The sequence below is a fragment of the Crinia signifera genome, chromosome 5 (assembly GCF_055691185.1).
Source record: "Crinia signifera chromosome 5, ASM5569118v1, whole genome shotgun sequence".
Classification (NCBI taxonomy): Eukaryota; Metazoa; Chordata; class Amphibia; order Anura; family Myobatrachidae; genus Crinia; species Crinia signifera.
In genome coordinates, this window is record NC_139221.1 from 53,558,132 (window position 1) to 53,702,310 (window position 144,179).

At 44.6% G+C, this 144,179-nt stretch overlaps 1 protein-coding gene across 2 annotated transcripts; it reads right to left on the reverse strand.

The window, feature by feature from the left end:
* Positions 1–2,193: 2,193 nt before the first annotated feature.
* Positions 2,194–78,752, reverse strand: SLCO5A1 (solute carrier organic anion transporter family member 5A1). Of its 2 annotated transcripts, XM_083187228.1 has the most exons (10): positions 78,467–78,752; positions 67,567–68,991; positions 48,607–48,739; positions 44,289–44,515; positions 43,196–43,360; positions 20,218–20,416; positions 15,441–15,600; positions 11,643–11,884; positions 8,726–8,790; positions 2,194–5,236 (listed from the first exon to the last, which is right to left on the reverse strand). In XM_083187228.1, exons 2-10 carry the CDS (start codon positions 68,537–68,539, stop codon positions 4,779–4,781), a joined length of 2,622 nt encoding a protein of 873 aa, XP_083043354.1. In that variant the 5' UTR covers positions 68,540–68,991; positions 78,467–78,752; the 3' UTR covers positions 2,194–4,778. The 2 variants fall into 2 exon arrangements, with proteins under 2 accessions (XP_083043354.1, XP_083043355.1); XM_083187229.1 differs by lacking the exon at positions 43,196–43,360.
* Between the last annotated feature and the right edge of the window lie 65,427 nt (positions 78,753–144,179).

Below are 144,179 nucleotides of genomic sequence, written 5' to 3' on the forward strand. Positions count from 1 at the left end.
AATCATAAAAATATAGTACAATTATAAGCCAGTAACAAGTAACAATTATAATCCAGCACAATTAGGGACACTGAGTTTTTTCTTTTTTATCAACCTGACAAGTGGCCCTTTGACCCACAAAAAGCTGCACAGGTTGTAATAATCTGATCTGACTATCAGATCAGATTATGAGACTAATGGAAAATATTTCCACAAAGTTCAAAGTTTACTTTACAACAGGCCATTCACTCAAAAACTCACTTGCTAGATGGATTCAACAAAAGGATCATACACACTGCACAATTTTTTCCCCCAACGTTTTTGACTAATTTAGTTCATCTCGGCCATTCTGAACAAAATTGGTCAAAATATCTTTCAGTGCGTTTGCGACGAATGACGAATGATGATGCACATACCCGCCAGATGTTCATCAAGGTTGTTCGTCAACATGCAGCAATTTGGATATCTTTCAAAAAGAGCCAATAAACTGTAGCTCTATATCTTTCGTCTGTCGTCAATGTCTTTTGTTAACATCTTTCGTCCAGGACACTGGGTTCAAGGGAAATGTCTTTCAACGAAATTGGTCAAAAACATTGTACAGTGTGTATGCACATTAACACTAGATAGCATACCTCCCAACATGACCCTGGATAGGATTGCAATATTGCTAATACACCAGTCAAATAAATTATCTCATATCATTCAGATCTGTTTAAATCATTCACAAGTAAAAAATAGATAATAGGAGACAATGGGGATAGGACACCCAATAGTAAGTAAACCACAGAATTTCATATAGCTTGAAGAGTTAAATCAATACTCATTCTAACTTAGGGGATATCCACACATACAGACAATGGTAACATAAAGCTCTTGTACAGCACAATCTCAGCTCAGGACAGTGGAAACAATTCCAGTTAAGCTTTGCGCCAGAGAAGTAATAATATTATATGAGACACCAGAGGCGTAGCTAGGGTGGAGCCGGAGGAGCACCAGCTCCAGGCGCCAACATGTCACCGGGCGCCGGAGCTCTGCCGCCGGCTCCCCCGCCCTGCTCGCTCGCTCCCCTCTGTGCCGTGGATCCCCGTTGTGCCTGTGTAGGGGGGGGGGGCGCGGAACAAGGAGCCCACATTAGCCGTGGAGAGATGTGCCTGGTCCCTGGAGAGGAAGAGGAAGCCCGGGGTCGGGGGTCAGCGCGACGAGGAGGAGGAGAAGGAGAGTGAAGCTGTGTGGCATTGGGGCAGGAGGAGGAAGAGCAGCCAGTAGCGTGGCCAGCAGCGCGTGGGAGCAGAGCAGAGAGAGGACGGAGGGGAGATTGACAGCTCCAGTCCCCGGCACCCGACAGCAGCTCCCGATACCCAGCCGCCAGGTGCTGTGGACTGGTGCGGTGATGCGGCTGCCGGGCATCGGGCGCTGCTGTCAGGTGCCGGGGACTGGAGCTGTCAATCTCCGCTCCGTCCTCTCTCTGCTCTGCTCCCATGCACTGCTGGCCACGCTGCTGCTCTTCCTCCTCCTGTCCCTCGCCATGCAGCTTCACTCTTCTCCTCCTCGTCGCACTGACCCCGGGCTTCCTCTTCCTCTCCAGGGACCAGGCACTTCTCCTCTCCACGGCCAATGTGGCCTCCTTGATCCGCAAGTCCTGGTGGCCGCAAGTCCTGGTGGCCACAGGAGTGAAGGAGAGCCCAGGCCTCGCACCCAGCACCTAGCCGCAGTACCCAGTGTCGCCTGGGCAACAGCCAGAGCGGCAGGGAGCCAGCACCTACCTGGCCACAGCAACTGACCCCCACAGCAGCACCCCACATCAGGCAGCGACCAGTGATGGCCCCCAGCATCCGTTGGCACAGAATAGGAAGGTCTCAGACCACCCCAGACACCAGCCCAGGGCACGTGAGTTGGCCAGTGTGGCCCTATCTCCAAAGGTACCCAGAGGAACAGCATACCTCCCAACATGACCCTCTACAGGAGGGACATATTGCTCTATTTCTGGACTTCTCCCTTAATTAATGATTGCCATCACCTGTGTTGAAGCACCTTTCTAATCAATTAACCTGTGTGAAACAGGTGATGGCAATCATAAATGAAGAGGGAAGTGCAGAAACAGAGCAATGTGTCCCTCCTGGAGAGGGTCATGTTGGGAGGTATGGAACAGGCAGGACTAATCCTTAACCCCCCTCTGTGCGTTTCACTAGCAGAGGGGAGGGGAGGGGGGTGGGGTGCTCCGGGCACCGTGGAACCAAGCTACACCACTGTGAGGCACTGTATACTACAGTACGAGGTAGAGGTTAGGGAATTTTTTTTCAGTTAGGAAATGAGCAACAACTAAATCTTAGAGGCAAATGATTCACATCATAATTTGCACAACAGCGTCAACACTATTTGCATGAATGAAAAACATTGATTGATTTAGCAATGGATTTACATTCACACCCCACACCCCAATGGATTTACATTCACACCATTTCGTGGGAATGGCAGCATTTCATGGGCATTACCACGAAAACGCTGGGAGTTCTCATGGAAATCGCCAGGTGACGTGGACGCCAGGGGGCAGGCAGCTGACATCACCGGATGTCAGCTGCCCGCCCACTACTTTCTGAATGCCCACGCACATCTAAAGTTACCTTAGAGTAACCCTAGACGTGCGTGTGCCTTCTACATCATTCAATGGTTGGCGACCACAGCCTGCAAATGGATGTTTATGTTAAACATCCATCACAGCCCAGGCGTACGAACATGGCGTGCGTATCGGCATTCGCAGGGCGGCATCTGGTGGACTTGCAAGGGTGCGAACTCGCAGCCTTGCGACTCAACCAGAATAAGGTCCATAGTATGTGGACAGGTCTGTTGGTTTTTATATGGCAATGAACATTCATCCCACTTCTAACACCATAAAGTACATGACAAGTTATAACCTATTAATAACTAACAAATCAAATATCACCTATTAATCATTAGTGTAGCCATAGTAGTATTTGTTTGCACTACTTGCATTATTATTATTATTATTATTATTATTAATAAACAAGCTCCCATGTGTCAAAAGTTTAAAATGAACCTACAGAAAAACATTTAACATCTTCCCTGAGAGCTATACTCTGGTTTGCATTCTAGTTGCTTGTTAGTTTTAATTTTTTTTTTTTTAAATAACATTATTAAAGGGTTCTAGATGGTTTAGAGAAGCAAAGAGTGTATTGTCCATGTTTTTTCCCCTGTGGTAAATCAGATGTTTAACAGAAGAGAACATGACTTTTCCATGATTTTTAAGGACAAACATATAAAACGCATCACAAAGACACATTTGTACTGGTAAGTTAAGGAAACAAACTTGCTCCTATGTAAAGACACAAAGTTGATCAAACTAACATTTCTGTGACCAGTACAATTGCCGAATACATTATTTCTTTGATAAACCTTTTTTCCTATACTGTATAGACTTTAGAAGATTATTTATTACTTAGCTGATAATATTTACAAGTTAAATACTGTGTATGTGCTTAATGTATCAATGCACCTAAGAAAAAAATGTATTTGTTTTACACATCCTATATCCTTAACCAATAAGTACATTTAGTATGGCTTGCATAATTATTTTCTTGCTTTGCTAAGTTATCTACCATGCGTCCAATGAAATTGCATAGTTTAGGCTAATTTAGTTGTGCTTTTACATGTATCATAGTTTAAAGTGTACAATGTATGCTCTAATGACAGATAGTTAGTCGCAAGTCAAAAGCACATGATTAGTTAGATAAGGTGTAAGCATCATGTGGCTCTTCAGGTATTGTGGAACTACAAGATTCAGGATTCCATACCATTTGGTGGTCATGCAGGAATGTGTAGTTCACAAATAACTGGTAAGATGCAAATTGCCAATCTCCAAGATCGATTGACTACTACTTGGTTATAATTACCTGAATGCTCCTTGAACTTAACCTTTTGTAGTCCAAATTTTATTTTGCAATTCAAACAGTCTGGTTTAAATTAATTGTCATTTTTTTTAAATGGTCTACATTGAATGTTGAACTTTATTCTAAAGTGGTTTACCATTGGATCTGCTACTAGTGCTAGGGCTGTTGAGTCTGACTAGACGTTGGACTTGAAAGGGTTAAAGGAAGTAAAGACTGATGCTGAAGATGCTCACAGTCCTTTCCCTGTCAATTCTAGCTCTTAATGAATTACATACGCCTTCTCTGTAGAGATCCATATTGTGTTATGGCCAACGATGGCACCAATGGTTGACAGTGAGTGTTTATAGGGAAGATATTGCACCCATTTCTAACTCTCAGCATTTCCCCTCCAGCAACCAGCTGCTCACTTGTTCCATTACCATTAATGACCTAAGGTCACTTCTTGCACAAGAGATAATTCTTTCCAGTATACATTCACTGTCAACTCAAGCAACTAGTGCAATGCAGAGGTAGGTTACCAGACACAATGTGGAGCTATATAAAGAACCAGTCAGAGGACAACCAGGACCTGGGGCTATTATTTACAGGTCAAGGAGCACCAAGTAACTTACTTAATTTTTTTGGGCTTTGATGTTCCGTTAAGAAGCCATTCAATGTTGCACCAATGCATATGTGTTTGGAGAACAGGTCTATTAATATCAATTAAAAAAAACTCCACTTATGATAGAGGATAAAATATTTTTGAGGTAACCAGCCCTCAATAACCCTGTAGCTACTGATTAAAATGTGTTGTGATTTTTTTTCCATATGTACGTAGCTCAAAAAAAAAAAAGGCACGTGTTGAAAAAGGCGCCATTTTGAACTCAGCCAACTTAATAACTTTGATCATCTGCTCTATGTGTCAGCCGGGGTCTCTTCATGAGAATTCTCAAAGGATGAATTTATTGCTTCTATAAAAGGCCCAGGGTAGGTTTGTGCTGAGTGTTGGATTATTTTATCCATATTGCTGTCTTCATTTGGTTCTTCCTTGGCACCAAAGGCTGGGCAGGATCTGGTTCGTGCATAATTTGGATCAACTCTAGTGCTGCCGACCATCTCACTGACTGTGCTTATTGGCGATGCCTGACGCCTACTCTTCTGCAATTGATCTTCTTTGTGTTTTATGGAATACCAAGCCAAAAATATGAAAATGAATCCTAAGAATTTCAGACCAGCTGCCAGTCCAAAATAAACGAAACGAAATGATGTCACGTTGTATTCCCAGCAAGACCCTTGTACTCCGCAGTCCTGTTGCCAAAGCATGCAAGTTGTATCAATAACAGCCCCAAAGTAGATTGGTGTAGGAATGTAAGCTGCAAAAACAAAGAAACATTGCATACTTTACCAACTACATATTCTGACACTACAAATAACTTATACTGTAGGTTGCCAGTGTCATTAAATAGTCTGACAGAGACCAGCATTGCCATTTTCAAGATACTTTATTACCTAAGACATATATAGATTTATTTAATTTCATATACAGACTAATGGGGGATTTTGAACTATGGGTCATAAACTAAAACATGTGTCATAATAAGATATATTATTACTATTGTTTTAATATTATTAATATTCAAAATGACTAAATTAATGACATTTTTACATTTACGTTTTCACAATAATAATCAATTGTGCACAAATGTAGTAAACATTGATTTACATGATTTTCAGAAAGTCAGAAAGTTTAAAAACAACTCTGGAACCCCATAAATGAGGGCTGAACTAGAAATGTGTAAGCCTCATGGCAACATCCATGGGCAGTCTGCTTCTAGACTACACACAGCTCTGCACATCCTGCTCACAGTCTTCTCCCTTCCGAGCACACTTAAGGGAATATCCTATTAGCAGTGGTGATTCACCGCTGCAAATAGGTGAGGCCGGGGCTATCTTATTATGCTTTGTGGGACCCACGATAACACATGCAATCAGGGAATTATCCCCGATCCCATGTGTTTTCGCCTGATCACAGGTCTATTTCCAGCTGATATAATTTGCTGCTAAATGGATGTCAAGATAATGACCATCGGTCACTTTTAGCTGTCGAACCAGCTCTGGGAATAACAGGATATCCCCTTTAGTGGTGAAGCCTGAGAATGCAGTTTTGGGCATACATTATTCTAAAGCTTCATATGCCTGCATTGCATCTCCTATTCAATGCTCTTGATTCGCCTTTTTTTTTTGCTGTGAACAGGGCTGTTTTTTGGCAAAACTTCTTGAATTTTGACACAAAAAATTATATTCGCCGTATTCAATGATCTCTGTTCGGCGAAAGCGAACAGCGAATGCTGGCCAATTCCCCATTTCATAGTCACTGCTTTTCACTGTTGGTTTTCTATGGGTTTTCTTTGCATAGTTCGCCGTAGTTTGCCGAAAGTGTATTCAATGCCAAAATGGAGAACAGTGTTCACTGTTTTTTTTTCGGTGAATTTCTTCGTTCTGCTTACGACATTTTTTTTAGGTGAACTTAAATTTGTACTTATAAAATAAATGTTTTTTATTCATTTTTTTTTTTTTTGGTGTCTACAAGTCAGTTTATTTATTATTTGAAGGATCTTGCTAATTTTATCTCTTTACAAGCAACACATTAATAGATTTAGATTTTTTTCCCCATCATTATTATTATTTTTCCCGCTCATTAAATATGCACTGCGCTGGGTCCCGCTCATTAGCTATGCATGGAGCGGGACCAGCTCGGCGCACACTACTGCCTGGGTCACCCGGCCCTCCCTTCTGTGGATAAATGTAAGCTGCAGCCCTCCGTTCCTCTCCGCAGCAGCCACCCTGTCTCCCTTCTGCCTGTGCAGCGCCGGGAGTCCTCCATACTGCCACCGCTGTGTTGCCGTATTGTGCTATTTTCACCATCAGGGGCAGCAAGCCCCTGAGGCATTGAATACGGTGACCGGTGGGCTGTCAGCGAATCCAGCTGACGGGGGAAGCACAGGCGAAACTATGACAGCGTACACTGCCCCTGTGCTCACCGCAGCATCTAATCCGGCACTATGTATTTTCCATATTGCATCCCAGAGAGGTTTCAGGGTACGCAAACAGTCGAGATCCACTCAATGCGCCTGATACCAGTGCTTGCAAAGCTGAGCAATAATTTGCTAGTGTTCTATTTTTAGGAGTCACTGATGTTCAAATATCTGCGCAGGCCACGCTGTGCACATGCAGACCTGGCCCTGTGTCATTGCTTACAGTGCCCCAAAACATACAGAATGATTGACATGCTGCTGGCGTTTGCAAGCAGCATCTCAGAAAATGGGACGTGCCGGCCTCATTTTCTGGGAGTGCTGAAGACAGTGGATGCGTCCTTGGGTTTAGCGTCACTGGCCCGACAGCGTGATTTTACCGGGGTAAACAAGAGGGGATTACTGAAATGCCCAATGTTTAAGCAGCTGATCCAGTAGATCACAGAAGCCAGCAGGCGGCGCCTTTACTTTGACATAAATGCTAAATTACAAATACCTAGCGGTATGGTGAAGCAAAAGTAGAATTTAATCATATTACTAGAACATCGGTACTCTTTACTTAGAAGGGCGCCCATCTTGGCCATCTCGGGCATTGAATGCACTAAAAAATCAGGTGCGATGCGACAGACGAGATGCCCGAGATTTCCCATAGGGAACAATGTTAAATGTCTCAATTGACCCGATTTTCCTGTTCAATGCCTCAATTGACCCAATTTTTCCATAGGAAACAATGTTAAATGGGCCACAGAGGCCAAATAGGCACCCTGAAGTGAATAATGGCCACCCGAATTGTTAACGCCACCCCACGATCAACGTCAACCCGAAGCGTGGCGAGCGCAGCGAGCCCGCGAGGGGCGGCGGTACGCGTCCTACGACCTTTTCATACCCCCACTATCCACGTCGGCGTGGAGTTGAGAATAGAAAGTGTGGCGAGCGCAGCGAGCCACCGAGCCCGAAGCGTGGCGAGCGCAGCGCGCCCCGCGAGGGGACGCGGATACCTTCACAGGTATCCGCGTTCCCTCGCGGGCTTCACAGCTGTCCGCGTACCCTCGCGGGGCTCGCTGCGCTCGCCACGCTTCGGGCTCGGTGGCTCGCTGCGCTCGCCACACTTTCTATTCTCAACTCCACGCCGACGTGGATAGTGGGGGTATGAAAAGGTCGTAGGACGCGTACCACCGCCCCTCGCGGGCTCGCTGCGCTCGCCACGCATCGGGTTGACGTTGATCGTGGGGTGGCGTTAACAATTCGGGTGGCCATTATACACTTCAGGGTGCCTATTTGGCCTCTGTGGCCCATTTAACATTGTTTCCTATGGAAAAATCGGGTCAATTGAGGCATTGAACAGGAAAATTGGGTCAATTGAGACATTTAACATTGTTCCCTATGGGAAATCTCGGGCATCTCGTCGGTTGATCGCACCCGATTTTTTAGTGCATTCAATGCCCGAGATTTTTTACTAACGATGCCCACGATCAAAATCGTGGGCGCCCTTCTAAGTAAAGAGTACCAGAACATCATACACTTATCATGAAAATCAATTAATCTTCTACCTGCAGGACCAGCTCTACCATAAGGCAGCTTCAGGCACCACAGAGTCTGCCTATCACAATAGTATAGATGTCTATGATGAAGACAGCTTTGTTGTACTTGATTCAGGTAGCGACTGAGGAAAGTCTAAGATGTCACCTTCACACTTTCATTTGAGGGACTGCAAAGTGGGTATTGGTAGCAGTGTTGGGTTTTGGGGGGTGGGGTCAGTAGATTGAGGTTTTGCCTAGGATGCTGAGAAACCTTACACCAGCCCTGACTACCTGAGTGTAAGTTACTTACCAAGAGTCCTCAATAAAACAAACTGCATTCCTAATGCAAAAGGTCTCTCTCCTTCTTCCACTGACCTGGAAGACATGGCAAAAGCGGGGTCACAGGCAATCAATGGCAAATCTAGTCATTTACATGGCATATTGCTAACTATAATCACTCTTGTGATACGGCATATGCTTTGAGAACAATCACGGTCCCACTCTTACACATAGTGAATTTATTACACTTGCAAAACGAATGCAATCAATAAACCCTGTGCACTTTATACCTTTTGGCCAGTCCATAATTAAATGGGGATCCAATTCTCTTTTAAACTTTTTAATTTTAAACTGAGTTTTAATGTAAAGTCCAAATAACACTAAATTATGTATTTTGACTTCATACTTCTGGTCTCAAAATTGTGGCCTTTGAGATCCTATATATAAATAAGCCATGACTGTTATACCCCTTTCACACAAGCCACTCGGCCGCTACCTGGCACTTTTGAGTGCCGGGTCAATTCACAGCACCCACAAATTACCGGGTTAAAGCTTTTCAACCAGGGAATTTGCTGGAAAACCCAGGTTTTTCTGTGGTGTTAAAGGGTCAAGACGGGTCCTAAATCTCAGACCCTGGTCAAGAGCAGGGTCGGAGTGCCAGGATTTAAGGCCCGTGTTAACCCTTTAACACCAAAGAAAAACCCAGGTTTTTCCGCAATTTCCCTGGTTGAAAAGTTTTTTTCCTGGTTATTTACTTTAAGGGCAGAAATAGATACTAGCAAAACACCATATGCAAAAAAGTTTTTTAGTGAAAAAACAGCAGCATATTATAAAGGCTATCACAGTACTTAATGTCATAGTCCAGGGACAGACATCACTTTTAGTCCATAGACCCCATAGCTTGACAGCTGTTTCGGTGGTGACCACCTTTATCATAAAGCTGGTCTCTATTTCTGCCCTTGCATTGATTGGATTATATTTATCAGTATGTGATTGCAGCACCCCAATAAGAGTGTACGGTTTTTCTGTTGTTCTGCTACACTTGCTGTTTGAGGAGAAACACTGGTGGATTTTACACTTGGCAATGAATCCATATGAAACATTTCTTCTAAAACAGAAAGTACATAAGATACCCATCACCATTTGGAGTCGTCATTGTTGGGACCCTTCAGGATATAAGGACAAACCAGCGAGTACCCGTCTCCAGGACCTGTGGTAGGAGTACACTAATCTGGTGTTGCTGCTATTGCCTTGGTGTTTTTTTAAACACGCCTTGTGGTAGCCAGCCGTCAGTGTCTGTCTCTTTGTTACAAGCAATTTTTGTTTGCACCAGGAAAATTTGTCCTTTTATTCCAATGAAAAATCAAACATTCTCAGTTTAATGCACCATGAAGCACCTTTCTCTATCCATTATCTATCTATCTATCTATCTATCTATCTATCTATATATATATATATACATCTATACATACAATATATGAAAATATAAATGTCCTTTGGTTTTATGTGTTATTTAAAGTATAGATATCGGTGCATAAAGAACCTCCGGCTGCAGTTACTGTACACAAAGCCAGATATTTAGTAAAGTTCATCCGAGGACACTGGTGATGAAACAAATGATGCAGAATGGCAATGTACTGTGTATGCGGGCTATGTAACTTGTATCTTCTGTAGCTAAAGGCAAGGATCGCTATGCGCCTCTACACATGTCATGTTCCAGGCATTTCTCATGCTGTAAGCAATTGCTCAGACTGCACTCTTAATAACACAAATATAAACATGCTTTTAAAGTAACGAATCAAATACAAAATATAAATATTCTGTAACTACAATATAATAAAAAAAAGGTAATTGTTTAGTCCAAAAGCTAAATTCTGTTTAACTTTAACATCTGATATGTTAAATACATCTGCATCACTGTGTTGTGTGTTAACAGTAAATGTGAAGATGGGTCTCTTTCTGCTTTACGTATGCACAGGTATGACTGATGCGTTTCAGTGTGTACGCCCAATGTATACGTACATTTACATCTATCTATCCATCTATCTATCTACGCACATGTAAAATAAAGCCACCAAGGAGTTATGCGACTATGTATTAGAGATGTGCAGGCTCTAATTTACTCTGATTTCAAAGCAGGATCTTATTGGCTATCAACTGTCAGCAACTGTCATGTGATTTGGGATAGCCAATAAGATCCTGCTTTGAAATCAGAGTAAATCAGAGCCTGCACATCTCTACTATGTATTATACATACATAAAGAGTTGCTTGTAAGGTGTGATTCTCAGATCTAAATAAATTTTTACCCTCATTCTGGTTCACTCGCAAAGGCAAATTCCTTCTCAAATGGACAAAACCATGTGCGCTGCAGGTGGGGCAGATGTAACATGTGCAGAGAGAGTTAGATTTGGGTAAGTTATTTTGTTTCTGTGCAGGGTAAATACTGACTGCTTTATTTTTACACTGCACTATAGATATCAGTTTGAAGTAAAACCCCACCCAAATCTAATTCTCTCTGCACATGTTACATCTGCCCCACCCACAGTGCACGTGGTTTTGTCCATTTGAGAAGGAATTTGCCTTTGCGAGTGAACCTGAATAAGGGCCTTAGTTTTCAATCACAAATTTGGATTCCATCTATAATTAGTTTTAGTAAGTCATGTGACAGAAGTGCAAATATACTTTATGCTGAACAGGACTGTTGACGCAGCTCTCCAAATATAAGCATCTATTAGATATATTTTAAAGGATATTGTTGATGTATTCTTGTTACTAGTATATTATACACATAAAGCACACTAAAGAAAAGAAAAGATAGCAATAAATGGATAAAGCAATGGGTTCTAGGCTGTAATCTAAAATATATCACACAGAATCTGAATATTGTGCTTTTACTAGACAGAGATCACTGCTCCAAGAGGATATGTACAAAGCGGCATTTCCTCACCTGAGAGTCACTATGATTGCAGAGGGCTGTGCGCATGCTGTGATGAGAGTAACAATGAAAAGAAATATCAAGAATGGGATGAGCGTGTTGCAGGTTCGGTCGCATTTCCCTGACACAGCATAGCCATTTTCATGCAGATATGTCTTAACAATGACCACTCTGAGCTGGCTGCGCTGGCCGACTGTGGGTGGAGTTATAACCTGTCGACTTTGGACACAGGCACATTCAGTATAATTTCTCCCCTGCAACAGAAACAAAGATCTGCGGTTATATTAGAAGGGATTGGGAGAGAGAGAAGCATTGGAGAGAGATACAGTGGGGAAGTTCTAACTCCTTTATCTAGCACAGTATCTGAAAGGATAGTTAGAATTGGATTGGCTACCGTTGACAGGTACTGCACTTTATCTCTCTCCACGTCTACCCTGCTTTTTAAAGGGGCCCACATGCGGTTCGATGTTCGGATGCGGTTTGAACTTTTTAGTTCAAAACACATTGTCTGCAGTTCACATTACACCGTGTTTCTTTTGGCTTGATCTGCGATGCGTGCTCCCGTGCATCGCATATCCCGAGTCAAAAAAGTATGTGCAGGCAGTTCTTTTTGTATTAGATTGCATTGCATCTAATTCAGATCGCAGTGTTTTAGCGTATCACATTCGATTTGACCTATATGCAATGCGATCTTCGCATCGAGCACAAATCTCACCTTGTGTAGGCATCTTAAGACACAACAAAACAACCATTTCTCTGCTTGCTACCAACTGGTAACTATATGAAGTGGATTCCTGTTGCTACAATTGAATCACAGTGAACTAAGGAGGATATACAGTCTATTTATGTTTGCAGTAAAACAGTAGCCTGTAAAAGTGTAACAGCTGGGGGTAATTACAACATCAAGTGATATATTCTACAGCAGAAACTTAAGGCTCACATAATCTTTCAAAAGAATGGGCAGCTGCTGAATGGCTGAGAGAGCTCTCTCTCTCAGCCAATCAGCAGCCGCCCATTCTTTTGAATGTTTTTTTTTTTAATCTGCTCTCCCGCCTGCTACCCGCTGCTTGGAGGTCGGACCTGCAAATTGATGTGTGCCATCTTATGTTCTGGAGGTCCAACCTCCGACTCCGGTGCTATGTGGATCGGATGCAATGCATTTGCAATCTGGGCCTATTTCACTTGATTTCTCAGCACGATCCGTCGGAATCTGGCCTAAATACACCTAAAGATTTATCTGTCCAATATGTCTAGCGGGAACAAAATTCTGGAAATGAATACGAGCAAATGACAATCAAACATTTGCTCCCAAATGCTGGAAAACAAACGAAAACTATTGCTTGGGTAAATTTGATTTAACCCATTTGTCTGACTCACCATTGTCTGCTTTCCAGCCTTTGGAGGCAAATTTTTATTCTTATTTGCGCCCAAACATTTCCACATTTTTGTTCCTACCAAATCGATTGGACAGATAAATCTTTAGGTGTGTATCCAGCTTAAAAATGTCCTTCTCACATTCCCTACAGAAATAAGCAGTCCAACCGGTAGTCAGTGTGTCTGAGGTTATACAAGTTGATGGGAGGTCATGTCTCTGGCTTCAATTTGTCATACAGCCTATGGCCCTGAGGAGTTCCATCCATATAAATAAATGCCAGTAACTAATTGGAAACAAGATCCCCATTCCACTGTTCAATATTAAAGTCAGGCCAGCTGAACAGAATTACTGTAAAGAATACGGAACAGCAGATTTTAAGATAACAGATTAACCAATTTAAAAATGTCAATACCCAAAAGCGAGTTAGGTCCCAAACACACGAAGGAGATACATCGTTCAGATAAGGGCAACTGACACACTCTATTATGACAGAGAGCGTCATTTAAATGAAATAATCACAACCATGGGGAAAAAAGAAGCTGAGCGGAGAGCACAGTTCTCATGAGTCTCCGCAGTGACCTTCAGACGTAGGGAGACACAATACCATGGTGGCACGCAGGGCTCTCACATTGCATTGGCGCAGCTTTGAGAGGCTGGAATGCCAACATGCCATGGATTTGCATCCTGCAAACTGAGATCACATTCTAGTCTGAGCAGCTTCTTGTCCCTGGCCTGCTTTCAGGTTCCATGGAATTCTCCAGCAGCTATACATGGAATTGTGCAGTGTGTTCATATGTACAGATGAGGGGCGGTTATTGTGCGTATAAAAGCAGATTTATCACAGAAGAAACCAAGAACCCAAGTAACAACGGGTGCAGATTATTAGATAGACAGCGTTTAGACAGTCAATAGCTCTATCCCAAGAGGTAGACAGGGGTAAAATTTTGATTTGAGAAAGGTAGACACATGAAAAGGTAGACATTTTTTCACTATATTTTTGGTGTCAGTGATGACAACTGTCGGTATGGGCCACCAATTAGTTTAACGCATACGCTGGCCATGCTTTGGGCTTGGCACACTGTTATCCCTCCCTCTATGCGGACATGAATGGTAAAGTAAGGACAAGGTGGTTAAAAGAAAAAAAAATATCATGAAAAACTCATGTCATGTGTCTACCTTTTTTATGTCTACGTTTTGACCCTGTCGACATTTTGATCCTGTCGACCTATTGCATTTTGACCCTGTCGACCTATTGCATTTGGACCTTTGGGGTAGACCTATTGACTGTCTATTTAGACACCGTAGAGCTGTCAATCGGAGCCATTACCAACTTGCTGTAATTTCTGCACATACACAGAGATCTGCCCTGCATAGTAACCATAGCAAATCATGATTATATATGCACGCTATTGCTGAACTTACAGACGTAGCGCCTGTCATTTTTGCTGGGGCTGGTGGTAGATTAACGTGTGCGTCCCCTTATTACAGAGCTCCCCACCGGTCCCGAGTGCTTCGCCTCCCAGTCAGATGGAGCGCCAGTTCACCAGAGAGGGCGGTCTGGCGAGCCCCGGCGCTGAATAAAGTGCGCGCCATCTGTAGTTATTATGTGCTAACAGATCAGAATGAGCCACTTCCAAAGCGCATTAGACACATCCTTGCAACTGTCGATGGCGCATCAGCAGCAGTCACCACATTACTGAACACAATATGGCTACTGCTTTATGGTTAACACTTGTGGGCGCTCCTGGGAGGTAACAAGGGGGTGGCAGACAGTGGCTGTAGCTAAAGACCCACTTACACAGGGCATAACAGTCAGATGAAGAAACTGTGCCAGCCATAGGGCTGATGCACGTTTCCATGGTAATACTGAAGCACATCTAAAGAGCAACGTCAGATATCGCATCTCATCGCATCTCGGATTTGCGATGAGACAAGATGAGATCTCGTAGAAAAAGTATGTGCAGCACATACTTTTTGTACTAGATCTCATCTCATCGCAAAACCAAGATGCAATATTGTATACAATATTATATACAATAATTGTTACGTGTATGGGCACCTTTATCATGCGCACAATACTGTAAACGATCGCGCTTCCATCTGTATGTAGGTTTGGTCACATTGGGTACTTTGGACTTCTTACAGTGTAGACAGTAGAGATGGGGCTGATGGCATCAATTATTATTATTATTATTATTGTTACTATTATTATTCTGGCTGCTGCAATCTATTCATAGTATAGATCTGTATTCAGTACATAAAACAAGAAGATAACAGCATTTATATTTATTTGGACGTATTTACTGATCGGTGCGGTGTAAAATACCATTTACTGACTCTTCTTGCAGATGTACAATGGAAGTATGAGCACTGGTCACACTGAGGGAAACGTGCTCCTTACTCTACAGCCAGGAGGAGGCAAATGTTGTACTTACTGCAATGCTCTGATTTCCCACATTGATGCATCCAGCAAGACAAGGATTAAAGTAGGTAATTCCATCTGATCCACACACTGGCTCGTATTCATGAATTTTACAACCACAATTAACATTACAGCCACCTGTTAGATTCCTGTGCGCCATCGTCAGCGTGGGGCTGGGGGGAGAAGGGGAAGCAGAATAGTGTTAAAAAAAAACCTCAGCACAAAATAAATAAATCATATAATTTGTATTTACATCAGGGCAACGTGTGGCTCTATCTGCTAAAATGCCTCTATTAAAATCAGACATTGATCATGCCTGGCCTATTAACTTCTTTGCTCTAGAATGATAAAATAAGTATATATTTAATGGCCTGGGTGTAATAGGCAAAACCAGTGTTTGTGAAGCAAATCCTGCCCGTCACCACATAACTGAACCTAAGGATGACATATAAACACAATTTAATCAATGTAACCCTTTGAGTGCCAACATCTCACTGAGATATGTGCAAAATATTTGTTAAGAATACCAGCGTCGCTCACATTTGTTATATAAATTCAAATAAAAAATGTGTTAATAAACATTATATTTCTTATATAAAAGGTAAACATTACAGGTCATTATGATGAATAAAAAAGTTTGCTTGACAAAATTTTCACACCTTTTTTGACAAATTTACTTGGAGGGTTAATATTGTTTTCTAAATTACAAAATAAGAAACTTTTGGCTTTTAGGGTGCCACAAAAAAATTCTGATAATCTAGGACGCCATGATTCCAAAAAGTTAGGAAACCGCTGGTCTGTGGTAAGATTTGTATTTTGATTATTTGAAACTGCACTTTGGTACCACCTTACAAATGATGTATTTTTTTGAACAACACAATTGGACAATATACAGTATTATAGATATGTACACAGCAAAACTGTTAAGGCCCATACACACTTGAAGATTTTCATTTCAAAAGACTTTGCCAAAATCTTTGATAGCTATATCTTTCACCAAAGTAGTGCGTACACACTGAGCTATTGTCCCCAAAGAGCAAGAGATTTTCAGAAGGCGAAAGACTTTGCTGAAAATCTTTCATTATAAATGGGCTAGGTTTGAATTCCAAGGGTTCCGACGCAGCAGCCCTCACCACATTACCCGCCGACTTCCCCCCCATGGAGCCATGCAGTGCCAGCCGCATCACCCGCAGCCCCTTCCCTCCCTCGGAGCGATACCTCGTGGAGCAACGCGGCACCCGCATCACACCCCCTTCCCCAGTGGAGCGAGTAGTGCAGGAGTTCCCCCCCCCCCCCGCCTTAGGCGCTACCTGGCCATATAATATAATATGACCAGATACCAACAAGCGCCTCGTCCAAAACATCACAATCTGAGCAAATCCCAACAGATGGCTCTCAAACAATTGGGTGAATATAAAGATGTCACATTCCGTCCGGCGGATAAGGGGGGTGGCCTCATAATCCAGAATCTCGCAGACTATAAGGCAGAAGCCTATAGACAGCTGTTGGATGATGCTACCTATGAACCATTGAGTCATGATCCCACTGACAACTACAAAAGGGAGGTTGATGCCATCCTGACTAAAGCCACCACAGACGGCTTAATCTCTGAAAAATTGTGTAAAGCTCTTTCTCAAAAATCCCCCATGGTCCCTATTTTTTATACGGTCCCTAAAATACACAAATCCCTCCAAAATCCCCCAGGTCGTCCCATCATCAGTGCCCCAGACGCCATCTGCCACCCGATATCTCAGTTCCTTGATTCCATTGTTCAGCCAATCATCACCAAACAATCATCTTACATTAAGGACACAACAGCATTCCTTAATTCTCTGTCTACCATCACACAGATACCTGACAATGCTAGACTGGTCACCATGGATGTGGCCAGTCTATATACCAGCATTCCACAAGAACATGGCTTAACAGTGATGAAATTGTTCCTAACAGAACATAACATGCAGGATATACAATTGGAACTGTTCATGAAATTAATGGAGGTAACCCTCACTAAAAATTATTTTTTATTTGACGGCAAATTTTTTCGCCAGAAGACAGGGTGTGCCATGGGAAGTCCAATATCGCCATCATTTGCCAACATTTACATGTTCCAACAGGAACACAAGATGTTTTTCAGTGATGTGACCATTTCCAGCAAAATATTGACTTTTAATAGATACATACACGACCTGTTTATGATTTGGACAGGGACTGAGAATGAACTTCAACAACTCATTGTGGACATAAACAACAATACGTCTACTATCAAATTGACATATCAACAGTCAACCAGTGTCATCAACTACCTAGACGTGTGTGTCAAGATCGTCAACAACTCCATCCAGACTGAACTCTATGTAAAACCCACAGACAGAAACACCACCTTGAAATCAAACAGCTTCCATCCGATGGCCCTCAGAAAATCCCTGGCCAAATCACAAATGATCCGGGCAGCTAGGATTACCAGTCAAACTGACCAACTACCTTCAGTAATTGACACCTTTGTAACTAAGTTCAGACAGAGAGGATATCCTCCAAAACAACTGCAAGCACAAAAGGCAGAAATATTAAACATGAACAGAGCCACGTTACTAACCCAGTCCTCCAAAGTCTCCCACAAGGATCAAGATGAACCTATGCCATTTGTCACCAAACTCACTCCAACTAGCAAGATCCTTCCAAGGGCCACTCGGGCTCTTTGGCCCATAGTCAAAACGGACAAACAGTTAAAGTGTTTCCGTAGTAAACGTCCCATGCTATGTTACCAACGGGGCCGCAATATTAAAGATGTGATTGTACATACGGACATTACCGGACACGACCAACACAAGAAAGATCTTCATATCAACATCTTAACTAAATCAAATGGATGCTACAAGTGCATAAAATGTACCACCTGTACAGATATGATTACAGGTCCGGCTTTCATACACCCTATTACTAAAAAGGAATACCCTATTCATCACATCTTAAATTGCATGTCCCCATACATTGTGTATATCCTCCAATGTCCGTGTGGACTTATATATGTGGGCAAAACTAACAGACCCATGAGGGAACGCATGGCAAACCATCGGTCATCGATTAAAAAAGCTTTATCCGGCAATTCAAAGAACACAGATTTATCAGTGGCCAAACATTTTGTTACAGCTCAGCATAAATTATCTGATTTACAACATATGGCTATAGATCATGTGCCTACATCTATACGCCGTGGAGACAGAGATGGAAAGTTACTACGTTTGGAAGCGACTTGGATCCATCGATTGAATTCAACAAAACCTTTTGGACTCAATGATAAACTGCCTCTTTCAGTTTTTCTATAAATCCTGCTGTTCTCTTGTTCTATAAATCCTGCTGTTCTCTTATTTTTCTTATTCTAGTAATTTGTCTAAATTTTTTTCCCCGTAACCTTGCATGTTATACAGCTTCATGGTATTCTATGGGAACCTACATATAGATTGAGAGTGTAGTTTATTATACACCTGGCGTAGGTACACATCCCACATTCCAGCAGCCGATATTTATTATCAGCCAGTTTTGTTTAATATAACGGGACTTAGACGTTGGTACAGTCAAGTACAGTACTTGCACCTTCCCCTTCTGTTTTTATAAAATAATATTTTATACCTCATCTTTATTACGTTCACATATAAGTCTTTTTCTTTCACGTATTATGTCACAGTTCATATCATGATTATAGCTATCATGTCATCATGCATTCACGGTTTTTTCATGTGTTATTCCTTGCACTTATATGTAAACGCTCCTTCTCCCTACAGCAGCCGGTCTATCCCGTGGAGCTGGATGTGTCCGCTCATTACCGCATTTGTTATGCGTTCCACATCTTCCAGCCAGTATCCTGGCTTGCGTTTCAGCTGTCTCCAGGAAGAGACCGTACGTCATTTCCGGCGCTATGCGACACGGAAGGCACCAGGGAAGCCCGCGCTGACTGCATAGAAGGAGGGGCGGTGATTCTCACCTTACTTAAGGTAAGATTTTGTATGTATTTTTCATTCACTGTTTATCACCTTGACAAAGGAGCATATGCCCCGAAACGTTGGTGTCATACTTTAATACAAGTCATTTGAAAATCCTCGGAGTGCCGCCTATTCTGTCTTCGTCGTTGTTATATTATAATACATATATATTTATATTATAAATATATATATTATAAACATATATATATAATATTAATAATAATAATATTTGCTGCCTTTAAATTAATACATTGGTGGCAGTGGGCAGAAATATATAAACATTGGTGGTCAGTGTGTTTAGCTGGGCAGACAGCACTTCTGTGCTGTCTGCTCCGTGTTGTGCAGGGAGGAGGGCGGGGCCAGCCGGGTGTTTAACCTGGCCGGGGAGCAGCAGCAGCAGGGCAGCGAGAGGGAGAGCGCAGGGTGCCGTGATTATGACAGGCGAGGGGGCGGGGGGGCAGCGGGCCGTCCGCCGGGCTGAAAGTGGTTAATCTTTCAGCCCGGCAGGCGTACACACATGGCGATGATGGATGAAAAACCATCCATCATCGCCTCATCTGCTGGTAAAACCAGCAGATGAACCACTTTCCTAGCGATGATGCGGGAGCGCGCATCATCGCTAGTGGGCAATCTCTGGGCCATACACAATAGGCGATTTTGAGCGGAAAATCGCTCAAAACGGCTGTTTTGAGCGATTTTCAGCTGAAAATCGTCAAGTGTGTATGGGCCTTTAGATTGAGTTAAACAATATGTAATGGGTACTTTAAGTAAACAGACACAAGGATGTGAGTCAGGGTCTGTGATACATACCCAGTAGTGTAGGGTATATTAATCCCACCAAGATTAATACTTTCACATCCCACGATGAAGAGGGTGGAGAAGCAAAGCAAGGACACTCCGCAACAGATCATGGCCAACTTAGCGGATTCCCTGGCACTCAACTTCAGCTTCTTGATGATGTAACCTCCTAGAACAATGCCAACACCTGCACTCGGGACAATAACCAGCCCTAAAAATATAGCAAATAGAACAGTTTAATATTACATCTTAACATGTACAGTAGCAGATTACTCAAGACAAATAAATCAGCGCTTGATTATTTTATGACAATACAAGTTCGGAACAATAATGAGCAAATTGCAAAACATAAAACAAATACATTTTTGTAACATAAAGTACTATATTCATGTGAAAATAAAGTAAAGATGTACAAATACTTGGTAAATTGTATATGAAATGACTGAAGACAACATGAACATAGGGCCTGATTCAGTTTTGTTAGCTAAAAAGCACTCAAACTGGCAAAGCCATGTTGCGCCGCAGGTGGGGCAGATGTAACATGTGCAGAAAGAAGAGTTAGATTTGGGTGGGGTGTGTTCAAACTGAAATCTTAATTGCAGTGTAAAAATGGAGCTGTAATACATTTGTGTACTACATGCAAAAGCAGCCAGTATTTACCCTGCAGAGAAACAATATTTGTTCCCCTTGCATGGCACCATGGTTTGTTCCAGACAAAAATTATTTGATTTTTTGATGGAAACTGGTCCATCGTCACCCACAAAACCACTGTGGTTCCAAGAGCTATAGAGAGTCTGATGTACATCATTGCTGCTGGAGTCTGTGTCACTGATTAGTGCCAGTGATAAAGAATCTGGACAGTGGAGTCTGAAATGAAAGAGATCGTGGGCCCATTTTTCAAGCGTTACTGTATTTGTGGCTTTTCCCGCAAAATATTAGGTATTGGTTACAAAATACCTGGTTGTGATCAGCCACAACTATTAGGTATCACGTGCATGTATGAAAGAGAGGTGTAACGCTTCCAGATTTACCAATAGCCAGAATATATGTGGGGGGGAGGAGGGCTCCCCGGGACCCAGGCAGCACAAGCTGCCCCCCGAGAGAGCTAGCAGGGGTAGCCGCTTGCACTGCTCCCGATCGTGCATATGTAATAATCGGGAGCAGTGAATATATGAATATGTAATGAGCGGCTCTCGGCTCTCTGCCCCCTGCTGGCTGTTATGTGTAATTAAATATATATTCATGTGCTGTAAGCACATGAATAAAAATAACATGCCCCTTCACATAATAAAATTCCTGTTTTTTTTACACTGATTTTTAAAAAAAACACACCTTTATTTTAAAAGTTCACATTCCAGTTCACCATAAAAAGATGGCGATTGCTACATGGTGACACACAGCGAAAATCACTTAGAAAGCAATTCGCCGGCGAATTGTCCATCATTCACTGTTCGCCGTTGGCGAATATTGTACCTTGAATAGGGTGATTCACTTTTTCAGTAAAAAGATTCACCTTAGAGCATGAAAATAGCACACATTCTCCATAGAACATGACGAATCAGTCTCATTGAATACTGCCCTTATTATTTATCTAGCACCTTCTATAAATTAGCTATAATCTGATTGGTTGCTATTGTAAAATACCCCTCTTTGTCAGCACTTATAGTGGAAAACAATGTGAGCTACAGATGTGTCCCCATATCTATTTTCTGCAGTCATGTAAGATAGCCGCTCTTGGCATGCCCGGTCACTTGTTTTGCTTCTTTTTTTTTGCAGAAAATGCATCTGATATATGACACTTGCATATCTGTGTGTGACTGAGGGGGCATGCAATTATTTCTACGCTACAGTTTTTTAGTCATTTTTCGCCCATGCCTTTTCACATTTTGGGGGGAGGAAAAAAGCATGGGTGAAAATGACAAAAAAATGGGTGAAAAGGCCCACAATTTCAGCGAAATTGGGTGAAAACACATGGATTAGTGGCTAATTTGCCAATCCAAGTGTTTGTTTTACCAGTGCTTTATTTTTCACCTAGGTGAAAAATAGGCACTTTAATTGAATACCCCCTTTTTTTATGTATTTTATTTATAATTTTTATATGAATTTCTAAAATACACAGTACACATACAGGTTGAGTATCCCGTATCCAAAATGCTTGGGACCAGGAGAATTTTGGATAACGGATTATTCCGTATTTCGGAATATTTTAATATTTCAATGATGTATTTTGAAGTATCTTGCATTTATGCTGTATAAACACATAATATACACACAAATATATTTTATTACCACATAAAATACACACAAATATATTTTAATTGTTCAAAAAACAAGGTTTCAAAACGTGAAACAAAATGTGTGTACTATCTCAGCACTGAATTTGAATGCCAAGCAATCATTGTCTTGCACATATATAGTGCCAGTTACATATCATGTCCCCAGTGATGCTGTTACAAATGTCCCCAGTGAGTTTTTAGCAAAAAAAAATTTTTTTTTCACTTTCTGGAATGTCCGTATTTCGGAATAATTCGGATAACGGATACTCGGATACGGGATACTCGACCTGTATATCCAAATATAATAATTGGTATTAAACAAAAAATCAACCAAAGCCTTAACCCCTTCCCGACATTTGACGTACATTTACGTCATGGTCGGGAAGTACTTCCCGACACATGGCGTAAATGTACGTCATGGCTTGTAACTGTCACCGCGTCTATAGACGCGGTGACAGTTTCAACATGTCTGCTGTCCCTGACAGCAGACATGTCCCTGCATGCCCAGGGGGGGCTGCGATGCCGCCCCCCCGTCGGCGATCGCTGTGATTGGCTGTTCAGTGTGAACAGCCATTCACAGCGTTTTCTGTGTCACCGGCGAATAACGTTCGCCGGTGACACGCGATCGGAGGTGATTGGTGCTGTAAAGTACAGCACCAATCACCGCGGGGTGTAAGGGTGACACTGGTGTCACCCCACCTCACCCCGCCCGCCCCCAAAGGCCGTGATTGGTTCGTCGGACCGACGGACCAATCACAGCCAAGGAGGGGGATTTAAACTAACGGTGACTGCACTGCAGACGCCATTCCGGTCTGGAATTGCATGCAGTGCGGTCACCGTGCCTAGCTGCCGCAGTATACTGACCTGAACCGAGCAAAATACTTACCTGATCACTGCTTCATCACTGCTTGTAGTGTGCTGGATGCTTCCTGGATCCTGTTACTACTTGTGACTTCCTGTGTTGTGAACTTGTGCTGCTGCAGTGTAATAGCGTTAGATAGAGAGAGATAGATAGAGAGAGATAGAGAGATAGAGAGAGATAGTGTCAGAGAGTGCTATATTTTGTGCTGCTGCAGTGTGATATAGTTATAGATAGAGAGATAGAGAGAGAGAGAGATAGAGAGATAGTGACAGATTGTGCTATATATTTTTTATATAACTGACTGCTGCCCCCCTTTTGTGCTGATCAGTATAAATTAACTGATCAGCAACTTTTTGGGGGCGCAGGTTTTTTTTTATATATATATATACCTGTCAGTGCTGCTGCTGCAGTGTCATAGAGTGATAGATAGTGAGAGATAGAGAGAGATAGTGACAGAGAGTGATAGAGACTGCTATATTTTGTGTCTGCTGCCCCCCTTTTGTGCACCCCCAGCAACTTTTTGGGGGTGCAGGGGTTATTTTTCATATATATAACTGTCAGTGCTGCTGCTGCAGTGTCATAGAGTGATAGATAGTGAGAGATAGAGAGATAGAGAGAGATAGTGACAGAGAGTGCTATATTTTGTGCTGCTGCAGTGTGATATAGTTATAGATAGAGAGATAGAGAGAGAGAGAGATAGAGAGATAGTGACAGATTGTGCTATATATTTTTTATATAACTGACTGCTGCCCCCCTTTTGTGCTGATCAGTATAAATTAACTGATCAGCAACTTTTTGGGGGCGCAGGTTTTTTTTATATATATATATATACCTGTCAGTGCTGCTGCTGCAGTGTCATAGAGTGATAGATAGTGAGAGATAGAGAGAGATAGTGACAGAGAGTGATAGAGACTGCTATATTTTGTGTCTGCTGCCCCCCTTTTGTGCACCCCCAGCAACTTTTTGGGGGTGCAGGGGTTATTTTTCATATATATAACTGTCAGTGCTGCTGCTGCAGTGTCATAGAGTGATAGATAGTGAGAGATAGAGAGATAGAGAGAGATAGTGACAGAGAGTGCTAAATTTTGTGTCTGCTGACCCCGCCTTTTGTGCTGATCACTATATCTGAGGTGATCAGCAACTTTTTGGGGGTGCAGAGGTTTTTTTTTTTTATATATACCTGTCAGTTGCTGCCAGTTGCACTGTCAGTTGCACCAAAGGTTGTGCACCTGCTGCCCCTCACTGGTAATCAGTGTCGCATCACTGATCACCTTTTTTTTTTTTGTGGGTGCTGTGGGGTCTTTTTTTTATTTTTTTTTTTACACACACTGTGATTTTGTGGGTGTCCTGTGGCCACTGTGCGCTGATCAGTGACGTACATCACTGATCAGCTTTTTCGGCACAGGGTTGATCTATTTTTTTTTTTTTGATCAAATTCCTGTTGCCTTTGAGCGCTGTTCAGTGATGGACGTTACTGACCAACATCTGTGCTCAATTTTTGGCGCAGGACCTTTTTTTTTTTTTTTAACCCCTTCAATTTTTTTTTAACCCCTTCAATTTTTTTTTTTTTAACCCCTTCAATTTTTTTTTTTTTTTAACCCCTTCAATTTTTTTTTTTGTATAAAGTATTTTTTTTTTCTGCACTACATACACACTACACACTACATACCCCCCGGGTTGAAATAAAGTTTGTACCCCCCCCTACACTATACACGTGTTGAAACATTTTACTACCAGTAACACAAAAATAAAAATGTCATCCCAAATGTCATCCCAAATGTCATCCCAGTCATCCAGAAGAATGTATTCAGTGGAGGAGGCATATGCCATGCTTGCCTCTGACTCTGACACAGCCAGTGATGCAAGCGGGGAATTTGAAGGATTCGTCTTAAGCTCCTCTTCCTCCTCTGGTGATGAGGGACCCCCTCAAAGACGCCCCCGTAGAGCAGCTGAGACCCCCCCCCCAATAATTGATCTCGTATGGACCCCACCACCAGACAATTTTGAGCCCCAGGTTCCTGAGTTTTTGGCCATGCCAGGAATCCAATTTGATTCCACAGGTCTCAGAGAAATTGACTTTTTCAAATTATTTTTCTCTGATGATTTTATAAATTTAATGGTGGACCAAACTAATTTATATGCCCAGCAGTTTATTGCTCAAAACCCCACGTCATCATTTGCTAGGTGGACCCCTGTAGATGCAGTAGAGATGATGACGTTTTGGGGTCTGGTGTTTCATATGGGCATAGTAAAAAAGCCAGAAATTAGGCAATATTGGAGTACAGATGTTCTGTACAGCACCCCATTTTACCGTATGGCCATGCCCCGGGCTCGATTTGAGACGATCCTTAAATTTTTGCATTACAACGATAATGCACAGTGCCCACCCAGAGATGATCCCACCTTTGACCGGCTATTCAAAGTCAGGCCGGTCATTGATCATTTCAGTGCCAAATTTGAAGAGATGTACATCCCAGATAAATTCATTTGCATAGACGAGTCCCTTATACATTTTAAAGGAAGGGTTAAATTCCGCCAGTACCTTCCCAGTAAGAGGGCAAGGTATGGCATAAAAATGTATAAGCTGTGTGAAAGCACCTCAGGGTACACTCACAGGTTTAGGGTATATGAAGGGAAGGATTCAAGAATTGAACCGCCAGAATGCCCCCCCTCCCTCGTAGGTGTTAGTGGAAAAATTGTCTGGGATTTAGTGCACCCCTTCCTGGATAAAGGTTATCACCTCTATGTGGATAACTTTTACACTAGCATCCCCCTGTTTAAGGCCCTTGGTTCAAGAGGTACAGCAGCTTGCGGTACTGTGCGCAAGAACCAAAGAGGCCTCCCAAAAACGCACATTGCCCAAGTAATGAGAAGGGGTGAAAGCAGGGCACAATCCACCGAAAATATGTTGTTGGTCAAATATAAGGACAAGAGGGATGTCCTTATACTGACAACAATTCACGGAGACAGTACCACCTCCGTCCCTGTACGAGGTACCAGTACCCACACCTCAAAACCTAATTGTATCCTGGATTACAATAGGTACATGGGCGGAGTGGATCTTTCAGATCAGGTACTGAAGCCGTACAGTGCCCTGCGGAAAACAAAAATCTGGTACAAGAAGCTGGCCGTGTATATCATCCAGATGGCACTGTATAACGCTTACGTGCTATTCCGTTCTACCGGCCAGAGGGGGACATTTATGCACTTTCAAGAGGAAGTCATAAAGGGCCTAATATTTGGGAACCAGCAGGCAGAGGGCCCCAGTACTTCTAGTACTGGCCCCCGTATTGTACCAGGGCAGCATTTTCCTGATGAAATCCCCTCCACTGGAAAAAAGGGCAGGACACAAAAAAGGTGCAAAGTTTGCTATAAAAAGGGAATAAGAAAGCAAACTATTTTCCAGTGTGACACTTGCCCCGACAAACCCGGCCTATGTATAAAGGAGTGTTTTAAATTATACCACACATCTATGGATTATTAGGTTCATAATTTCACCGTGCTTCGGGGGTCTTGCTAATGCCACATAGCACCCACCATTCATTCCACCAGAATCTGAGCCGCAAAATCCAAAAATCACTCCTTCCTTTCTGAGTCCTGCCATGCACCCAACTGGTATTTTTTGGTCACATGTGAGGCATTGCCGTACTCGGGAGAAATTGGGGCACAGATTTTGGGGTGCTTTTTCTCCTTCATACCTTCTGAAAATGAAAAATTTTGAGCCAGAACTGCATTTATGTGTAAAAAAATGTAATTTTTCATTTTCACTGCCCAGTTGTATCAAAATTGGTGAAACCCCTGGGGGTTTGAAATGTACACTATACCCCTAGATGAATTCCCTGAGGGGTGTAGTTTGCAAAATGGGGTCACTTGTGGGGGGGTTCCACTGTATTGGTGCTTGGGGGGTCTTGGTAATGCGACATAGCACCCACCAAAATTCCACCAGAATCTGAGCTGCAAAATCCAAAAATCACTCCTTCCCTTCTGAGTCCTGCCATGCACCCAAATGGTATTTTTTGGTCACATGTGAGGCATTGCCGTACTCGGGAGAAATTGGGGCACAGATTTTGGGGTGCTTTTTCTCCTTCATACCTTCTGAAAATGAAAAATTTTGAGCCAGAACTGCATTTTTGTGTAAAAAAATGTAATTTTTCATTTTCACTGCCCAGTTGTATCAAAATTGGTGAAACCCCTGGGGGTTTGAAATGTACACTATACCCCTAGATGAATTCCCTGAGGGGTGTAGTTTGCAAAATGGGGTCACTTGTGGGGGGGTTCCACTGTATTGGTGCTTGGGGGGTCTTGGTAATGCGACATAGCACCCACCAAAATTCCACCAGAATCTGAGCTGCAAAATCCAAAAATCACTCCTTCCCTTCTGAGTCCTGCCATGCACCCAAATGGTATTTTTTGGTCACATGTGAGGCATTGCCGTACTCGGGAGAAATTGGGGCACAGATTTTGGGGTGCTTTGTCTCCTTCATTCCTTGTGAAAATGAAAAATTTTGAGCCAGAACTGCATTTTTGTGTAAAAAATGTAATTTTGCATTTGCACAGCCCAGTTGTATCAAAATTGGTGAAACCCCTGGGGGTTTGAAATGTACACTATACCCCTAGATGAATTCCCTGAGGGGTGTAGTTTGCAAAATGGGGTCACTTGTGGGGGGGTTCCACTGTATTGGTGCTTGGGGGGTCTTGCTAATGCGACATAGCACCCACCAAAATTCCACCAGAATCTGAGCTGCAAAATCCAAAAATCACTCCTTCCTTTCTGAGTCCTGCCATGCACCCAAATGGTATTTTTTGGTCACATGTGAGGCATTGCCGTACTCGGGAGAAATTGGGGCACATATTTTGGGGTGCTTTTTCTCCTTCATACCTTCTGAAAATGAAAAATTTTGAGCCAGAACTGCATTTTTGTGTAAAAAAAATTATTTTTTCATTTTCACTGCACAGTTGTATCAAAATTGGTGAAACCCCTGGGGGTTTGAAATGTACACTATACCCCTAGATGAATTCCCTGAGGGGTGTAGTTTGCAAAATGGGGTCACTTGTGGGGGGGTTCCTAAATTTTAGCATCTTATGGTGCCTAGAAACCTACATGGTGCCTAAAAAATAATCTCATAAAAAGGAGGCTCCAAAATCAAGTAGGTGCTCCTTCTATTATGAAGCCTGTGGTTTGGTCAACGTGCACACTAGGGCCACATATAGGATATTTATGAAAACAAAAGAATTGGGGGAATCAATTTTTAGTCACATTTCTCTAGTAAAATGTACTGTGTTCCTTAGAAAAATGTATTAAAATTGCAAATCTGCAAAAAAAATGAAATTTTGAAATTTCACCTACACTTTGTTTTAATTCCTGTGAAACACCTAAAGGGTTAACAAACTTCCAAAATGCTGTTTTGAATACTGTGAGGGGTGCAGTTTTTGAAATGGTATCATTTATGGGGGTGTCTCACATACAAGTCCCTCAAAGTCACATCAGAACTGAACTGGTCCCTAAAAAAATCAGTGTTTGAAATTTTCTTGAAAATTTGAGAATTTGCTATTCATATTGTAAGCCTCCTAGTGTCCAAAAAAATGAAAAGGAAGTTGAAATAATGATGGAAACATAAAGTAGACATATGGTCTATGTTAGTTATTAACTATTTTGAGTGGTATGATTATTTGTCTCACAAGCAGAAAATTTAACATTTTGCAAATTGCTAAATTTTCCATTTTTTTACGACATTTTGGTATTTTTCACAAAAAAACACAGACTGTATCGACCCAAATTTACCACTAATTTGAAGTACAATGTGTCACGAAAAAACAATCTCAAAATCACTGGGATAAGTAAAAGCAAAAAAAAGTTATCCCCACTTAAGTGATACATGTCAGATTTGAAAAAAAGGGCTCTGTCAGGAACGCAAAAACTGGCTCTGTCAGGAAGGGGTTAATGGTATCTCTAGGCTGCGGTTTACACAGGCATTTGTGTTTATCAGATATCTGGCTCTGATAGTAAAAAGAAAATAAATCAGTGTCATGCTGTATCTAGGAGTTTGCTACTGTAATATCCCAGCTCTACACTGAGCTTAGAGGTGCCAGTAACCGAAGTATGGCCTACAGATAACTAATCAAAGCCTCTCATAGAGAGGGAAAAAAAAACAAAAAAAAAAAAACAACCAACCGACCAGAATAAATCTATAAATAGGACATTTGTATGCGTACTAGCCCATATGAAAATACTTCAATATTTAATAAAGAAAGACAGATAAGAAGAAAAAGAGGAAGAGAAAAGGAAAAGCAAGAAGAAAAAAAAATAAAAATAAATAACAATGATACTCTAAGAGAGAACGAGTACGGGTAAGAATGGATTGATTATAAGTATATGAAAGCCAAACAATGGCTCCTTTCAGATGGTCATAATACATAAATTGACAAATTTAAAAGGTCTGAAAAACCATTTGGTGTTAATCTGTTGGGGGTCGAGTTGTTAAATATAAACCAGGGACCCCATATAGGTAGGAATTTATAGGATGTATCATGGAGATATGCTGATATTCGCTCCATGGCTGCCACATACCAGATTTTATTCAGTAATTGTTGAAATGATGGCGGATCTTCATCTTTCCAGTGATTGGCGATTAAGCATCTTGCCGCATTTAGAATATGGATCGCCAGTTTGTCTGAGATTTTATCTAGTCCATCTATGTGGCAGCCAAGGAGAAAGGACCATGGGGACTTTATAACCTCTGTTGAAAAGACCTGGGATAGTAGTTGTACTACTGTGTCCCAAAACCGGGCAATCTTGGGGCATGTCCACCAAATGTGGATAAAAGTCCCTTCCTCCCCGCATCCTCTCCAGCATCGATCTGAGGCTGAGCTATACATTTTGCGTAACCGAGATGGAACCAAACACCACCTATAATAGATTTTGTATGCATTTTCCTTGATTGCTGAAGAAATAGAAGCTTTAGAGACCATCTTACGGATAGTCAACCATGAGTTCTCATTTGGTGGGTCTCCCAAGTCTCTAATCCATTGGATTTCATGTTTTAAGACAGGGCCGTAACTAGGGGGGGGCTGGGGGGTCACGCGCACCGGGCGCTGGAGGTGAGGGGCGCTGTGAGGTCCGGTGTATGTGGACGCTGCTGTAGTGTAGCGGCGGGCATGTTACTTTGACTCCGTCGGAGTCCGTCCATCTCCTTCTAGCGCGGCTGCAGGAAGCTCTGATGACTTCGAAAAGACTTGCCGGACGCTGATTGGCTGAATTCAGCCAATCAGCGTCCGGCAAGTCTTTTTGAAGTCATCAGCGCTTCCTGCAGCCGCGCTAGAAGGAGATGGACGGTGAGAGCCGTGCGGGGAGGGGGGGGGTCTCCAGCTGTGCGGGGAGGGGGGGGTCTCCGGCGCCAGGGACAAGGCGTCATTTGGTCGGTCCCCCTGTCAGCTGCTAACTAAGCAGCGGGGAATAAACGCTGTGCGCATGCGCACAGCGTCTATTCCCGCAGCCAGGGGGCTGGGGGCATGGCTAGAGGCTCACAGAGCCTCTGGGTCATGCCCCCATAGCGGCAAAATGGGGGCGTGGCCTCGCGGGAGAGCAGCGATTATAGACCACGCCCCCAAATTAGGCCACGCCCCGAAAAATTTCGACGCGCCTCCGGCACGCAGCAGCATCGCTGGGGGGGGGGGGGGGGCACCAAAAGACTGCCTTGCCTCGGGCGCCGGAAACTCTAGTTTCGGCCCTGTTTAAGAGATCAGGGAGTTTAGTTAGTAGTAAACTAGAGTATAGGTCTGAGATTATCCCTTTTTGCACAGGACACTGGAGGCTAAGGGATTCAACCAGAGTAAGAGGTCTGGTGATTGTTGCAATGGGTAAGGAGTTAAAAAAATGGCGTAGTTGGATATATGTAAAGCTGTTTACAGTTGACAGGTTGTACTTAGCACGAAGAACCTCTAAGGATGCTGTCACGGCCGAAGATTCTGATGAGGTCGTGTGGTGCTCAGGGACTGAGGAGGAGGCAGTAGTAGGGTTAAAACGAGCAGGTTTAATAAAGGCTGTCATACAGGACTCAAATACTTCTTTGAGAACAACTGTAATAGGAATCAAAGTAAATGGCAAACGATAAATGTCCAGAAGACAATGAGGATGAATGTCCAGAAGACAATGAGGATGAATGCCCAGAAGACAATGAAGAAGAAAATCCTGATGAAGAGATGAAAAGATGGTGGCAAATAGAGGATCCGGAACTGGAAGAAGATGGGAGGTGACTGCGGCTGGAGGTAGCTGAAGAGGAGGTCTTTGGGAAATCCCGGAGGAAGCACCCAAGGGTACCAGAGAGAAGCTGGCGACCAGCGTGACTGGAAAGGAGCACTGGATCTGAAGCCAAAGCGAGCTGACGGACACAGCTGGGATAGCAAGGACACAATGAGTCAGGAGCCTTCCAGGAAGTGCACGGCACAGAAGACTCTTTGCACTGACACTGAGTTACCTGGGCAGATCCTCTATATGCATAGAAGGCGGCTGCCATTGGCTATCACAGTGGAACAGGTGTGCAGCTCTGACCTGGCCCAATCCCCTGTTTGCCCTTAAGCAAGATGGCGGCGCTGGTCTCACGGCACCCATAGCCTAGAGTGAGACCACGCTGCAGACTTCCATGCTGCCCTCCAACACTGCCGGACCTTTGCCTGCCGCCTCACCTGACATGGAGGCCGACACACGCCAGCCGACTGCGGACACGGACGGGTGAGTACAGGACCCGCCGTGTACCGCCGCGGCGGCGCGTGACAGTACCCCCCCCTTTTCGGGTAACCTCAGGACATTTGCGCTTCTTGTGAGGATTCTTCTGAAAAAAGCGCTTAACGAGACTTGGGGCATGTAAATCAGCTTGATCCACCCAGGAGTTCTCCTCCGGTCCGAAACCAGCCCACTCCACCAGAAATTGATGTCGAGAGTTGCGATAACGAGAGTCTATGATTCGTCTGACCTCAAACTCAGCATCCTTCTCGGTATTGACCTTTGAGGGTCGGGGTACTTTCTTTTGGAAGATGCTTAATTTCAATGGTTTGAGAAGAGATATATGAAACGAATTAGATACCTTCATAGAAGATGGAAGCTGCAATCTGTAGGACACCGGGTTGATGACTTGGGTGATGGGGAATGGACCAATAAAACGAGGGGCAAGTTTCATCGAGGGTACGCGAAGTCGAAGATTGCGGGTAGACAGCCACACTCGATCCCCTACTTTAAATGGTGGAACTGCCTTTCTTCGCTTATCAGCTGCTTTCTTATATCTGGCAGAAGCTTGAAGAAGAGCTTTGTGAACTTCAGCCCATATCTTTTTGAAACGATGAAGAGACATGGAAGCTGCCGGAACCTCCGGAGACGGCAAACTTGAGAAATCAGGGGACCGTGGATGTTTGCCGTAGACTGTGAAGAAGGGTGTAGTACCTGAAGAGGAGTGATAAGAGTTGTTGTGTGCATACTCCGCCCAGGGTAATAGATCCTTCCATTCATCTTGAGAGGAGGACACAAAAAGTCGAATAAATGTCTCTAGGTCTTGGTTGACACGTTCGGTTTGCCCGTTAGTCTGAGGATGGAAGGCGGTGGAGAATTTTAATTTCACCTGAACGGCAGTACACAGAGCTCTCCAGAACTTGGCGACAAACTGCACACCCCTATCGGATATGATCTCTTTGGGCAACCCATGAAGCCTGAAGATGGTGGATATGAAGAGTTGGGCTAGTACTGGAGCCGAAGGTAATGATTTTAGGGGCACGAAGTGGGCCATTTTGGAAAATCGGTCGACTATCACCCAGATAACAGTGTAACCGCTAGAGGAGGGTAATTCAGAAATGAAGTCCATCGACAGATGAGTCCATGGTTCCGTTGGGATGGACAGTGGTAGCAAAGCCCCAGCTGGGGGAGTCCGAGACGTCTTGTGTTGGGCGCACTTGACACATGAAGATACAAAGTGTTTTACATCCTGTCGAATGGTTGGCCACCAATATGATCGTAGGAGAAATTGTAAAGTTTTTTGTACCCCGGAATGTCCAGCAAAGCGGGAGGCGTGGCCCCACGTCAACAGCTTCTTGCGTAAATTGGGCGGCACAAAGGACTTGCCTGCAGGTGGTGTAGGGTGAGGAGAGATATGAGCAAAAACGACAGGGTTCAGGATGGACTGTTTAAGTGGTTCAGAATCTGAGCTGGGATTGAAGGACCGAGACAAGGCATCAGCTTTATTGTTTAAAACACCTGGACGATACTTGATTTGGAAATTGAAGCGTTCGAAGAACATAGCCCAACGAGCCTGGCGTGAAGTGAGACATTGTGCTTGTCTTAAGAAAGAAAGATTTTTGTGGTCGGAAAAAACTGTGATCTGGTGACGAGCCCCCTCTAACAGATACCGCCACTCCTCGAAGGCTAACTTAACAGCGAGCAGCTCCTGTTCTCCAATAGGGTAGTTAGTTCGTCCTTGAGACGGTTGGAAAGACCATTCCAGAACGCGGCGACGAGAGCCTCTTCATTCCACTCCAACTCCGATGCTAGTGTCTGGAACTGCACCACATATTGGCCCACCGATCTGCTACCTTGTCGAATTCTCAGAATCTCTGCAGCGGCTGATGACACTCGACCTGGTTCGTCAAAGATTCGTCGGAAGGAGGCAATGAAATCATCGTAGTTGTTTAGTAGAGGATCTGCTCTCTCCCACAGAGGCGAAACCCACTCTAGGGCAGATCCCGAGAGGAGGGAGACAATGTAGGCTACACGCGCCTTGTCAGTTGGAAAGTTGGAGGCTTGGAGAGTGAAGTGCACATCGCACTGATTCAAAAACCCGCGACATCCTTTAGGAGACCCATCGTACTTGCTGGGGGTTGGCAAATGTAACCGAGGGGGAATAATGGACCCGACTGGTGGCGTGGCGGAAACTCCTCCCGAGGATACTGAAGATGTTGCTGTAGCCGCTGGAGGGGTGGTTTGTGAGGAAGTCAGTGATTGTAAAAATTGCGCCACTTGCCGCTGTGAAGACTCCACTTTTTCCAGGCGGCCCATAATGCCTTGCAATACGTTTGCCAGAGATCCCTGATTTTCACCCGACTCCATCGGGTCAGTGCAAACTGTCACGGCCGAAGATTCTGATGAGGTCGTGTGGTGCTCAGGGACTGAGGAGGAGGCAGTAGTAGGGTTAAAACGAGCAGGTTTAATAAAGGCTGTCATACAGGACTCAAATACTTCTTTGAGAACAACTGTAATAGGAATCAAAGTAAATGGCAAACGATAAATGTCCAGAAGACAATGAGGATGAATGTCCAGAAGACAATGAGGATGAATGCCCAGAAGACAATGAAGAAGAAAATCCTGATGAAGAGATGAAAAGATGGTGGCAAATAGAGGATCCGGAACTGGAAGAAGATGGGAGGTGACTGCGGCTGGAGGTAGCTGAAGAGGAGGTCTTTGGGAAATCCCGGAGGAAGCACCCAAGGGTACCAGAGAGAAGCTGGCGACCAGCGTGACTGGAAAGGAGCACTGGATCTGAAGCCAAAGCGAGCTGACGGACACAGCTGGGATAGCAAGGACACAATGAGTCAGGAGCCTTCCAGGAAGTGCACGGCACAGAAGACTCTTTGCACTGACACTGAGTTACCTGGGCAGATCCTCTATATGCATAGAAGGCGGCTGCCATTGGCTATCACAGTGGAACAGGTGTGCAGCTCTGACCTGGCCCAATCCCCTGTTTGCCCTTAAGCAAGATGGCGGCGCTGGTCTCACGGCACCCATAGCCTAGAGTGAGACCACGCTGCAGACTTCCATGCTGCCCTCCAACACTGCCGGACCTTTGCCTGCCGCCTCACCTGACATGGAGGCCGACACACGCCAGCCGACTGCGGACACGGACGGGTGAGTACAGGACCCGCCGTGTACCGCCGCGGCGGCGCGTGACAGATGCACACTTATTGGTGTCCAGAAGGTCAGCGATTACTCTGATACCTCCCTTTGCCTAGGTTGCGAAGCGTTTAATATTATATCCTGGGGAGAAAGCGGGGTTGTCCCATAGGGGAGTAATAGGGGAGGGATAGGAGGTAGTAGTATCCCAATGGGATTTACAGAAATCCCATATAGAGCATGTAAAGGCAATTATAGGGTGGGATCTAATAGATACTGGTCTATCTGAGGGAGCTAGCCCTAATATAGTGGACATTGAGGAGACATGTAAAATTTTAGCCTCTATTGTAACCCATCTAGGAGCGTAAGATGTTGCAAACCATGCGATTGCTTGGCTGAGATGGGTGGCGTAGTAATAGGTTAATATCTGGGAACCCATTTCCTTTGGGAAACCCCCTTTAGTCTCAGAATCTGTATACAAAGTGCTATAATCTCTTCCTGCATACTTGTCAAATCACATTGATGAAGGTTAGAGACGAGCATTTCGAGTTTTTAGAAATTCCACCTGCCCAAATTTAGGGTTTACGAGCAGCAGATTATCCTGTCTGCACCAGATCTGAAGCAAAACCTTGAGATCCCGCTGTCGGATTCAAGGTTTTGCCTTGGCCACCACTTTCAAAATTCCTATTGAAATCAATGGGTAACCGCTGAGATATCAGTCTGTCATCTCTCTCAGCCAATAAGCGGCTCACCGTAGACTTCAATGGGGCAGACTCACAGAAGATGCACAAAGGACAACGCAGGGCCCCCAGCACTGAGGACACAGCTAGCACTCCCGCTCTTCCGACACCCCTTCGCTACCAACACAGCTGGCACCCCCGAACGGAGAACACTGCTAGCACCCCCTGTCACAGTAAGTGCACTTGTGGTGGCACTGTATCCCGCACTGTATCTGACCTGCACTGTATGGGACCGGCAGTGTATCCAATCCACACTGTATATAACCTGTAAGATATCCAACTCACACTGTATCCTACTCACACTGTGTCCTACCCATATTTCGGTGTTCTATTATTTTCTACGGAAAGTACTTTAGAGTTAGTTCATTTGGTCATTGCGAACATTTTACTAATTTGCAAAACATATTTAAATAAAAATAACTGCCGTGTTTTTGTGCTACCGCTTTCACACTGCCAAAACGTTTCAAAAACCAGTATTTTTAAACAGTATTTAAAACTGAGCCTTCACATTGCAGTAGATTACCGTTTTAAATACCATTCACATCAGTCAACCCGTTTAATCCCCTGAACACGTTTCAAGGCGAATTGCAGGGGACAGCCTATCACAGGTGTGTAATTTGTTGTTTTTACTAAATACCGTTTCAGAGCCATTCTCACTGCTCTGAAACGTTTTGAAATACCGGTTATCTTTAACCGGTAAATCAACTCTGGCGCTTTACCATTGCAGCCTTAAACGTTTTAAAATGGGGGAAAAAACGGCAATATACCGTTTAACTAGTGCGCTGTGAAAGGGGTATAAGTTTAGCCACCCGGCTTTTGGCCTATTTTTGTAAACAATATTGTGATTGTGAGGTGGTCAAAATTGACTGGACATGAATGTTATTGAGGTGAATAATACTCTAACAATGAAAACAATCTAAAATTATGTGATTGTAGCTTTTTTGTTTGTTAATTTTTGTGAAAAAATGGGAATCCAAATCCAAAACCAATGAAAAATTAATCAGGGCCAAATGCAAATCCTGTCAAAATGGTCCGGAGCACCTCTCTAATTATGATGTGGCTACTTCACCTGGTACCCAAAATGCTTGCCTCAATCCTGCTTTGTGCTTATCTCGCTCTTACTTTTTAAAGTCTGTGCAGCGGGTGCCAGATGGCTCCCCGACAGTCGGGATTCCGACAGTCATTATTCCGACGTCGGAATCCCGACTGCTCCCTCGTGGGGGTCCATGACCCCCATAGAGGAAGAATAAAATAGATGGCGAGCGCAGCTCACCACCGTGCCCGCAGCATGGCGAGTGCAGCGAGCCCACAAGGGGCTTCATTGCACTCCCCCCGCTGTGCAGTCGGGATTCCAACGTCGGAGAAATGACTGTCGGAGTCCCGACTGTCGGTGTGTCATACCACACCCTGTGCAGCTTGTCTACTGCTGTATTATGTGCATTGCTTTTAATGTCTATAAAGTGCCTTGAGTCCTCTTGGAGGAAGAACGCTATATAAATACTAATTTATACTAATAAATAATATTATTAATATTGTGCTATGAAGATACTGTTGTGGTGGAGTGGTGGTGGGGAGTAATCAATGCAAGTGGGGTTGGTTTTTGTATGTATGTGTAGATCTGGCTCTTTTACTAGTCATGGGTATGGATCATTGCATATAGACAGCAACTAGGTCGACAAGCATTAGGTCGACGCCACTAGGTCAATATGCATGAAGGTCAACTTAACTGCAGGTCGACATATGTTTAGGTTGACACGTGCATTAGGTCGACATGGAGAAGGTCGACATGGGGTTTTTCACTTTTTTTACCCAAATGTCGACACAGTTAACATGGACATGCTACACTCAGCACACTATTTTATTCTCCCACCACACCCTAGTGGATGATGGGGCATGAAATACCGCCAGTCGGCGCATGTCGGCTCAAAAACAAAAAAAAGTGCAAAACCCCATGCCGACCTTTTGACTGTTGACTTTCCCCATGTCAACTTAATGCTTGTGTCGACTGAATGACCCTTTCGACCTAGCCACATGTCGACCTTCAGTCATGTTGACCTTCATGCATATAGAGCTAGTGGTGTCAACCATGGACCAGATGCACTAAGCTTCAAAAGTGATAAAATGGAGAGTGATAAACAACCAGCCAATCAGCTCCTGTCTGACATTTTTCAAACACAGTCTGTGACATGGCAGGTAGGAGCTGATTGGCTGGCTGTTTATCACTCTCCATTTTATCACTTTTGAAGCTTAGCCCATGGGATACTGGGATGAAGAACCTTCAGCCCTCTGGCTGTTGTTGAACTACACATCCCAGCATGCCCTGCTACAGTTTTGCTATTTAGCCATTCTAAAACTGAGGCTGGGCATGCTGGGATATGTACTTCGACAACAGCTGGAGGGCTGAATGTTCCCCCATCCCTGCCTTAGCCAGTGCCTTTGTAATGGCAAAGTTTTGGAAGCTCTGCATTAACAAATAGCCCTGTCAGTCCAGTTGTGCAAGCCACATCTGTGTATAAATTAGAAAGTGACAGCAACCTTAGCGCTCATACATCTACTGTACAATAAGTACTTATTCAGTATAATTTCCCAATCTAGAAGATAACAGATATAATCTGATTGGTTGCCCATAGCAACATCCCAACTGAAACAGAACTCCCATCTCAGTAAATAAATCCCATGGCATCTTTGTACTCCTGGTAGCGAGCAGGCGTTATGTAACTCCTAGTCTCACAGACATACTTCATGTATAAATAGAACACCCACTACACCAGGACATGATAATACACTTGGATTATGCAGAAATATTTTTCAAGGACAAATCTTTCCCATCTGAAGGAGACGACAAAATCCCCAGGCCGCCCAGTCTCTGCTTCTGATACTATAACTACATCAACTCAGAAAAGTCACATTCTGCCAAAAATAATACATGTCAATAAACAATAGGTTATTTAGTGCGTCATTCTATAACTCGATATCTACGTCTCCGTTTATTTATAGCTGTAATATGAAATTCGCTAAAAGCTTTCATTGTGCATTAGTCTTTTAAAGCACTGCATTAAGGAGCTTACAGTCGTCCCTGGCACGGAAACCGCAAAGTAAAATAAAAAATCATTGATTTACCATAAGTCACTGACATGTGCGGAACAATGGATCTATTGTTACATTATTACCAACAGCAAGAGCGAAAAAATAACCAGCACTGTTATTTAATAATTGACACTTCTTGGGCACTATCCTACTTTTGTCAGGAGTAAAATATTAATGTGTAGGATATTTGAGCAGATAAAGTATGGCCAGAGCATATGCAGCGGCAGCACATTCATCCAACCCTGCACATTATATGTAATGCCTTCAGTGATTTATCATAGACATGCAGGCGCTCAGTGGTCAGTAGCTGCCAAAACAGAGGCGCAAAGAGATTGTCATCATTTCTCAGCCAATCGATTTATTGCAATCTCAATCCCATTAGCAATACAAAATAATTCCACATTCGATCTGGTTCTTATACATCTGCATTTAATGCGCATAAAGGTAACCACCACAATGCGTTGTAGAGCTTGGCCCGATTCTGGTTGGCTTGTTAGCGGTGTTAGTTCGCTGCTTTGCGAACAATGTAACGCCGTTCATACAAATGCCCGACCTCTGCTACTCTGCGAATTTCCCCGCAGCAATGCGAGTGGATGTTTTGAATAAACATCCATTCGCAGGCTTGCGTGCGGGCCCGAAAAATATTCGATGGTAGCCGAACATCGAATGATTGCTGTAGCGCTCGCAAATTTAACTCAGTCTCTGCTGACTTAGATTAGCAGCACCCCGCTCCAAGGACAGGGCGGGCAGCTGATATCCGGGGAAGTTAGCTGCCCGTCACAGGAAGGCAAGTGGCCGCCCCCTGGGGTTAAAGTACTGCTGGAACTCAATCTCATGCTAAGCGCAACGTTCTACTTTCAAGATATGACTTGCACCATCCAGTTATACTGTATTATGACTAGTTCTTCAGTCCTTAAGGCAGGAAAGAATCTTAGTCCGAGGATGATGGGCATTTAGGATGCTGTTGGTCAGAACACCGATGCCGGCATGTCCAGGCCATGCCACCCTGCGAATGCAAGTCTGAGGAAGGTCAAGCTGCAATCGCAGAGAAACATCGATGACTGATGACCACAATGTGCCTCTAGAGCTGCGATGCAACTCGGGTTTTTAGCAATAGCAAAGGCAGGCAGGCAGGTGGTATGCACCTCAGGGTACAGGGTCTCAGCACAACACTAAGGGGTAGATTTAATAACTGTCGATCATGGGAATATGCGCTATCCCTGTCAGATATGGCAGTGGATTGTGCTTCCCCTGATGTATGACAGCCACGATGCGGGTGTTGAAAGGGCGGCACTATGGGGGTGGAGGCTTTGTGCAGCTACGATATTTTATATTGTGTGCCGGGCTCCTACCTAATGTATGAAAGGTCAGCAGCACTGACCTTTCCGCCCCCTGCAACTATCGACTTTGACAGCAGGCTGAGATGCCCTATACCCACAGAAGGGATAGCGCTGTCCCTGCTTCTGACTGTGCTGGAGATCTCGCGTGAGTAGCCGGCCGGCCGGGGGGGAGGAGACAGTGTGTCAAAGTTAACTGATGCACTGTCAGCAGGAGGAGGCATCGCTGAAGGGGGGAGTTTGCAGGCAAGATGTTCATGCATCTTGTCAGTCTCCCCTCCTGCTCCGCCTCATTAATGAGGTGAAGTAGGAAGTGTTATAGCGGCGTGATAAGCGCCGCTAAAATAAATCTACCCCTTAGAAACCACATCAGTGTACTGAGAATACTGAGTAGGGAGAATTGGAAGGATTTCCATACCTGCCACAGGCAGAGAGAAAATGGGAGCAAACTTCTCCAGGCAGGATGTAAAACAAACAGGAAACAGAGTGGAGTAATCCACCGCACGACACACGAATGTCGACACTGTGATTGAATTGGCAATTGAAGACACAGACTCCTACAAGTGCTAGCAGTCCATCTATAATTAATCGCTACAAGTGTAAGAAGAGGAAGTTGTCCCACACTTGAATCTGATACCATTTATGATAGACGCAACACTGCACACATTCATAAAAAGAGACGTATAGAGCACACAATTAGTCCCCACACGTGCTGTTTTTAAACACGCACTTATCTTCACTTTGTTTGTCAATTATGTGTTCATTTTTATATTTCGCAAGTTTTTAGAACAAATAATTAAAAGTTAATTTTTACTGGCATTTAATTCTTATGGTGCACCACACCAAGACACACTTTCTCTTTCTTGTTTATTCTGTAAAACAAACAGCACTGGACAAATGTAACAGCCTCCAAGTCCGGCAGGCGTGCGGGTGCGGGGTGAACTTGAAGGAATTTTTTGAACGGGCACATTTATAAGGCAAAGCCACGCCTTGTAAGAGATTGCCCTTTTAAAAAAACTCACAGTTCGGAATCTATAGGATAATCAAAGCAGGATTATCTGCTCATTAAACACCCAAAAGCTACTTGTTTAGTTCCACCATGGAGTGCACACGTGTGTCACCAGGCTGAGTGCACGCATGACGCAAAATAACTAAATGCATGTGTCACTTTTGGGCCTAAATGCGCAGTGACACTGTGGGTCTAAATGCACGTGCGACACTGTGGAATTGAATGCACATTTACCACTAAATAGTGCGTAATGCCCTGGTCACTAAATAATGCGGACGTTGACCTACCACTTAAGTGGATTTTTAGTCCGAATGTCTTCAGGACACAAATGTATTGTTTACCGAGTCTTCTAATAATAACCTATTGTTTTTTATTTTTTATTATTTCTTTCTGTTGTATATTGATTACATTATATGATATTAAATCATCCTATTCTAACAATATGAATATATTGGTATTTTTCTGAATCCACTGGTTCAAATTCACATGCGCAATCTTTTCCTATAGTACTTTCCATGATTGCACATGTGTCATTGTGGGGCTGGATGCACGTGTGTCACTGTGGGGCTAAATGCTTGTGTGTCACTGTGGGGCTGGATGCACGTGTGCCACTGTGGGTCTGACTGCATGTATGCCACTGTGGGTCTGACTGCACGTGTGTCACTGTGGGGCTAAATGCTTGTGTGTCACTGTGGGGCTGGATGCACGTGTGCCACTGTGGGTCTGACTGCATGTGTGCCACTGTGGGTCTGACTGCACGTGTGTCACTGTGGGGCTAAATGCTTGTGTGTCAATGTGGGGCTCAGGGCCGGCGCCACCACTAGGCAAATCTAGGCATTTGCCTAGGGCGCCGGCCACTGGAGGGCGGCATTTTGCCCCCCTGTGCCGCGGGGGTACCTGTCCTGCGGCGCTGTGTATTTAAAGCTGGCGGCGGAGGCAGCGTGGGGTCCCTGCAGTCAATAAATAACGAGCGCTATCCGACGGGCTATGCGGAAGCGCTTCTGTTGTGAAAACACTGTCCGCACGCTGATTGGCTGAGATTCAGCCAATCAGCGTGCGCCATGCGGCCAGTGTTTTCACAACAGAAGCGCTTCCGCATAGCCCGGCGGATAGCGCTCGTTGACTGCAGGAACCCCTCTCTGCCACCGCCGCCAGCTTTAAATACACAGCGCCGCAGGACAGGTACCCCCCCCTCCCCCGGCACCGGGGCGCCCCCACCCCGACTCGCCTGGGGCGCTCCGGTGCCTTGCACCGGCCCTGGTGGGGCTGGATGCACGTGTGCCACTGTGGGTCTGACTGCATGTGTGTCACTGTGGGGCTGGTGTCCACCCCCAAACACTGACTTCCTGTCAGTCACATTGCGAGGAGATTGCACTTAGATCCAATAGCTATTTTTGCACTATTTTGGCTTGTGAATGCGTGCTACAATCCATACACATGTGCAATAATTCTCCAATCAAATGGATTGCGATTTCGCACGATAGCGATAAACTCTGCATCAGGCGATAAAACCGGTAAGTTTCTCTGTATCTTTACTGGCAGATTTGTGTAGTTCCTTCTTGTTTACTTATCACACGCGAGTGCCTGGAAACACCTGCAGCTCTATAAGCACCTTCATATTGATCAGCCTGTTCATGTTGGTGGTTTATTCAACTGTCAGAAATGACCTTCAAATCCAATGACATTTGTTACTTACCTTTTTCAAGCACTGTTCTTTACAGCATTTTAGTGGAGTCTGCCCCAACCAGTCAATATAAGACAAATGCCCTTTTCCTGCAGTAAAGGAGATCTACCATTAGCATGGTGGTCTTACCAGTGTAGATGCTGGCACTGGAAGCTGGGATGCCAAACTGTGACTCGATGAACTTGGGAATGAAGGTAATAAAAGCGGTGACAATGGCACTCTCAGCTGTATATGACAAACTCACAAAAAGGAATGTCATGTTGCTTAAAATTCTGATGGCTGCTCTTGGAAGGTCTAAAAATGACAAGAGATGAATTATAAACAATGAATGGAAAAAAAGAAAACAATATATGCTGGGTCCTTGAAATGAAGAGCATGTAATGGATTTCCTGCTAGAGATGTGTTACCCATGAAATGTCCATCGTTTGCCCTGCACTCGTACATTGCAAGTAAACTAAAGATTTAAAAATGTACTCAAATAACTCTCTACTGTATGTCCCTATCTAACTTGGAAAGAGATAAAGGGCCCCATTCATACCTGCAGGTTAACGCTGCCCCGCCGAATGCATGCCAAAGTGCATGGAAGTGCTTACATATCCGCTTGCATGCGTCCGCACAGAGGAAATGTCCCTGCAATGTCTCTGTGTGTGTGTACATGTGGTAGGGAATATAGATTGTAAGCTCCACTGGGGCAGGGACTGATGTGAATGTTCAAATATTCTCTGTACAGCGCTGAGCAATATGTGTGCGCTATATAAGAAACTGTTAATAAACAAATAAAAATAAATAAATGTCCTGCAACACAGGATGCAGTATGGCAGCTTTCTGTAAGTTATTGGGCCAGATGCACTAAGCTTCAAAAGTGATCAAATGGAAAGTGATAAACAACCAGCTCCTACCTGCCATTTCACAGACCGTGTTTGAAAAATGTCAGGCAGGAGCTGATTGGTTGTTTATCATTGTATCACTTTAGAAGCTAAGTGCATCTGGCCCATTGTCTGTCACTGCTTGGAGGGCGAGTGTGGGGAGCCGAGGGCCTTGATTCCTCAATACCAAATTTGGATCAGTAATGCGCCAGGTGGAGAGACGCCACCTGTTGTATTATCATATGAGTGCTATCGCTGCTGCTTCTATGTAATGCCCACTACGCTTTACCTCTAAACGTTCCTATTAGTTCCTGCTATTTGTCATTGAGCTATTACAGCAGAACATATTATTTTACCTCTAAAATTCTTCCCAAACCCTATGGATGGGCCAACACCAGTATCTACGGTTACTTTGTTACTGGATTTTTCCTTCATCACATCGTCGTCACTGGAAACGTCATACGAGTTACTCTTTTTTTTCTTCTTTTTTTTCTTGTGTCGAGGGGGTAGCTTTTTTGGGAAAGTAAACATTGGAAAAATGACAAGTAGCATCGCCAGAGCACAGAGCAGAAACCCGCTCCACCTGCAAGTAAGAACCAGAGCAGAACAAAGCTTGTTAGGGTGAGATCACATTAATGTGGAGACGAAGGGCCACATTAAGGGCATGGGCCTGGAGCTGAAAACAGATCAAAGGCTTATGTTAATAAGCAGAAGCGGTGTGACCAGGGATGTGTGCTTATGGCCAGTGGGTGTGGTTATGGCCAGTGTCATGTGGGTGTGCTCAGTGATATGTGGGTGTGGCCAATGTCATTGTCAGCCACATACATAAAAGCAGAAAAACTTTACAAAGGCAAATTTTATAAGGTAAATAGTGAAAAATACAAATGTTAATACTATAATCTATGGGCTGCTGGTCATCATTTTGCCATCCTAATTCTGGGCCAATTTTTATGTGGGGTCCTGGAGCTGAAGTCCCATCTGCCCCATTGTTAATCTGGCCCTGCTGAATGGAAGGGAGCAACAGAAGCACAAAGCTGCAAAATACGCACAGCAGACAAACATATTAAGCATAAGTAAATAGAAATTAAATAGAAATTAGCCTGGGCCAATATGCTCAACAGCCCACTGCAACATTACGGCAGCGGTCACACTGCAGAATTAAGAGAGGTGTATTAGATTACTATTTTTTACCTGTTATCACCATTGTTTTAATCATTATTATAAGTTATTTATATAGTGCACATGGCTGTGGATTATTGGACGGCAGTGTGGTCCATCAGAATATGATAATGGCCAGCGTTTCATGGGCGTTCCCATGAGAACGCTGGGTGTTCTCATGGTAATGGGCCTATGACGCGTGGGCGGGCAGCTGACATCACCGGATGTCAGCTGCCCGCCCACTTCCCTCAGAATGTGCACACAAATCTAAGGTTGCTCTAAGCAACCTTACATGTGCGTGCATGTTCCACATCATTCGATGGTCGTGGCCATCGAATGTTGTGGGTGTTCCCCCCGCAGGCTGCGAATGGCTGCTTATGTAAAACATTAATTCTCAGCCAGTGCGAACCTACGCGCCTTGCGAATGGTGGGCTGGCGTACCCACCATTCGCAAAGGCGGGGTTTGGTTCACTCGCAAGGATGCAAATTCGCATCCGAGCTACTCAACCAGAAAAACCCCCAAGTGTCTTTGTCAGGTTCGACTCATTCGACTCATGACCTCAAGACTGTGAGGCAGCAATGATAACCACTTTGCCAATCGTGTTGCTCCTATTTGTTAAATCTTAAATAAAAAAAAAAACAATGTTTTGTATGGAACTTATGTTAAATAATATATACTTTAGACTTTGAACATTTTATGGCTAGCTGCGAAAATAAGTTTGACTAGAAATTAAATTTGATGACTCAATGTGACCTAAAATTGTTGGTTCCTGCCAATGATGCTAGCTGCTGACTCACTGCTAGGGGAAGAGATAATGCAGCCTTTTTCGGTACTTCTTTACTTTCACGGCGCCACTCTAGATAGGACAGATAGGATACTAGATAGGATACGATTTGTATGCGATTTGACATAAGATATCGCATAAGATATAGGATAGGACAGATAGGATACTAGATAGGATACGATTTGTATGCGATTTGACATAAGATATCGCATAAGATATAGGATAAGATTTACTATCCATTTCATTACCCCACTATCCACTAGGGCGTGGAGTGAGAATAGAATAGTGTGGCGAGCGCAGCGAGCCACCGAGCCCGAAGCGTGGCGAGCGCAGCGAGCCCCGCGAGGGGACACGGATGTTGTTTGAAAGCAAGTCCCCAATATCGCATGCCATTTGCATGCAATTCCATAAAATACATTCCGTGTCCCCTCGCGGGGCTCGCTGCGCTCGCCACGCTTCGGGCTCGGTGGCTCGCTGCGCTCGCCACACTATTCTATTCTCACTCCACGCCCTAGTGGATAGTGGGGTAATGAAATGGATAGTAAATCTTATCCTATATCTTATGCGATATCTTATGTCAAATCGCATACAAATCGTATCCTATCCTATCTGTCCTATCTGTCCTATCTGTCCTATCTGTCCTATCTGTCCTATCTGTCCTATCTAGTGGCGCCGTGAAAGTAAAGAAGTACCCCTTTTTCTACTTGCCTGAAGAGATGCTGGTGTTACACAAATATAAGATGACAAGTTCCAGAGGAGATGGTTTTAAGTAGCTGATTTTTATTCTTAGCTACAGCAACTCAATAGTGCCCTTGCCAGTAGTTCGTCACTATTTATATAACGATGCTCAGCTGAAGCACCATATGAGCTGTTATCAGTGACAGAACAGCAGGGGTTGCATTGTTTGTATTTCACACAAGGCTGAGTACCTCAAAGGACCCTTGGCTGAGGCTAGCCCTCAGGTAACTGCTGTGGACCCTTCTATAAAAACTCATCCAATAACACACTATTATCTAATTATGTGCATTAACCCCTTCCCTGGCACTCCCGAGAATTTTTCGGGCTGTGCTAAAGTGCGCAGACTGGCAAACCCGGAAAATTCTCGGGATTGCCAATGCCTGCTCTCCCTCTTGCCGGGCAGCGCCCTTGAGCTGAGCGCTGACATCAGCGCTGGAATCAGCTTCAGCCGCTGCCTGGCACCTGCTGCCCGGCCCTGCCTCCTTCTCCCCGCTGTATGCGGCATGACCTTGCTAACGTCATGCCGCACAAAGCCGGGTTGCCGGGGGCAGGGCAGCAGCTGATGGAGTGGTCGGCGGTGCTGCCTGGCCCAGGGAAAAACAGTGGGGTTTTTTTTAGGGAGTGCTTTCAAAAAAAACTTGCCCAGTGGGAAGCGCTCCTTAAAAAAAAAAAAAGGAGATTATAGTTGGAAATAGAATTTTGCACAGTGCCCCATTGAGAGGGCGTGTCATACTCCACCCAAAGGGCATGTCTAGTTCCATATATGGAGAGATTGCGAAAAGAGATAGTGAAAGTGGCACCTAGAAGCGTGGGTGTGTACTGCTACATCTGAGAGGAATCTTGTAAATGACTTATATACAAATGTAGATGAGCCCCAAAGCAGTTAGCAAGAGCTGCTATACCTGGTAAAGTGCTAGGAAATGGCGCTGATGGTTCAATGTAAATGTATATGTCTCTTTTTTCCAGAAAACAGTGTAATGTGGGCTAGGTGAAATGAGGGAGATTGCTAGACTAATGAGGGAGAGAGGGAGATTGCTGCTATTTCAGGGAGTCTCCTGCAGAATGCAGGAGGGTAGGCAACTATGGGATATTTTTGAGCATACTGTCTAATGTCTATGCACATGTTGATAATGCTCCCGGGGGTCATTAGCAATATTCTCCACTGTCTGACAGAGGATATCGCTTGCAAGAGCTAAGAGGCAGCACGCGGGTCAGGCGCATGGAATGGTAAGCAGTGCTGTATGTGGGCGGTGTTACATGCTGGAAAATTGTTGGTTGCATGCCTGCTATACAGGGCCGGCGCCACCACTAGGCAAATCTAGGCATTTGCCTAGGGCGCCGGCCACTGGAGGGCGGTATTTCGCCCGCCCCCCTTGCCGCCCGGGTATATGTGCGTAAAAGCTGGCGGCGGCGGCAGCGGGGGGGGGTCCCTGCAGTCAATAAGAAATAACGAGCGCTATCCGCCGGGCTATGCGGAAGCGCTTCTGTTTTGGAAACACTGGCCGCACGCTGATAGGCTGAGATTCAGCCAATCAGCGTGCGCCGTGCGGCCAGTGTTTCCAAAACAGAAGCGCTTCCGCATAGCCCGGCGGATAGCGCTTGTTATTTCTTATTCACTGCAGGGACCCCCCGCTGCCACCGCCGCCACCAGCTTTACAGTGCCGCAGGACAGGTACCCGGGCGGCAAACACCGGGGCGCCCTCACCTCGACTTGCCTGGGGCGCTCTGGTGCCTTGCACCGGCCCTGCTGCTATATAATGTAGGATATATTATAAATGGACAATTGTAAGCATTATAATGTAACTAGTTCCCAGCGCGTCAAAGTGACGGAACAATATAATAGTTATGTCAGCACCAGCAGCACACATACTGTAATGGCTTATGCACATGTGTACAACATTGCTACTAGTGTAGTTATAGTAACCATAATACTAGTAAAGCAAACTGCACTGCTGCTACAGTTGGTTTAGTATTTAACCGTAGGTGAGCTTACCAGTTGCCGATAAAACGGGGGTCACTCTGTTCAATGTTGACAATGGTTCGGGGATCAACATAAAATCCAATAAGAACTCCTCCTAACAAATATCCTGCGGCAGGACCCAGGGCTCCCATGACGTACATGATTGCTGTGAAAATGCAAGACATATACACAGGGTAAGAGAATGCAAAACAGAAAATAAAGCATTATAATGAGATGTGAACTGATTCGCTCTCATGTTACTTGTGGGCTCAGTGCTTGCGCTTGAATCTCAGTTGTACACAATTTGTATTCAACGCCCATTTTCATGTAGTCTGGTGCAATTTTCCATGGGCGTATATAAAGACTCACCCCTTATACCCTTTGCACACCAGCCAAAATTCCCGGCTTGGCCCCAGGAACAACCCGCGACTAGCTCTGGTGTGAAAGGTTCCCAGGTCAAATTTCCTGGAAGATTAGCTGGGATTTCAACCCTGTTAGCTAGCAGGGTTGCTTCCGCGACCAGCTAGGGTTACTGGCTGGTGTGAAAGCTACTGACCCGGCTTCCTGTCACTGGCCGCCCAGTGATGCAACAGCAGCATCTCCGGATCTCAGGGCAGGTGGCGGGCAGCGAGGTCCAGGCAGCAGCGTCCTGCCAGTCTTTTCAAAATGTTTTTAAATATGGCAGCGCTTCCTGCCCTGCCACAAATAGTGCTACAAGCTCCCAGCCGCTGCTGCCCGGATACCTGCTGCCCGGACCCTACAATGCCACAGGCACCCTCCCAGCGCTGTCCCTCCCCCCTCACAACAGAAAATGCAGGGACTAGGCTGTTGTGAAAGGAGCCAGCCCGGGAATATCCCTGCTTGATCCCTGGACTGTATTCCTGGGTAAGTACCTGCATTTTCTGGTGTGAAAGGGTATAAGTATTGCAGTGTGCACAGGCACTAAAAACAAGCAAACCGTATCAGTCCTAGCACATTCAGCTGCACAAAGGAAGGAGTTTATAGCCCTTTAAGGGTCTTTATTTAACACTAGCTGACCCGCCCGGCGTTGCCCGGGAAAACCTTGAATTGTTTTTTTTTATTCCAAAATTGCTGTAAAATGTCATCTTATTCTGTGCCAGAGGCCAAAGATTGTAATTTATTAAAACCGCCACCATAATGTTAGAATGTGTTTGCATTGATACTCAATGCCAGCAATGAAATCAGGTGTGGTGTTGTTTGTAATGCACCACTCTTGATAGCTTGTGTGTGTTGATGAATTCCACATCCACTCCTGAGAGTGTGTTTGTGTGTGTTGTACTGTTTTTGTGTGTGTTGTAGTATATGTGGGTGTGTGTACTGTGTGTGGTGTGTTGTGTGTATCTGTCCAATGTGTAAGTGTGTGACGTGCGCTATGTATACAGTATATATGTGTGTGCAGTGGGCGAAGTGGAAATTCAGAAGTGGGGGTACGGGAAATTGAAGGCTGAGTGTAGTGTACCATAACATATGCCCCTTATACACATTATGCAAAACAGTAGTAGACCCCCTTACACTTGCCCCTTAAACACTATGCCACGTGGAAAGAGCCAAATTTCCCCTTATGCGACACAGAATGAGCAAAAAAAAGTTCACATGGAATGAGCCAAAATTCACATTATACCACCCGGATTGAGCCAAAATTCATGTTATGCCAAACTGAAAGAGCCAAAATTCACATTATGCTACATAAACTGAGCCAAAATTCAAGTTCTGCAACATGGATTGAGGCAAAATTCCCATCATGCCACCCGGATTGAGCCCAATTTCACATCGTGCCACCCGTATTGAGCCCAAATTCACATCATGCCTCCCAGATTGAGCCCAAATTCACATTATGCCACATTGAAAGAGACAAAATTCACTTTATGCCACACGGATTGAGCAAAATTCACATTGTGCCACCCAGATTTAGCCAAAATTCACATTATGCCACATGGCAGGGCGAAACATGGACAGAGACGGTGGTGTGACACAGGGACAGAGATAGCGGGGTGATGCAGGGACAGAGATGGTGGAGTGACGCAGGGACATGCACCCCTATGTCACACTACATGTTACATTCTTCCCACCTGCTACCAGTCACATTCATCTGACCCGCCTCCTGTTTACATCAATGGGGGAAGCCCAACCTCCGGACCGCAGCGTCCTGCGGTCAGTATGGAGGCTGGGCGGGGGTCGCACACAGCCTCCGCTGCTGTCTGCTGTACTCTGCAGACAGCAGAGGTAGGGAGGAGGTGAATAGATGCATATGTGCGGCATTCATTCACCTAGCGGACGTGGCCTGGGGTAGTGCACGAGGGCTGGGGGCAGCCCAGCAGCTTACCTCTGTAAAGCGCTGCGTAATATGTGTGCACTATATAAGAAACTGTTAATAAAAAAATAAAATGTACACACCGGTACTTAGGACACTATCTATGCAATAGAGGTTTACCCATTTAGCTGGAGACATACATTGCAAAATGAAACATACTGTATTGTAGGGTGACAATGTTGACTATTAAGAACATTTAAGGAAAGGCTAAGAGGTACAATTGAAGGAAGAAGAAACAAAGAAGGGGAGGAGTACCAATGATGAACCACTAAACATCCAAAAGGTAAGTACATTGGGTTACATACCGAAAACAGAAGCATGTTAAAGAATTACAAAGAAGGTGCTTTTTAAATTTAAAGTATTTCAATGTTTGGTTTTCAGAAATCCTGTCATAAAATTTTTTTTAATTGTAAGATCACTACAGAAAAGGCTTGTTAGGATGAGGACAAGGCCTAATTGTATACCAAAGAATTATGATCACACTATCTATGAAAAATGACATTAGGTTTTTCTGGAAGGTGTAGACCTAGGCTAGGCTTCACCTATAACAGTCACATCTGAGGGGGTGAATAAGGTCCACCCCAACTCTGGTGCCACCAGGTCTTATGTGGTACAAAGGTCTGGAATTCCCTGGAGGTAGGCAAGAGCAGAGCTAGCTAAAGGACTCCCTGCAAAAAGAAATAACTAAATAACAAGCGACCTCGCCGCAAACAACCAAATAACAAGTGACCTCTTCACCAAATAACTAAATGACCAGCGACCTCGTCGCACACAACCAAAGAACCAGCGACCTCGTTGCAGACACGAGAATGTGCTTCGAACAACCTCAGGGGATATAAACCCCATAATACATAAGACAAATACACCACGCCAAAATACATAGTAAGGCAAATGACTGGTGGCAGCAGCACAAGAAGGCATGCAGCAATAGCTAACAAAAGCTATCAACGGCGTTTGGTGTCAGGCCAGGCTTCCTTAAAAACAAGCCTCTGGCCAATCCAGAGAAGCCCAGCAGACCAGTCTCCCATGTCCCTAATTCGAACACCTGCTGCTAGGCATGCTAGTTGCGATGTCTTGCTTGCCTAGCAACATCCAGTACGCTAGCCTCGCTGCCCGGCGTCTTCCGGTTGCTAGGCAACCAGCTTGCAGGAAGACAGGCAGTGAAAGTGATGCGCCGTGCCGTGCCTATTGCCTGGCAACAACCAGGACCCTGCATGCCACTGCGCCACCCCGCCACAGCCCTCAGGCGCTTGCTAGATCCCGGGGACCCTATCTATCTCAATGGTGTAGACTTTCACATATGAATTCACACCAGCCACAGACTACTTTACATAAAATATAAGCAAACTAATTGTTTCTAAATAAGAACAGCATAGTTTGAAGTCTAGTGTGAAGTCCATGTTGTTAACATTACTGATGGAAAATTCTCTAAGAATATTTTTTATTACAGTGGAACATCAACAGTGTCAACATGCCACGTCCTTCGGGAGCAGTGAAATCACTAGGCCCAGATAATTACTAGTTGGGTAAATTTGCAGCATCACAGAACAAAACTGTGCTCTAGACAAAACTAAAGGCCCATACACACTGGGTGATTTTGAGTTAAAAGCAGCTCACTTTTGTCATTTGAGCTGCTTTCAGCTCAAAAGCCGCCCAGTGTGTACGGGCGAGCGGTGAGCGCTGATGTGCACTGCCTCATCATCGCTGGCCAGCAATGGGGTAGAGGCTTTCCATAGCGTCCTGCTATGGAAAGTCATCCACCCCCTGTGAAAATTCGCTGGCCAGGGGAAAACTTGCTCAGTGTGTATGCACTGTGTGATTTTGAGCCCAGTAATTCTCCCCATCAATGCTGTACATAAACGCTGGACAAAATTGCTCAGTGTGTATGGTCCTTAATATTTCCTACAAAAGACATTGGGCCAGATTTAACAAAGAGTGATATTCTCGTTACTAACCTTAATGGTGTTCCAGTCAATAAGCTCCTTTTTTGTGTTTTTGAAAAATGACAGCTAGGGGTTGATTGCTTGGAGCACCATTTAAAAATTATAAAAATAGTGAGAATAAAAATATCACTTGTTGATAAATCTGCCCTATTGCTTGGATCTTAACTACTTTAATATCTTTGTTGCTCTTAATTCTGAATGCAGACAGATCCAGCAATTTCTAGAATATTGCAGGAAGCACTGGTGTATCTATAATGGGAGCATCCATTCGGCGTCTCAGGCCTCTAGGGAAAATAAAACCAACTCTTCTAATATTTTGCTTTTCTGTGACTTTTACCAGACCATTTATTTACTTTAAAATGTTATCAGTTCATTCTCCCAAAATTATTGAGGCATATTACGATAAGTAGAGATGTGTAGTTGGGTTCACTAGAAATTCAAATTAACCAGAAGTTTGAGGATCCAAAGTGATCCAAAACTGGGTCTGGATTCCCAGAAGAGATGCGATTCAAGTCAAGTCCCGGTTTAGAGCTTCCCAAGGTTTGGTATTTGGATTTTAAATCCAAATTTCATCAATTTTCAAGAGACATCACTGAGGCATTAGGTAAGGTACAGTGCTGTGCAAAATAATGATGCTTCTCAAATATAGGATTATAATAATAATAATAATAACAACAACAACAACAACAACAACAGGAAGCACAGCACCATAAAGAGGTTATTATAAACCATAGACAGGCTATTATAAATCTATTTGTGCTTTCAAACCAAGTCATTGTGGTCATTTGTAGACAACTTCCCACCAATGAGAAACTAGAAAACATTGATGTCCAAAAGGGCAGTTTTATATCTGTTCTTGGTAGATATATTTTATATAAAGCTAATATGATATAGAAATGTGCCTGAATAAGGAAACGCCAAATGGGAATAAACCAGATGACGATTTAGCCCATGTTCCAGGTGGTGGTTAGAATGAAGAACGTTCAGCTTATGCTACAGGCAAGAATTAAGTTTACAATACCACAAAAGATTCTGAGAAATCCCAAAGCACTATCACCGATGATTTTTCCTTTTCTCATTGGATACAATGTAACCCAAAAACAGAGAGAAAAGAAATATAGTGTAATACCATTAACACATTATAACATAGATAACCAAGGTATGGTGTTTTTAAGACTCTTATTTTACTCTTATTAGACTCTTATTATAGACTCAAGCCTTTGATATAGTTTTCACCTATCGATCACTCTTATCCTTGCTTGCCCAAAGTGTGAAGGTAGCACTCAAAGGGATGAGAGAGTTATTATGGTGCAATACGTCTTTAATAAAAAATAAAATACAAGATAAAATGACAACAGAGATAGGGTCATTGGACTCTCACCATCACTGATTCCAATGGATTTCTCAGAATCTTTTGTGGTATTGTATGTCTGTGATTGAAGTGGTCCTTCAATAATCTGTTGAATTGTCCCTCAGCTGCTTTCCAGCGCATGATTGATATATTAGTTTGAAACTTAGTTTTTTTAAAGAATTAAGTTTAATTCCATTCAAACACTTATAAATATCATTAAAACTGTTTTCACATCTACAAGAGTGAAGATCAGCTCATTTCTTTTAGAGTCCCCTTAGACACATGTACTAATGCACAGATCCCATGACCACAGAGCTCTCATAACTACAGACTACTTGTGTAGCTACTTGATTTGGCATCTGAGAATGAAACGTGATCTGCCCCAGAAGGGTTTGTCATTCTCTCCAGCATTCCCGGGAGCAGTCACAATGACATTTTCAAAATACCACCAGTGGCTGAGCTTTATACTGGCTCTCATCAGCCTGAATAAGTAAGTGTCTGCTATTAGTGCTCGGCACTGCTAAGAGAATATGGTAACAATTTGTGAAGCTCATAGAAAAATAAAATCTATATTATAGAAATATGTCACATCCCATTCTCCCGTGTTTATGGTCCTCCTCCCGACTCCACAGAGTCCATGGAAGGGTTCCAGCCTAGACCACACTACCTCTGCTACCTTGACTTGATTAAGTCGGGTAACATTTAATATACCAATATCTGAAACATGTGTGGCAAATAAAGGGACTTAGGGGGTTATTCTAGTTCACTCTTTCTGACAAATTCCTTCTTAGATGGACACAACCATGTGCACTGCAGGTGGGGCAGATGTAACATGTGCAGAGAGAGTTAGATTAGGGTGGGGTTTTACTTCAAAGTGAGATCTATATTGCAGTGTAAAAATAAAGCAGCCAGTATTTAATCTGCACAGAAACAAAATAACTCACCCAAATCTAATTCTCTCTGCACATTTTACATCTGCCCCCCTGCAGTGCACATGGTTTTGTCCATCTAAGAAGGATTTTGTCAGAAAGAGTGAACTAGAATAAGGCCCTTAATGAGCTTGTGTCCACATGAATTGCCCCCATAGTCTCCCAAATTATACAGAACAATCAGAACATGAATATGTATCGTATTATAACCGTTTGTGTGCCTTTAGGACTAAGGTTGGCAATTTCTGATATAAACAGTACTTGGATTTCTACTAATAAGTACAAATGTTGCCTACACTACAGTATTTCAGGTTATCCTAGGGACGTGGCTTGTCCATGCAGAGTACATATTATAAAGAAATGGAGAAAAAAAAAAGTCAAAGCCAAAAACATTGAGTAAGGAAATTTTACCCAGGACATAATGCACGGTGCGTCTTTTCCCACATCCAAAAACAATGAAAAGAAAATAAAGATCTAACTTCTCACTTCATTTTCACCTCTTTTCACCACAAAGTCATTCTAGCTGACTTCTAGGCTGTCTCCCCAGTACCAGAGTTATAAAGCAGGCGGACTTGGACACAATGATTACCGCTGGGTCACCGACACTCGTGAAGTGCCAACAGCCTTCAGAAGACTTGACTACTAGGGATGTCCCGGAAAAATAGGCAAGTATGCACCGAGTTATAAACAAATGGATGTATAAATATTTTTAAGAGTTGAGTGTTAAATGGAAAAAGATTTTGATAATGATTGAGAATACTTACAGGGGAGACAGTTCCATCTAAAGACAAAATGCAACAAACCTCACACGGCTGCTTCAACTCAAGTCGGATTACATAAAGCATGCAAAAAGGTCTCTAAGTATCATCTACAGCAGTGGTCAGGGAACAGGGCTAAATTACCCCAAATGGGGGTACAAATGAAATTCCTGGGGTAATAGATGGTCACGCTGCCGAGAGACAGCTGTGTCTCGGCAGTGCAACTGTCCATTACCCCCAGCAATTTAATTTCATTGCATATAGAATCTATATATAGGAATCTACATATAGAATCTATATATAGATTCTATATGCATGCCTGGCTTTGTGTGTTACAGTACTGTACAAGGCCGTGACGCAGTGCAGTGCGTCAGACCCTTGTGTGTAACATGCGCTTGCGTGATGCCCCAGGCCCCGCCTCCAAGTCCGCCCACTTCTTTAGTAGAGTCGACTAGTTGCAGCGACATCTCGGCAGCACGCAGTCTGTTCGGCAGTTTCTTTGCCTGGTTACAGGCTCCTGTCAGGGTATACCCATCTCTAGTCTAGGGGGAAAACATTTGCACAGACCATCACTATATCATCTTGTAATACTGACACTAATAGTTATATGGACATCACATTATCGATGGCTATACCACACACAGCCTGGCGCCCATTGATGATGATGATGATTACCATGTATGGCTGTATGTGTGTACCACACGCAGCCATACATGGTAATCATCATCATCGGCTGCCAGGCTGTGTACCGTGCTAGCAGGATATATCATACATTTCTGGGGGTACAGTATGTATTACAATTATATGATTTCTTTCCTTTCAGGTCAAGGGGGTAACGTTGGCATATCTAAATATATTTTGGGGTAAAAGGTTAAATGTTCCCTGACCCCCTGATCTACAGTATAGTACACATTCTTAACACATTTTATTTTTGTATTTTGTAATATAGAATTTGTCTACGCACATTTCCTGAATCTCGCCCACACATGCCTAAACTGCTGGTTTTCACATAAACACATTTTGTAGCAAAGCAATACATTGAATACTGCATCCTTCTACAAATACATCGGCGAATAGTGGCATTCGGGAGGAGGAGCCACAGGATGTCAACACAGACACTGTGTGGCTTCATCTGACAGTCCGGCTTGATTCCGGTATCGGTTTATTTTTTGGGCAAGTCCCTGCATGTGGGGGAGGCTTGCTGGGACTCATGGTTCCACAGCAATATACAACAGTGTTAATCTATTTTTTTCACTTTAATCAGCCCTGTGGCCACCGCTCAAGGGCCACCGGGGACAGCCCCAGGCTTTAACCTGGGTAGGGAAATTCTGGAGGGGGGTCCCTTTCACTGGTGGGTGTCCCCACTCCCCCAGGACCCCTGCCCAGGCTGACCGGTCAGGGGGTTATTGTTTGGCCGGGGGGACTTGTATAAAACGTCTCCCTCCGACTGTGGCATTACCCTGTTGGATGGTTGGGTCTGGTGCAGGTTCTTAAAATACGGGGGACCCCATCTCATTTTGTCCCCCGTATTTTGTGAACTAGGACCGGCCTTACTGTAGTTACAGTATGTTGATATTGTTATTATTTTATCCAGCCAGTGGGCCATTATGTTTGTACTTTTATTAAATATGTTTTTTGCATTTACGTTTACCAATGAGCTATTTTCCCTGCAGCCACAAGATATGACCTTCCTACAGTTTGGTCTTTTAAGCCAGGTTCTAAAGAATTGGAGATCGATATGTTAACCCCTTCCCGACATTTGACGTACATTTACGTCATGGTCGGGAAGCACTTCCCGACACATGGCGTAAATGTACGTCATGGATTTAAACTGTCACCGCGTCTATAGACGCGGTGACAGTTTCAACATGTCTGCTGTCCCTGACAGCAGACATGTCCGTGCATGCCCCGGGGGGGCTGCGATGCCGCCCCCCCGTCGGCGATCGCTGTGATTGGCTGTTCAGTGTGAACAGCCATTCACAGCGTTTTCCTGTGTCACCGGCGAATAACGTTCGCCGGTGACACGGGATCAGAGGTGATTGGTGCTGTAAAGTACAGCACCAATCACCGCGGGGTGTAAGGGTGACACTGGTGTCACCCCACCTCACCCCGCCCGCCCCCAAAGGCCGTGATTGGTCCGTCGGACCGACGGACCAATCACAGCCAAGGAGGGAGATTTAAACTAACGGTGACTGCACTGCAGACGCCATTCCGGTCTGGAAAGCGTGCAGTGCGGTCACCGTACCCCCCTGCCGCCATACTGACCAGAAATACTTGCTGCAATACTTACCTGATCGCTGCTGATTGCTTCCTGGATCCTGTGCAATAATTGTGCCATACTGTGATATTGTGCTGCTGCACTGTATTAGTATTAGCTAGATAGATAGAGAGATAGATAGAGATAGATAGAGAGAGATAGAGAGAGAGAGATAGAGAGAGAGAGATAGAGAGAGATAGAGAGAGATAGAGAGAGATAGAGAGAGATAGAGAGAGAGATAGTGTCAGAGAGTGCTATATTTTGTGCTGCTGCAGTGTGATATAGTTATAGATAGAGAGAGAGAGATAGAGAGAGAGAGATAGAGAGAGAGGCCTACTGACAGAGTGCTATATTTTGTGCTGCTGCAGTGTGATAGTTATAGAGAGATAGAGAGAGATAGAGAGAGAGAGATAGAGAGAGATAGAGAGAGATAGTGACAGATTGTGCTATATATTTTTTATATAACTGACTGCTGCCCCCTCCTTTTGTGCTGATCAGTATAAATTAACTGATCAGTAACTTTTTGGGGGCGCAGGTTTTTTTTTATATATAGATATACCTGTGAGTGCTGCTGCTGCAGTGTCATAGAGTGTTAGATAGTGTTAGATAGTGAGAGATAGAGAGATAGAGAGAGATAGTGATAGAGAGTGCTAAATTTTGTGTCTGCTGTCCCCGCCTTTTGTGCTGATCACTATATCTGAGGTGATCAGCAACTTTTTTGGGGGTACAGAGGTTTTTTTTTTTTTATATATACCTGTCAGTTGCACCAAAGGTTGTGCACCTGCTGCACCTCACTGGTAATCAGTGTCGCATCACTGATCACCTTTTTTTTTTGTGTGTGTGCTGTGGGGTATTTTTTAAATTTTTTTTTTTACACACACTGTGATTTTGTGGGTGTCCTGTGGCCGCTGTGCGCTGATCAGTGACGTACATCACTGATCATCTCTTTCGGCACAGGGTTGATCTATTTTTTTTTTTTTTTTTGATCAAATTCCTGTTGCCTTTGAGCGCTGTTCAGTGACAGACGTTACTGACCAACATCTGTGCTCAATTTTTGGCGCAGGACCTTTTTTTTTTTAACCCCTTCCTTTTTTTTTTTTTTAACCCCTTCATTTTTTTTTTTTTTTATTGGTATAAAGTATTTTTTTTTTTTTCTGCACCACATACACACTACACACTACATACCCCCCGGATTGAAATAAAGTTTGTGCCCCCCCCTACACTATACACGTGTTGAAACATTTCACTACCGGTAACACAAAAATAAAAATGGCATCCCAAATGTCCTCCCAAATGTCCTCCCAAATGTCCTCCCAATCATCCAGGAGAATGTATTCAGTGGAGGAGGCATATGCCATGCTTGCTTCTGACTCTGACACAGCCAGTGATGCAAGCGGGGAATTTGAAGGATTTGCCTTAAGCTCCTCTTCCTCCTCTGCTGATGAGGGACCCCCTCAAAGACGCCCCCGTAGATCAGCTGAGATTCCCCCCCCAATAATTGATCTAGTATGGACCCCACCACCAGACAATTTTGAGCCCCAGGTTCCTGAGTTTTTGGCCATGCCAGGAATCCAATTTGATTCCACAGGTCTCAGAGAAATTGACTTTTTCAAATTATTTTTCTCTGATGATTTTATAAATTTAATGGTGGACCAAACTAATTTATATGCCCAGCAGTTTATTGCTCAAAACCCCACGTCATCATTTGCTAGGTGGACCCCTGTAGATGCAGTAGAGATGATGACGTTTTGGGGTCTGGTGTTTCATATGGGCATAGTAAAAAAGCCAGAAATTAGGCAATATTGGAGTACAGATGTTCTGTACAGTACTCCATTTTACCGTATGGCCATGCCCCGGACTCGATTTGAGACAATTCTTAAATTCATACATTACACCGATAATGCACAGTGCCCACCCAGAGATGATCCCACCTTTGACCGGCTATTCAAAGTCAGGCCGGTCATTGATCATTTCAGTGCCAAATTTGAAGAGGTGTACATCCCTGAAAAATTTATTTGTATCGACGAGTCCCTTATACATTTTAAAGGAAGGGTTAAATTCCGCCAGTACCTTCCCAGTAAGAGGGCAAGGTATGGCATAAAAATGTATAAACTGTGTGAAAGCACCTCAGGGTACACCCACAGGTTTAGGGTTTATGAAGGGAAGGATTCAAGAATTCAACCGCCAGAATGCCCCCCCTCCCTCGTAGGTGTTAGTGGGAAAATTGTCTGGGATTTAGTGCACCCCTTCCTGGATAAAGGTTATCACCTCTATGTGGATAACTTTTACACTAGCATCCCCCTGTTTAAGGCCCTTGGTTCAAGAGGTACAGCAGCTTGCGGTACTGTGCGCAAGAACCAAAGAGGCCTCCCAAAAACGCACATTGCCCAAGTAATGAGAAGGGGTGAAAGCAGGGGAATATGCACCGAAAATATGTTGTTGGTCAAATATAAGGACAAGAGGGATGTCCTTATACTGACAACAATTCACGGAGACAGTACCACCTCCGTCCCTGTACGAGGTACCAGTACCCACACCTCAAAACCTAATTGTATCCTGGATTACAATAGGTACATGGGCGGAGTGGATCTTTCAGATCAGGTACTGAAGCCGTACAGTGCCCTGCGGAAAACAAAAATCTGGTACAAGAAGGTGGCCGTGTATATCATCCAGATGGCACTGTATAACGCTTACGTGCTATTCCGTTCTACCGGCCAGAGGGGGACATTTATGCACTTTCAAGAGGAAGTCATAAAGGGCCTAATATTTGGGAACCAGCAGGCAGAGGGCCCCAGTACTTCTAGTACTGGCCCCCGTATTGTACCAGGGCAGCATTTTCCTGATGAAATCCCCTCCACTGGAAAAAAGGGCAGGACACAAAAAAGGTGCAAAGTTTGCTATAAAAAGGGAATAAGAAAGCAAACTATTTTCCAGTGTGACACTTGCCCCGACAAACCCGGCCTATGTATAAAGGAGTGTTTTAAATTATACCACACATCTATGGAATATTAGGTTCATAATTTCACCGTGCTTCGGGGGTCTTGCTAATGCCACATAGCACCCACCATTCATTCCACCAGAATCTGAGCCGCAAAATCCAAAAATCACTCCTTCCCTTCTGAGTCCTGCCATGCACCCAACTGGTATTTTTTGGTCACATGTGAGGCATTGCCGTACTCGGGAGATATTGGGGCACAGATTTTGGGGTGCTTTTTCTCCTTCATACCTTCTGAAAATGAAAAATTTTGAGCCAGAACTGCATTTTTGTGTAAAAAATGTAATTTTTCTTTTTCACTGCCCACTTGTATCAAAATTGGTGAAACCCCTGGGGGTTTTAAATGTACACTATACCCCTAGATGAATTCCCTGAGGGGTGTAGTTTTCAAAATGGGGTGACTTGTGGGGGGGTTCCACTGTATTGGTGCTTGGGGGGTCTTGCTAATGCGACATAGCACCCACCAAAATTCCACCAGAATTTGTGCTGCAAACTCCAAATATCACTCCTTCCCTTCTGAGTCCTGCCACTTTTTGGTCACACATGAGGCATTGCCGTACTCGGGAGAAATTGGGGCACAGATTTTGGGGTGCTTTGTCTCCTTCATTCCTTGTGAAAATGAAATATTTTGAGCCAGAACTGCATTTTTGTGTAAAAAAATGTAATTTTTCATTTTCACTGCCCACTTGTATCAAAATTGGTGAAACCCCTGGGGGTTTGAAATGTACACTATACCCCTAGATGAATTCCCTGAGGGGTGTAGTTTGCAAAATGGGGTGACTTGTGGGGGGGTTCCACTGTATTGGTGCAACATAGCACCCACCATTCATTCCACCAGAATCTGTGCTGCAAAATCCAAAAATCACTCCTTCCCTTCTGAGTCCTGCCATGCACCCAACTGGTATTTTTTGGTCACATGTGAGGCATTGCCGTACTCGGGAGAAATTGGGGCACAGATTTTGGGGTGCTTTTTCTCCTTCATACCTTCTGAAAATGAAAAATTTTGAGCCAGAACTGCATTTTTGTGTAAAAAATGTAATTTTTCTTTTTCACTGCCCACTTGTATCAAAATTGGTGAAACCCCTGGGGGTTTTAAATGTACACTATACCCCTAGATGAATTCCCTGAGGGGTGTAGTTTGCAAAATGGGGTCACTTGTGGGGGGGTTCTACTGTATTGGTGCTTGGGGGGTCTTGCTAATGCGACATAGCACCCACCAAAATTCCACCAGAATCTGAGCTGCAAAATCCAAAAATCACTCCTTCCCTTTTGAGTCCTGCCATGCACCCAACTGGTATTTTTTGGTCACATGTGAGGCATTGCCGTACTCGGGAGAAATTGGGGCACAGATTTTGGGGTGCTTTTTCTCCTTCATACCTTCTGAAAATGAAAAATTTTGAGCCAGAACTGCATTTTTGTATAAAAAATGTAATTTTTCATGTTCACTGCCCACTTGTATCAAAATTGGTGAAACCCCTGGGGGTTTGAAATGTACACTATACCCCTAGATGAATTCCCTGAGGGGTGTAGTTTGCAAAATGGGGTGACTTGTGGGGGGGTTCCACTGTATTGGTGCTTGGGGGGTCTTGCTAATGCGACATAGCACCCACCAAAATTCCACCAGAATCTGAGCCACAAAATCCAAAAATCACTCCTTCCGTTCTGAGTCCTGCCATGCACCCAACTGGTATTTTTTGGTCACATGTGAGGCATTGCCGTACTCGGAAGAAATTGGGGCACATATTTTGGGGTGCTTTTTCTCCTTCATACCTTCTGAAAATGAAAAATTGTGAGCCAGAACTGCATTTTTGTGTAAAAAAATGTAATTTTTCATTTTCACTGCCCACTTGTATCAAAATTGGTGAAACCCCTGGGGGTTTGAAATGTACACTATACCCCTAGATGAATTCCCTGAGGGGTGTACTTTGCAAAATGGGGTGACTTGTGGGGGGGTTCCACTGTATTGGTGCTTGGGGGGTCTTGCTAATGCGACATAGCACCCACCAAAATTCCACCAGAATCTGAGCTGCAAAATCCAAAAATCACTCCTTCCCTTCTGAGTCCTGCCATGCACCCAACTGGTATTTTTTGGTCACATGTGAGGCATTGCCGTACTCGGGAGAAATTGGGGCACAGATTTTGGGGTGCTTTTTCTCCTTCATACCTTCTGAAAATGAAAAATTTTGAGCCAGAACTGCATTTTTGTGTAAAAAATGTAATTTTTCTTTTTCACTGCCCACTTGTATCAAAATTGGTGAAACCCCTGGGGGTTTTAAATGTACACTATACCCCTAGATGAATTCCCTGAGGGGTGTAGTTTTCAAAATGGGGTGACTTGTGGGGGGGTTCCACTGTATTGGTGCTTGGGGGGTCTTGCTAATGCGACATAGCACACACCAAAATTCCACCAGAATCTGAGCCGCAAAATCCAAAAATCACTCCTTCCGTTCTGAGTCCTGCCATGCACCCAACTGGTATTTTTTGGTCACATGTGAGGCATTGCCGTACTCGGAAGAAATTGGGGCACATATTTTGGGGTGCTTTTTCTCCTTCATACCTTCTGAAAATGAAAAATTGTGAGCCAGAACTGCATTTTTGTGTAAAAAAATGTAATTTTTCATTTTCACTGCCCACTTGTATCAAAATTGGTGAAACCCCTGGGGGTTTGAAATGTACACTATACCCCTAGATGAATTCCCTGAGGGGTGTACTTTGCAAAATGGGGTGACTTGTGGGGGGGTTCCACTGTATTGGTGCAACATAGCACCCACCATTCATTCCACCAGAATCTGTGCTGCAAAATCCAAAAATCACTCCTTCCCTTCTGAGTCCTGCCATGCACCCAACTGGTATTTTTTGGTCACATGTGAGGCATTGCCGTACTCGGGAGAAATTGGGGCACAGATTTTGGGGTGCTTTTTCTCCTTCATACCTTCTGAAAATGAAAAATTTTGAGCCAGAACTGCATTTTTGTGTAAAAAAATGTAATTTTTCATTTTCACTGCCCACTTGTATCAAAATTGGTGAAACCCCTGGGGGTTTGAAATGTACACTATACCCCTAGATGAATTCCCTGAGGGGTGTAGTTTGCAAAATGGGGTGACTTGTGGGGGGGTTCCACTGTATTGGTGCTTGGGGGGTCTTGCTAATGCGACATAGCACCCACCAAAATTCCACCAGAATCTGAGCTGCAAAATCCAAAAATCACTCCTTCCCTTTTGAGTCCTGCCATGCACCCAACTGGTATTTTTTGGTCACATGTGAGGCATTGCTGTACTCGGGAGAAATTGGGGCACAGATTTTGGGGTGCTTTGTCTCCTTCATACCTTCTGAAAATGACAAATTTGGAGCCAGAACTGCATTTTTGTGTAAAAAAAATAATTTTTCATTTTCACTGCCCAGTTGTACCACAATTGGTGAAACCCCTGCGGGTTTGAAATGTACACTATACCCCTAGCTGAATTCCCTGAGGGGTGTAGTTTGCAAAATGGGGTCACTTGTGGGGGGGTTCCTAACTTTTAGCATGTTATGGTGCCTAGAAACCTACATGGTGCCTAAAAAATAATCTCATAAAAAGGAGGCTCCAAAATCAAGTAGGTGCTCCTTCTATTATGAAGCCTGTGGTTTGGTCACCGTGCACACTAGGGCCACATATAGGATATTTATGAAAACAAAAGAATTGGGGGAATCAATTTTTAGTCACATTTCTCTAGTAAAATGTACTGTGTTCCTTAGAAAAATGTATTAAAATTGCAAATCTGCAAAAAAAAAGAAATTTTGAAATTTCACCTACACTTTGTTTTAATTCCTGTGAAACACCTAAAGGGTTAACAAACTTCCAAAATGCTGTTTTGAATACTGTGAGGGGTGCAGTTTTTGAAATGGCATAATTTATGGGGGTGTCTCACATACAAGTCCCTCAAAGTCACATCAGAACTGAACTGGTCCCTAAAAAAATCAGTGTTTGAAATTTTCTTGAAAATTTGAGAATTTGCTATTCATATTGTAAGCCTCCTAGTGTCCCAAAAAATTAAAAGGAAGTTGAAATAATGATGTCAACATAAAGTAGACATATGGTCTATGTTAGTTATTCACTATTTTGAGTGGTAAGATTATTTGTCTCACAAGCAGAAAATTTAACATTTTGCAAATCGCTAAATTTTCCATTTTTTCACGATATTTTGGTATTTTTCACAAAAAAACACAGACTGTATCGACGAAAATTTACCACTAACTTGAAGTACAATGTGTCACGAAAAAACAATCTCAAAATCACTGGGATAAGTAAAAGCAAAAAAAAGTTATCCCCACTTAAGTGAGACATGTCAGAATTGAAAAAAAGGGCTCTGTCAGGAAGGCAAAAACAGGCTCTGTCAGGAAGGGGTTAAGAGATAATGTGTTATAACAAATGGATGTCAAGGAAGAGCATAAGAAATCTGATATTTTACATCCTAAGACTAGTGCCAAAAATAAAAATAAGTAGCAGAGAATATACGATTTGTACAAATTATACCACTGGAAGAGTGCTTGCAAATTCAATATGGTCAGGTATTACATTTAGCAGGAAACAAATGTAATGATGATTATTATTTTCAACTTGAATTAAGTAAATACTTTATCAGAATAATTTCAGCAGGGTGAGGGGCAAACAAACTAACCTTTGCCACTTCCATGTCTTTACCACGTGTATGATAATATTAACACTAAAATGCTATGGCAATCTGATAACCAGGGGAGTTGGTGAAAACTCTCGGATTTGCTGCATCAGACCACCAAATTAATGTATAAAGAGAATTACTTTGTACAGACAGTTCCCTAACACTTTGTGGAACAGGGGCCATTTGCAAGCCTTTCGGCCTGATTCCCATGATTGGTGATTGGATAGCCTCCTCTAGGGCTATCCAATAAGCTTAGCCGGCAAGGAAAAATCCAGAAAGTAGCCCCGTTTACGCTGAAGCGGCCGAAAACACACACACATTTTACCGAATGTGTGTTTTCTGGACAAAATGTGTTTATTGAGCGATCTAATTGGATAGCCTGGTAATAAATATTGGTGGAACATCAGAAAAAAAAGGTGAAAAATGTAGTTTTTTGATCCCAATGTTTTTTCAGGAGTCTTTGAGTACCACCCTTAGAAAGTAATAATTTTCTACAGACATCAACCATTATCATTCTAAAATATGATGTAACATATAAATGACATCTTGGTGATGAAAACAGTATAATTATCAATAAGTTAGGTACCTAACACTGAGCATTAGATTATAACCGGAATAATTATATACGTACATACATTTAATAATTGTAAGGCACATAATAACATGCACTTTCTATTTGTAGAGACTTACCAGCTGGTTTAACCCTTTCCAGGTGTAGACTGATATTTAATTTACCAGATATTACATGATTAGTGTTCATTCTAGCACCTTGTATCTTCCAAAACCCATGCAGTTCCTTGCACTTGGCTGTGATGCTTCTAGCAATGGCCCTTATTCTGATTGAGTCGGACGGCTGTGTGTTCGGTGGGGCGGCGAATGTATTGTGATTGCGCATGTGCAGAGGCGTTTCTGCGCATGTGCGAATGCCTCGCATGCCCAAACACGGCGTGAACTCCGTGCAGAAAAGGATCGTTCGGAACCATCCGAGCAGGTGGTGGAGAGGGGTGTGAAGGGATGTTTTGGGCTCATTACCATATGCGCACGCCCTGCGTTTCTTGGGTGTTCCCGTGAAAACGCTGGGCGTATAGTGGTACTAGCTCCACTAGGGAGCTATTTTTGCACATCTGCACACCAAATATTTGTAATGTTTTGAAGAGAGACCCCCAAATGATTTAATCAAGCGAAGGGGGTGCTGTTCCCAACAGTCGGGTATATAGTATTTTAAGACAGAAGAAACGCTGGGCGTATGCATGGTAATCCGGCCCTGATGCACGTGTGGGGGGCGGACAGCTGACATAGACGGATGTGAGCTGCCCGCCCATATCCCTGCATTCACACGGAAAAATGTCTGAGTGGTCTTGAGCACTCTGGGTTGCCTGACCGCTCGGTCTATCATTCGATGGTCGGCAACCATTGGAGAATGGGGAGGTTCCCACAAATGGAGAAGGTGTTCACATGAAACATCCACTCGCTCAGCGTCTTACCGCATTCGGTGTGAGTGATCCGTACGGTAGGCAGGGCTAAGAACACTCGGTGGCCGTCCTAAATGCGCATCCGTCCGAGTCAACTAAAATACCATAGAGTGGTCTGTACTTCAGCAGTGATATGCAGACCAGACCCCAGGCAGTGAATAGGAACTGTACAGGTGTTTAAAGATGCAGGGTGCTAGATTGAACACTAAGGAATTTCCCCACACATACAGCCGGCCTAAAATCTTTTATGAGCATAAAAAAACATCAACACAAAACCAAACAACTGTAAGCCACTTACCAAGGTAGAGGGAAGCATTTTCCTTCTTGACATTGTCATCTAAGTAAGTTGGACCCAGGGTGTATATGGGTGTGGATCCCATGCCAATGAGAATCTGAGCACAGATGAACAAAGCTACATAGAGGGAATGGTCTTTCCCACCTGAGTCTCTGGGGCACATTGATGACTCTAAAGGATCTTTGGCAGTAGAGTTGCCATTCATGCACAACCCTTCATTTGAAACAGATGAGTTCAGCTCCTGAATTTGATATGGCGGAGAAATGAAATGAGGTAAAGAGAACAAAGCCGCTCCCACGGCAATAAACAACCCTCCTATTGCAAGCCAACGTGGTCTACGTCCTCGTCCACCAAAGTAACTGATGAAAACCACCACTAAGAGGCTGCCAATGTCGAAACAACTCACCAGAAGACCAGACTCTGAACTCTTTAAACTAAACCTCCTCTCAATAGTGGTAATGACACTGCTTAAATAACCAGACACCATTAATGACTGGATGAAAGTCAAAAAGCTCATGCAGACAAGGAAACACCGGGAATCTGTTAATGCAATGCCAAGGCAGCGGCTGCTTTTTATTGTAGAAAGTGTCACTGATTGAGAAATGCTTTTTTTACTGTTTGTGAGGCTGTTTTCTACATTTCCTGCAACTTGAAAACCAGAAACTGCAAAAGGAAAGATTGTCCTAGTGGAAGGTCCACAGCTTTGAGAAGACAGGTTCCGGTGATGGCCAATTTTCAACCCCGATTCTCTCGGACAACTATGCAAAAAACTTCTTGCTCCAATGACTGCTGTTTGAGATGTATCCACCACTTGTGGTTGGAATTCTTGGACGTTTGCCTTACAACAACCATTTAAGACGGGCAAACTGAGCGACCTGTCATTTTTTTCCATGAGTTCTCTTTGACCATCATGGTGGCTGTCCTCACAGTGATAAGTGACACTAAACAGCTCCATATCAGGGTCTTCTAAAGCCATGGTCAGAAAATATCCCTTGCTAAAATAAAATATCAATAAAATATCAAACTATGTATAAATCGACCATACGTCATAATCGAATCCATTTCAAATTACTTTCCATCTTGCCAGATCCTTTTCTGTCTATAGACCATCGGAGATTCTGCAAAGTGTTGCTACTATCCATAAATGTATTACTATGAACTTAATAGTCTTTAATGTAAATGTCTCCTCTGTTAACAGAAAAACAGCCGAGCAGCTGTTCCTGTGCAGATTCCCTGTAAACTGTTCCATCCGGGTAAGATGTTCATCAACAAAGAAGAGGCATTAGAAAAGAGGAGGCCTCAGCATGTGATACAGTACACTGCCATTGTGCAATCTCCATCATCTTTCACAGCATCGGTTCCACCACAGACAGCAGTTCTTTCGTCCCCATTGTCTCCAGTAAAGACTCCACCGACAATTATGCTGATCTGTAATGCAGAGAGAGAAAAGAAGGTCAGCACACTGCTTCTGTCAGCAAAGCACAGCAGTAGCTCAAGGCAAAACCTAAATGTTACTTGTGCACACTCTCCTTTATTTTACTTTCTTCTATCTCATCCTATTTCATACTGATGTTCAATGATATATCCATACAATGCTGTCAAAATCAAAAAAAATATTATTTTAATTTGACATTAATCTGTATAAATGCGATACAATGAAGGTCACCGCTTCTCAGCATGTTTAGGTCCCAAATGTAAAGTGGCAATGGTTTTAAGATAAAATTGTTGCAATTTAAAATTTAGTATTTAAGCATTAAGTATTTAGGTACTTGTTTCCTATCTGGGCGCCCGCTAAGTTAATTGCGCACCATGCTATTCTCCGTAGAGAAATCGGATCGCATCGCATCGTACACATACACGATATTGAACGATGCGATGCGATGCGATGCGATCCGATTCGATTTCCCATAGGAAACAATGTTAAATGGCTCAATTTAGCCAAATTATCATAGGAACAATAGTAAATGGGCCAAAAACACCCCTGAACATTGAAATGTCCCCCCAAAAGTAGTTGATGCCACCCCGCCATCAACGTGAACCCGAAGCGTGGCGAGCGCAGCGAGCCCGCGAGGGGCGGCGGTACGCGTCCTCCGACCTTTTCATGCCCTACTATCCACGTCGGCGTGGAGTGAGAATAGAATAGTGTGGCGAGCGCAGCGAGCCACCGAGCCCGAAGCGTGGCGAGCGCAGCGAGCCCCGCGAGGGGACGCGGATACCTTCACAGGTAAACGCGTCCGTTCGCGGGCTTCCCAGGTGTCCGCGTCGCCATGGACACCTGGGAAGCCCGCGAGGGGACGCGTATAACTGTGAAGGTATCCGCGTCCCCTCGCGGGGCTCGCTGCGCTCGCCACGCTTCGGGCTCGGTGGCTCGCTGCGCTCGCCACACTATTCTATTCTCACTCCACGCCGACGTGGATAGTAGGGCATGAAAAGGTCGGAGGACGCGTACCGCCGCCCCTCGCGGGCTCGCTGCGCTCGCCACGCTTCGGGTTCACGTTGATGGCGGGGTGGCGTCAACTACTTTTGGGGGGACATTTCAATGTTCAGGGGTGTTTTTGGCCCATTTACTATTGTTCCTATGAGAATTTGGCTAAATTGAGCCATTTCACATTGTTTCCTATGGGAAATCGAATCGGATCGCATCGCATCGCATCGCATCGTTCAATATCGTGTATGTGTACGATGCGATGCGATCCGATTTCATTACGGTGCCGTACGTAGAAAACCTGGGCGCCCAGATAGGAAACAAGTACCAGTATTTAATATTTATTTATTGTTTCTTATATAGCGCAGCATATTCCGTTGCGCTTTACAACATATTGGGAAGCATTGGCTTAGTACAGGGGTTCCCAATCTTTTTCTAATCACGGCACCCTAGAGTATCAGAATTTTTCCAAGGCACCCTAGGCCCAAAAAAATATATATCAAATTAAGTAGATTGTGTTTATATGTGCTTTTTAGGTTCAGTTATGTGGTAAAGGGCAGGATTTGGTTCTGATTGTACACATTTTATGATTGGCAGCCACCAGCAATGGTTTTGTTCAGAAATAATTGATCATAAATAATTTGAATTGGTCCTGGACGACCAACCCGAAGCACCCCTGCAAGTGTCCCGAGGCACCCCAGGGAGCCTAGGCGCACAGTTTGGGAACCACTGGCTTAGTAAATAAACTTCTTAAGCCAGTATTTCCAAACTGGATGCCGTGGAAATTGCAGGGCCTCCTCGGGTTGGTGGTCCAGGACCAATTCAAATATAATTTGTATGGTGATTGTAATAAGCAAAACCAGTGCTTGTGGTTACCATTCATAAAATATAAACAGAAGTGAATACTGTCCTTTACCACATCACTGAAACTAAAGATGCCCATACATTAGGCGATATACATGCGATTTGGTCACTTTTTAAGCTATTGCAGCGATCAATCGCATAAAAGTGTCCAAATCCCATGTATTTGACAGCAGGTCCAATGTGGCGCATGGTCCAATGTGCATCGCACTGGAGTCTGCAGAAGTGATCTGTTGGAACAGAGCCAAGACAAAATCTTGTGCGATATCTCCAACACAAAAGGACCGGATACAATATATCACATGCGATCCTTCTGTCAAAGGGGGATTGCAGGCGACTTCTTCCATCTGAGAAGTCGCCCTAATGTATGCCCAGTTTAAGGATAACATATAAACAGAACTTATTCAAATGTAAGATTTTTTCTTAGAACTGAGTCGGGATAATGTCACCAGCATTCTTCCTACTAATACCCCTTTCACATCGCAAATGCCAGGTCACACCCTGGGTTTAGGACGCTGATGTCATCAGGAGGTCGGAGCATCTGTATATCACTGGAAGATGCAGCACTTGGAGATGATGCTGCCTCCTCTCTATAGTGTGAACGGGACCCGGGTCGCTGGACCCGGGTTATCTTTTACACTGCCCAGCAACCCAGGTCCAACCCTTCTTTCAACCTGGGTTAAATTGCCAGGTTACTGGACATGGGATTTTTCAAAAGGCCCTTTCACACCGCGCAGGGACCTTAGTTATTTGTGTGGTGTGAAAGGGGTATAAATTTGTGGGCCCTTCTAATATTAATGAGAAGACAGACTATCAGTTCACTGGGAGCCAGTGGTTCATTATTAGTAACCCACGGAGGTAGAAAAGTGATGTGGCTAGTTTCTAGTAAAGTGGAGATTACAGAATACATTCTGCAACGGTTTGGCTGGATCTGGGTCAGCAAACGAATCTGCCATACCTTTACAACTTTGTGCTCTATCATTCAGCCTCTTTGCTATTAAAGTACAAACTACTGACAATGAAGCACTTTACCGCAGGCTGGGTTAATGTGATAGCAGTGTCTCTGGCAAGCTTCAAAAAGCTGAATAAAATCAGCAAGGTAATATGACAAGGAAGCCAACATAGCATAGAATGCGGAGAGTAAAAGGCATCTAGGGGGACTACATTGAATCCATTTCCATTGTCTCAGAGCCCTAATGCAGACTTTGATAGAACACTGGCTCCAGGTCAGTATAACTAATGATGTCTCCTCTATTCTGATATTATCGTCTCCATCGTTAATTACTTTACCATCAAAGTAAGACTTCCTTTGCCATCCTCTCATATACATATCATTAATATTTGGTAGCTTCTCTGTTGCAAGGCAATTCAACTCATGGAAAAATATATTCTTAGGGTGGTGTTATACATTTCATTAATGTCTTTCCTTATATAGGGGCAATTCATGAAAAATGTCGACAGCGTGAACAGATTGACATGAAAAAAGTAGACGCACGACAAGGTCAACATGAGTTTTTCATGAATCTTTTTTTAAACTGGCTTGTTCTTACAATCGCCATCCATGACTGCGTAGATGGAAAATATAATAGTGCCTGAGCCCGAGGGTACTCGTTACACTAATTGGGGGTCCAAGTTGACAGTTGTCGACATAGACTCCAAAAAAGGTGTAAAACTCATATTGACCTATTAATGTGTCTACCTTTTTAACCTGTTGACTCTATCAACCTATTGCATGTTGACCATTTGGGGTCGACCTATTGACTATCTATCTAGACACTGTTAATCTAATAATCCACACCCAGGAGATAGATGGCCCCTGTATCCATCTGCAAGATCAGAGAGCCGCATCCAAGGCTTCCTCAGACTGGACGTTGGCTCGACAAATGACACATCACAGAGGTAATCAATGGGAGTATACAGTTAACATGTCTGTCAATGATGAAGTTTAAAGACACATTGCATTGGACATGCAGCACAGCCAATGCATGTGTGTATGGACAACCAACCAACTGACCCGTTATGTCGCAGCAGGAACAGCAGAAAATTACATCACAACTGGACGTTCAAATTTAAACGCCCACCCAGTTCTAATGTCTTGTTAGACGGGCCGACTGGTAAGTGTGTATAGCTTACTAAATTGTCCGAATGATCAGAGGTGTCTGTTGGTAGGCGGGGTGGTCATCTCAAGTGTGTACCCTGCCTAAGTGGTCAATTCATTTAGCTGCGAGAGGAGGTGAGTTGCCGTTGCATTCGCGTAGAAACTCTACCTTTTTTATTTTTTACACGGGCTCTAATAAAGATTATAAAATCTGTATATAGAAAAAAAAAAAAGAATGAGACAATGATGAATCAGTGATCTAATAAGCAATTACGCAATCACTCAAAGGTGTAAATACCTGATGTAGAACTAAGCTTAAAAAAATAAAATCCCCAAATAAAATATGATATAAGAAAGATATCAGGACACGCTATATTTAAAAATATAGATCTATGTATTTATTCATGTAGATTTCAAGACAATATACAAATAATAACCACACTAATAAAATCTCGACGGGTGAAAAACCCAATAAATATATATATTTTTTTTAAAAGGTACTTGTGTATTATCATGGCGCCCGTCACGTCGCATCGCATTAATTAAGGTATGCGATGGCATGCGATGGACCCAATTTGAGGCTTTTCCCGGGATGAGTGTACAATTTTAATATCGCGTCGCATGGCATGCCATTATAATGGCATGCTATGCGATGCGACACGATTTCAATGTTATATTTCACCCAGACCCGATTTTTAATTGTATCCCCACCCTGATGGGTAATGACAATGTTAAATGCCCCCCCATTGTTAACGCCACCCCACTATCAATGCCAACCCGAAGCGCGGCGAGCGCGGCGAGCGCAGCGAGCCCACAAGGGGCGGCGGTACGCGTCCTCCGACCTTTTCATACCCGCATTACTTCACAAGTATTACGCGTCCGCTCGCCACGCTTCGGGCTTGGTGGGGTGGCGTTAACAATGGGGGGGCATTTGAACATAGTCATTACCCATCAGGGTGGGTGTACAATGTAAAATCGGGTCTGGTGGGGGGCATTTAACATAGGAATCAGGCATCTGTGTGCCTGTACAATGAAAAAATCGGGTATAATCGCGTCTCATCGCATGCCATCATATGGCATGGCATGCGATGCGACACGATTTTGTGGTTGTACAATGCCCTGCGTTGGAAATCGGGGGTGCCTTGATAATACACAAGTACCAAAAAAAATAATAATTATCGACGGGTCGTGCAACGGATTGTGCGCACATCTTGAGTCATATCGGTACGATGCGCGGTCCTGTTGGCCGAGAGGTTGGCCCTCAGATCAGATGTGCTGCATGTCTGATCTGTCGACTTTCACTGCAGTTGTAAGCAGATCGTACTTGCTTTTAAAGCACATAGGATCGCTCGTTCGAACGCACTTTCGACCTGTATACGACCAGGATTTATGCAGGTCATTCTGGTGTATGGCCAGCTTTAATAATAATTTTATTTAAAGAAATCCTCAGTATGTGTTTCAAATATGGATCACAGAGTTCACCTGATTGTAAGGATTGTAAATGTTTCATATTATCTCCTTTGTTAAGACAAAAGTTTTGATTTATTGTATCAGATTTGTAATATTTGTTAAAATTCCAGGGAACAATACATGGCAAATGTCCCTGGTGCTTTTTGTCCATTTAGAACAGTCTCGGAGTACATATGTCTATAATTAAAGTTTCCATGTTCAGAGCTGTCTGTAACTAATAGGCGGAATGGCACAAAATTGGGAGTATACTAATCAAAGCACAGAAAGAAGGATTCTTAAACCTGGTAGCTAATTTTGGCACTTCTGAGCAATATCATTTGAAATATCAGCCAGTGTGTATGCCTCCAAAGACACAAGATGCACGCTACCCGGGGTCGTGAATAAACTGCCCCCGTCGAGGGCCATGCTGCAGATTGTCGATTTTGCCAGCTGCGGAGAACACCCAGTTCATATGGGCTTTAGGAAACATATTTCCAGAATCAGGAAACGGAAGAAAATATGGCTCCATACAAGGAAATTGAATGAAAAAGGTACCAATAAATAAGTGGAACTTAAAATTAAATTAAATTTTTTTCCACTTTGTAAAAACTAAAAAAAGAAATAATCTGCACTTAAGAGAATGTGCATAACCGTCTCATCAGCAATGTCATGGAACGAGGCGAGAGCACTGAGAACAAGAGCAATTCCTCTGGGACGTCAGTTCAGTTTCTTCTGCAATTTTTTTTTACCAATACCCAAAAATATAATTTTGATTTTTCTTAGTTATTAATTTTGTTGGACCAAATTCAGATGCCGCTATTGTACAAAATCAGTCAATGTGTACTTATTGCGCATGTGTCTGAGACGCATTTTGGCCCTTATGCTAGTTCAGTGGCAAAGGCAAATGGACAAAACCATGTGCACTGCAGGGGGGGGGCAATGTTACATGTGTAGTGAGAGTTAGATTTGGGTGGGGTTTGACTTTAAAGTGAGATCTATATTGCAGTGTAAAAATAAAGGAGCCAATATTTACCCTGCACAGAAACTCACCCAAATATTTCTCTCTCTCTGCACAGGTTACATCGGATTCGGTATGAAATCCCGACGGTTAAAATCCCGACAGGGTCAAAATACTGAATACTGACAAGGTCAAAATCCCGACAAGGACAAAATCCCGACAGGGACAAAATCCCGACATCTGAAATCCAGACAGGGACAAAATACCGACATATAGAATGTACAGGTGAAACAGTCAACATGACTTTGTGTCGACAGGTCGCGAGGTCGACATGGGTTTTTTCACAGTTTTTTTACCCGAATGTCGACACAGTCGACATGGACACAGTTGGAAGTGAACCGCAGCCGCTCGCAATGCTTCGGGCACGGTGCCTCGCTGTGCTCGGCACATTATTTTGTTCTCCCACCACGCCCTAGTGGATGGTAGGGCATGAAATACCGCCTCTCGGCACATGTCGGGTCAAAAAACTGTGAAAAAACCCATGTCGACCTTGCGACCTGTCGACGGAAAGTCATGTTGACTGTTTCACCTGTACATTCTATATGTCGGTATTTTGACCCTGTCGTGATTTCAAATATCGGGATTTTGTCCTTGTCGGGATTTTAAATGTCGGGATTTTGTCCTTGTCGGTATTATGACCCATTCGTGATTTTGACCATGTCGGGATTTTGACCGTCGGGATTTTGACTGCATCCCGTTACATCTGCCCCACCTGCAGTGCACATGGTTTTGTCCATTTGAGAAGGAATTTGTCTTTGCGAGTTAACCAGAATAATGGCCTTTGTGTATAAGTATATTTTAGATAAGAAATAGCATTAATAAATGTGACTTTCTTGTAAATAACTGTCCAGATTTTTAGGAGAGATGTATGAAGCAGTGAAAAGATTGGAGAAATGAGCCAGTAGAGAAGTTGCCCGTGGCAACCAATTAGATTCTATGTATAATTGTATAGCATGCAATTGATAAATGTTACTGCTAAACTACATTTCTGTCTGTGGTTGTTGTGAATAAATATACATATTGTTGTTCCTGCAGTATTCACGGAGGATACACAAAATGTGACCATGAAGATTAATGTGAATCTGACACTTACGCTTGCATGCGCCAGGAGACACAGGCAAAGTAAGGGCATACTGCGAACAGATGCAGACTGGCACAGAGACGCATAACCAGCTGTCATATCATTTGCAGGTATTTGTGACCACCATGCATCAGGCAGGTGCAAATATATAATGGTGACAGTAGCCTTTTTTTAATTGCTACACTAACACAAGGGAAACTTAAACATAAGTAGGTAGTAGTAGCAATTATGTTATTCCCAATTGCACAGCAGTACAGTACACTGATATTAAGAGCTACATGTCAGTGTACAATATAGTACCTTTGTTTTGTAGCTGGTATAGGGGAATCCCTTCTTCAGATAGCAATACTGCCAAGCCTTGTGTGTTTACATTGCCATCAGTAACACAGCTTATCCGCTGTGTACATACAATTTTATCCAGTATATAGACCTGAGGTTATAAGGGTCATATCCAAAGGTCATAATAACAAAACCAGCAGGAAGATAATACAATGTAATCTGGACACAGTATTCCCCTTATATATTATCCAATGGAAATGGGGTTGTCTTGCTCATTTATGTATTGTTAGGCGCTGCGGAACTGTTGTGGTATAAATAATGAAAAAATATATATATATATATATATATATATATATATATATATATGCAGCAGAGATTTATGGCACTCCTCCAGTCGTACACAGTTTGTGGTCAACGTTTCGGAAAAGCTTTACTTCATTTTTCAAGACATAAATTGGTGCAATACTGTATTGCACCAATTTATGTCTTGAAAAAGGAAGCAAAGCTCTTCTGATACGTTGACCACAAACTATGTACCTTGTCCATTTTTTCCCAGACGGCACCCCAGCATTCCATGGATGTAAGATTTGAGTGCCTGCAACCATGGATTATATATATATACTTCTCATTTGTGGCTATATATATATATATATAGCCACAAATGAGAAGTATATTCAGGGATTTACAAAAGCGTCCTTTTTTAATATGTGCGATAACGATATTGTTAACGATATTATTGTGAATATTGTCTAGTGCGTATGTACCTTAAAAGACCTACAGCTGGCACTTCAGTATAGCCAATCTATGTGCTTAGCTGAGGCTGGACAGCATTCAAAACATGGGCAATAAACACAAAGTTTGCAACATACACAACACATTATTGCACCTGCCAATGCCTTTCCAGTGCATATGTTGTAAACAGCCAAAATAGGAGCAGTTATCCCGTTCTAGGCAGTGAACGGATTTTGTATTTATTTTTATTCCAACATGAAAGGAGATCATATATGGGGCGAGATGTACTAAGCCTTGAAAAGTGAAAAAATGGAGAGTGATAAACAAGCAACCAATCAGCTCCTACCTGTCATTTTTCCAACCCAGCCTGTGACATGGCAGGTGGGAGCTGATTGGCTGGTTGTTTATCACTCTCCATTTGATCACTTTTCAAGCTTAGTACATCTCGCCCTAAATGTTTTGACAGGTGCTGCAGAAGGAGATGTAGTTCTAGGGCTCAGGAGGACATACCAAGGAGAGGAGAGTAATTTAATAATGTGCCAATGCATAGAATGCAGTCAGTGGAGCCGCAGATTGGTTACTTTAGGAACCTGCTATGCGTTATTGCAAGACTTTAGGAAGTGATGTCATGAAATATATATAATAAATATAATCAGAGCAGGACATCAGAGGGTTACTAGAGAAGGTATCTGGAACATTGGGGGCTCTTTCCCTAAAGTGCCCAGTCAATGCATAGATGGCACACACAGGCCACCAGTGTCAGGGCAGCATTCCTGCCTGGCTCCCCTTTGTTCCATGTAATCCCATCCTCTGCCTTTGTTCCATTCCCCTTGCTGCCTGCAGTGCTGAGAGGTAGGAGAGGAGGATACAAAGCCAGGGGCAGGAGCATTACAGCAGATGTCAGACATAACAGGACAGTGCAGGGAGGGTGAGGTATGGAATCAGGGCTTGGGCACTCACAATGTCTTCCAGGTCTCCATGTGTGTCCTCCTCAGTCACCAGCATGCGTGCTTCCCTGGGTATAGAGGAGGGAGCCTCCTGCAGCGGCTTCCCGGGGCTGTGCCCTCTGCTTGGTCCCGTTATCCCACTAGACATGTGGGATTTCCCTGCCCGGGCATCCACCACCACTCTCTCGCCTGCCTCCTCCCAGCTCAGAGCTCTATGCAAGGGGCAGCGAGAGCAGAGCGGAGACCGGCGGTGCCCAATGAGCGGCCGGCATCTGCATTGTCAGTCTGCTGCTCGTCGTTCTCCCCCCTCCCCACCTGCTGGAAGCGCCGCCCGCCCGCCGCCTTCTGTGCTGCTGCTCTGTCTGCTGCTCACTCACACTCACTGCCTGACTGGGGATATTGAGTGACAGGGACTGCAGTGAGGTCCCCTGGGTCTATCCTTTATTGAGGACAAGTAGAATTGGGCGCTTTGTTCTGCCCCTGGTTTAGTCACTAGCCTTGGAAACTAATGTTGGAGTGAGAGAACCTAATGCCTTCACTATATTTCCTTTATTCAGGACTTCAGGTTGGAAATGTAATAGATACTGGAAAGCAGAGGTACAGTCCTGGCTGGGACCATAAGGGGCGAACATGTAACTTTTGAGGGTTCTGCACCTTAAGGTGCCCATACACTAATGCGGTATTGCCCTTTTCCACATGATTTCAGAGCATCAAGACCAGTGGTTGAAGTGAAAATTTTCGAAGTGGGGGTGGCGCGCGCTCCAGAAGAGGGGGCGTGGCCACTCAAAAGGGGTGTGGTCACACAAAGCTAGAGGAGTGGCTTCATCACAATAGGGGTGTGGTTATGAATGCCACATACCATAATATGCGATGCACATGATGCAACACACCGTAATGCCCATTACACATTATACCACACACCGGAATGGCCATTATACATGATGCCAGACACCGTAATGCCCATTATAGATTATGGAACACATTGTGATGCCCATTACATATTATGCCACATAAGTCCCACTTACCCACATGCTCATTGCTAGGAGTTTATTTCACAATGCCAGGGACTTGCCCGATGCCAAGAGGGTTCCATTCTTGTTACCATGGGGGATTACATGCTCGTTGTCAAGGGGGCTTTTTCTCACGGTGACAGCCGCCACAATGGAAGCGCCGTGGCTGCCTGTCCACTCGGCCAGGGCCGGTGCTAGGGTGTCTGGCGCCCCCCTGCAATCTGACATTTTGCGCCCTCCCTTCCATTGCTCATATAGGGCGGGATGTTATAACATCCGCGGCCCCCCTTCGCCGGACATCGCATTTTTAATAACGGCATATGCTATAACATATGCCGTTATTCATGCAAGGGACAGCTCTTGCGGTAAGAGCTGTCCCTTGCGATGCGGTGCCGGCACTGGACTTCCGGGTCTGTGACCCGGGAGTCCATCTGCGCATGCGCAGACCCCGGCGCCGGCCGCAGGGCACGCTGGGAGGGATCCGTGACGGATCCCTCAAACAGCGCTGCGGTAAGAAGCCCATAGGCTTCTGCAGGGATTCGCCAGCTTTAGCTGGCGATTCCCTCCGCAGCGCTGACACTGCGGAGGCGCCATATAGCATATAGAAATGCGGTAGAAACCCCGAAAACGGGGTTTTTACCGCATTTCTGCTATATAGCATCCCGCCCAAAGTGATAACTCTTGCTACCAAAAAACATTTTGTTCCAGTAGCTATGCCCATTTGTTTTTTTTGTTACAGTTTCCCTTTCACATGATTTTTAATGGTTGATAAGTGTTTGTGTCAGTATTTTGGAGTAAAAGTTGCATTTTACTATGAAGAGGCTGAGCCCCCCTATAAGTATATCCACCCCCAGATATAGACAGACAGATAGATAGACAGACTGTAGACAGACAGACATATAGATAGATAGATAGATAGATAGATAGATAGATAGATAGATCGATCGATCGATCGATCGATAGAAAGAGAGACAGACAGACAGATATAGACAGACAGACAGACAGACAGACAGACAGACAGACAGACAGACAGATAGATAGATAGATAGATAGATAGATAGATAGATAGATAGATAGAGAGATAGATAGATAGATAGATAGATAGATAGATAGATAGATAGATAGATAGATGTAAATAGATATAGACAGAGAAAGATATAGACAGACAGAGTGAGATATAGATATATACAGACAGAGATAGATATAGACAGAGATAGATATAGACAGAGAGAGAGAAATATACAGACAGACAGTGAGATATAGATATAGACAGACAGGCAGACAAAAACAAACTAACATCGGCCAGTTTCTCTTCAGCCGGGTTTCGGGCTGTCTCTCTCCAGTCTCCACTGATAAGGGCAGAGCTCCACAGTGGGATCAGCATCTAGTGGCTCCTGGCAGTACTGCAGTCAGCAGTAACTCCGAAGCCATCCTCTGCAGATCTCATCACGTCTCTGCCTCCCTCGACCCTCACCCTTTCCTGCATGCAGGACATCAGCGGTGGGTAAGTGCCTCATGTTGCCGGTGCAGCTGTCTGTCATGCAGTAGGACAGGCAGCGGCAGCCAGGAGGAGCAGGGAGGAAAGAGCGCCTCTACTGGCCGGCGCCTCCCTGCTGAGCGGGTTCCGCCGGCCCTGCACTTGGCACCCGGTTATAGGGATAGGGTGGGGAGATGACAGGCTGGGCTGGGGGTCAGGGTGCATAATATGCCTTGAGTAGCGTGGCTAGATCCCCTGATGTACAGTACCTGCCTGCAGGTAGCACATCCACTAATGCCTCTGCAGATGATCTGACTGCCCTGCGCCCTCCCCATCAGCACCCGGGCTCCCCCTGCCCCACGCTAACAGCAGCTGGAGCCTCTTATCAGGTGTTCCGACCACCATTCACTGCAGCACACAGAGGCAGGGCCGTAACTAGGGGGGGGGCTAGGGGGTCACACGCACCAGGTGCTGGAGGGGGGGGGCGCAATACTGTCACTCTCCCCGGGGACTCAGTTTTTAAAACTGAAGGGGTCCCCGAGGATGCGCTGTGCAGCACTGAACCAATCACTGCAGCGGCTGCCGGGGACCCAATCATTGCTCAGTGGCCGCCCGGCAGCCAATCACTGCAGGTTTTGTCACAGACAGTCGCACACAGACTCATGCGTGTGTCCTTTGGCCGCCCGCCCCCAAGTCTAGCGAGTATGCCACTGCTGAGCACGGGGGGACGGGACGCGATGCGGCTATGAAATCTGACAGCCGCTCTCAGAAGAAGAGGTGAGCGCGCTGTCAGCGTAGGCCTGGATGTGGCTAGAAGAGCAGCTTGTCAGCTCTTCCAGCCACATCCAGTCCCCCGCCGCACTGACAGCCTGCTGAGTAACATGCCAGCTTCTCCAACCCCTGGGCAACGAGCACAAAATGCTTCCCTTCCCCCCAGCAACGGCCATAAAATGCCCCCGCCCCTTATGGTGATCCCCAAGCACCAACCAGCAACCCCTACATCAAGCATGTAACCCCTGGCATCAAGCATATAACCCCTGGCATCAAGCATGTAACCCCTGGCATCAAGCATGTAACCCCTGGCATCAAGCATATAACCCCTGGCATCAAGCATGTAACCCCTCGCATCAAGCATGTAACCCCTGCAAGAAGCATATAACCCCTGGCATCAAGCATGTAGGTAAGCAGCACTTATGTGCTATAATATATACTGGGCATTACGGTGTGTGTTATAATGTGTACTGGGCATAACGGTGTGTGCTATAATGTGTACTGGGCATTATGGTGTGCTATAATGTGTACTGGGCATAACGGTGTGTGCTATAATGTGTACTGGGCATAACGGTGTGTGCTATAATGTGTACTGGGCATAACGGTGTGTGCTATAATGTGTACTGGGCATTATGGTGTGTGCTATAATGTGTACTGGGCATTACGGTGTGTGTTATAATGTATACTGGGCATAACGGTGTGTGCTATAATGTGTACTGGGCATTACGGTGTGTGTTATAATGTATACTGGGCATAACGGTGTGTGCTATAATGTGTACTGGGCATTACGGTGTGTGCTATAATGTATACTGGGCATAACGGTGTGTGCTATAATGTGTACTGGGCATTATGGTGTGTGCTATAATGTGTACTGGGCATTACGGTTTGTGGTGTAATTTGCTCTGGGCGTTATGGTTTGTGGTGTAATGTGCTCTGGGCATTACGGTGTGTGCTGGAATGTGTACTGGGCATTACGATGTGTTCTATAATGTGAATTGATACTACTATGTGACCATACCACTCCCCCCCCCCTCCCCCCAAAAAATGCCCTAAATGCCCGCGCTGTCCGTTTAATGTCACCCCTTCTGCTGTCTGTAAGCACATAAATGGCTTCTGATTAATGTTTTACTTTCTGTGCAAAACCAAATGCCAAATGTGTGCCTGCTTCTGAGCAACAACAACAAAAAAACAAATAATAATAAAAAAAAAATATATATATATATATATATATGATCCGAGGGAGCCGGCACTCGGAGTTGCTGTATACTCTTCAAGTGCCCCGGTGCCTTCCCATAAGCCAGAAGGCTAGTAGATATGTGTCCGAGGTGGACGGCACTCAGAGACGATGTAGACAATTTAAACCATAAAACGGTTTATTGTGAAAAAAATGAGGCTGCCTCATTTTTTTCACAATAAACCGTTTTATGGTTTAAATTGTCTACATCGTCTCTGAGTGCCGCCCACCTCGGACACATATATATATATATAATTTTTTTTTTTTGGGGGGGGGGGGCACTAAATGTATGTCTTGCCCCGGGCACCAGAAACCCTAGTTTCGGCCCTGACAGAGGACTGTATAGCTACTGGCACCCGGCGATAGGAAAAGGTGGGGAGACGACAGGTTGGGCTGGGGATCATGGTGCATTGTGCCTCCTGCTGTAATTTATTTATTTAAACATCGTCACGGCCGCCCGCCAGCCCACCGAGAGAATGACAGTGAGGTGACAGCCGGCAGAGAGCGGTGAACTGCCCAAGCACAGCGAGCCCCGCAAGGGGACGTGGAATACATGTAAAGTAATCCGCGTCTCCTCGCGGGGCTTGCTACGCTCGCCACGCTTCGGGCTCAGTGGCTCGCTGCACTCGCCACACTAGGTACTTGTGTATTATGACGGCGCCCACGAAATCGGCCGAAAATCGCATGGAAAAATCGGATGCGATTTTGCGGCCGATTTTTGGCCCATTTTCGACCGATTTTTCACTTTTTCCGGCCAATTTGCATGCTGTTTTATTATTGCACACCTTGCACACCCCCGATTTCCATCGTAGTGCATCGCATGCAATATAGTGGCATGTGATGCATGCCATGCGATGCATGTGAAGCGATTCGATTTGTAATTGTACAATCACCCTGATGGGTGCTTACAATGTTAAATGCACCGCCATTGTTAACGCCACCTCCACTATCAACGCCAACCCGAAGCGCGGCGAGGAGTTGATTTTAGATAGTGTGGCGAGCGCAGCGAGCCACCGAGCCCGAAGCATGGCGAGCGCAGCCAGCCCCGCGAGGGGACGCGTAATACATGTAAAGTAATCCACGTCCCGCTCGCCACGCTTCGGGCTCGGTGGCTCGCTGCGCTCGCCACACTATCTAAAATCAACTCCACGCCGGCGTGGATAGTGGGGGTATGAAAAGGTCGGAGGACGCGTACCGCCGCCCCTCGCGGGCTCGCTGCGCTTGCCACGCTTCGGGTTGGCATTGATATTGGGGGTGGTGTTAACAATGGGGGTGCATTTAACATTGCAAATCACATCGCATCGCATGCCACTTGCTGGCATGCGTTGCTATGCGATATTTAATTGTACAATCAGGGGCATTTTCCCAAAAATCACATCGCATACCATCGCATAGTACCTGGGGGTGTGCAAGGATGGAATAACATGCAAATCATCAGGAAATGGTCGAAAATCGGGAACAAATCGGCCGAAAATCGGACGCAAATCGGACGCAAAATCGCATTGTCTGTCCAGCAGACACTACTAAGTGAGAGCTGTTCCACTGACATTGGAGTGATATACAACTCCGTACACCCCCACCGGTGTGTCCCTATACACACCAACACCCCCCCCCCCCCCCATATCCACGTGCATACTTCATATATTTTAGTAATAAAATAATTTCTTTTTACCAATCATACTGTTTAATAGCCATTTTTTACCTCACACACACACCTAGAGGGTGAGCGCAGAACCATCCAACCTTCTCTCTATCCACCCAGGAGTACTGGACCACTCCGGTTCAGCTGCCCCCTCGTACAATTGTACTTTAGCGCTGGCACATCCCGAATTTGCTATTGCCATGTTCTGTTGGTGTTTGGAGATGGGCTGATATCTGAGTATGTAATCCGTTGTCTTATGTTTGGACTACGTCTGTAGCTGAATAGTGGCAATTGTTGGCAATCCGGCCCAATAGTAGGGTCCGTGCTAATGATATGCCAGTTCTTAGAGATTGCGGTTTTCATTATGGAGGATAAGGTAGAGTAGGTGGTTGGAAAAACCACACAATCCATTTTCTCATTAGCTTTAGAAGTGGGGCTCAGAAGGGTCTCGCGTTCAATGGCCATGCACTTATTTACTGCCATCTCTACCTCGGCTTTATCATATCCGCGGGCTAGAAATTTATTTGCCATCAGTCGCAAGTCATGGAGCAGGTCTTCCTTCTCAGAAGTGATGCGGGTCACTCTAATTAGCTGGGAGAAGGGAAGACCTCTCTTAAGGGGGCAGGGTGGAAGCTGGAGTTGGCCAATAGAGTGTTTTTGTCCGTTTTCTTCACAAATACTTTATTCGTGTATTTATCCTTCGATGCAGTCACCGTTTCATCAAGGAAGTCCATAGTATTGGCATGATAATTGAAAGTAAAGCGGATGCGTCCAGGTAATTGATTTAGATGAGTAATGAAGAGTTCCAGTTGACTGGTACTGCCTGCCCAAATCAAAAACAGGTCGTCTATATACCTGGTATAAAAACGGATGTACTTTGAAAACTCTGGATTAGACATGATATTAGTTCGCTTATAACTGTACATGAATAGGTTGGCATACGATGGGGCCATGTTTGACCCCATCGCAGTGCCGGATAACTGCAAATAAAAAGCGTTATTGAATAAAAAAATAATTTTTATGAAGTATGATGTTCATGAGTAGAATGAGGTAGTCAATCGGTGGACCATTGTAATCTTGGCTGTCTGTAAGAATTTCTCGTACAGCAGCTGTACCTTCATCGTTAGATATATTAGTGTAGAGACTACTAACATCTAGGGTCACAAGTAGGCTGTTTGGAGGAGGTTTACCAAAGTTGCGAAGTTTTAATAGAAAGTCAGTAGTGTCTTTGGTAAAGTAGGGAGTGTTGGTTACCACAGGTTGTAGGTGGTAATCCACAAATTGTGAAAGGGGTTAGCCTAGTGACCCCCTCGCCGAAATAATCGGTCTACCGGGGGGGGGGCACTAGGCTCTTGTGTACCTTCGGAAGTATGTACATCAACGGGATTTTGGGAAACTCCTGCGTCAAAAAATCAGCAGTGTTCTCATCTATCCACCGATTAGACACACCAACAGCTATCACTGCATCCACTTCTTTTTTATAGGTGGATGTAGGATCAAAAGTTAGACACTTGTAGCATACAGGGTCATTCAGTTGTCTCATGACTTCAGTAACATATGCAGTTTTGTTTAATAACACAATGCCCCCGCCTTTATCGGTGGGGCGGACTATTATACTGGTATTATCATGGAGCGACCTGAATGCCTGAGATTCGGATCTAGACAGGTTGGACCTCACTGGTCTCATGTTCCTCTGTCCGATCTCGATCTCATTTTTAACAAGTCTAAAAAAAGTGTCAATGGATGGATTTGTGGTGGGTGGATCAAACACACTGGCTCCCTTGAAGGGGGCTCTTTCAATGGTGGTTTGTGTTCCATGTTTCTTAAAAAAATCCATGATGTTTAATTTTCTCTGAAATTTGTATAGTTCAACATCTGTGTCCAGAGGCTTGGGTGTATAAGTTTGCACAAATGTGAGACCCTTAGATAATACAGCCATCTCGTCAACAGTGGGTTTATAGTCAGAAAGATTAAATACCACTAATTCCGTGGTTTGGAGTTTCCCTCCTTTCCTCTTATGTCTCCTCCCTCCCCGTCTAGTTGGGCGTCTCCTTTTCGGTTTCGGCTCCGCGTGTGAACGCGTTCCCGAAAAAAAGGGCGTCTCCTACCCCTGGATGGTTGGTCCGAGTCGCTTTGTGAGGTGTGAGATTCTACGTCTGTAAAATCTCTCGTGCCCCCCCGTTTTCTTTGGCCCTCCGCTGTTTTCCACGGACGTCTATTATTTTGTCTATTGAGCCAGGGATAAACCCTCAACTCTTTGTAATCTTCCCTGACTTTTTTGTACTTGGATTTTTTGAAAACCAAAAGCTCAGCTCTAAATTTCTCCACACCCTCTGTAATTTTGGTTAACCAGGGAGTGTTCTCGTCTGTTTTAAGTGTCTCGAGGCCACTTTTCTCACAGTCTACTATATCCGCTCTAATGGCATCAATCTCAGTATTCACTTGTTGTACCACAAGGACCATGAGGTCCAGACTACATTGATTTAATATCATACACCATTGTTTGCAGAACTCTGGGTTCCCCCTACCAATGGTGGGTTGATTTTTGATTCGAAAACCTTTGGGTATTAGCTTATCCTTGTGGTATTGGGATATGGTCAGAGGCGGATTTGTGCCTAGGCCCGTGAGGCACGGGCCTCAGGGCGGCACTAATCTAGGGCGGCACTTGCGGACTGCCATGCTTTTAAATAGCAGCATGGCAGAGCGGGTGGGAAGCGGCAAGTGACAAGCGGCGCCGCCGCTGACATGATTCATCATCATATGTCAGCGGCAGCGTCGCTCGTTACCCGCCCGCTCTGCCATGCACACAGTAGTATGTACATCACCGGCGGCAGCTCGCGGCTGTCACTGCCAGGCTGTGTATGTGTATCCATGGTTCCCCCCAGGCTGCGTCTTCGTCGAGTGAGCTGATTTGCTCAGGCTCACTGCCTCCAGCGCCCATTGGCTGCTGTATACACACAGCCTATTGGCTGCTGTGTATCCAATGGGCGTGGAAAGCAGCTGAGCTGAGCTCATCCTGCGCTGCTCTCAGTCAGTGTCTGAGTGAGAGACTGACTGAGACAGTCATAGCACATACAGTTAATACTCCACGTTATGAGGTGGGCTACAGTTACATTTGAATGAAGTATATATATATATATATATATATATATATATTACACGACGGGCCCTTCAGGGTCCAATCAGGGCACTCACCAACAAGATATAGCAAAAAGCAAATTTATTGATACATCACCAAAGTGGGGACCGTAGTCCTAGTCGACGTTTCGGCCGATACCCGGCCTTTGTCAAGAAGACAGCCTCACAACCACACAGAAGCAGTGTTTGAAGATATATATATATATATATATATAATGTTTGTGTATATATAAATATATATATACACATATACATATATATATATATATATATATATATATATTTATATACATATGTTTATGTGTGTGTGTATATATAGATATAGATATATATCTATATATATATATATATATATATATAGATATATATCTATATCTATATATACACACACACATAAACATATGTATATAAATATATATATATATATATACATGTATATGTGTATATATATATTTATATATACACAAACATTATATATATTTATATATATATATATACTTCATTCAAATGTAACTGTAGCCCACCTCATATCTATATATATTCCAAATCCCCCATCCACCCTAATAATGATTACATTAAAATAGGGGGGGGGGGGGGGGGGCGGCCAAAAATGTTGTGCCTAGGGGCGGCCTGACCCCTAAATTCGCCCCTGGATATGGTAAGGCCATGTAACTCCAATTCTACTAGCCTCTTGTTTAATTTCAAGAGGTCGTTATAGATCTCATCAGATATACGTCAAAGGCTAGCTGTGATGTGTCAGTAAATAGAATTTTTGATATGTCTTTCTCAAGGAATCGTTTGGTGCCTGTGAGGTCACCGATAGTCGTTTCCATAACAATACACAGTATTTACAAGAGATGTTCAAATGTGTCAGCAGTATATATACTAAACATACAACACAGAAAATAATATTTGAAAATATGCAGGAAGAATTTTTATCCAAAAAAAATTCTTAGAAAAAATTCTTTGTTGAAAAAATGAACGGTGCAGGTCCAAAAATCAATGAAGATTAATATAAGAAAACTTGTGGGAGTAGCACTCATTAATCTGAAGAATGTAGGTGGGTGCAGAATCCTTTGGAGAATTTAGAGAAACTTCATGTCAAAGAGACATATGAGGCAGCACTCCTTGTTAAAGATGTAAAAAGGAATTTATTTCAAATCATGTGGCCAAGGTTCTAGCCAAACATGGACTGGGATGCAACTGATGGCAAAGGTAGAGAGGCAAGGAGACATAAATTGGCATAGTCACCCAAGTACAGCATCATAAACAGTCAGGTAGCAGTCAACGGAGCCGTTTCGGCTTATCCAGCCTTCATCCTGGACTGACCCACACTAAATGAGTGCACCAGCCCAGTATATAAGGCTTCCACATAATTGAATCAATCAAAAACACCAGTGTAAACAGGGAATGCTAAGTGGTCATAGGTTCATCCGTATTATACGGAATGCCGGTCGGTTCTCCATATAAGGAGTTTCCGGCCATAAGCCAGTCAGACACATTGGTCTGGTACACACCTCTATGAGTACTGACACAGATATCGGAGGCCACCCGGCGTCATGACGCATACGTGCGTACCGCGTCACCTGGCAGCCAGGAACCTCAGCGTCTCTCGACACTGCGTCCTGCGTTGCCTAGCAACCGTACGCTCCAGCGTCTGACTGACCGGACCCAGTTCAGACTTCTAAGTGCGCTAAGAAAGGTGATGTATATGCGCACAATTCCGCTGATCATAGGCCAAGTCAGAGTTTTAGACGCCCCTAAAAGGAACGTAGTGGTTTGGGCATAGTAAGCCCCAGGTATGTGTTGTGACTCCTCCCTACCGGTGACGTGTACACATAATAAGGTTACCCTGGTAACCCGCTACAACGGTGTCACAGCGTATATCTACACTGGCCACAGAGCCGGGTCCCTTCAGGGTTAAAAACCAGGTCACTAAATCACCTTCTGTGGGAGTTATAGTCACATCACACAATTACCAGCCGATAATGGACACTGCCCTGGTACCCTGTAGCACCAAATCACTATTACCCTTGCAACAGTGACAGTGCCAGGTCTCACCGGGGCATGCTATATATATATGTATGATAGTTTTCTGAGTATGGCACTCCAGGTTGCCCAGGCTTTCAATGAGCTGCAGTAGATCCGGTGTCTTCCAAAGAGAAGGGATGCACGTGCTCCACTCTATGTTATATCACTCAGAAAGAAACAAGCAAACAAGCGGTATATACTGACGTTTCAAAGCCCGTAGGCCTTTTTATCAAGGTGCTAGGTGAGAACAAGTTACATGTGTGCAGGCATAGGTGCCGATTTATGTTTTTGCTGGTGGGTGCTCAAGCCAAAAATATAGGGGAGTGGCTTCATGGGGAAGGGGTGTGGCCTCAAAATAACACCAATTTATATCACACAGCACAATTGTCTCCAATATTCAAATTACGGCAGCAGAGTTCCCCTTTTTACACATTACAGCAGCAGAATCCCCCTTTTTACCCATTACGGCCAAATACATAAATGCCCCCACAGTACCAAGTACATAAATGCCCTCACAATGCCAAATACATAAATGCTCCCACAGTGCCAAATACATAAATGCCCCCACATTGCAGGTACATAAATGCTACTCAGTCGCACAGCACGCCCTACTCAGTCGCACAGCACGCCCAGAGCATGCACATGCTGGCCGGCCCATGGCCGCATATTACTCCGCTGACAGAATACACTCTTCACTCATACTATTTGCCAGGTGGCGGGTCCAGCGATGTGATTGCTGCAGCTGCAAATTAGCAAGTTAATACGGTGACCCAGCAGCGGAACTCGGACCCGTGGGTGCTCATCAATTTCCGTGGGTGCTCGGGCCCTTGAGCACCCACAGAATCGGCACCTATGTGTACAGGAGCTTACCTAAATAGTGACTGTCCCCATTCATGACCCACGCCGGCGCCGACCAGGGAGGCGCTGGAAACTGAAGTCATCCCCCATCGGCACACGTGCAAGGAGCACGAAGGGAGGCCCGTCCGTGTGTGCCAATGGTAATGCAGCAATGTTACGATACTGGAACAAGTGACATAAAATAATTACACAACAATTACAACAACTCAAAACAACATAATGTGCATAGGGTATCGTTATTCATTGCTGTCGATTCATATTAGTGCGGTGACCTATTTAATGTGATAATAAAGGAATATGAATACTAAGACTGTATCACAAAAGAACTATCAATTCCCTAAACTAAACTATCAATTAAGGTTCTCAAATTAACTAGATATGCATATTGATGCTCATGGTCAATGCTGATCTCTTATATACAATAATGATCAAAGGGTTCCTGATATAGCTAAGCTATTGGGTACTATATAGTCTACCTTGTGCAATGGACCCCCAACTACAATCCATCTAAAAAAAATGATACTCACATACATCTAGTGTAGATCACATCCTATTGGTTCCAAGTAGCATCCAAGGGGTAAAAAAAATAACACTAGTTCCATGGACTGAGGAACATCATGTGTGTAACTGAATGGTACTCCCACTGATGTCGGTCAATGGGTCTCCCCTCAGCCAATACAGTGAAGGGAAGTCTGTTTCTGTCTGTCTGCCTAGAATAATATAAATTCATATGATGGTGGCCAGGGCCACAACTAGAACAACCAAGCGGTGAGGTCATACAGAAATAAGTTTGCGGGGTGGGTTAGAGTTAGGACAGGGAAGGAGGGTGGTTAGGTTTATCCTGAACTGCAGGAGTTTGGTTTAGCCCTAGGGGGGAGGGGGTTAGGGTTAGGCTGTTGGAAGGGAGGGTTAGAGTGGAGGGGGCAAGGGGAGGATAAGTATACTTACCCTTCCCTGTCAGGATTCACTCCATCAGAATGCCGCCATTGGCATTCTGACCGCTGGCCTCCCCACCAATGTTTACCCATATGTATCCCACTGGAAGTTCACCTTGCAGGCAGAATTGCTACTGCAGACGATGTTCCAGGCAGTGCTGTAACTCCTGGCACTGACAGCCCTTACCCTTCCAAGTGCCCCCACCCCATGACATGGATTATGGATTCTAACATTATGCCTTTGGAAACTCACTTTAGCATACTGTAGCAAAGCTGTTTTTTACAGTCTCCTATGCACAGGGCTGACAACAGAAATCTTGGGGCCCAGTGCACTCATATGTACCGATGTCCCCTCTCCGCCACCTGGGTAAGAAAAGCATTAACGGGCTGTGGGATTAGGAGCAGACACAGTCACAGCAAGTACAGAGGCCAAATGCAGTGGGTGACCAGATGGGACGGGCAAAGGGAGAGGAGGGGGGGGGGGGTAACATCTGCTGAGGATAAAGCTGCCCCAAATAAACATTTTGAATACCTTTTATCACCCTGGGAGCAACCTCTTATTGAGAACGGGCTTCAGACTTCTGCTGCCCGACACAGACTGTCAGTTAGTGTGCCTGGCTGGGCTATGCTGCTGCTTGGCTTCAAGGAGGGAAGAGCTGGTGTCAGTACTGAGGAAGCCGCTGATTTGTGCTACATAGGCGGATAAACGCGTATTTGAGCTGTACATTTGATTGTATCACCACTGTTCATATTATTGGTGGTAACTAAAAACCTTCTGTGGTTAAAAACTGTTCCCATAAAAAAATCATCTGGTAACAGAGGGACGATCCATACCTGGATACAAAAATCCAACTGGGAATATAAAGATCCAGGACATTGTAATATACAGGCACTGGAGGGAGTTGTATATCCTATATGCGGGACTGGTAACTATAAAGGATCATTGCTGTGAACATTTAATGATATATATGCCTAGTACTTTGAGCCATTTTCCAGCCTCTGAATAATAGTTATATGGTAGCTATATATGTTATACTGTATGTGGTATGTCTTGTTTTGTCTAATATTTGTATGAATTATTATGAAGTGCACTTCAAATGAAATTCTTTATATGAAATAATTTTTAATAAATTCATATATTGTCGATAAGAATTTGCATTGAATAATTATTGAACTAGACACAGCTGCGCCTCCCAATAGTGCTTGTGAGCAGACGCTTCAGACACTATACACACCATTCTGTCAATTAACTCATTCAAACTTGCAGGGGAGGAGAGGGGCCAACCTTGGGAGCAGGAACCCGTCGGCAGATAGCTCCATTGCCTCCCAGAGTTTCGCCTCTGTCTCAACTTAACAAAAATAATGGTAAGTGGACAACTTTTATTATTATTATTATAATTATTATTATTTCAGTTATTAATTTCATTAGTTATTAGTAAGACTGGTGATTGTCATGATAAATTATGTACTACAATTTCCATTACAAAAGCACTACAGCTTGTTTAATCCCCCCCCCCCCCCCCCCCTTCCATTTAGGGAGCATTATTTTGGTTCTTGTATAGTAGCATAATTATTACTTTCGTTATAGGAGCATTATTATTACTTTGTTTCTATGAACACTATTATTACTTTGTTTCACTATAGGAGCACTACTATTTGTTTCTTTATTAGAACACTATTATTACTTTGTTTCTTTATAGGAGCACTATTATTATATTCTTTATAGGAGCACTATTATTATATTCTTTATAGGAGCACTATTATTACTTTCTTTATAGGAGCACTATTATTACTTTCTTTATAGGAGCACTATTATTACTTTCTTTATAGGAGCACTATTATTACTTTCTTTATAGGAGCACTATTATTACTTTGTTTTTTTTTATAGGAGCACTACTATTACTTTCTTTATAGGAGCACTATTATTACTTTGTTTCTTTATAGGAGCACTATTATTACTTTCTTTATAGGAGCACTATTATTACTTTGTTTCTTTATATTAGCACTATTATTACTTTATTTATAGGAGCACTATTATTACTTTGTTTCTTTATAGGAGCACTACTATTACTTTCTTTATAGGAGCACTATTATTACTTTGTTTCACTATAGGAGCACTACTATTTGTTTCTTTATTGGAACTGAATTATTACTTTGTTTCTTTATAGGAGCACTATTATTACTTTGTTTCTTTATAGGAGCACTATTATTATATTCTTTATAGGAGCACTATTATTACTTTCTTTATAGGAGCACTATTATTACTTTCTTTATAGGAGCACTATTATTACTTTCTTTATAGGAGCACTATTATTTTTTTTTAAATTACGTTTTTTTATTTACTTTTTTACCACAAACAAGAAAAATACAATACAAACATCACAATACAAACATACATATCACATCACAGCATAGAATGTTCATGCCGGCTGATTTTTACACTCACAGCTCCAGTTTAACAACTCTACCCCCCTTTCTCCCTCGCCCCAGAAATTGGCTAGGTTATGTTATCGGGATCACTATTCGATTCCCCTCTGCCACGAGTATTGCCCCCTACCCCTCTCTTTCTCCTCTAATTTCTCGCCTATGCCATTCACAATGCCATCCCGACTCTTTGCTAGATTCCTCCTTCTTCCATTATAGCCCCCTATCCTAGGTCCGCCTTGTTCTTCTAGTTCTATGTGGCTCCCCAACCTCTCCTTTTCATACCACAAAGCTCTTTGAGGCCCAGTTTATTTTAGTTTCCCACCATACAGGAGGATTAATCTCCAAACCTGAAAGAAGAGAGGAACAGAAAAATAACAATAAAAAAAAAAAAAAAAAAAAAAAGCACGATAATAAATGTGTGTGTCTTGAGCCTGACGCAAATATTGAGTCGGCCTTTTCTTACAAACCCAATGTGATCGTGTGATCAATAACCTCTCCGAGAGCATTCTATTCTAAACCTTCAGAGCTCTCTGTGACCAAGTGTCATTTGTGTAGCCATACCTATTCCCTCTCCTTCTAGTGTGGGATAACGTGCAATTCATAATTGAATAACTATTCATGACATCCTACCCCTTACCGTACGGTCCGAAAGGGACCCCCCATCCCCTATCCATCTATATTTAGCCTCCTGCAACCCCTTCGACCCCTATGTGTACCAGTGCCTATATTATCAATGGCTCACTGCAGAGCCTGCATACGTGTCCCTAGCCTAATTTCAAGTGGTCGAACGTGTCCTTCTGTGCTCTTTTTAAACTAAAGTGTCGCTTAGAAAAAAAAAAAAAAAAAAAAAAAAGAAAAAAAAAGGGATTAAGGAGCACTATTATTACTTTGTTTTTTTTATAGGAGCACTACTATTACTTTCTTTATAGGAGCACTATTATTACTTTGTTTCTTTATAGGAGCACTATTATTACTTTCTTTATAGGAGCACTATTATTACTTTGTTTCTTTATATTAGCACTATTATTACTTTATTTATAGGAGCACTATTATTACTTTGTTTCTTTATAGGAGCACTACTATTACTTTCTTTATAGGAGCACTATTATTACTTTGTTTCTTTATAGGAGCACTATTATTACTTTATTTATAGGAGCACCATCATTACTTTGTTTCTTTATATTAGCACTATTATTACTTTATTTATAGGAGCACTATTATTACTTTGTTTCTTTATAGGAGCACTATTATTACTTTATTTATAGGAGCACAATTATTATTTTGTTTCTTTATAGGAGCACAATTGTTACTCTGTTTCTTTATAGGAGCACTATTATTACTTTCTTTATAGGAGCACAATTATTACTTTGTTTCTTGATAGGTGCACTATTATTACTTTCTTTATATGAGCACAATTATTACTTTGTTTCTGGGTACTTGTTTCCTAGCCTGTCGCATAGTATACCATAAGACTAAATATGGTATGCAATGCGATGCGATATTGTACAATAAAAAATCGTATCGCATCGTATGCCATACAATGGCATACACTACGATGGTATACGATTTTTTATTGTACAACCACCCTGATGGGTCCTTACAATGTTATATGCCCCCCCACTATCAAAGCGTACGCGTCCTCCGAACTTTTCATAACCCCACTATCAGCGTGGAGTTGATTATAGATAGTGTGGCGAGCATAGCGAGCCACCGAGCCCAAAGCGTGGCGAGCGCAGCATGCCCCACGAGAATACATGTAAGCGTGCCCCAGCGGAATACATGGAAAGTAATATGTGTCCCCTCGCATAGGAGCACTATCATTACTTTGTTTCTTCATAGGAGCACTATTATTACTTTGTTTCTGTATAGGACAACTACTATTACTTTCTTTATAGGAGCACTATCATTACTTGTGGCGAGCATAGCGAGCCACCGAGTCTGAATCGTGGCGAGCACAGTGTGCCCCACGAGGGGACGTGGAATACATGTAAAGTAATATGCGTCCCCTCGCGGGGCTTGCTTCGCTCGCCACGCTTCGGGCTCGGTGGCTCGCTGCGCTCTCCACACTATCTAAAATCAACTCCACGCCGACGTGGATTGTGGGGGTATGAAAAGGTCGAAGCATGCGTACCGCCGCCCCTCGTGGGCTCACTGCACTCGCCACGCTTTGGGTTTGCGTTGATAGTGGGGGTGGCATGGTGGTGCATTTAACATTGTAAGCACCCATTAGGATGCTTATACAATGAAAAATCCAATCGCATCGTATCGCATCGCATGCATCTATATGGCATGCGATGCAATGCCATCGCATAAGAAGCCATAAGATGAAAAAATCGGGCGCCGTGCTAGGAAACCTGTTTCTGTATAGGAGCATAGGCGAATCTAGGGGGTGGTCCGGGGGTGCACAGGACCACCCATTAGCCCATTTTGTAGCTGAGGGATGGGGCTTTCCAACGAGCCCAGCCCGTGTCTCTAGCCCCCTGGGAACCTGAGATACTGCCAGGCAAAGCTGGAACGTTTTCCCTATAGGATAACATGGGACCCGCTAATTCCGACCCGCACCCAGTTCAACAGCTGCCAGTTCCCCCTTCTGCATCACTGAAGCTCAAGGTTGATGTCAGTCAAACCCAAATCGCCGGGCCTTCAATTTGATACCAGGCTGGATCCATATGGGTTAATTGGTTCCAGGGATATTGAGGTTAAACCGTTTTATTTATTTTTTCATTTCTTAAATGTCATTTCATGACTGTTTATGTTCTTTGAGGGCAGATTTCTCTGGAACTAAACAGCCCAGTTTCACGGGACCAAAAATCATTTGAAGCCAACTCAAAAGTTCTTCAATATGATACTGGTCTCATGTAAATGGGTCAGTTGGTTCCAAAGATATAGCTTGTTGGTTAAAGGGGTGTAGGGAGAGGGGAGTGTTTGTCTCTCCCCCTCACACCAGAAAATGCAGGCTGGTGTATAAGGGGTCAGCCTGGGAATGTCCCTGCATGATCCTGGTACCACATTCCCGGGTAAATCCCTGCATTTTCTGTTGTGAAAGGGGTATTATTTCAAACAGCCGTGACCTGCAGTGCTCTGAATACAGCCGGGCAGCCCCCTGCTCTCTGCCCAGCTGTCAATGACTGTCACCCCTGCAGCTTCCGCTCCAATTCTTCTCCCCGCTTTCACCTTAGCCCGCCCCCCTTTAATCATGTGGTGCCGGCGCCCGGTGTGCTCCCCCGACGTCATGCACAAAAGCGCGCATAATATTTCAAATGTCCACTCGGCTAGAGGGGACACCAGGAGAGGAGTGGGAGCGTGCTCTACGCTGCGCTCTGCTCCTCTCCCCATAGAAGCAGCTGCACCGCTCTCCATCTCTCCCTGTAGCAGCAGCGAAGGCTTATATAAAAATTTACAGTAAGTGGCACTTTTAGGGGCATTGCTTAAGGGACGCTACAAGCGGCAGTATGTGGGGGCATTACGCATAATGTGTGGTTTAATGTGTAAGGGGCATTACGGTGTGCAGCATCATGTGTAAGCGGCATTATGTGTGCAGCATCATGTGTAATGGACATTATGTGTGCAGCATCATGTGTAATGGGTACTATGGTGTGCGGCATCATGTGTAATGGGTACTATGGTGCGTGGCATCATGTGTAATGGGTACTATGGTGCACGGCATCATGTGTAATGGGTACTATGGTGTGCGGCATCATGTGTAATGGGTACTATGGTGTGCGGCATCATGTGTAATGGGTACTATGGTGCCATCAAGCAAGAACCCCCTAGCAATGAGCACGTAGGTAAGCAGCACTTATGTGGCAAATATGTAATGGGCATTACGGTTTGTTATATAGTATGTAATGGGCATCATGATGTGTGGCACAAGGTGTAATGGGCATTATGGTATGTGGCCTAATGTGTAATTGGCATTACGGCGTGTGGCATTATGTGTAATGGGTATTATGGAGTTTGCTAAAATGTGTAATGGGCATTACCGTGTCTGGTCTAAAGCAGTGTTTTTCAACCACTGTGCCGTGGCACACTAGTGTGCCTTGAGCTGTTCTCAAGTGTGCCCCCAGAGCTACAGACCAGTTTACAGCCACCACCAGTTCAATTGTTATTTACTGGTCTCTTATTTTCCTGTAAAGGGCCAATGTATTTTATTTTTGTTACCTGTGGGGACCAGTGTGATTGCTTTTTATATGGGGGCCAATAGGTTTTTTTTTTTTTTCCTGTGGGTGCCAATGTGTTGCCTTGTAGGGATCTCATGGTGTGCCTTGGCAATTTGAAAATCTTATTTAGTGTGCCGCGAGGTAAAAAGGTTGAAACCACTGGTCTAAAGTGTAATACCACACCCCTTTTTGTGATGCCACGCCTCCTTTCCATGGGGCCACGCCCCCTTTTTGACGCGCGGCTACGCCGCGCAAAGGTCCCCCTGCTATTATGTCTAGTTCTGGGACCAACCATTACCATAATTCTAGATTCACCTATGTATAGGAGCACTGTTATTACTTACTTTATAGGAGCACTATCATTACTTTGTTTCTATATAGGAGCACTATTATTACTTCATATCTATAGGATAACTATTATTACTTTGTTTCTCTATAGGAGCACTATAGGAGCACTATTATTACTTTCTTTATAGGAGCACTTTTAAGTCAGCCATTAGCTGCGCTCACCACGCAGCGGGCACGGTGGCTCGCTACACTCGCCACCTATTCTATTCTCCCTCTACGGGGGTCGTGGACCCCCACGAAGGAAAATAGCCGGTGGCCATTGGGTACCCGTCTGTCTGTGTTTTAACAGTCAGGATCCCGATGTCGGGTAAATGACTGTCGGGATCCCAACTGTTGTGACCCCGTCTGGCACCATATTATTACTTTGTTTCTCTATAGGTGCACTATTATTACTTTGTTTCTTTATAGAAGCACTATTATTACTTTGTTTCTCTATAGGAGCAGGGCCAGGCATTTGCCTAGGGCGCCGGCCTCTGGAGGGCGGCACTTTTGTGGAGCCAGGTGAGCGTTCTGTCTGTCTCCAACTTCCGCCCCCCCCCCCCCCCCTCCAGACCGAGTCAGAGGCGCGAAAAGCTGCCCAGTGCTTCCATTGCCGCGCTGCGGGTAGGAGGGGGGGAGTGTGGGGAGAAGCTGGCCAGTGCCGTGGAGCAGATAGGCGGTGGCTGCCGCATCCCCCCCCTGCCGTGCTGTGGAGCAGGTGAGTGTTCCCCTGTCTCTCTCCAACCCTCCCCGTCCAGACCGGGTCAGAGGCACGCAAAGCTGCCCAGCGCTTCCACTGCCGCACTGCGGGAAGGAGGGGGGGGGAGTGTACAGAGAAGCTGGCCAGTGCCGCACCCGCGCCCCCCCCCCCCACCCGTGGATCATTGCAAACGGTGCCTGATAGGTGGCCGCATCCCCCCCACTGCCGTGGAGCAGGTAAACGCCCTCGCCTGGGGCGCTGAAACAGCTTACACCGGCCCTGTATAGGAGCACTAATATTACTTTCTTTATTACTTTGTTTCTTTATAGGAGCACTATTATTACTTTGTTTCTTTATAGGAGCACTATTATTACTTTGTTTCTTTATAGGAGCACTATTATTACTTTGTTTCTTTAAAGGAGCACTATTATTATTTTGTTTGTAGGAACACTATTATTATTTTGTTTGTAGGAGCACTATTATTACTTTGTTTGTAGGAGCACTATTATTATTTTGTTTGTAGGAGCACTATTATTACTTTGTTTCTTTATCTGCAACCACCCACAGAGGCTGCTGCTTAACTTGAGAGCTTCTCTCTCATGTCAGTCTATATGGGGATGGCTGGGAAAATGTAGTATGTGTTTTATTTTTTGTGGGAGACCATTTTTTTTATTTTGGGAGACAGTTGTCCATGCAAGGGACAATGGGACTGATTCAGACCTGTTCAGTGGCAAACGCAGGATTTTCAGAAGGGGGTTTCCAGAGGGGTGGAGCAAAGCACGGAGGTGGACACTTAGGTGACCCAGTATATGCTGGGTCAGTTAAAGTATTATAGATAGACCAAATGTTTATAAATAATAATAATAATCAAAAAAATATATATAAATATATATATACATACATACATACATACATATACATACATACTGTACATACATACAGGGGTGTCAACAGCAGTGTAGACCCCTGCTCATAGCAATGTATTGGGGCCCCTACCGATCCTTCAGCGGTAGGGGTGGGGGAAGCTTTGATGTCCTGCGGGTGGTAGGGGGTATTATATCAACCGCTCTGCATGTAGGGCCTGGATCAGTAATTTCCACTAATTACCCCTTTACTGCACAGATGACGGAAGATGGGGTGGGAGAAGGGGGCATTGGGCTGAATGCAGGGGCCCTGATACATAACTTCCAGGGTGGTAGAGGATATTTAATACCCAGAGGGGTGTATAGTGGAGTGGGCTCATTATTCATAATTTTCTGGTGGGAGGACAGCTTGCTTGACTGCAGATATCTCCAGTTCCCAGAATTAGATTTCTTAGATTTTACTGGAATTAAAACTAGAGAATCCCACCTACCAAATGGTATTGGGGACTAGGGGATCAGATTTCAAGAGGGAGAGCAATCTGCCAACGAGTATATAGAACTACATACCAGGTGTGTGGAGCTGGAACAGTAACCAGCTGCTGGAAGGCTGATATCTCTGGTAGTGAATATGGGTTTGTGTGATTTCGCACTGGATTGCTGCCTAGTAGTACAATGTACCCTTTGAAAGTTGCTAGGCAGTAGATGCTCCTATACCCTCTATGGATAGCTGTTAGTGGCTATAAAGTGTTTAGGGTAGGAGGTGCTCCTCTAAGTCAGAAGTAATACAAGAATACACAGAAAAAAGAAGACTTGTGTTGGGGGCACTGGTTTAAAGAGATGGATGCATTGGTTATATTATATTAAAAATTAGCTTTTATTAAATCACTTAGAAAAAGGTCCTATAGTACCCCTCCAATTTAGGTATGAACGGGGTTTAGGAGTTACTGAGGAGGAGTTACAGAGGAAAAAAATATTATAATTTCTCCACGATTTACAGACAACACATAGACAAACTAACATATATTAAACAACTTTTGCTGGGACCATCATGCAATAGTCTTCAACCAGCAAGACAATTGGTCAAGCATTTTCTTGATATCTCTGGTAGTGGTCAAGGTAGAGACAAGCTAGTAGTGTCCATCAATGGGGGAGAGTCGCAGATTTTGGAATATACCCTCAGAAAAACTCTAAGCCAGAAATAACCTGAAATATCTGACTGGGAAGAGCAATTAACAGGCTTGGATGGGGACCACTGCTTTGAAGTCAGATATCTCTGGTTCCCAAGGGCCGATTTTTACAATTCTTGTACCTATGGAAGGAGGGGACCCTGTGGGGGTTTCTGGGTACTCAGAAACCCCCCCTGCGTGCGCTACTGCTGTTAGCAAGGCTGCATTTTGCACATGGACAAAACCATTCTGCACTGCAGGTGGGGTAGGTGTAACATGTGCAGAGAGAGTTACATTTGGGTGAGTTATTATGTTTCTGTGCAGGTAAATACTGGCTGCATTATTTTTACACTGCAATTTAGATTTCAGTTTGAAAACACCCATCCCAAATCTAACTCTCTCTGCACATGTTATATCTGCCCCACCTGCAGTGCACATGGTTTTGTCCTTGCTAAAAGGTCTGAATCAGGCCCAATATGAGTGTGTGTGTGTGAGAGAGAGAGAGAGAGAGAGAGAGAGAGAGAGAGAGAGAGAGAGTGTGAAAGCCTTTTAGCTTTCAGCATAGAAATGTCTGACCACCTCTGAGCTACTGCATTATATTTTGTTCCTTACTGTTGCATATGTACAATAGGCTCGGCAGGATGATGCAAAGTAATAATGGTACAGTATGTTATTGTTGCCATCCTTGCTGGCGGGTCGCCAGAACGTACGCGCTGGCGACCCGCCAGCAGCCACGCCAGCGAGGAGACTGAGACGCGCGTGCGTCTCACGCGCACGCGCGTCTCAGTCTCCGTCGCTAGCGCGACGGAAACCCTGTCCGTCTCCGCCTCAGGGAGACGGACAGGGTTAGGGGGGGTTAGGGGGGGGGGTGCGGGCAGGCGGCGGGGACCCGGGGAACGGATGGAAGCGCCGTCGGAAGGGGACGCGCGCGCCTCTCGTGCGCGCGCGTCCCCTTCTCACCATCGCCATGGCGCTGGCGGGGGATGGCGGCTGGCGACGCCAGCGCCATCCCCTGCCAAGATGGGACCTGCCCCATCTGTAGCTATCACTTTGCTTCCTGCTCATCCCCTTATTGTAGCCCATGACAAGATAACCTTTCTAATTTTCCCAAAACATTAAATTTTTCTTTGTAAATTTAGAGCAAATCGCAGGAAACACTATAAATAAATTAAAAAAAAAAAAAAACAGGAAAAACCAAAGTATAAAAGATAGATTTCAGTCATTTTTGAATATCATTTTTCTTTTACATTATAGATGCTGTTAATCTTTATTTTCTGATTTAGGTTAAAGCATTTCATAGGCTAGTGGCTGTAATGAAAACGCAGCTGGCAGTTATGATTTATATAAGTTATATGCTTCATTTAACCGACGTACTTCCTATGATTCATATTTAATAGAGTCTCTGTGTCCTTATTTCACTCGGAATGCAGCTAGGACGGATCAGGAGAATAGTCAGTGTCAGGGAAAATAGCCTCCGAATCAGTGGATTATAGAGAATGTCCGGCGAGCTCGTGTGTGTCTTGCTGAGCTCACTGCATCGTGTGTTGATTTGTTCTTGTTTAGTTTACTAATCTGTAGAGAATTAAAGTCCAATTGCAATAAAGAAACAGAAGTTACAGAAATGTTACCACACAAGTTAAATCAGTGTCAGTTTTTAAACAGCTCACAAAGGCCTCATTAAAGGGTCTAATGTGGGGGTTGAACACAAATTGAATTTAAATAGAGCCACATTGTGTGCATGTATTTAACTGGATGTTGTATGTGAGGGTTGCCGACTTTTTAATGCTCCTCTCCGGGAGAAGCCCGGAGAGGAGACTTTGCTTACCCGATCGGGGGGCAGGGCTTGACGATGATGTCATTAAGCCCCGCCCCCACTACGGGAAATAGTAGAAATTACTGATATCCATGGAGGGGGCGGGGCTAAAATGACGCGATTGTGCCATTTTAGCTCCGCCCCCTCCTCTGAGACCCGCGGATTGCGGCATTTACATGCCGCGATTCGGTGGGTTCAGGGGGGTCCCCCAGATTCCGGGAGGGTTGCCCACCCTTCCGGGGGGCCGGGAGGGGGACACGATTTTCAGGAGACTCCCGGGAATTCCGGGAGGGTCGGCAACCCTGTTGTATGTAGCTGCCGCACAACTCTTATATCACATACAGGTGCACTTGCTGCACCTTACCTTCATGCAAATGCACCATTGGTTCCTAGTTATACTAATGCAGCCACAATGGTTGGAAGCCATAGTATCTAATCTTGTGGATGTAAAGTGGCTTTGCTTTGATAGAGGGAGAAAACTGTAAAAAGATAACAAGCTACATTTGTAATTACATAGGGGGAGGAGCCCTAAACTGCACACCCTGGACATATGAGGTGCTACCTGCTGAGACTTGTAGTGCAGCAAGCAGGAGGAGGAGTTTGCAGGTGCACACTAAATATATATGCTAGACCTTTTAATATCTTGCTATATTGCATTTGAGGTTATTAGCATAGTAATGGCCATTAGTATGGGCTTGTCCACCGCATCCAGGTTACCTCAATAGGACAAGTCCCTAACACTACTCTGGGACAGGTCCAGGGCACAGGGCCCCCCAGGCCAGCCCAGCAGAACCACCCCATGGCATCACATTAGTGTGAAATTAAAGTGATAGTAAAAGGGATAGGGGAAATTATATGTGATAGGACTTACCTAGGTAAGAAGTAATAATAAATGTGAAGGATGCTACATATATATTAAACAAACTAAAGGGGTGATTAAAAGTGTACGATATGATGCCATGGAGCAGCCCAGCAACAGCAGCCCAAAGAGCCCAGCACCCCAAACACAGTCCCACAGACCATCACTCAGCATATATGTACAGTAGGACTTACCCTCATAGTGCCAAGCTGAGGTGTGCAGTCTTGAATGTTGGGACTCCAACCTAATTAAAATCAATCTGGGACAGGTGGGTGGGGTGCTAGTTAAGGAGGAAGGCGTCTCTAGTTCCTTCCAGTGTGTATGAATACACAATATATAGTACATAGGGGGAGGGGCCCTAAACTGCACACCCTGGACATATGAGGTGCTACCTGCTGAGACTTGTAGTGCAGCAAGCAGGAGGAGGAGTTTGCAGGTGCACACTAAATATATATGCTAGACCTTTTAATATCTTGCTATATTGCATTTGAGGTTATTAGCATAGTAATGGCCATTAGTATGGGCTATAACTAGCACCCCACCCACCTGTCCCAGATTGATTTTAATTAGGTTGGAGTCCCAACATTCAAGACTGCACACCTCAGCTTGGCACTATGAGGGTAAGTCCTACTGTACATATATGCTGAGTGTTGGTCTGTGGGACTGTGTTTGGGGCGCTGGGCTCTTTGGGCTGCTGTTGCTGGGCTGCTCCATGGCATCATATCGTACACTTTCAATCACCCCTTTAGTTTGTTTAATATATATATGTAGCACCCTTCACATTTATTATTACTTCTTACCTAGGTAAGTCCTATCACATATAATTTCCCCTATCCCTTTTACTATCACTTTAATTTCACACTAATGTGATGCCATGGGGTGGTTCTGCTGGGCTGGCCTGGGGGGCCCTGTGCCCTGGACCTGTCCCAGAGTAGTGTTAGGGACTTGTCCTATTGAGGTAACCTGGATGCGGTGGACAAGCCCATACTAATGGCCATTACTATGCTAATAACCTCAAATGCAATATAGCAAGATATTGCTACATTTGTAATTACAAATGACAAGGAAGTCAGCAAGAGAGGGTTTGTCTGCATTGATTCATTGTGGTTTGGAACATGTTTGCAGCTGGGGAGTTGTTTTTAAGGTTGCCATTTTCATCAGTAGCGGTGACAGGAGTTGGCTTGTGCAGCCTGCAGTATGTGTAACGTTGCAGTAAAAGGCTTCTCTATTAGGGAAGTACAGGATAGTGATGAAGAGGCAAGTGTTACAAACAGTGGTGTAGCCACCGTGAGGCAGACCCCGCGGCTGCTTAGAGGAGCAAGAGCCAGTGGGCAGAGCCGGCCCTAGGCATAGGCATACTAGGCAATTGCCTAGGGCGGCAGCTCCTGGGGGGCAAATTTAAGGTCCGGGGTGGTCCGGTGGGTGCCGGCATAGGCGTGCGCATCCCCCTAATGACCAGCTACACAGACTGCAGCGCAGTGAGCTAGCACCGCAGTCTCCGTCCGCGGCAGCCACACCAAAGATGGCTGCTGCCTTGAAGAAGACAGACACTAGAGGATGGCTTGACCTCTAGTGTCTGTCAGATGAGCTCAGCGCGCCCAGCGATACCCGGCTGGAACGCTGTTAGGAAGAAATGCCCTGTCACCTCGCCCATCAGTGGAACAATAAGGGAAGCGACACCTCTCTCCCCCCGCAGCTGCGATGTGGAGGAACTGCAGGCAAATCTGTTCCTCCAAATCCTCCTGCGCAAGGCATGTACATTCCTCAAGCCAGAACCTCTCAAGGTGCGCTCTGTACACCCTGGATTCCTCCTGCAGCAGGCCTCCCCTTTGCCCTGTCCCTGGAACCACTGGCCACCATGACACCCTGCAGCTCCCCCCACAGATTGGTGAGTGCCCAGGGATCGCTGTACCCATCATCTCTTCTGTGTGTGTGACCCTCATCTTTTGTATGTGTGACCTTCTGTACACTGCTTTCCCTGTGTGTGTGACCCCCCTGTAACCTCGCCCCTCATCCCTGGTGTTTGACCCCCCTGTACCCACTTCACCTGTGTGTGACAACTTGTCCCTGATACACAGAATGTCAGCCTTGTCTCACTGCTAGACTGACGGGACAGTATCGGCCTGGGAGGCAACTTGCATCCTGCCCCCTTGACACTGCTTACAGATTTACAGAACCGCGGGAGCGACTGCGTGCAGCCACGCATGCGCACCAACCCTCCCGTGGCCATTTTGACTCCTGTAAGAACCGAGTCTGGCCATGGCCATATTTGTTTGGGGCACAGTAATGCGGCCGCTAACTGCGGAGATGGAGGTCGTTCGGCACGTGGCCCAGCCAGAGGTGTAGGCGGCCACTTCATGCCTTTAATGGGCCGGTCCACCGGGAAATGGCCCAGTTTCCCGGTCCAATCCGCCCCTGCCACATACCATACTCTGGGGTGCGTCCAATGAAAATGGGGGTGTGATACACATATGCCACCAATAGTGCAGTGCCAGATATACATATGCCTAAATAGTGCCAGATACACATATGCCCCCAGTAGTGCCATCTATTCATATGTCCCCAATAGTGCCAGATACACATATGCTGCCATGGTGCCAGATATGCCCTCACTGTGCCAGAAACAGATATGCCCCCACAGTGCCAGGAATGTCCCCCACTGTGCCAGGAATGTCCCCCACTGTGCCAGGAATGTCCCCCACTGTGCCACATATGCCCCCACTGTGTCACATATGCCCCCACTGTCCCAGAAACAGGTATGCCCCCTCTGTGCCAGGAATGTCCCCCACTGTGCCAGGTATGTCCCCCACTGTGCAAGATATGTCCCCCACTGTGCCAGGAATGACCCCACTGTGTCACATATGCCTAAACTGTGCCAGAATTAGGTATGCCCTCACTGTGCCGGCAGAACTCACTGTTATTGTTGTTCCTGCTGCTGCCGGGGGTAGGAGAGTCCGGTGCTCCCATGCTGGCTGGATGGCTCTGGCTGGCTCCTCCATCCTCTGTCCTCCGCTCCGTCTCCTGTGCTGCTGCCACTTTCCTTCCCTGTGAGTGGGCCATCCATCAGCAATTCAAAGCTTGCAGGCCGGCTCCTGATTGGCTGCTGGCCCGCAAGCTCTGATTGGCTGATGGCGGTCACAGGGATAAACACTAAGGGGAAGGAGAGACGTGCGTTGCGCTCTCCTCCCCTCTGAAGTTAACTAGCAGCGGCGTCGGCGGGGATGGGAGGGAGAGAGTGAAACAGGCAGGAGAGACGGGCAGGCAGGCGGTAGAGACGGGCAGGAGGGCAGCAGTAGTCGAGCCACCCAGATCACTTCCGTGAGCTACCAGTAGCTCGTGAGCGACGGGTTAGCGGTCACTGGCTTAGGGCTTAGCTAAAAACAGCAGCAGATGTATTAAAGGGATAGTCAGTCCCTTATACAAATACAATAGAAAGGAATAGCATATCTGCGCTTTGAGGATAGATTAATATTATAGTCATACAGCGCGCTTGCTAATATATCATTTATTATACTTTCATGTAAATTCATAAAACACTGTATTAATAATACATGATTTAAAATAAAAAAATACATATACATAAAAAATGGAAAATAAAAAACAATGGAAAAAAAAAAGGTATTGGTTCACCTCTGTTGTTCCTCTTTGTGGGGATCCTGTTCCTATGGATGAAGCTGTATTTGTACCAATAATTGAGGCAGTTTTAAATATAGCACTCACAATTGATGGGAAATTGAGTCCTACTTTGAATTGCAGAAGATGATAAGACCCTTTGGAGTGGTGTCGGCGGCTCTTTTTTCCCGTTTTGCAAATGATATTTCTTGATGGTACAAGTGCAGTCCTGGTTTAGGAATCCAATTTGTAATCTACAGAGGTATGTAGAGGAGGAGGTGTCTGTGACTGACACGTTTCACTGGGTGGGTTCCCAGATTTTTCAAAGATCTTTGAAAAAGCTGGGAATCCACCCAGTGAAACGCGTCACATCCACAATCCCTCTGAGTTGTCTCGCACAAACAGAAAGAAAAAATAGATGGAAATAGACAAATATAATATTAATCTATCCTCTTTGACAGAGATGATGGGGACCTCACTACCACTGTCCACTATCACCCAGATTTTCTGACCTTCCAGCTGTATTATGACATGGAACAGGGTGGACTCTGCTTGGGACATATTTCCAGCAGCCTTGCTGCACTGCAATCCATCAGCTCCCCCTGTCTTGGGAAGTCTTGCCGTACATAACCAGGCTCGCTGTACATTATCAGGCCCACTGCATTTAAAGAACACAGTGGAAGGTGGAGCCTTTGGCTTAACCACTAGGACCGGAGTTCTGGGCTTTCGTACTGGCATGAACCTTTGACCTGGCTTTACTTAATTTTCCCAGGATCAGGTGCTGCTTAATCACCACTGCCAGCTCCTCAAATGTCTGGGGGTCAGCCTGAAGGGCCTATTGGTGCACCAAGTGGTTTAACACCCATAAAGCCTGGTCCAGTGACTATTTTTTCACAATTTGCCCTAAGAGTTCTTATCCTGCTGCAACTAGGCCATATCCAGCTGGCCTAGTTTGGCCAGCTGACTCCAGGGAGGCTCAGAGCCCCCTAGCCACTAGTCATGAAACTCGTGGGCTTTGCTGGGGCCTGTCACGCCAATCCTGTCAAGTATAGCCTTCAGCAGGCCAGGGTAGGAGCGTGGCTCTGCCATTTCCACATGGGTTCTCTGTGCCTCCCCTGTTAAACAGGGAGACGACCTGTAAGACGATTCCTCTGCAGGCCATTTCAAATGCCTGGCTGTGCATTCAAATGTGCAAAGGAATGCCTCAATGTCATCAGCTGAGGGGAGCTTTGGTAGTCTCTCCCAGTCCAGCTCACCTTTTCTCAGCTCCTTTAACTCCTAATACAACAGTAGAATCTGATGCTGCTGTCTGGCAGCCATCTTCTGTTGCTCCAGATGTACCATCTGGAGCTAAGCTTGCTGCCCAGCTGCCAGTTCAGTAAACTTTTTCAATATCTCCTCCATTTTACCCTGCGTTTCCCTATAAGGCCAAATTTAGGAGGTTTTAATATAATATGCCCAAAACAGACTTAGCCGACACTTACCTGCTTTGCTGGCCACTTAGCACAAAATGGCAATCTTTTAATGGTACGGTGACAAACAACCGCCCATCAACTCCAATTTGCCCTGTTGTTCCACTACAGGTACAAACTGGAAAGGTTGTTCAGGCTGACCAGAAAACTAGACACACCCCAATTAGAACCTTTTCTGGTTCCCAGGTCAGTGCAACCCCAAAAATTTTTTTTGCCAGTTTTAAATACAGGTAGCTGTCTTGCCCACAGTTTTCTGCTGTGTGAACATTCCAGCTGAGATGTGTCCCTATTCAGGTGCCTAATGTGAGAAGGAATCACAAACACCGGATATAGATGAAGTCTGGGTCGTTATTTCGAAGCAGGTAAACAGTATACCCAGTTAACAGCTTGGCAAGCAAGGTTACAGCATCACAGGGTTTTCCACACATTTCACATTTAGGGGACACGCCAAAGCACCTAATGTTATATTAGATTACCGGTCTATCACCCGGCTGCTTATCAGCATTGGGAGAACTGAACTTCTGCCCTGGACACACATATAACAGGAAGCCACAGGTGCTGCTAATCAGCCAAACATTGATCACATCAGTTTAGGAAACCTGGACTGGATCTGCAATTTTGCAGAACAGCAATCAGGTCTGAATAACCCCCATTGTTTGAAGCAGACAGCAGAGCAGTGAGGGGGAGAGAAAACAGAACCAACAGTAGAAGCATAAGGTGGAGGATTATACAGTGGGGAGGGAGAAAGAGGAAAAACATTTATATACCTGCTTTGGAGAAGAGTGGACCCATAAAACCCAGGAATATGCCAGACCCAGAATTGTGAGTAACACTATGTTTTAGTGGAAATTGCATGAATCTGTCATTGAAAAGAGTTACTACAGATGGATGTAAGAATAATACCCCTTTCACACTGCAGCTATACTGGAGTGGGTTTTGGATGACACTGTTTGCACACTATTTGAACTCTCCAACCCTGCTGCCCTCTGCTGACCAATCTTAAGAGCAACACTGACTCTTATGTAATGGAGCAAAGGAGTTTTTTTAGGTCTGCAGAGAAATGGCGCAAGGGTATTTGAGCTGATATGCTTAAATAAATCTGGACCCGTTTAGGGAATATAATGACCAGAAATTTTATTGTACATACAAATAAAAAACAATTTAAAATCCACGTCTGAAGAAGGAGTTACCTCCGAAACATGTTACGCGGGATGCTAATACTTTGACGGTAGACGATCCATCTGATACCGGTATTGACCAAGCCTGTGCGGTGGTGCACCCAGCTGCTTCCCCGGGACTACCAACTGCAAAGCACCAAGCCCACCGCACCCCTTTTGTTTGGTGAGATCAATACCCTATCTGTCCCCGTTTTTTTGTGAAATACATTATATGTATATGGATTGCATTTGCACTTTTGTAAAAATTGGCACTTGCACTTTTTACTGTTTTTAAATTGTTTTTTATTTGTATGTACAATGAAATTTCTGGTCATTATATTTCCTAAACGGGTCCAGATTTATTTAAGCATATCAGCTCAAATACCCTTGCGCCATTTCTCTGCAGACCTAAAAAAACACTGCAGCTATAACCCGGTAAGTCGCAGATTTTTAACCGTTTAACCGGTTATAGCTGCAGTGTGAAAGTGCCAGTTTTAAATTACCGGTTCAAGAAAACCGGTAATTCAAAATGGGTAAAAAGAAGGATCCTATATGGTTCAGACATGTTATTTGTGCAGTGTGAACAGGTCTGATCCGGTATATTGGATCCCACAGCGGTCCCCCCCTTGCCAGCGCTCCCCCCTCTCCTGGTACTTGCCAGCACGCGGGGGTCCAGGCAGCGAGGTCCATGCTGGGAAGGCAGAGGGGTCCATGCTGGGGAGGCAGTGGGATCCGTTTGGCGAATGGGCAGTGTGCGGCAGGGTCCGTTCAGCGAATGAGAAGTCAGTGGCGGGGTCCCTGTAACGGATAGGAACTAGTAGCACTACTAGTTCCCATCCGCCGCAGGGACCCCACCACTGACTTTCCATTTGCCAAACAGACCCCGCTGGCTCCGCAGCAATGCATGGATATACCCTATGAGCCATCAGCCCAAAGTGCACTGTCCCAGGAGGATGTGCCCTCCTCGGCATCAGCCTTGTATACCCTGTCCTGGAAGGATGTACACTATGTGTTGTCAGCGCTGTGTGCACTGTCCTGGATGAATGTGCCCGATGTGCTGTCCGCCCTGTGTGCACTGTGCCAGGAGGATATACCATATGTGCCATCAGCAGAGTGTGCGCCATATAGATAATTGTACATAATCTGCATGCCACTTGACATAGAAAGGGAAAGGGGTGAAAACGGGTTAAATGTGATAGGTACAAAAATGGTAATTAACCAGTAATATACAGTTTACAACATGGAATGTGAAAGGGGTTTAACTTGCTCTGACCCGTTTAAAGAAACGTTTCAAAAACCAGATTAAAGCAGGTTTTGCAGTGGGAAAGCAGTATAACCAGCCCCGAGCTCATAGAGACGGTCTTGATTTTAGAAATTCAGGGTCCAAACCAGATAGGGGATACCAACAATTTCTAAAACCAGCACAAGGCTCGAGGGCCAGTCCTGGTTCCCAAAATATTGGGGACAAAATGAGTAGGGGTCCCCTGTATTTTGAGAACCAGCACCGTGCCCAAACAGCCAGCAGGGTAATGCCAGAGTTGGTGGAAACCTTTTGTACAAGTTCCCCTGGCCAATGCATCCCCCCCCCCCCATGAAGGGGTCCTCCCTCCAGAATTACCCTAGCCCAGGCTGAAGGCCGGGCTGTGCGCAGTGCCCCAGAGGGGGTAGGCACCAGGTTGACATATAAAACATAAATGATTGTGGTATGTTGTGGAACTACAAGTCAAAGCAAGCCTGCACCGCATGCAGGGATTTGGAGAACCACAAGTCCCAACATGCGGGCATTAAAGGGCCTGATGGTACTTGTAGAGTTCTACAACATCTATATAATAAGTTGAAGAGCCTGTGTGCGTGTGTGTGTGTGTGCGTGTCCGTCGCATTGCGGACACACCGTGGCACTCAGAGACACCAAATTCGGCAACAAGATACCTCTGGACCCGGTGGTGTGCACCTCGAAGCCGTTTTTGGGAAATTTCACTTAGAATTTTAAAAAACACCAAGTTTTAATGTTCCTTCATTGATGATCTGGGGAAAAAGATCGACGATCTGGGAAACCGTGGATGAAGGAACAACTCCACACCTGATTTCATTGCTGTCATTGAGAATGAATGACACATTCTAACATTATGGTGAAGGCTTTAAACAATTAGGAAATAATTGAGGATATACATAGACCACACATAACACACACATTGTACACGCACACACACAATACACCACATACGCACACATTACACACAACACACACATTTATACGTAGAGCACCTCACACACTTACGCATTGGACAGATACACACAACACACCACATGCAGTACAATACAAATTCATACACACTACAACACACACCCAAAAACAGTACAACAAACACACAGAACACACACACTTAAACATTGCCATGACACGCAAAGCACACTACACACACATATATACGTAGCACACATCACAAACTTACACATTCGGCAGATACACACAACACTCACAGTACAACACACACCCACATTCACTACAACACACACCCAAAAACAGCACAATCCACAGAACACACACACACTTAAACATTGCACAGATACACACAGCACACTACACACACACAGATTTATACATAGCACACCTTACGCACTTACACATAGGGCAGATACACACAACACACACATAACATACCTCTAACAGCACAACACACACCCACATTCACCACACACACCCAAAAAACAGTACAACACACACAAAACACACACTTAAACATTGCACAGATACACAAAGACACAACACACACATACTGTATATACGTAGCACACCTCACACACTTACGCATTGGACAGATACATACAATACAACACACACAACCACAAACACTACAACACACACACAAAAACAGTACAACACACACAAACACACAGAACACATAAAAAATAAGTTGCCGTTTATTTAACAGTCTGCACCGGCAAATAAAAACTGTACCTAATGTACCGTTTCTACTTTGTTCCCCATATTCGTCTCTCCAGTCCTCCAGCATGTCACTGCGCTCCCCGGCCAGTTGCACTGAGAAATCTGTGTCCTGGCCAATGCACCCATTGATCAATACAAAGTGGGTACACTGCACTCACCCTATTAGTCAGTTGGATATCAGGCACTGCTCTACCTTAAGGTTCATAGATAATGTTTGGTCGATGGGCATGAGCGCTGCATGTATTTGTTTGAATGTTATGAGTGTAAGAAGTTGAAGAATAAGACTGAGATGAAGATTTGTCACGTTATAGTGTACAATTTACTCAATAAATCGTGAAACAAATATGTGTACATAGAAGTACAACCAAGAAATGAAAGTATGATTAAAAAATAAATTCTGATTTAAACTGATAATTGTTTGGATGGCAGTGGGTTGCGAAACAAATCTATAGGTGGAGGGGGTATGGATATTGTGGGCATAATTGGTGTTTGGTACACCTACAGGGGGTCCCCAGTTGATGAGAAATTTTCACTACAGTGTCACCGTAGGGGGATTTCCAATTGGGGTTCAGGTGGTCTTTTAGGGGTCCCTTTACAATCCCGTTGGTCTCTTCTCCTGGAGCCTACAGTCTCCCTCAGTGATTGACTATCATTAAGGGAGACCGTAAGCTCAAGGAGAAGAGACCTACAGGATTGTAAAGGGTCCCTAAAAGACCACCTGGACCCCAATTGGGAATCCCCCTATGGTGTCACTGTAGTGAAAATCCCATCAATTGAGGACCCCCTGTAGGTGTAACAAACACCAATTATGCCCACAATATTCATACCCCCACCTATAGATTTGTTTCACAACCCACCCCATCCAAACAATTATCAGTTTGAATCAGAACTTATTTTTTAATCCTACTTTCATTTCTTGATTGTACTTCTGTATACACTTACATTTTTTTCCACGATTTATTGAGTAAATTGTACACTTTGTAACATGGCAATTCTTTTTCTCAGTCTTATTCTTCAACTTCTTACACTCCAAACCTTATCAATGCACCCATTGCTGATTGTGATGGCTGGATAAGTGGATTGGCCCGGTGGGTGTAGGGAAGAATTTGGCCAATTGCACCCATTCCCAGTGGTGCATTACAGTGGTGCGGGTAGAGTGCGTCGCGTCATGACATCATGTGGCCAGGCCCGCGGACCTGCTCCCACACTCAGGGGCTGCCCCACTGTTTGGTAGAGATGCCCGGTGCATGTGCTTTACAGATCTCCAGACCTCAGAGACTGTTGCAGGCAGGATCGGTGAGGGGAGCGGCAGTGGCAGGGAGCAGTGAAATTTTAATTAATTATGGCGCGGTAAGTAACGTTCACCCCGGTCTCCACGCACTCAGCGCCTGTAATTACACACCCTAGAAACTGTACCATTTGAAAGTATAGAAATGGAGGTGTGGCCACGTCCCTTTCTGATTTTGTACCGATTTCTGACCCTCAGATTTGGAGGATATGTCATACAGTAGGTGCTAAATCTCAGGAGTTGATGTGGAATTCATCAACACATACAAGTTATCAACTCAGGAGCGTTGTGTTTCAAACAACACCACCACACCTGATTTCATTGCCGTTATTGAGTATCAATGCAAACACATTCTAACAATATGGTGGAATTTATAGCAAATTACAATCTTAGGTCTTCGGCACAGCATACTGTAAGATTACATTTTTCAACAATTTTGGAAATAAAGAAACGCCAAGGTTTTCCCGGGCAACGCCGGGCGGGTCAGCTAGTAACAAATAGTTAAATAATACACTGATACATAGAACAGTAAAAGTTTATTACATACTACAATCATTCACACACTATACTTACCTATTGGGTCCAACGATGGCCTGTTCCCTTCTCCAGTAGAAGTCTGTACGGGTAACTGTGCAAGTAAATAATAAAAAATAAAAAAAACCAAGACAATGCAATGAACTGGGATCAGGGCTGGTGCAAGGCACCGGAGCGCCCCAGGCGAGTCGGGGTGGGGGCGCCCCGGTGCCGGGGGAGGGGGGGGTACCTGTCCTACGGCGCTGTGTATTTAAAGCTGGCGGTGGAGGCAGCGGGGGTCCCTGCACTCAATAAGAAATAACGAGTGCTTCCGCCGTGCTATGCGGAAGCACTTCTGTTGTGAAAACACTGTCCGCACGGCGCACGCTGATCTCAGCCAATCAGCGTGTGGACAGTGTTTTCACAACAGAAGCGCTTCCGCATAGCCCGGCGGAAGTGCTCGTTATTTCTTATTGAGTGCAGGGACCCCCTCTGCCTCCGCCGCCAGCTTTAAATACACAGCGCCGCAGGTCAGGTACCCCCACGGCACGGGGGTGGCAAAATGCCGCCCTCCAGTGGCCGGCGCCCTAGGAAAATGCCTAGATTTGCCTAGTGGTGGCGTCGGCCCTGATCTGGGATGAGTGAAGAATGTGCTGTTTAAATTTTTGGCTCCTCCCCCAAACTTCGGGATTTGCCTGCCCCAGCCAATCACTAAATGGGTTTCGGCAAAAGAAATTGTGGGGATCCCCTATCTGGTTTGGACCCTGAATTTCTAAAACCAGGATCAGCTCTTTAAGTCTGGGGCTGGTTATGGCTAAGGGGGGGGGGGGGGAAGGTGTGTGTGTGTGGGGGGGGGAAGTGGACCCCACGCTGTTTTTTATTTTATTTATTTCTTCACTTAGTGAAGTCTGCATGGATATTACTGCACGCTGCTGATCGTATTTGTATTTGGCGCCTGCCATATACAAATACAAATACATACGGGCACCTCCGGCATCGGAAAATGCAAATGCAGTAAATAGGACAGATTAGTATTTTCACAGAATTATGTCAGTCATATCCGTTCGTATCTGGGATTGGCCGTATTCATATTTGTTAGTAAATTTCCCCCTGTAAGCTATTCAGACCTGATCCATGTTGCTGGATTTCACAAGTTGATTGATTAGTCAATGATTGCACATGCGTCTGGATTGCAGTGCTCATGCTCGACACCAAACAGCGAAAAAAATCTGCAATTTTTTTATTCACAATCTGGCCGCAGTTTGACTGACAGGAAGTCGGCATTTGTGGATGGTAACCGACTGTTTTCTGGGAGTGTCAGGAAAAACACAGGCATGCCCAGGTGTTTTCAGGGAGGGTGTGTGATGTCGGCTCTGGCCGCGATCATCCTGTCTCTGTCGCAGAGTTGTGGAAGGGGCGGAGTTACGCACAGACTGAGATAATCATTAGATGATGAGTGAGTTGCGAATTAATTTGCAGCTGTCCAATGATCGGCGACATTTTTCTCAAGTCTTTTGTAGACTTGCACAGGGAGGGTTTTTAGCTGTGACTATCTTATTGCAGGCCTCCACAAATTTTCACTGCAGGGATGAATCAGGCCCTCTAATGCTCCTAAATACTTTTGAGAAATATTCCTCATAGTTTCTATCATGTAAGAAAGTGCTTAGTCATTACGCAGTAAGAAGACATGGGCCCTTATTCAGGTCCGTTCGCACAGAGACCGATGTTTCTTTCTGTGCATGTGCATGCGCTATATTGTTCGCCGAGTGCGAGCAAGCAACCTTGTGGGTGGGTGGTGGAGAGGGGCGTGGGGGGCTGCCCCATTACCATATGGGGCGTTCTCATGCTAATGAGGCATGATGGGCAGGTAGGGGGTGAGCAGCTGACATTGCAGGATGTCATCTGCCCGCCAACTTCCCCCGAGCAGACACGCATATGTAAGGTTGCTCTGAATTAACCTTACATATGCATGAGCCTCCGCCATCATTTGATGGTCAGTGACCATCGAATGATGGGGACAGATCCCACCAGGCTGCGAATGGATGTTACTGTTAGGGTGACCAACTCATCCCTTTAATCCGGGACACATATTAATTACACAGGTTCTGTGGCAGTTTAAAACCAGGTGAAATGGAGTCTTGAGGTGTGGCAGTTTAAAACCAGGTGAAAGCCAGCCACAGAACCTGTGTAATTAATATGTGTCCCGGATTAAAGGGATGAGTTGGTCACCCTAGTTACCGTGTAACATCCATTCGCATGCCCTGCATGTGAATTTGCCTTGCGAATGGGTAGCGGCCAGGCCACCATTCACAAGGCGGGGTTTGGTGGACTTGCAAGGCTGCGAATTCGCAGCCTTGCAAATCAAACAGAATAACCACCATAGTCCAGGTCATATGAAGAAATCATTGATACTGTGTTATTATCACTTCAGAGACAGGCAATGGTGAAATGAGATTCTAAGGAGTAAGTTTACTAAAGCTTCGTAGGTACATGTGTATTTTCACGGCGCCACCGCGCGCACAGTCTGTTTCAGAAACTTGGCAGCCTGCCAGAGTCTCTGTTTAACTGTGCGCGTGCCGCTCTAGCTGTTATCCTAGTTGTTCTCAGTGCTACGTTACCAGCGTAGCGTGTGCGCGTGCCACTCTAGCTGTTCTCATTGCAGCGATACGCTGTCAGCGTAGAGTAATGTACACGCTACAATTGAGACGCTTTAGCATCAGAATCCCGAGTCCTTACAAGCCGCTAAGAAGGGGGTTATCTGGATTCAGACGGTAATGCGTCTGAATTTGGTAGGGTGTAGGGGTACATAGGGGTGCACTGTTCAAAACACTCCTAAACCAGTTCACAATGACACTAGTCGACATAACAGCTGTCGACTTTGTTAATTCCACTATCCACGCCAACGCGAAGCGTGGCGAGCGGCGGCGGTACGCGTCCAATGACCTTTTCATAACCCCACTATCCACGTCCGCGTGGAGTTGAGAATAGAAAGTGTGGCGAGCGCAGCGAGCCACCGAGCCCGAAGTGTGGCGAGCGTAGCGAGCCCCGCGAGCGGACGCGGATACCTTCACAGGTATCCGCGTCCCCTCGCGAGCTTCACAGGTGTCCGCGTCCGTTTTCAACGCTTCGGGCTCGGTGGCTCACTGCGCTCGCCACACTTTCTATTCTCAACTCCACTCCGACGCTGCCCCTCACGGGGCTCGCTGCACTCGCCACGCTGCGGGTTGACGTGGATAGTGGAATTAACAAGGTCGACAGCTGCTATGTCGACTAGTGTCATTGTGAACAGGTTTAGGAGTGTTTTGCACAGTGCACCCCTATGTACCCCTACACCCTACCAAATTCAGACGCATTAGCGTCTGAATCCAGATAACCCCCTTCTTAGCGGCTTGCAAGGACTCGGGATTCAGACGCTAAAGCGTCTCAATTGTAGTGTGTACATTACGCTGATAGCGTAGCGCGGCAATGAGAATGTCACAATATGCATGTATTTCAGTTACCTGCTGGTTAAATCCTGCTGGCTTTGTCTCATGCTGCTGACAAGCTCTGTATAGTTGAACTGTGCTGTGAGATCTGAGCTCAGCTAATTAGTTACACCTGGTGAACCTCTCTTGCTGGGAAGCTCTGTGTAAACTGAGCATGCTCAGCCCGTTGATTAATTCACCTGTGAGTTCCCTGTGCTTCCTATAAAAGGCAGTGTCTGGCAGACAGAAGCTGCCAGAGTATAGGTTCACACCAGCTCCAGCGTTCCAGTGCCTTGTCCTATTCCAGACTTCTGATTATTGCATCTGACCTCGGCTTGTTCCTGACCATTCTCTTGCCTGATCCTCCGGTACCGTGTCCAGTGATTCCTGTGTATGACCTTGGCTTGTTCTGTGACCATCCTCCTGCCTGCTCCCTGTGTACCGCATCCTGTGCCTTCCTGTGTATGACCCGGCCTGACTCTGACTAATCATTGCTGCATCCATTAGTATCGTTTCTGTCCACCTGTTACTGACCCGGCTTGACGACCACGCTCCATATTTCACAAGCTACCACCACTCATGCGGGGAACCTGACCAGGGGGCCGCGACCGACGTGTCGGGTGCCGCAGAAGCCCATATCCCACTTGGAGGGGTCACTGGCAGAAAACCCCCGGCACGGTTAGACTCCGTGCCCCTGTGTCAGGTCTAGCCAATCCCCGAGTGGTAGTGCACCCCAAGTTTGTGACAGAGAACAGCTAGAGTGGCAGGCGCACACACTACGCTGGTAACAGCTAGGATAACAGCTAGAGCGGCCGTGAAACTACACAAGTACCGCTTCGTAAAATAAAAATAGCTGATGTTGCCCATAGCAACCAATCAGATTCTATCATTTCTCTATTGCATCCTAGAAAATGATAGATATAATCTGATTGGTTGCTATGGGCAACATCACCTCATTTTTAGAAGCTGTAGTAAATTTACCCCTAGATGTGTCTATAATAACAGTGTAGTGTCATCACTTGCACCCACAATGCGCCCCCAACTCGCTGGGTATATTTACTAAAGTACAAGGCTATAGAAGTGGAGATGTTTCCCACAGCTCTACGTATCATCTATCTAGCACCTACTAAAAGATAATAGCTACAGTCTACTTGGTTGCTGTGGCAACATCTCCACTTCTATAAACCCCCACTTTAGTAAATATGCTGTCCTGGTTTCCCAAATAAGGGGGGGGGGGCAGATTAACTGGGGTCTCCCCGTATTTAAGAAACCAACAGCAGGCTCTTGGACCGGTCCTGGTTCCAAAACTACAGGGGACCACATGATTAGGAATAGTCTCCTGTGTTTTGGAAACAGCACTGGGCTCCAACAGCCGGCGGTGTAATGCCACACACAGGGGACACTTTTTAGGAGCCAGATCCAATAGTCCCGAGATCCCTGAGACCTGAATGATTTAGCTGAACATAGACAAGGGATTGGAGTAGTCAAATTTTGGAACTCTCATAGTGGTGTCGGCAGACAATAAATACGTTTAAAATAAGGTTGGATAAACATTTATTGGTTAAAAACATCCATTGGTACAAATAAGAAACATAATCTGTCTATAAAAATATTAGAACATACTATACAACAAGGGATAAGCTATTAAATCCTAGGTTGAACTAAATGGACGCAAGTCTTTATTCAGCCTTATCTACTATGTGTGTAACTAGGTAAGTACTACCATGCTGATTGTACTGTATATGAACCAAGGCAATGCCTGTTTCACACATGTTATATTAATACATGCTTGAATGCAGTCAATAAGATCCTACCCTGAATATCAGTGGTGAATTTACCATTAGATATTTGCCTAGGGGTGACACCGGTGGTGGATTAAGGTCTGTGGGGGCCCTGGACAACCCCCAACTCCCCTCCCCCCCCGGAGGCTGGTACCTGAGAGTGTACCAGAGTGTCCCTGCAGCAGTCTGGGCAGTCAGCGCCGGGCCGGGGTCCCTACAGCATATTAGAAGTCAGCGGCGGGGTCACTGCAGCATATGAGAAGTCAGCAGCGGGGTCCCTGCAGCAGATGGGAACTAGTAGGGGTATTATCTGCTAGTTCCCATCTGCCGGAGGAACCCCACCGCTGACTACCCATCTGCGGCAGGGACCCCGGCGCTGAATCACACCAGCCCTAAGGTAATCTCCACGGCGGCTCCCAGCGTCGACTCCCGTCCATCGGAGTCACGCTGGTGGTAGCGGGTCCGGGAACCTTGGAACTAATTCCTGCCTGACTACAACGTCTGCTCCCGGCACCGGCTCCAGCCAAAAGAGCAACGCCGGTAGTAGCGGACACACGTACAGCGGGACTATTTCTTCAAAGCCGGTAATATCACCAAATATATAATTGTGTTTTCTAATGCCAAGCCGTTCAGGCGATTTTCATCATTATTAACAGAGACTGTTTGCACATGATATTCTGCTAAAGAAGCGAGATCTTTTTCCTTACAAAATATATTTAAAAGGAACTTTACCAGCCAATATTAACTGGAACTTTTCCAAGAAATTAAATTCAACAAAGGGGTTTTTTAGGCACCCAAAGTTTAATATTTAGAGTGGATATAAATTACCTATATTAATGAAATAATTGTAACTTTTTAACTACTAAATGTATTAATTTTATGTGTATGTAATTGTTTTATATATATATGTTATTTTTATTTTTGAATAAATAGATCATAATAGATCAATACAGTGCGCTCTCTAAGTACTTTTTCTTTTTCTAGGGTCCAGATTTATTCTGTTCTGGGAGCAGCATCACAGCTCTGTCTATTTAAATATTATTATTTTTAATCCATTTTTTGAATAATTAGTGGGTGCGCCTGATTATACTTATTTACGTTTAAAATAAGGTTGGATAAACATTTATTGGTTAAAAACATCCATTGGTACAAATAATAAACATAATCTGTCTTTAAAAATATTAGAACATACTATACAACAAGGGATAAGCTATTAAATCCTAGGTTGAACTAAACTGAACTATTCAGCCTTATCTACTATGTGTGTAACTAGGTAAGTACTACCATGCTGATTGTACTGTATATGAACCAAGGCAATGCCTGTTTCACACATGTTATATTAATACATGCTTAAATGCAGTCAGTGAGATCCTACCCTGAATATCAGTGGTGAATTTACCATTAGATGTGCCTAGGGGTGACACCAGTGGTGGATTAAGGTCTGTGGGGGCCCTGGACCCCCCCCCCCCCCCCCCCCCCCGGAGTTTGGTAGCTGATAGTGTACCAGAGTGTCCCTGCAGCGGTCTGGGCAGTCAGCGCCGGGCCGGGGTCCCTACAGCGTATGAGAAGTCAGCGGCGGGGTCACTGCAGCATATGAGAAGACAGCAACGGGGTCCCTGCAGCAGATGGGAAATAGTAGGGGTATTATCTGCTAGTTCCCATCTGCCGCAGGAACCCCACCGCTGACTACCCATCTGTGGCAGGGACCCCTGCGCTGAATGCCCAGCCCGCTGCAAGGACCCCCTGTCCGCATGCGCTGCACCGCCAGCCTGCACTGCCCGACCCCACAGCTAGAGCATGGGGCAACAGGATCCCTACACCAGTAGCAGCGCTGGTGTGGTGGCCCCCAACTCTGTCGCCCCGTGCTTAATCCGCCTCTGGGTGACACATATTGGGGGACAGCACCCGGCTGCTTGTTTTAGTATTGTCAGTACAAAAATTTACCAGTAACTGCAGATTATTTCACTCTACTATACCATAGATGAGCAATATTACTACTGAGGGGGAACTAATAGAAAGTTTGTTTTCTGTCAGAGACAGTCATAGAGTGTTAAATATTTTCAAACTTGTCTACACGCCATGTGCAATTTTCATATAAATGCCTGTTTTCCATAAAGTGCTATCTCACTATTAACCACTAGATGGCAACATTGTATAATTCTAAACATAGGAACAACTGGTGTTACTGTTTCATCATAATTTTGTATCTGTTGAAGTACTGCATGTTGCACAATAATGTTATAAAAATACAAAGCAGTATCAAGTTTTTAATCATTCAATGTACACAAGAAAGATACATTTGGTTTCATTCATATTAAGAATATCCAAATACAAACATTTCAATATTATTGTGTTACATGTTATTTCAAGGGGATGCGGTCATCTATTAGAATGAACTTAGGTCTACAGTCATTAGGTTGACCCCACTAAGTCGACTGGCAGGAAGGTCGACCTGACTTAAGGTCGACATGGGCCAAGGTCGACATGACTTAAGGTCGAATTTGCATAAAGGTCGACATGAGGAAGGTCGACTGGTCATAAGGTCGACATGGGGTTTTTCACTGGTTTTTGAGCCGACATGTGCCGACAGGCGGTATTTCATGCCCTACCATCCACTAGGGCATGGAGGATGTTATTAAAGCTGTGGCGAGCGTAGCGAGCCACCATACCCGAAGCATTGCGAGCGAAGCGAGCGATGCAAGGGTCCGATTCTCATTGCCAATTGTGTCCATGTCGACTGTGTCGACATTCGGATATAAAAACCAGTGAAAAACCCATGTTGACCTTATGACCAGTCGACCTTCCTCATGTCGACCTTTATGCAAATTCGACCTTAAGTCATGTCGACCTTGGCCCATGTCGACCTTAAGTCAGGTCGACCTTCCTGCCAGTCGACCTAGTGGGGTCGACCTAATGACTGTAGACCTATGTTCATTCTGACAGGTGTACCGATTCCATTTCTTATAAGCAGTAATATAGCAAAGTCTAGTTATTTAACAATAGCAAAAAAAATGTTTGAATTATTCTGTTTCTGTGTAGGGTAAATACTGGCTGCTTTATTTTTACACTGCAGTTTAGATTTCAGTTTGAACACACCCCACCCAAATCTAATGCTGCCATACACTTGTGAGATAATGCATATAATCATTCGATTTCCACCACATCTGGCTGATAAATCGAATGATTGTATGCATTTTTACCACATGCGATCACTCAAATGTAATCCGTGGGGGGCTTCCTGATTCAATCCTTCGGAATGCTGCATGCACTTTAGGTGGTGGTGGCCCGCCAGGTTGACAACGTCATGGGCCATCTCAACTTATGCACACAGTGGACAGATACCCAGGCCCCATAGGGGCATCATGGCAGGGGTGGGATGGGCAAGAGAGGACATCTGCCTCCTGAGTTGTTGCCTCTGGAACTTCTTGGGAGGCAGGTAGGGAGTGCTGTCTGGTTGCTCTGAGTGTGACTTACACTTAAGCCCAGTACACACGCGGGGAGATATATTGCTCAGCAATATATTACTAACAATATATTGCTGGGCAATATATTGCCAAGTGTCTCCTTTGCATCAGCGACCAGAGATGGTCGCTGATGAGAAGGAACCTCTGCTGGCAGTGCCGCAGAGGTAATTAGCTGGTCGCAGGAGCAAGCTCCTGCGACCAGCGATTAGAAAGGGGCTGTAAACGGGAGCGCGCACCCGGCGATTTATCGCCGGGGCACACTCCCAATCACTGGCAATATGGTCGCCAGCAACCATATTCCCAGCGATTATAGCCCCTATCGCCCCCGTGTGTACACAGCATTACACCAAGTCCAGGCAGCATTCTCAACCTGCCTCCAGTCAGAGAGTGATTGGCTGTCTGTCAGCTTGCTGATTGGTAATGGTTGGAGCTATCCAGCAATCAGAGTGCTGACAGCCAGGCACTGTATGGAAACGAGTGAAGGGCTGGTGCAGGAACACAGAAGGGGAAAGCTACGATTTTTTTTGTTTTATTGTTTATTTCTGTTAATGGGTGGGTAGGTCCTCAGTGCCAAGCCTAAAGCTGCCCATACACGCTGCTTTGTGGGCGTGCTGTACTAGCACAGATCACATTGCATTGCATTGCATGTTCATCCGTTGTGCATGCAATTTGATGCAATTTGATGAAAACTAAGTACAAAAAGTATGTGCTTGCACATACTTTTTGTACTTAGGTTTCATCAAATTGCATCAAATTGCATGCACAACGGATGAACATGCAATGCAATGCAATGTGATCTGTGCTAGTACAGCACGGAAAGCACGCCCTCATAGCAGCGTGTATGGGCTGCTTTAGACCTTCAGTGCTGTTAAAATGGACCTGGGCTGGCCAAAGTGCCCCAAAATCATACCTCCCAACATGTCCCTCTCCAGGACGGACACAAAGCTCTATTTCTGAACTTCCCTATTAATATAGGGTCACCATCACCTGTGGTGAATCACCTTTCTTATCAATGAACCTGGTTAAAAGTTGATGGCAATTCTAAATTAAGAGGGAAGTGCAGGAGCAGAGCAATGTGTCCCTCCTGGAGAGGGTAATGTTGGGAGGTATGCAAAATGGTACTTGTTTAATTATTATCTGTTGGAAAATGAGTGCTGCATAAAATGCTCATTGTGTAGATATTTTCAGAAACAAATACACTACAGATGTGGTACACAAAGGATGGGATCAACCACCACCAGCGCATTTTGACGCTATGGGGGCATGACCCAGAGGCTCTGTGAGCCTCTAGCCATGCCCCCAGCCCCCTGGCTGCGGGAATAAACGCTGTGCGCACAGCGTTTATTCCCCACTGCTTAGCAGCCGACAGGGGGGGACTCCCAACAGCCCCCCCTCACCACGGGACACTGCCGGCCGTGGGTGGGACAGCGGGACTGTTGGGAGGTATGCATAAGGTATACAGTTCAGAGTGAGCATGCGAGTAATCACAAAGTCGCCCGGGCACAACCAGGATCAGATGCTGCTGCGGTCACAAGTCTCCACACCAATCCAATGTCCTCGCCCGCTGACACGTTTCGGACCCAGGCAGGGTCCACTATTACACTATTTTCACCTTAAAAAGGAGCATTGATGCTCCGAAACGTTGGTGTGCATTTGAATAAAATTTTCTGTAAAAAAAAAGTCCCTGGAGTGCCGTGATTTCTTCATTACCTACCAATCCCTGTTCAAGGGCACCGGGGTGCATTAACTGAACTGGGTGAGTGCCGGGCGGCAACCCACAGTATAAATACACACACACATATATGTATATACATATATGTATATACTGTATAGTAGCCTGTGTATTACATTAGCAGTTGCTACTGTAACCAGAAGAGGGCAGTGTTGTAGTTCTTTTCATTTGTTTATATACTGTATGAGATCATATTTGTGGAATTTCCAAGTATGTAATATTTACTGATATCTTCTTTAATGATGTATACTGATTTTTTTTAAGGTACATTTGACTAGGATTAGACTGTTGCACTTTATCTCCTGTTCATCCATTATGTACCCAGCTTATTAACTATCCAAATAATTCATGCAAGATGTATGAAGCTTCAAAAAGTGATAAAATGGAGAATGATAAACAGCCAGCCAATCAGCTCCTGTCATTTTAAAAACCTAGTCGGTGTGGCAGTTAGGAGCTGATTGGCTGGATGTTTATCTCTCTCCATTTTATCACTTTTTGAAGCTTGGTACATCTGGCCCTGGTTGAAGTGTTCACAGCAGATGAAATTAGTTCAAAGTGTGTTGATATTTGGATACGCAGTGACTTGGCCAATTGACTGTTAGGAGAGGGCTGTGTGTGATAGTGATAGTGGAGGAAATAAATATGAGATACCGTTAAACCACAGTGCAAGAATCAAAAGAGGAACCCCTCAGGTAGGCGCTCCGAAAGGAGTGTAATATATGTAAATGAATGGAGTGAGCAGAGAGTGCAGGAGAGGGATCCTATGAATCACTCTCCCAGTAACTCTAGCGATCTGCGGCCCCTAGCTAACAGGGCCAAGCTTGGTAAACATGATGTGGGGGGCTCTTTTTTCAAGAGACAACTGGGAGACACCCCTCACCTAAATAAATTCAGGAAATACTGTAACATTGCAGATATCCCATGAAAATGGGTGTTTGGGGGGGGGGGGGATATCCACAGATTTACTATGGTGACTCAGTGGTCAGTAGGTGACCTTACTAACTACCCAATAGAATGATGAAGGTCTATAATGAAATAATTATGCCTTTACTACATAATTATTAAACTACTATTGAAATAACAATGGCAAACATTGTGTTGGGAATTTGCTTGGTTTATTCGTTTGTCTAAACAGCAAATGGATGTCAAAAAAATGGATACAGACGTGAAAAACTTGTATCTACCTTTTTCACGTCAAACTTTTCCATGTCAACCTATTCCCAGAGTCAACCTAAGCTATATATCTGTATCTGTGCTCGGTCACACGTCATTAGAAGAAGTGCAGCTAAGCTATATATCTGTATCTGTGCTCGTACACGCGTCATTAGAAGAAGTGCAGCTGTGATAAAATAAACTGGGGATGTCCCGCTGTGTTTAGGTCATATGGTCGACAGTAAGAAGGTTGAATTTTAATTGGTTTACTACTATTGGTTGACAGACAATAGGTCGACACATAAAAAAGTTGACATGCCTTAGCAGATCTTTTTTATACCTGTAGTTAGAGATGAGCTGGTCCGGATCTCCGGGATCCGACAGATCCGAATATCGCGATCCGAGTCTGGATCCGAGCCGGCTCTGGAGTTCCCGCCTAAATTCCGGACCGAAAACGAGGCAAAACGTCATTATCGCTCTGTCGGATTCTCGCGGGATCTGGAGTCTATATAAGACGCACGCGCGCCCCGCCATCTTTACTCCAGCATAGGAGAGGGAAGAGGGTGGTTGTGCTCTGTGCTGTGTGCTGTGCTATAATAATAATATATTATTTTGCTGCTGCTCACTCGATTAGGGTCTGCAGGGGCTGCTGTACACAAGTCCAGTGTACAGGGGCTGCAGTGGCCAGTGTACAAGGGGCTGTAAAGGGGCTGTGTTCAGTGTGACAGGGCTTGTGTCCAGTGTGACAGGGCCTGTGTACAGTGTGACAGGGTCTGTGTCCAGGGTTTGTGTCCAGTGTACAGGGGTTGTGTCCAGTGTACAGGGGCTGTGTCCAGTGTACAGGGGCTGTGTCCAGTGTACAGGGGCTGTGTCCAGTGTACAGGGGTTGTGTCCAGTGTACAGGAGCTGTGTACAGGAGCTGTGTCCAGTGTACAGGGGCTGTGTACAGGGCCTGTGTCCAGTGTACAGGGGCTGTGTCCAGTGTACAGGAGCTGTGTACAGGAGCTGTGTCCAGTGTACAGGGGCTGTGTACAGGGCCTGTGTCCAGTGTACAGGGGCTGTGTCCAGTGTACAGGGGCTGTGTACAGGGGCAGTGTCCAGTGTGACGGCTGTGTCCAGTGTATAGGAGCTGTGTCCCTGGGCGGTGTCCAGGGGCTGTGTCCAGGGTAACGGGCTGTGTCCATTATCCAGGGGCTGTGTCCAGGGTGACGGGCTGTGTCCAGTGTCCAGGGGCAAGGTCCAGGGGCAGTGTCCAGTGTGATGGCTGTGTCCAGTGTACAGGAGCTGTGTCCAGGGGGGGGTGTCCAGAGGCTGTGTTCATTGTCCAGAGGCTGTGTCCAGGGGCTGTGTCCAGGGTGACGGGCTGTGTCCATTGTCCAGGGGCTGTGTCCAGGGTGACGGGCTGTGTCCAGTGTCCAGGGGCAGTGTCCAGTGTGACGGCTGTGTCCAGTGTACAGGAGCTGTGTCCAGAGGCTGTGTCCATTGTCCAGGGGCTGTGTCCAGGGTGACGGGCTGTGTCAAGTGTCCAGGGGCAGTGTCCAGGGGCTGTGTCCAGGCGCAGTGTCCAGTGTCCAAGGGGCTGTGTCCAGTGTGACTGGCTGTGTCCAGTGTAAAGTAAGAAAAATAAATAAAAGTAATAAATAAAATAAAAACACATTTTTGGAGGATGATGGAGGAGGAAATAGTGGGAGATCAGCAACCTGATAGAAGTGCTGCTACCACCAGTCATGACAAGGCCGATACCTCTTCGTATTTTTTGCTCTTTGGAGCATTTCTCTTTTTTTGGGATAGTTTATTAAACTGCCACCCTGTCTGCCCCTGCAGTGCCGCTCTGCTTCCAAGATGTGCCAGGTTGGAAGTGTAAGGTCCACATGTACAGTATGTGATGCCCACTGCTGTCGCTTAGCTTAGTCATCCAGCTACCTTGGTATACCCTTTAGGCCCAACTACAGTAAATGAAAACAATTTTGTAAGCTGTGAAGTGATCAAAATTGACTAGAAATGAGTGGAAACTAATGTTATTGAGGTCAATAATACTTTAGGGGCAAAAACAGGCCCAAATTCTGTTATTTTAGCCATTTTTAGCATTTTTCCATAAAAATCCAGATCCAAAACCAAAACCCACAGGGGTGGTTTTGCCAAAACCAATCCAGATCCAAAACACGAAGGGAGAGCCAGATCCAAAACCAAAACCCGAAAAAGTGGCCGCCGCACATCTCTACCTGTAGTACAGTATTTACTTGGAGTATAGCAAAATGGCCACAGTTCTGTTTATCGTACAGATAAAACAAACTATCTACTGGCTCAGTGACAGAACTAAAGGACCATACACACTGGGCGATATTGCCCAGCGTGTATGGATAACGATGACGGGGAAAGTCGTTGGGCTGGAAAACGCTCAGAGAAATCACACTGACTGTTTTTCCCCCTGACAAGCATTTTTTCCCAGGATAGACGACTTTCCATAACAGGACTCTATGGAAAGCCATCCACTCTGTCGCTCATCTGCTGCAGATGAGCTGCGGCAGCCAGTGATGATGCGGAAGGGCGCTACCCCATACACACTGGGCGGCTCAGACAAATATACTGAGCGGCTTCTACATGAAAGTCACCCAGTGTGTACGGGGATTTAGTGGTTCTAAAGCACAGATCACAGCTGCCCATGTAAATCTGAGCAGTTATTTCCAGACAAATGTCTCTATAGATACAGTATACCATAGGCATTCTTTCTTCTCACGCTGCATTTCACGTATATATAAAATGTGTCTGTCCACATCTTTTACCTCTGTATATCACCATTTATACTATTGGTGAGGTAAATAGAAACCCTTTGTGGACCTCATGCCCAATTTTGGATTACGAGTCAGGTTTCCAATTGGAAAAAAAAATGGTTGCAGATCTTTCCAATTAGCTTACTGACTAATTAAGCTAATTGGAAACCTCAGGTTGCATAATTAGTCTTGGGATTTGCAAGTGATGGTTGATTTTTCCTAAAATGAATGATTTTAGGAAAATTCAGACATAAAAAAAAAGACACAGTGATTTCTGTCGAAATCCTCGGATCCCATTTTCAGTCCCACAAATGAATAGCAGAAGCCGGCGGAGGCTGGAGAAAGCTCGCACTGTAGGGTTTTTTGAAGTTCCTGCTCTCATTCTAATTCCCCCAATGCAGAGGCGTGTCCCAGCCATGTGGGCACTGAGTACAAGGAATAAGGTGACCTCACCTTTTTGTGATCCAGGCAGTGACAATGGTAGTAAGAGGCGGATGCTCTGATTACATTCACTGTAGTGTTCAAAGTTGTCGAAAAATGTATCCCAGCTTTAAACATCCTACCTGCTTATTTACTACACAGTCACCTGTTTATAAATGAGAATACTGTTTTGTTCCATAGAACTGAGATACCACATAGTAACATTAAATTATACAAACCTTTGAATTTAAATCACTGCCTCATATTTAAAGACATTAGAGCAAGTAGTGATTTCTACAAGTTGCAACTCTTTCATTAAAGGCCTCAGACATAGTAATGTCTTAAATTAGTTTATATACTGTGTCATCTAATCTCTTATCGGTTACTATTTTTCCTTTAAATGGAGCAATAAACCATTTTTATCCATCCTTTTTCATAGAATCTAACGGCAGATAAAAACCATTGGCCCATCTAATCTGCCCATTATTAACCATATTGTCTATCCCATGCATGTCTACATTGTTCTAATGTCTTAAGGGGTGTACATATGGTGAGATTTTGGCAGGAGATTTAGACTAGATAGTCAAAATCTACTAGAAGGTTAGCCAAAATCACCCAGTTTTTCTCCTAAATAGATACCGATGCTAAGTCAGTATCTCCTAGCAGTGGCGTAACTATTAATTATGCGACCCCCTGCAGAAAATTTTGCCAGCGCAAACCCCCGTGCGGTCGGTACCTCCTGCCGCATCTGTCTTGCGGGTCCCGGCTCTCCCGGCTCCTGCTGCTTATAAAAAAGTGACATTCGGAAAATGGCTGCCCCCTGTCACGCTAGCAGTAGCACCAGCTGGAGTGTAATGGAGGCTAGGTGCCTTGATGTAAGGTTTTTGCATAGACGACAGAAGGGAGGGACCCAATTGTATAAAAGAAAACCAGTTTTAATAAAGATACTGCGATACAGAAGATGAACTGTGGCACAAAGGTAATACTGAAGATATGAAATAACCAGAGTCAATGATATATAAAACTTATTGTAAAGTTCGTAGTGGATGGATAACGAGGTTGAAAACTGAAGATGACTTGAAGTGTAGATTTGAAGAATAAACGTAAACTTGAATAGTTGATTTGAAGGATTTACTTGAAGAGATGATTGAATTGAAGATTGAATGATTGAATGAAAGATTGGATGATTGAATGGTTGAACTATTGGATGATTGGACGATTGGGTGATTGGATGATTGGATGATTTGGAAGATTAGATGGTTGATAGGATGAATCCGGGAAGTATTGCAGCAGGTCTGAGTAGCTGTGACCAGGGAGAGTTGCAGTGGAAGTAACCTTCAGGTGAGGAAAGGGTGATCCCCTTTGGGGGGCTAACCTTGTCTGGACCGTAGAGGCGGCAGCAGGGTTCTGCAGGTGGATGGTCTTCACAGCAGGCGAGCAGAAGTGGATTCAGTCTGGAGATAGCTGACAGGCAGCAGCACTTTTAGCAGGAGTGGGAGTCAGATGCCTAGGGAAAGGACAGTCATTGTACTGACTGACTGTTTGGCCCAGCTGGTCAGTATTTAAAAGGAGAGCTGCACTGTAATTGGCTGAAGGCAATTGTTATTGCAGCCTGGTTGGAGAAACTAACAAGATGGCCGCCGCTAGGGAAGGCGACAGGTTTCAGAATCAGGAAGTGTGTGCAGTACACTCCAGGCTGCGTGTCCAGCAAGGCCCAGGCAGAGTTCACAGCATCATGGCGCCTCAGTGTGGGAGGCATGGGTGGCAGACATGCTGGTTGTGACAGCACCCCCTCCTTTACGAGTGGCCCCAGGACACTCCTTAGGCTTAGCTGGACATTTCCTGTGAAAATCTTTGATTAGTTTGGGTGCGTGTACCTCTGTGGCATTGGTCCAAGATCTCTCTTCTGGGCCATATCCTTTCCAGTCGATCAGGTACTGGAGTCTCTTGTACCTTATACGAGAGTCCAGGATGCGAGCCACTTCATATTCCACATCCCTGTAAGTAAAGACTTTAGGAGATTTGGGGAGACTTGCATGATATTTGTTTAGAATCAATGGTTTGAGTAAGGAGACATGAAAAGAGTTGGGAACCCTTAAATAATGAGGTAATTTTAATTTGTAGGCAACCGGGTTGATGATCTGCATGATTGGAAAAGGGCTGATAAACCGTGTGCAAACTTCATTGAGGGGACCCGAAGGCGAAGATTCCGTGTGGACAGCCATACCTTATCACCTACTTTGAAATTTGGAACTGCTCTTCTTCTTCTATCAGCAAATTTTTTGTACCTTTGAGAGGCGCTGACCAAGGATTTCCTGACCTTTCTCCAATGGTGACGCAGTTGCTGGAGAGTCAAGGTTACCGCTGGCACAGATGTCGAAGGAAGCCGCTGGAAATCAGGAACCTTGGGATGGAAGCCATAGTTAATAAAGAAAGGAGTAGGAGAAGCAGACGAGTAATACTGATTGTTATGGCCAAACTCGGCCCATGGCAATACCTCAACCCAATCATCTTGAGAAGAGGACACATGTAAACGTAAGAATGTTTCTACATCCTGATTTACTCTTTTCATTTGGCCATTAGATTGTGGATGATAGGCTGTACTAAAGTTGAGTTCAATCTTGAGGACTTTACACAATGCTCTCCAGAATTTGGCCACAAAGTGAACCAATCGATCGGACACAATCTCTTCGGGTAGTCCATGGACTCTGAAGATCTCTTTATAAACAAATCAGCAAGCTTGGGAGCTGAAGGTAACCCCTTCAGAGGTATGAAATGCGCCATTTTCGAGAATCGATTGAAGTAGATCTGTGATGAAGTCCATCGACAAATGAGTCCACGGCCCCTGTGGGATCAAGAGTGGCCTCAATGGACCTATTGGCACTAGATTAGATGACTTATGTTGGGCACAATGAGGATAGGATGCAATATACTCTTGCACATCCTTTTTTAAAGCAGGCCACCAATATTTTCAGGACAATAATTCATAGGTCTTTTGAACCCCTGGGTGCCCGGAGAATTTTGAATCGTGGGTCCACAGCAACTTGACTCCTTGAATTAGGTCTGACAAACGTTTTACCTGGAGGCACCGATACTTGCACTGTGGTAGCAGCAAAGGCACTTGGATCCAGAATTGGACTTCCTTCAAAGGATCTGGACTCCTCCTCTGTTTCCCATGACCTAGAAAGCACATCTGCTTTGCAGTTCTTTACTCCTGGAGAGAAAGACAACTTATAATTAAATCTGGCAAAGAATAATGCCCATCTGGCCTGCGGAGGATTAAGACATTGTGCATTTTTTAGATAAAGCTAATTTTTATGATCGGTAACAACATATATGAACTGCCCCCTCCAATAAATAACGCCATTCTTCTAGTGCCATCTTGATGGCCAATAATTCCTGATCCCCTATGGCATAATTTTGTTCAGCCGATGAGAATCTTTTTGAGAAAAACCCACAGGGGTGTAACTGTCCATCACTCTTTGCCTGGGAAAGTACAGCTCCTACACTGATGGAAGAGGCGTCAACCTCCAATGTAAAAGGCAAAGTGACGTCTGGTTGGGCCAGCACTGGTGCTGTGATGAATTTTCTCATCATGAGTGATAAAACCCCTGTAAGCTTCAGGATTCCATTTAGAGGGTTTGGCACCTTTACGAGTGAGCGCAGTGATGGGGGCAACAATTGTAGAAAATCCTTTGATACATTTTCTGTAATAGTTCGCAAATCCGAGGAACCTTTGGACCCCTCGGAGAGTATGAGGCTGAGGCCATGACTGAATTGCCTCTACTTTGGCTGGATCCATTTCTAGACCAGAGTCTGACACGATATATCCCAGGAAGGGTATAGAAGGCACCTCGAAAATGCATTTCTCCAACTTACAGAAGAGAAGATTTTTTCTAAGGCGTGACAGTACCTCTCTGACGAGTTCTTGATGCTCCTGACGACTGTTGGAAAATATAAGAATATCGTTGAGATAAACCACAACATGCTTATACAGAAGGTCTCTAAATAGCTCATTCATATAGGACTGGAAAACTGCGGGAGCATAACTCAACCCAAAATGCATAACGAGATACTCATAATGTCCATCTCTAGTATTGAAGGCAGTTTTCCATTCATCTCCTTCCCAGATGCGGATAAGATTGTGGGCTCCACGTATATCTAGCTTAGTAAAGATGGTGGCTCCCTTAATATGATCGAACAATTCTGTAATAAGTGGCAGTGGGTAACGATTCTTAATGGTGATTTCATTCAGGCCACGGTAATCGATACAAGGCCGCAACCCTCCATCCTTTTTCTTAACGAAGAAAAACCCAGCCCCAGCAGGAGAGGATGAAGGACGAATGAACCCTTTGGCGAGGTTTTCTTTTATGTACTCTGACATTGCTTGTGTCTCTGGCACGGACAATGGGTACGTACGGCCTCGTGGAGGATTTTTGCCTGGTAGCAATTCAATGGGACAGTCCCATGGACGATGAGGAGGTAATTTGTCAGTAGCTTTCTTGCAGAATACGTCAGCGAAGTCTTTATATGAGGTAGGTAACCCTTCTGGGATTTGGAGGGTGACTTGACGGGATGGTGTCACCATTTTAAGGCAGGACTTGGTGCAGGATGCACCCCACACCAAGACCTGGGACAAGGCCCAATCGATACTAGGGTTATGGGCATGTAACCAGGGGAGGCCCAAAACAATTGGGTATGTTGACTTGGGTATGACAAGAAACTGTATTTTTTCTACATGCAACAGACCGATTTGTAGGGTTAAATGTTGGGTTTGCAAAGTAACAGTCTCACCTAATATACGACTCCCATCCACAGCTGTTAGATATACTGGATGCTGAAGGGGAACAGTAGGTAATTGCCAACGTTTGACGACATCAGCCGTGATGAAACTTTCCGCTGCTCCTGAGTCTAGGAGTGCTGGTAAATGTCGGAGCTGTTGTTTGACTTGTAGTGATACTTGAAAAATACAGTCTTTAGTATTTGGAGAGGTGGTAACAACTCCTAACCTGCCCTCTCTCTTACAGGTTAGGTTCTGGCGTTTCCCGGTCTCTTGGGACAAAAATCCACGGAATGCTGAGGATCAGCGCAATAGAGACAGAGATGTTCATCATGCCGATGTCTTCGTTCGGCTGAGGACAACTTGAAACAACCTGCATAGGTTCTTCCGTCGGTAGTGGCGGAGTTTGGGGTATAGGTAGATGCCGACTAGGAGATGCTCGACTTTTCTCTTGATGTCTCTCTCTGAGTCTTAGGTCGATCTTAGTGCATAAGGAGATTAGATCCTCCAGCTTGGAAGGCAGGTCTCTAGCCGCTAGTTCGTCTTTAATTTTGTCGGTGAGGCCATTCAGGAAGGCTGCGAGGAAAGCCTCCTCGTTCCATGCTAGCTCAGCTGCCAGAATTTTAAACTGGATAAGGTATTGACCCACTGTCCTGGAACCTTGACGTAGGGGTAGAATCTCAGTGGCAGCAGAACTAATCCGACCTGGCTCATCGAAGATAATTTTAAAAGTACTGATAAATCGAGCATAGTCTGACAGCAGTGGATCTGCTTTTCCACATAAGGGAGATGCCCAATTGAGGGCTGGGCCAGTAAGTAGCGATATCACATAGGCAACCTTGGTCCGGTCTGTAGGGAAATACGAGGATTGGAGTTCAAAATGAATTTCGCATTGATTTATGAAACCCCTACAGTTTTTGGGATTGCCGTCGAATTTGGTTGGAGTAGATAACTGGAGATGAGCTGTGACTCCTGTCGTTGAAACTATGGGTCTGGGCGATGGTGCTGGAGTAGGAGTTGACCCTTGTTTCAAAGTGGCACAAAGGTAATACTGAAGATATGAAATAACCAGAGTCAATGATATATAAAACTTATTGTAAAGTTCGTAGTGGATGGATAACGAGGTTGAAAACTGAAGATGACTTGAAGTGTAGATTTGAAGAATAAACATAAACTTGAATAGTTGATTTGAAGGATTTACTTAAAGAGATGATTGAATTGAAGATTGAATGATTGAAAGAAAGATTGGATGATTGAATGGTTGAACGATTGGATGATTGGACGATTGGGTGATTGGATGGTTGGATGGTTGGATGGTTGGAAGATTTGGAAGATTGGATGGTTGATAGGATGAATCCGGGAAGTATTGCAGCAGGCCTGAGTAGCTGTGACCAGGGAGAGTTGCAGTGGAAGTAACCGTCAGGTGAGGAAAGGGTGATCCCCTTTGGGGGGCTAACCTTGTCTGGACCGTAGAGGCGGCAGCAGGGTTCTGCAGGTGGATGGTCTTCACAGCAGGCGAGCAGGAGTGGATTCAGTCTGGAGATAGCTGACAGGCAGCAGCGCTTTCAGCAGGAGTGGGAGTCAGATGCCTAGGGAAAGGACATCATTGTATTGACTGACTGTTTGGCCCAGCTGGTCAGTATTTAAAAGGAGAGCTGCACTGTTATTGGCTGAAGGTAATTGGTAGTGCAGCCTGGTTGGAGAAAACAACAAGATGGCCACCGACAGGGAAGGCGACAGGTTTCAGAACCAGGAAGTGAGTGCAGTACACTCCAGGCAGCATGTCCAGCAAGGCCCAGGCAGAGTTCACAGCATCATGGCGCCTCAGTGTGGGAGGCATGGGTGGCAGACATGGTGGTCGTGACACCCCCATACTTCAGACCATTTTTAAGGTTGCTAGAGGAGGCCGCCGCCTCCTCTAGCATCCTCAAAAACTTTCTTTCATATGGGGGCAGCAATACAAATAATACATTTAGAGATACAGTGGAATTTTCAAACACATTGGACCTGATGTACAGTTGTAAGTAAAGTGCTCAAAAGAAACATGCACAGAATAAAATGTATGAGCACATACTCAGAGAAGAGTGCATCCCGATTGAGAAGGGTGCAACCCGACAATGATGGGTGCATCCCGAGAGAGAAGAGTGCATTCTGAGAAAGAAGAGCGCATCCCGATTGAGAAGGGTGTATCCTGAGAGTGATGGGTGCATCCTGAGAGAGAACAGTGCATCCTGAGAGAGAATGGTGCATTCCAAGTGAGAAGAGTGCATACCAATTGAGAAGGGTGGAACCCGACAACAATGGGTGCTTCCCGAGAGTGATGGGTGCATCCTGAGAGATAAGAGTGCATCCTGAAAAAGAAGAGCGCATCCAGATTGAGAAGGGTGCATACTGATTGAGAAGGGTGCATCCCAAGAGCAATGGGTGCATCCTGAGAGAGAAGAGTACATCCTGATTGAGAAGGGTGCATCCCGAAAGAGAAGAGTGCTTTCTGAGAGAGAATGGTGCATCCCAATTGAGAAGGGTGCATCCCAAGAGAGAAGGATGCATCCCGAGACATCACAAGGGTTCATCCGGAGACGTGCAACGGGACAGGGTCACGGCTGTCGGGCCAGCCCAACAGCCGTGACCCGGGATTGAATATCCACCTTAGAGTTGGGAATAAATCTGTTACATTGTATCATCATGTTAGACTGAAGGAGATCTCATTTGAACTGTGAAGACACACTATTAGATTATATTTTCAATCTAGCTGGTTGAAATTAAAATCTGTAAATTTTGGGGACCAATGACAATTGACAATTTGCTCCTAAACATGGAAAACAGAAAAAACTGGAAATTCAGACAAATTGGCTAAATCAATTTATGCAGATGACTGCTTTTGTCCATTTTGCAGCTTTCCAAATTACAATCAACCAATCAAATAGTTGATTGTAATTTGTTCCCAGAAATTTTTAGATTTTCATTTCAACCAGTCAGATTGGAAAGAAAATCTTATCGTGTGTATGGGCCATTAGACTAAGGCTAGGGAGGGGTAGATTCTAATGCAACTCTGCCTCCCAGAGTGTTTGCTACATGTGAAAGCAGCCACCATTATTTCCCTGTGTACAAAACAAAAAATTGCATTTGAATCACAATTTGGTTTCTCCAGGTATCCCAGCTTTAAACATCCTACCTGCTTATTTACTACACAGTCACCTGTTTATAAATGAGAATACTGTTTTGTTCCATAGAACTGAGATACCACATAGTAACATTAAATTATACAAACCTTTGAATTTAAATCACTGCCTCATATTTAAAGACATTAGAGCAAGTAGTGATTTCTACAAGTTGCAACTCTTTCATTAAAGGCCTCAGACATAGTAATGTCTTAAATTAGTTTATATACTGTGTCATCTAATCTCTTATCGGTTACTATTTTTCCTTTAAATGGAGCAATAAACCATTTTTATCCATCCTTTTTCATAGAATCTAACGGCAGATAAAAACCATTGGCCCATCTAATCTGCCCATTATTAACCATATTGTCTATCCCATGCATGTCTACATTGTTCTAATGTCTTAAGGGGTGTACATATGGTGAGATTTTGGCAGGAGATTTAGACTAGATAGTCAAAATCTACTAGAAGGTTAGCCAAAATCACCCAGTTTTTCTCCTAAATAGATACCGATGCTAAGTCAGTATCTCCTAGCAGTGGCGTAACTATTAATTATGCGACCCCCTGCAGAAAATTTTGCCAGCGCAAACCCCCGTGCGGTCGGTACCTCCTGCCGCATCTGTCTTGCGGGTCCCGGCTCTCCCGGCTCCTGCTGCTTATAAAAAAGTGACATTCGGAAAATGGCTGCCCCCTGTCACGCTAGCAGTAGCACCAGCTGGAGTGTAATGGAGGCTAGGTGCCTTGATGTAAGGTTTTTGCATAGACGACAGAAGGGAGGGACCCAATTGTATAAAAGAAAACCAGTTTTAATAAAGATACTGCGATACAGAAGATGAACTGTGGCACAAAGGTAATACTGAAGATATGAAATAACCAGAGTCAATGATATATAAAACTTATTGTAAAGTTCGTAGTGGATGGATAACGAGGTTGAAAACTGAAGATGACCTGAAGTGTAGATTTGAAGAATAAACGTAAACTTGAATAGTTGATTTGAAGGATTTACTTGAAGAGATGATTGAATTGAAAATTGAATGATTGAATGAAAGATTGGATGATTGAATGGTTGAACTATTGGATGATTGGACGATTGGGTGATTGGATGATTGGATGATTTGGAAGATTAGATGGTTGATAGGATGAATCCGGGAAGTATTGCAGCAGGCCTGAGTAGCTGTGACCAGGGAGAGTTGCAGTGGAAGTAACCGTCAGGTGAGGAAAGGGTGATCCCCTTTGGGGGGCTAACCTTGTCTGGACCGTAGAGGCGGCAGCAGGGTTCTGCAGGTGGATGGTCTTCACAGCAGGCGAGCAGGAGTGGATTCAGTCTGGAGATAGCTGACAGGCAGCAGCGCTTTCAGCAGGAGTGGGAGTCAGATGCCTAGGGAAAGGACATCATTGTATTGACTGACTGTTTGGCCCAGCTGGTCAGTATTTAAAAGGAGAGCTGCACTGTAATTGGCTGAAGGTAATTGGTAGTGCAGCCTGGTTGGAGAAACCAACAAGATGGCCGCCGCCAGGGAAGGCGACAGGTTTCAGAACCAGGAAGTGTGTGCAGTACACTCCAGGCAGCGTGTCCAGCAAGGCCCAGGCAGAGTTCACAGCATCATGGCGCCTCAGTGTGGGAGGCATGGGTGGCAGACATGGTGGTCGTGACACCCCCATACTTCAGACCATTTTTAAGGTTGCTAGAGGAGGCCGCCGCCTCCTCTAGCATCCTCAAAAACTGTCTTTTATATGGGGGCAGCAATTTTCCGAATGTCACTTTTTTTATAAGCAGCAGGAGCCGGGAGAGCCGGGACCTGCAAGACAGAATCGCCGGCGGCAGCGGCTAACTATATCCCCGCAGCCCCCCCGGCGCCCACACCTTCTCAGCGCCTCCCCGCCACCACGGGGGCTGCGTGGCTATAGTTACGCCACTGTCTCCTAGCATAGATAGACTGTTCAAACAAGGCAATTTTGACTAGATCAGAGACTATAATTAGTCAAAACCTCCAGCTCATCTAGCCAAAATCTTTTGTGCATCTAGTCAAAATTGCTTATAAAATTGTTCATCAAAATTGTCCATTAGCCAATATCTCACCGTGTGTATGGGGCTTTGCCCTTTACCACCTCTGATGAGAGGCTATTCCACTATATATGTTCCTGGTTGTCTATAGAAGGATAATGGCAGGTAGAGCACCTGCATTGTACATATTAGTAACACAATGGGGACACCTAGTTTAGACTCTCCACAGGTCATATTCTAATAGATACGCTAATACAGCTATATGATTGTCTTTTCGTGGCTGTTTGTATTGGCAGGCATTTCCATAACAGGAGGGGTTGTTGTGGTTCTAGGGTCTCTTATAAGGCAGGTCTGAAATACTTCTTTACAGATGACCATGCAAGACAATGCCGGCCACATACTCGAGAAGGCTGCAACTCAGCAGGGCTTAGCAGGTTTCTATTGCATTAGAATAACATGATCTTATGAATGCTACAAGTTCTACAACATCACAGTGAGCCATTGATCCTTTTGGGTCAATTCAATTAGCCACAAGCCCTTATATGCAACGTTGCAACAGGGTGAAAAGTCAGCAACTGCACACCAACTTGCCCCAATTGTAACCCCAGATGGTGGGATTTTGTATGCAGCTCTATGGAATTACAAACAAAAGGTCCGTGATCTCTAGACTAAGGGGCTGATTCAGTTCTGATCACTGATCTGCAAAGTTGCAGATAACTGAGAATAGTTAACCGCTGCACAGGCAGAAAGAAAACCCTCCCCTTGCAAATCTGCAAATGCATTGTGAAATCATTCTGATCAGCAATCAACTCTGAATTGGGTCCTAAGTTTGGCATCTGCCCACACTTGCAGGAGGAGCTGTCTAGTAGCTAATTGTATTGGCCACTTAGTTTGCTTATTGTTAGTTGTTTTTGAAAATTCCACTGTATCTCTAAATGTATTATTTCAGTTTACATCCTTCTGTGTATTGTGTCAGTTGGAGTTTGACATTTTTTTCTTTTTAATTGGGCCTGATGTACAGTTGTAAGTAAAGTGCTCAAAAGAAACATGCACAGAATAAAATGTATGAGCACATACTCAGAGAAGAGTGCATCCCGATTGAGAAGGGTGCAACCCGACAATGATGGGTGCATCCTGAGAGAGAAGAGTGCATTCTGAGAAAGAAGAGCGCATCCCGATTGAGAAGGGTGTATCCTGAGAGTGATGGGTGCATCCTGAGAGAGAACAGTGCATCCTGAGAGAGAATGGTGCATTCCAAGTGAGAAGAGTGCATACCAATTGAGAAGGGTGGAACCCGACAACAATGGGTGCTTCCCGAGAGTGATGGGTGCATCCTGAGAGATAAGAGTGCATCCTGAAAAAGAAGAGCGCATCCAGATTGAGAAGGGTGCATACTGATTGAGAAGGGTGCATCCCAAGAGCAATGGGTGCATCCTGATTGCATCCCGAAAGAGAAGAGTGCTTTCTGAGAGAGAGAATGGTGCATCCCAAGAGAGAAGGATGCATCCCGAGACATCCCAAGGGTTCATCCGGAGACATGCAACGGGACAGGGTCACGGCTGTCGGGCCAGCCCAACAGCCGTGACCCGGGATTGAATATCCACCTTAGAGTTGGGAATAAATCTGTTACATTGTATCATCATGTTAGACTGAATGAGATCTCATTTGAACTGTGAAGACACACTATAAGATTATATTTTCAATCTTGCTGGTTGAAATTAAAATCTGTAAATTTTGGGGACCAATGACAATTGACAATTTGCTCCTAAACATGGAAAACAGAAAAAACTGGAAATTCAGACAAATTGGCTAAATCAATTTATGCAGATGACTGCTTTTGTCCATTTTGCAGCTTTCCAAATTACAATCAACCAATCAAATAGTTGATTGTAATTTGTTCCCAGAAATTTTTAGATTTTCATTTCAACCAGTCAGATTGGAAAGATAATCTTATCGTGTGTATGGGCCATTAGACTAAGGCTAGGGAGGGGTAGATTCTAATGCAACTCTGCCTCCCAGAGTGTTTGCTACATGTGAAAGCAGCCACCATTATTTCCCTGTGTACAAAACAAAAAATTGCATTTGAATCACAATTTGGTTTCTCCAGGTGCAAATTTGGATTACCTACAAATTGTAATTGGATGCCATCATGTTATAATATTGGCTTGCTCAGAGGATGATGCTGTACAGAACTGTAAAGAAAATGCAGCCAGCAGTACTGCACAGTTCGTTCCTGCTACACCATGGGGGTTATTCTGGTTCACTCACAAAGGCAAATTCACTCTTTAATGGACAAAACCATATGCACTGCAGGTGGGGCTGATGTAACATATGCAGAGTTTGTGAGTTATTTTGAAAATATAATAACCCCCCATGTACTTTGCAGTCTAAACTAGAGTAATATATTTCTGTATGTTATTTTTTTAATGTGTAATAATTAATTATAAGTTGGTATTACGGCATTATCATATTTCAAACATGGGGCGGAGCTTATGAGCATGGTGTGTTTGTGTTCTGTAATATTTTGAATGCTACAATTGCTTTTACCTCTAAAGTACCCCTCCAAATCCTAATGGGCCAGCGATAAAAACCTCAGCAGCAGACGTTAAAACATATTTAGATATGAGTCTCCATCATCTGAAATGCTCAGGACCAGAAGTATCGATTTCGAATTTGGGTATGGGACCAATGTATAAACATGAAAAGCATTTATGCTGCATTGGATTTTGGAATATTGAGGATACTTGTTTTTCAGATAAGGGAGACTCAACCTTTATTCTATATATTAAGTCAAGTGTGGAAGCTACTTAATTCCTTTGCATAAAATAAGAGATTCAATGCTAGGTCATTGGCACCAACTGCTTTGCCCCGGGGCTATCCAATTAGCCCGATATGCTATAATATGCAGGTGCTTATTTGGGATTTTGTTTCACCTGCCTTTGTCAGCAAAAGCGAAAACCTGTGTCCACTGAAGGCACACATGTTTTACTGTGATCAAATTGGATCGCCTGAAATAAAATATCGGAGAATCACCAGGAAAAATCGTGAAAACATCAGTTTTTGACTCTCAATGTTTCTACGCGGATAATTGGATATCCTAAAGCAGAACCATGCAAGAAATGAGACAGGAGCCTCAGGGAACAGGAAAAAGGGTGGATAGACTGCGCTTATTGATGACAGAGTGAGGATGTTTAAAGCATAATGAATTTTAATGCTACAATTGCATATATAAAATACAATGTAAATACACAGTAAAATCAGGGGGGGGGTAGGGAAGGGGAATAAAAGAATAGGCTGCATCCACTGTAGGTAATATCACCTTTTAGTATGTCCACAGTTCAATGGGAACCCAAATGCTGGTTAGATCCTGTAATGCTCGGACACAGCGGTGCTCTGTAAAACTTGATCCGGATATGGTGTGGGGGTAGCGAGCCTCCCAATTGGAAAGTTAGGTCGAGACGTCCGCTGGGTGACACTGGGTGGGTGTTAGATAGGCGGCTTGCCTTCAGAAGGAGAGTGCCTCACTCCAGGTCAGATTAGCCGATGGTGTTTCGCAGCTTAAGGATCTCCAGTGATGATGGGTGGTGGATGGTGGTGGTGAGGAGCAGCGTATTCAAGGGGCCAAATTGCAGCCTGGAGCCTCAGGGAGCTAGTTTCAACGACAGCAAAACAGAGGATAATAATTAATAAATTACAGTTTTTTTTCTGTAGAACCCTAAAGTTGTAAGATTTACTTTTTCTGTCTAATGATATTATGTCAGTTTGTTGCTTAATAATGTGTATTACATTGCGCAGTACTGTGTGTATTACAGTAATACAGAAGTTTAACTTGTTTGTGAATAGTGGAGAAGTTGATATTTCAGCTACATCGAAGGCAGCAGAATGGTAAGGCACATGGTAATAAGAGTGATATACGCCGTCTACCCTTGGTCAGGGGTGACCAAGGGTAGATGGCGTATATCACTCTTATTACCATACTGGCACCAAGTAGCCCCTAACAGTATACAAACAGATGGCTCTGACTGGAGTGCCTGTTACTGGTAAATCACATTCCACTTCACTGACTGCCTCACACAACAGAGCAAAAGCATAGCAAGTGTGCAGAGCAGCAGCAGAGCTCTCCTCGCTGTGCCTCACGTCTTTGTGTGTTCAGATTGCCTGACTGTCCAAAGTTGCTGGTGACATCGGATGGATACCTGGAAATTTGGTCCGTGAAGGAGGTGGGGCCTAGTGACTCATATCTATACGAATCATGTTTATTTGGCCCCACCCACTATTTATATATGTGCAATTTACAGCATTTTACCACAAAGAGGCGGAGCCTGATGACACAAATAGCCTGGAGAATTTTTCTACCGTATGCTTCTATGTGTCATTACGGGTCCTATCCGGCCAGAGATGCCAGGGTATGGCATTAGTTGTTCTACAAGCACTAGTATGCATCTGTACATTTTGTACCAACGATTGGTACTCAGGCGCTTGTTTGTGAAAAAACAGTTTCCTATTCCGCAGCGCTTTACAGGGAATATTTAAAAGTTCACATCAGTCCCTGCCCCAGTGGAGCTTACAATTTATATTCCCTATCACACATACAGG

What these genes read in the sequence shown, in the direction of transcription:
- SLCO5A1 (XM_083187228.1), bottom strand. Translation starts at nt 68,539, where the DNA reads ATGGCTTTAGAAGACCCTGATATGGAGCTGTTTAGTGTCACTTATCAC. An exon ending in AATATACCCTACACTACTGG is followed by an intron (nt 15,601 to 20,217) that starts GTATGTATCACA and finishes TTCTCCCCCCAG; the next exon opens with CCCCACGCTGACGATGGCGC. An exon ending in GCAATCATAGTGACTCTCAG is followed by an intron (nt 8,791 to 11,642) that starts GTGAGGAAATGC and finishes CATGTCTTCCAG; the next exon opens with GTCAGTGGAAGAAGGAGAGA.